This window comes from Symsagittifera roscoffensis, chromosome 4 (assembly GCF_963678635.1).
Source record: "Symsagittifera roscoffensis chromosome 4, txSymRosc1.1, whole genome shotgun sequence".
Taxonomy (NCBI): domain Eukaryota; kingdom Metazoa; phylum Xenacoelomorpha; order Acoela; family Convolutidae; genus Symsagittifera; species Symsagittifera roscoffensis.
The window spans coordinates 21,829,680-21,973,858 of record NC_087065.1 but is presented as its reverse complement, the minus strand read 5'-3'; the positions used below and the strand labels follow the sequence as shown (position 1 = coordinate 21,973,858).

Here is a 144,179-nt window from a genome sequence, read left to right as displayed (position 1 = left end):
AATCATTTCATAAAAAAATTCAAATAAGATTTAAAATTTTTGAATCTTGCAACACAAACTATGAGAACTTTCAAAAAAAAAATCAATCACTTTTTTGCCTCAGAAGAAACACAAATAAAAGTAACTAAGCCGATGAAACATGAGCCCATACCATTTCGGCAGAATAAAGCTTTAAAGCGAAAAAAAAACTAAAGAAAACCAAGAAAATATATAACGTCAGGGCTAGCTATTATTTTAGAAATTACAGTAAATCAAAATCTGTTGCATCTACGATGAACTTAGGTAAAAGTGGAACATGATTCCCCGATTCGGCAAATAAGCCGACAAAAAGGAAGCAGACAAACAAAAGTCCTACGGTTCAATTGCATTGCAAATTTCATCCATATTGAAAAAAGGTCGGCCTGGGACTCGTATCCCAGCCCTTCGGGCACACCAGCAACCGCGTTACCTCTAAGCTCATGAGGTTCATAAATAAAGCAACTTCACAATTTCTTACTGGGTTAATTACTATCTTACCTTGCAAGTGTAAAGAAATCAAAAGTCGAACCGAGAAAAATCAAAATTCAAAATTGAGCATAAACAAATGTTAACTTTTCCCGAAAAAAATCATAACGACTTACACTACCTTTATTGACTTTTAAAAACACACATTAGCTAAAAACATATTCAGTTCAATTTTCGGCGTTGTACGAAAAGTTAATTAAAAAAACTTTTTCATGATAGCAATTTAAGAAAGCTGGCCAAAAAAAATGAAAGAAAGCTGGCCACTTCTAAGAAAAAAGGCGGCAATTATTTTACATATAAGCCAACAAGAGAGACTCTCAAACAAATATGATCTTAGCCTGTTTAATAAAGAACAATATGGCTTAGTTTGATTTGAAGAATGGTTAGTTTTAAAGTTGTGAAGAGAAAACAGAGGAAAAAAGTTTCAATTGTTTGGCAAATCAAAGAAAAAATGCGCAAACATTATCACGCCATATGGATTAAAAATTTATTGTCAAAAAATTGACACAAGACTAGACGCCCTTATGAAATCACAAATTCATTAAGCTATGAGTGAAAATACAGAAATAAAAACTTATTTCTTTTGATACAGTTCAAATTTGATCACTTTTCCGCACAGTTATATTAGATATTCATAGTCCGAAATTATTTGATTCTCTGCTTATTTGATTCTCCGAAGCATATGACAATGAAGCTTCGCTTTGACGCAATCTGAGAAAAAAACATCAGAAAACCTCTTGGACCTTTAACTGTACTTCCGTGGACCAGAGCTGATGGCAAGTGAACATTTATCCTCATTTAACATTTGCAATTATGACGATGTATTGAAGAGCTGATCATTCCGTCTGAGCTTATAAAAGCAAATATAACACCGCTCTTTAATATCATCCCCTGGATCCACAAAATGATCGAAACGTATAAAATTTTCTGATACCGTTTTTTTATGCGCAAATAACTGAGCTTTGAAATATTATCAAGTAATGATGCCTTTTGAATATGGATATCGACAAAACTTCTCAATTCAAGGTACACTTATCTTAGTCACAAAAAGTATTCGGGAATAAATGCAATCTCAAAAAATTGAACGAGAAGCTTGATTAGATCTTTCAAGGCATTTGATTCAAATTTCCCTGAAAACTTGGGGGCTAGAGTTTTCATCAAAGCAAAGCAGCGAGAAAAATTTTTTTACACACAGAGGCAAAGCTGTGCTTCGTAAACACCTGCGAGAACACGATAAAAAAGCAGCTTTATAAAGTAAAACAAGAACAAATAGAAACAAAACTCAAATTAGTAAACTTTTTACATATGGGATTCAAAACTACGATCTCGAGGTTTAGAGCCTCACGACCTTCCCTCACGGCCACGAACGCTTAACAATAAGCAAACACTCGTCACAAATAAACAGCTACGTATGCTAATAAACTGCCAATGCCATGCAGCAAATTTGGCACCAAATACAAATAGACACAATTTTGCAAGTAATAATTTGGAAAATAACAAACTGAAGGCATCCACACTAACTTTGCAAGTAAATATTATGTATAAATTATGCATTTTGAATAATTTGGAGGTAGAAAATTTTTAAAATTGAGTTTTTATCATTATGTTTGTTGAAACAAATAGCTTTTTCGGTTCATTTGGCGAATTAAAAATGCATCAACTATGTTAACCGATTACTCATGAAATGTCAAAGCACATGCTATCAAAAGGCTGTAAATGTTCCAACAAAAAAGGCACCAAAAAGCACAAGAGTATTTGATCCATTGTTGTTCACTTTATATATGAACATTATCCTTGTTTGATTTCATCTCATTTACTGTTTCTTTTCAAAAATTAAGTCTATTGATGCAAGGTCTATTGCTTAAGGTTAAGTTCAAATGTCTGGAGAAAGATTTGTACACGACTGAAGAGTAACTCAATCAAACAAAAATTCATATAGTACAGTTCATAGAACACGATATACGGCATATGACACAAACATAGCCAACTGACAGAGTTTTGAAGAAAAAATAAATGGCCCTAAGGCTCTTTCAATTTGTAGAAATTTATGTTACACACTTTTTTTGTTAAAATTAACCCAATTTGAGAAAACTGGATCAAAAGGTAAAACTTTTAGTTCGCTGGGCAATCTAATAAATAATTTCCCATTTTCGAAATTAGAAGTCCATAACGTTTTTCGTGACCTTTACAATTTCGCTGTATGATAGTGGAGTTTGCCTTCCTTTAAACAACACAAATGCACTGACTTAAAAAGAAATCACAAGTCAAACCGCGAAAAATCAAAATTGAGCCTGAACAAATTTAAAAACTTTTTCCTGAAAAATAATCAGCAAGACATAAATAAGAGTACTCACTGCGTTCTTTACTCTTAAAAGCTAAAGACTACATGAAATCTCATTGCACTTGGATGCACGCTCTCGACTTTCGGTTCAAGTCAACTAAATCCAATTTTGATTTTTGAATCCTAGCCTGTTTTTTTCGAATTTGTGTATTTCCCTCAAACCGCCTTACGCGAAAAAAACCGACAGCAAAGCCAATAATTTGGCAAAATTAGGTTCTTTTGATATACAAAATACGATACCAATTTTTATACAATTACACTGACTTAAAAAGATATCACAAGTCAAACCGCGAAAAATCAAAATTGAGCGTGAACAAATTTAAAAACTTTTTCCTGAAAAATAATCAGCAAGACCTATATAAGAATACTCACTGCGTTCTTTACTCTTAAAAGTGAAAGACTACATGAAATCTCATTGCACTTGGATGCACGCTCTCGACTTTCGGTTGAAGTCAACTAAATCCAATTTTGATTTTTGAATCCTAGCCTTTTTTTTCGAATTTGTATTTCCCTCAAACCGCCTTACCCGAAAAAAAAACCGACAGCACAGCCAATATTTTGGCGAAATAAGGGTCTTTTGATATACATTATACGATACCAATTTTTATACAATTACACTGACTTAAAAAAAAATCACAAGTCAAACCGCGAAAAATCGACATTGAGGGTGAACAAATTTAAAAACTTTTTCATGAAAAATAATCAGCAAGACCTATATAAGAATACTCACTGCGTTTTTTACTCTTAAAAGTAAAAGACTACAAGAAATCTCATTGCACTTGGAGGCACGCTCTCGACTTTCGGTTGAAGTCAAGTAAATGCAATTTTGATTTTTGAATCCGAGCCTGTTTTTTCGAATTTGTGTATTTCCCTCAAACCGCCTAACGCGAAAAAAACCACCAGCAAAGCCAATAATTTGGCAAAATAAGGGTCTTTTGATATACGTTATACGATATTAATTTTTATACAATTAAACGTCAGAGGAGTAGACGTTTTACATGATTACGCTTTATAAATCAAAACTCAGATACGTTAAAAAACTGATGCAATAAACGGCGTGACTTACGTTTTTTAGTTAAGTATGTGTATTTATATTGAACTTTTCAGTGTTAAAACATTTGTATATTTTATGTTTCTTAGCATTAACATTTATTCTATTGATATCTTTAATCAGCTAATTCTAAGGTATTAAATTCAGTAGCATGCCGAGGGAAAGGCGACCCCCACCCCTTCTAATTCTGGTTGCCAAATTTTTCCAAAGGATTTCCCTTTAGTATAATTTAACGAGATCCATTTTTGGTTGCCCAACAAAAAATTGCTAAAGGCACCTATGGCCAGTTAACATCATTGTAGGTTATTTTCTCAACAATTGACAAAATAGTGTCCATTTAGCATGTTCGGAGTTCGCAAAATCAAATTGTTTGACCAAAAAATGAATTTCTGCGATTAAAAAAAAACTGACTTCGAAATTCGAAGAAAAAAAATAGATGCTCTCAAAGCTTTTTGAATTTCTAGAAAAATTTTTCACTGGCACTTTGTCGATAAAAATAACCCAATTTGAGAAAACTGGGCCAAAAATAATTTTTTATTTCGCTGGGAAATCTGAAAAATAATATTCCATTCTCGAAACTAAGAATTCAATCATGGTTTTCGTGTCCTTTTAACTTCCGAAGTTCGATAATATAAGCTGCCTTCCATGATGAAACTAAACGAAATTTATGAACTGAACTTAGAAAGAAATCAAAAGTCATACCGCGAAAAAAATTGAGCCTGAACAAATTTGACAACTTTTCCTTAAAAAAAAACGAACGAAAAACATCGCGACCTATATAGGAGTCTTAACTATGTTCATCAAGTCTTAAAAAAGCGGTAACACTAATTCAACACAGAGGCAAAGCTGCTTTTCGCAAACACTAGTCACACCACGGCAAAAAGCAGCACTAAAAAAGTAGAAATAAACCTAGAATTATTATAAATTCGGCTACGTAACGGATTCGATCTGCGACCTAGAGATTATGAGTATCACTCACTAACCACTCAGCCACGGACGCTTAATAAATAACAAACACTCGCCACACATAAAGCTGAGAACAGATACTATGAAATTCTTCTGAACAGATGCTTATGACAGATCGTGATTATAGCAAAAGTGTCACCAAATAAGTTAACATTTTAATGAACACTTGTATTTGCGAGTTAGATTAGAAAAAAGAAGGCTCATAATAACACACTTAAGCTCGCAAGTATTAGCAAGCGTTAACGTATAGCGTTAGAATTCTAGTAGAGCTAAGGTCGGGCGGTCAGCCTCTAATAAAAAAAATCGCCTAATGTAGTTTGGAAATAGAAAATATTCAGACCAATTTTTCTTGACACTGAGAAGAATTTATTATTTTTCAAGAATCCGAATCACTACTAATAGGGCATTAATATGATACCACTTGACGCTCTACGAGCTTTCTTGAGGTAGTCAAAACTGGCTGGAAAAAACTACTACTTGGGTAATCGGAACAATTAATACTTTTCATCAACTGCGTTTTATGTAGTGATTCTTTTATTGTTTTGCCTTCTATTCCACCCACATACGACTTGAGGATTACTTAAAACTTCATTTTTGAACTTACTTTCACAATTTCTTTGAAAAATTGAGTGGAGATTTTTTCGCCATCTATATGTAAACGTTCCAGACAATGACCATGCATCTCGACAAGAGCTTCCAACGAAAAATCTGTCACGTCACATACGTCGCGCAGAACAACTGACTTCAGATCACTTTCAATGCTCCTGACAAAATCGGCAAAACCGTCATTCCCCAGCAGATTATTATACGAGAAATCTATCAAAAAGATAATTGAATCATCATATATTGAACTTTTTAATGAGAATGCGATTAAATAAGAAGAAACCTACCAACACTGGTTAGGCGACAGGGCTTATTGAGGATGAATGAGAACAATTTTTCAGTGATATAAGGGGATCCTGTGATTCCTAAGTGAACCAATCCATTTGACATATGCTCGCAGATGAGTTCAACGAGAGCATCAGTCAATTCCTCGCTATAGACATCTAGATAAACCAAGCTTTCAGTGCAGAGCCAGAGAAGTCGGAGCAAATAACTCGATAAAGATGGTGAAATTTTCCAACTGATTTCTACAATAACATCTCGTGGAATGCTACCTGCAAATGATATTAAACTGTCGCAATAAAATTTTTCGTCTTCTAGACTATCAAAAGCATCGGGTGTGAAAATTCTCGTATTTCTCCAGAGACACCTTGTTGTTTTAATAAGCTCATTATATCTCATGCATGTCCTTCGCATTCTTGTAAGCTCTACGAGAGGAAGAAATTTAATTATTTTTACAAATAGAGATTCTGGGAGGTTCTGCAGCATGATCTAGCCTGAAAGTCGACAAACACAATCGGTTTTGCTCAAGTAGTAGTTGAGACTTTTGGAAAGATATTCTACCCAAGGGTTTGTGACTCCCATTCTTTATATACTACCGTTTAACGCACCTTCGGTGCTTCGAAATTTTTCGACAACTCATGAAAAACCGCATATATTGGAAACAACATCTGCAAACTTTTAGTGTACTCTGATCTGACTGCACCCAATTACAGGATTGGTAATTTCGAACTTTTACATTTTTTTAAAATTCCATTTTAAAAGCGTCATTTCAAAAACTTAATGGGCCTCTGGAGAAATTTTGAGGCCAGATTTGCAACCATTGAGAGTCCCTGAGAGCACCCTACTATAGAATTAGGAATCCGAAATTTTGTTAATTTATTTTAAGTTCCCGAAAAAAAATTTAAAAAAAAACGTCTTATCTCGGAAACTAAAAGGATTTGAGCATTCATATTAAGAGGCAAGATTTGAGACGCCTTGGTGTACGCTGAAAATAAGGTTGTATCTTCATCAAGTTAGTAGTTGAATTTTGAATTTCTTTGTAGATAAGATCTTTGTGAAAAAATCAAAAAACGTCACATCTCGGAAACTAAAAGCATTTGAGCAGTCGCGTTTAGCAGTCGCATATGGCAAGATTTGCAACTCTTTAGATTACCCTGACAACACCGAACTGTAGTGCTGGGAATTTCAAATTTTTAAAATAGTAATTAGTAGTAGTAGTAGTAGGGATGTAATGTTTCCACAAGGGGTCCAGGCCCCTGTCATCCTTCACGTCTCATATCGCGAGTCTAGTTCTACAATTGTTTCTCGCACAATCACATGCAAGCTTCCATGTGCATTTATTCCTTTCGTCATAGAGTGCAAATTTGTTCCAGAACACTTTGAGCAGGGCGCCTTTCAGTCCAGACCAATTTCGCAAATCTATCCTAAGTGCATTCTCAAGACGACATGTCTGGTAAAAGAACTTTCTGAAAATTAATTTAAACTTTCTGAAAATTTTGAAAAAATCACAAAAAAACGTCTTATCTCGGAAAATACAAAGAAGTGAGCAGTCATATTTGGGGCAAGATTCGCAATCCTTGAGAGTGCTCTGACAGGACCTAACTACAGGTTGGGAATTTCAGACTTTTGAAGAAAAATAATAATTTAAGTTTAGTGAAAATTTTTGAAAAAATTACAAAAAACGTCATATATCAGAAACTACAAAAAAGTGAGCAGTCAAATTTGGAGGCAAGATCTGTAACTCCTTAGAGTACTCTGACAGCACCCAACTACAAGGTTGAGATTTTCAAATTTTGAGAAATAAATAAAATTATCTGAAAATTTTGAAAAATAACAAAAAACATCTTATCTCGAAAACTACAATGGTTTGAGCAGTCATATTGGGAGGCAAGATTTGCGATCTTTGATAGTACTCAGACAGTATCCAACTTCAGGGTTGGAAATTTCAGATTTTTAAAAAAGAATAATAATTTAAGTTATCTGAAAATTTTTTGAAAAAATCACAAAAAACGTCACATCTCGAAAACTACAAAGAATTGAGCAGTCATATTTGGAGGCAAGATTCGCAATCTTTGAGATTACTCTGACAGGACCCAACTACAGGGTTGGGAATTTCAGATGTTGCGAAAAAAATTATTATCAGTTTTCGGAAAACTTTTTGAAAAAATCACAAAAAACGTCATATCTCGAAAACTACAAGAATTTGAGCAGTCATATTTGGAGGCAAGATTAGCGATCCTTGATAGTACTCTGACAGTACCCATTTATGGGGTTGGGAATTTCAGATTTTTGAAAAAGACTAATAATTTAAGTTTTCTGAAAAATTTTGAAAAAAATCACAAAAAACCTCACATCCGAAAACTACAAAGAATTGAGCAGTCATGTTTTGTGCCAGTCGGTCATATTTGCAAAAAACGTAATTTTGGGGTAAATTGAAATTTTTGCAAAAAGTCGAATTGAGCATGTCATGCTCATGTTTCTCGCGACAACTGAAAATATCAGAAAAAAATATCAGAAGAACCGAATTACAATCGCGGGAAAGTAGTCGAAAAAGCAGCGGTAAATTGCTAATCGCGAGAGTAGAGCTGTCTTGTTCGAAACAGAACGCAGAGCAATCGCGAATAAAGAAGAGATAGATTAGAAGCTGACCAGAGTGAACCTTCGGTGGAAAGCTGGACAAACGAAGTCTCCCAATGGTCCAGTACCAAAACTTGTTTATGGGGTTAAAACTGACTTATTCAAAACTTCTTGAGTTAAACTTGATTACCCATTTATGCTAAAGTTTTTGGTTAATTTAGTTACTCCAATTCTAAAGTGTGCCGGTATGCTAGTGCCCTATTTATATTTCTTGAGTGTGTTTAATATTATTATGTTGAGATAAGGAGAGTTTTAGGTTGATCCATCTGAATTGGATCAAAGTTCCACTGTCTAATATAAAGTAGCTATATGGATCATTCCGACCCTGTTTTTACTGGCGTTTGCGTTTTTTGGGTATTTTGAGAACTAAGTATGGTGAAGTTCTTATTTTCTAGAGTGGGGGGGGGAGGTGTTTTGGTAGTGGCCTTTAAGCTGTAACAAAGATTTTAGTCTCATGTCGCAAGTGAACCGAATTGGCTCCGACCGTTTCAGGTAGAAAAACACAAGAAATAGTGTCCCTGACTCTTGAGCCAATGGTTATAGGGCCTATTTTTCTTTAACCTCATATGTGACTAAAGTAGGCGACTGTTACATAGTGCTTTTATGGCGCTCCTGGGTGTTTTTACGACATCAAGACTACGGGATCAAACCCACTTGACACAGCTCCGGGTTACATGCCCATGCTAGAGTACCGGTGGTACCGTTCATCAGAAACGTATAAACTTTCCGGTTGTACCGTGATAGCTTTTTAAGAAAACTCGAGAAAATTTCCTGGTACGCTCTCCGAACGAGGACTAGCTAACCGAGTAAAGGGGGGTAACTAGGGGGACAAAAGACAAGCAAAAGACAAAAAGCAAAACAAAAATCCAAAAAATAGAGAAAGGAACAAAAAACCGTAAAAGATAAAAAGGACAGTGGCTTTGACTTCCAGATTGAGTGGATCAAACCTTTATATTAATTGAAATAGTTTATTCATACTGTTATCCAATAAGACCGATCGTTTCGATCAAATCAGTAACTTTATACAGGTGCCCGAGTGTGAGGCGTTTTTAAGGGGTTTCAGATAGCTTGCAACTTCACCGGACCACTAGGAGACTTGAATGGAACAGGTGAACAGCCAAGTGGGAAAGTGGTTCTCAGGAAGGGAACCCGAGAAGTGCTGAACACGCCAAAGGGACATCCAGCACGGACGAGAACAAACAGAATAGGGCACACAGGGGTGTTCTGTTTGGTCACTCGACGGACCACTGGAGACTTGAATGGAAGAGGTGACCAGCCAAGTGGGAAAGTGGTGCTGGAGAAAGGTGCTGGACACGCCAAGGAGACAACGAGCACGGAATCAGAACAAACAGAGAAAGACACACAGGGGTTTTCGGTTTGGTCAATCGGGTATCGTTAAAATCCACATTCTCGAAAACTACAAAGAATTGAGCATTCATACTTGGAGGCAAAATTCGCAATCTTTGAGATTACTCTGACAGGACCCAACTACAGGGTTGGGAAATTCAGATTTTGCTTTAAAAAAATTAATAAAAGTTTTCTGAAATTTTTTTTGAAAAAATCACACAAAACGTCAAATCTCGAAAACTACAAGGATTTGAACAGTCATATTTGGAGGCAAGATTTTTGACTCCTTTGAGTACTCTGACAGCGCCCAACTACAAGGTTGGGAACTTCAAGTTTTGTAAATTTAATTGTTAATTGAAATTTCTTAAAATTTTTGAAAACATCTCAAAAATCAACTTATCTCGCTAACTAAAATGATTCGGTTATTCAAAACTGGAGGCCAAATTCGCAACCCCTAATTTGATATTGGAATGCTTAGTTTAAATTTGGTAAAATAACAGCTAAAATCAAATTAAAAAATCGAAAAACAATTCCTAACCATTGAAATATTCGATATAGCTTAAACATGCAAAAATAATAGGTTGAAAAAGCTTAAACGTGGCAAGATAGTGAAGCCTGAACTAAAATTTCTTATAGATAAACATCAAATTTAGCATGCACCTCGATGCCTTTTTCTCAAATACATTCAAATTTTAACATATTTACTTTACTTGGTGACCAAGCTATTGAACAGTAATTTATTATTGGGCCCATATAGTCTGTATATGAGTGGAGTTTGTTGACTCAAGAACAAATTGAAGATATATTCCGTTTTAATTGGAAGAAGGATTTGTTTGCCTTTAACGCACGTCTTTAGTTTTCAAACCATGTTAGCTTTGAAATTATAATGAGGCCTTTTAGGTCAGTTGTGACAGCAGTTCAGTGTTATTCCATTGGACCGATAAGATTCCCCTAAAATTTGCATTTAGTTGTATTTGATGTCATAGAAATTTCAAGACACCAATTATAAAGTTCTCGATCTCCGTTGATTATATAAATTTATGCAGAGCAATCAGATAAAATAATCAACAAAACGAAGACTTGCATCTGGTAAAACAATTTGAAAAATACGAAAAAATAAGGGTTCTACTATAGAAGCTTTTTTCACTGTGACCAAGATTTTTGTCATTGGGACTAAAACATCTACTCACGGATAAATTCAGTGAGATACCTTTTTTGTTGATATCGACATCTTCCTTTCATATCTCAAACACCAGAGAGTCCCCGGGAAAACTCTTTGAGAGATTGAGGCCCATGCAAAAGCAAAAACGGGTCAAATAGACACCATCGGACAAAGGCACAGAAGTGGCGAGACAGTATCTCCAGTGCAACTGGCCAGTGGCAGCGCCATTTGAAGAGACAGTTGGTTTCTGTGTAGTGAAGAAAATAGCTTTTCCATCAAATATTGTATGGTTGCTCGAAAAACAGCAAAAACTGAGCTGACTCAATAGTAAAACAGACTGAAAAAGATCAATAAAAACTTTTGGTCAAACTACACAGAGTAGACACACCAGACCAGTCCTATGACCACCTGGTATTTCATATGACAAATTGAAGCTTGTTTCTTGGAGATTTTTGGGGGCTCCAACTGCAGGAGGCTGGCAGGAGGATAGTTGAAAACACTTATTTTGAGTCCGTTGAGTATGTAATTTCTCTTGATGGGAAAAATTCCCTCACTAATGTCTCACCCGAGGTAAAAATTGATACAGCTGTTTAAAAATTGTTTGAGCAGGAACAAATATCGGCAAGAGCAAAGGGACAATGAAAAAATTACTTAATTTGGCCGTCAGCCAGGTGCATTTTTATTGGGGTGAAATGAAATTTTTGCAAAAAGTCGAATTGAGCATGTCATGCTCATGTTTCTCGCGACAACTGAAAATATCAGAAAAAAATATCAGAAGAACCGAATTACAATCGCGGGAAAGTAGTCGAAAAAGCAGCGGTAAATTGCTAATCGCGAGAGTAGAGCTGTCTTGTTCGAAACAGAACGCAGAGCAATCGCGAATAAAGAAGAGATAGATTAGAAGCTGACCAGAGTGAACCTTCGGTGGAAAGCTGGACAAACGAAGTCTCCCAATGGTCCAGTACCAAAACTTGTTTATGGGGTTAAAACTGACTTATTCAAAACTTCTTGAGTTAAACTTGATTACCCATTTATGCTAAAGTTTTTGGTTAATTTAGTTACTCCAATTCTAAAGTGTGCCGGTATGTTAGTGCCCTATTTATATTTCTTGAGTGTGTTTAAAATTATTATGTTGAGATAAGGAGAGTTTTAGGTTGATCCATCTGAATTGGATCAAAGTTCCACTGTCTAATATAAAGTAGCTATATGGATCGTTCCGACCCTGTTTTTACTGGCGTTTGCGTTTTTTGGGTATTTTGAGAACTAAGTATGGTGAAGTTCTTATTTTCTAGAGTGGGGGGGGAGGTGTTTTGGTAGTGGCCTTTAAGCTGTAACAAAGATTTTAGTCTCATGTCGCAAGTGAACCGAATTGGCTCCGACCGTTTCAGGTAGAAAAACACAAGAAATAGTGTCCCTGACTCTTGAGCCAATGGTTATAGGGCCTATTTTTCTTTAACCTCATATGTGACTAAAGTAGGCGACTGTTACATAGTGCTTTTATGGCGCTCCTGGGTGTTTTTACGACATCAAGACTACGGGATCAAACCCACTTGACACAGCTCCGGGTTACATGCCCATGCTAGAGTACCGGTGGTACCGTTCATCAGAAACGTATAAACTTTCCGGTTGTACCGTGATAGCTTTTTAAGAAAACTCGAGAAAACTTCCTGGTACGCTCTCCGAACGAGGACTAGCTAACCGAGTAAAGGGGGGTAACTAGGGGGACAAAAGACAAGCAAAAGACAAAAAGCAAAACAAAAATCCAAAAAATAGAGAAAGGAACAAAAAACCGTAAAAGATAAAAAGGACAGTGGCTTTGACTTCCAGATTGAGTGGATCAAACCTTTATATTAATTGAAATAGTTTATTCATACTGTTATCCAATAAGACCGATCGTTTCGATCAAATCAGTAACTTTATACAGGTGCCCGAGTGTGAGGCGTTTTTAAGGGGTTTCAGATAGCTTGCAACTTCACCGGACCACTAGGAGACTTGAATGGAACAGGTGAACAGCCAAGTGGGAAAGTGGTTCTCAGGAAGGGAACCCGAGAAGTGCTGAACACGCCAAAGGGACATCCAGCACGGACGAGAACAAACAGAATAGGGCACACAGGGGTGTTCTGTTTGGTCACTCGACGGACCACTGGAGACTTGAATGGAAGAGGTGACCAGCCAAGTGGGAAAGTGGTGCTGGAGAAAGGTGCTGGACACGCCAAGGAGACAACGAGCACGGAATCAGAACAAACAGAGAAAGACACACAGGGGTTTTCGGTTTGGTCAATCGGGTATCGTTAAAATCCACATTCTCGAAAACTACAAAGAATTGAGCATTCATACTTGGAGGCAAAATTCGCAATCTTTGAGATTACTCTGACAGGACCCAACTACAGGGTTGGGAAATTCAGATTTTGCTTTAAAAAAATTAATAAAAGTTTTCTGAAATTTTTTTTGAAAAAATCACACAAAACGTCAAATCTCGAAAACTACAAGGATTTGAACAGTCATATTTGGAGGCAAGATTTTTGACTCCTTTGAGTACTCTGACAGCGCCCAACTACAAGGTTGGGAACTTCAAGTTTTGTAAATTTAATTGTTAATTGAAATTTCTTAAAATTTTTGAAAACATCTCAAAAATCAACTTATCTCGCTAACTAAAATGATTCGGTTATTCAAAACTGGAGGCCAAATTCGCAACCCCTAATTTGATATTGGAATGCTTAGCTTAAATTTGGTAAAATAACAGCTAAAATCAAATTAAAAAATCGAAAAACAATTCCTAACCATTGAAATATTCGATATAGCTTAAACATGCAAAAATAATAGGTTGAAAAAGCTTAAACGTGGCAAGATAGTGAAGCCTGAACTAAAATTTCTTATAGATAAACATCAAATTTAGCATGCACCTCGATGCCTTTTTCTCAAATACATTCAAATTTTAACATATTTACTTTACTTGGTGACCAAGCTATTGAACAGTAATTTATTATTGGGCCCATATAGTCTGTATATGAGTGGAGTTTGTTGACTCAAGAACAAATTGAAGATATATTCCGTTTTAATTGGAAGAAGGATTTGTTTGCCTTTAACGCACGTCTTTAGTTTTCAAACCATGTTAGCTTTGAAATTATAATGAGGCCTTTTAGGTCAGTTGTGACAGCAGTTCAGTGTTATTCCATTGGACCGATAAGATTCCCCTAAAATTTGCATTTAGTTGTATTTGATGTCATAGAAATTTCAAGACACCAATTATAAAGTTCTCGATCTCCGTTGATTATATAAATTTATGCAGAGCAATCAGATAAAATAATCAACAAAACGAAGACTTGCATCTGGTAAAACAATTTGAAAAATACGAAAAAATAAGGGTCCTACTATAGAAGCTTTTTTCACTGTGACCAAGATTTTTGTCATTGGGACTAAAACATCTACTCACGGATAAATTCAGTGAGATACCTTTTTTGTTGATATCGACATCTTCCTTTCATATCTCAAACACCAGAGAGTCCCCGGGAAAACTCTTTGAGAGATTGAGGCCCATGCAAAAGCAAAAACGGGTCAAATAGACACCATCGGACAAAGGCACAGAAGTGGCGAGACAGTATCTCCAGTGCAACTGGCCAGTGGCAGCGCCATTTGAAGAGACAGTTGGTTTCTGTGTAGTGAAGAAAATAGCTTTTCCATCAAATATTGTATGGTTGCTCGAAAAACAGCAAAAACTGAGCTGACTCAATAGTAAAACAGACTGAAAAAGATCAATAAAAACTTTTGGTCAAACTACACAGAGTAGACACACCAGACCAGTCCTATGACCACCTGGTATTTCATATGACAAATTGAAGCTTATTTCTTGGAGATTTTTGGGGGCTCCAACTGCAGGAGGCTGGCAGGAGGATAGTTGAAAACACTTATTTTGAGTCCGTTGAGTATGTAATTTCTCTTGATGGGAAAAATTCCCTCACTAATGTCTCACCCGAGGTAAAAATTGATACAGCTGTTTAAAAATAGTTTGAGCAGGAACAAATATCGGCAAGAGCAAAGGGACAATGAAAAAATTACTTAATTTGGCCGTCAGCCAGGTGCATTTTTATTGCAAAGAAATTTGGTTGTTTGTAACATTCGCCCGGAAGTACACATTGACGGAAAATAAAGCTAGTTCATGAAACGACTGGCTAACGTCTAAATAAGCTTTTATGCTTCATATGCTTTTAACGGTCTCTACAAAAGCCAGTTTTATGTGTGGTCCTTTAACATCGGGCCGACAAAGTCATTAATTTTTTGGGCTATCGGCCAGAACGCGCAGATTAACTTTGTTACATGCAAAATAGTGAGCTCATGAGATCACTCCTAAAACAGGGCTACTACCAATTTATTATAATTTTATTGTTTCTGTTCAGTAGATAAAAATCATCACATCAATCGGAGATGGATCAACCTTTTCTCTCAACTCCTAGCTTCTCATTATCTGAAAACAAAATTTGATATTAGTTAATTCATTTCAAGACGTATCTGGAAGCTAAAAGTTGTTAAAATGCAGTTCCAGTTTCCTTACCGAGACTCTTCAGGATACTGGACAAAGAGCGGTCTCGTCGTCCTTAGGAAAGGGTGGTTAAGTCCTCCCGAGATCCTTCCGAAATTTTGGGTATTGTTCAGTAACGATTCCACAGCTACAATCATTACAATTCGGACAGTCTCGATTGTGATTTCACTACAGTTCTCACGTCTTTCTTCACTCTCGAGAGTCAATGTTGCTGTTTTCTAGCGAAAATCGGTCTGGTCTGATTTTCGCGGTTTTCAGTGTTCGCGAAATTTCAAGGTTGTGACGTGTCTTTAATTTTGAACGATTTTTTAAAAAAAAAACCTTGTCATTCCAAATTAACCTCTCCCAATTCGTCAAATTGCATGATTAGCACTGTTAATCCATCGGAATTGCCAATTTTCTCACTCGATTCCTGTTATAAAATTTCGATTTTGCCATGCATTTTGGCGCCATTTTGTGCGAATGTCACATACTCGCCGGAGAGCCCGGTCAATGTTCTCATTGAGTATCGTGGTCCTCATTAAAATGGTACAGTGCCAACAAACAGAATTTACAAAATGCATGAAATCACTTCTATCCACATCACATCGACTCACTGCAGAATACAAATGGCATCAAACTACACTGTTTTAGCCTTCTTTCTTTTCACTAATCTGCACTTCGAGGATGTGATTCAAGATAAAATAAATCTATCCTGATTTTAGTGCCCTATCTCAATTTAAAACTTGTTCTCCTAGGTTTAAGAGGTGTTGGGACGCAGGACAGTCCTGCCAACCAACAATTTAAAATTATTCTACTATGTTTCCTGCCTTCGTAAATTTAGTTGTTATTGGTCCTGAATATTAACATCAAGAAACTTGATGACTAGAAGGAACAATGAAATAATCTCCTGCTTCAAGAGATTACCCACGTTCTTCATATCACCAAAAGGTGATCAGTCATCTTAGTTTATTAAACACAATCATGCAGGCTGGAATAAATAATATACTCTTCACTCGAGCTTTTTAAATAAATAGTAAGTGTCTCTAAAAACACTAACTAAAATCATAATGCAAATTTATAAATGCAACAAATTCTTAAACTCAAAAATCAACTGAAAGTTTTTTTTTCATTCAGTTTCAATTTATAGCTTAGTTGCTAGGTTTCTCATTTGATTTTTCTCACACAAAAACAATTCTGAGTTTTTACATCTTCTTCTGAGTTACTTTTTCTTCAATTTCTTTCTTTCGGTTTTCGTCGTTTAGAAGTTCTAAAACTTCTAAAATCTTATAATCTTTCTCCTTTTTGCATCTTGTTTTTCGGCTTGTTGTCATAGCTCCATCTCCTCCTCCTGCGACATTGAATCCGCACTCTCAGTTTCAGTGGCTTGCAACAGGTCGCTGGCCATTCTGACGCTGTTGAAAGCAGTCCTCCATCACCTCTGTTCTTCTACCATTTGTTTTTTAAAAAAAAAGTCGTCTAAAAGAGTGATGGAGAGACAAACTGGAGAGTTCTAGGTAGTTTCATCGACCAGGATAGCGGATAGCTCAGTACTGCTCATTAGACATACATGTATGTATGTATGTATATATGTACGTATGTATGTATGTGTGTATGTGTGTATGTATGTATGTATGTTATTGAAAGTTCACAAGTGCGGACTCAACTAGGTTGTTCCAATTATTGATATTACTGATGATAATCAAAAAAACTTAGAGAAAGAAAAATTTCCTCAATCAATTGAAAACACTGTTGATAATCAAGTTGAGCTTGATTGTTTCTGAGAAAAAACGTTAACAACCAGTTTACCTTGACATCAAATCCGTCGAGAGTGACGATGAGGTTCCGTCAAAAGTAGTTCCGAGCTCCGATCCAAATGATGCTGTTGGCAGACCGACAATTGGATGAGGTATACAATTCGTTTTAAGAGAACCAGGTTTGGAGGAAAAGAAATTGAGGCAGATATTACGGCTAGAGGAGTAAAGCAAATGGAATCCATAAAAACTAATGGAACGTAAGATATCAGTCTGCCTCAAAATTAGTCGGTCGCAACGATTGTATTGATACGCCAAAATTACATGACGTTTCAGCTAAAATTAGCCTTTTAGCTTCAGCATCTGATGAATTTTTTGAAACAAAAGTGCATAAAATGGAAAATTGGAAGAAAAATCGATGTACACAGAAATATATGATATTGGTCAACAATTCATGACATTCTGATAGGTTTTAACTCAGAAGCCAGACAGGAAGAAAGCTAGACTGGTTGTGAAGCGGAAACACAAACTTTGAAACATAAAAGATTCCATCACATGCTGAAAAGACCCACTTCGATTTTGGTATCTTTGTTGCTCACCAAGACAAGACTGAGTTTGCAGTTCAATCGAAAATCGAACTGTTTTCTTTGCTCACCCGTGATGTATTTTTGGTCACCCGTGAGGTTTTTCTAATGATTCTGCCAGAAATGCAAAGTGAGTTTGCCTGCGAGTTTATGGACGCTGCAGACGTGCGTTTAGGACCTTGTTGATGCCGCCCGTCCTTGGTATGACCCAGTGTGAAAGAAGAAATCCTTAAAATTGGATGTCAGATTTTTTGAATGAACCATGTTTGTGTTTTACAGGAAAAGCTGTTCTGTTGATATTTTAGGCACAAAAGCGCTCATGTTGATGATTTCATCTTGAAGGAAACAGAGAGCTTTTGTCTTGCTACTATGAAAATGCTCAATGAAATTTTTGATGTTCAATATTCCGAAAACGCGTTTTTCCATTAATTGGTTTTTGGTTTGTCTCAAGATGTAAATCAGTGACTTTTGATTTGTCTAGATATTTTGGAGATTGAAAAGAGGTCCAGGTGTCGAAACATGATGGTGTTCTTGTCAGGAATGCATAGCGTTGTATGCGTGGTGCTCTGGTTAAACTACAATGGCTAGCTTCGCAAGTTCAACCTGATAAAGAATTTGACATGTGTAAGCTGCTGATAAAGCATTTGATGTATGTGGCAGAGACTGCATTTTTGGCTGCATTGCTTTTTTGATATAATTTTTGCATCAATTAACTCAATGATTTCAGCGTAAATTTTTATGATTCAAAAAATACAAAATGACCGATTTTGGAGTAAAATTTTGGTTAAGTTCTCAAAATTTATTGCACGATACAAGTTTTGTTAAAGTATTAAGCCATTTTTGTTACTGTCACTTTTTGGCTAACCTTAACTCAACCTGATAAAAACATAAATGAAAGGTCAAATTTTGTTTGCTTTATCCAGAAAAATTGCATGAGCACTGTAGTTGAAGGGAAAGGGAAAAAATGTGATATGTTGAAAATTTATTGATTTTGAAAGTAGTTGTGGACTCGATAAGGAGGCTAAGCGGCCATTTACTTTGTGATTCAAAATCTGCAACACCTCCTACGAAAAAACTTGAGACCCAATTGAACAACTAGCAGTAGATCAATCAAGCAGCAGATGAAGAATGTATAAATAGTTCAGAAATTTAGCCAAGATTGTAAAAACGATTTGTTAAACCAGTATAGTAGAGACAAACTTGTCCGTATATTAGCTCTAAACATTGAGTTTGTCGATGGCATATTAAGGTCAGTTTAGGGTTTTGATTGAAAATATATTAAAAGATCTGTTTGACAAATTGAAATATTTTATTCTTCCGTTTATACCGCAACACGCATTGGGATGCATACATAGGGATGCCTTTATGATAAGAAAACAAGAACAATTTTTTCACCTCAAGTTATTTTGAAGAGATTTTATGTTGCCACTCACGCGTAATTATAGAACGCTTGTATATCGCCCGTTATTTATCGAAAACTGGCCAAATTTTTTTAAAAAATTTTAAAAAACCCATCTAAAAAAATTACAGGTGACTTGTTTTACTTTTGAGCCACAGTATTTTTTGAATGGTATAAAAAAGGAGACCACAAACGCTTTCTTTAAATGTTGACATTTGAGCAAGTAAAAACTAATGCAACCCTTAACTTTTAAAATAGATTGACGAAAACAAATCAGAGAAAAGGAACGAGTTTTGTTTTTATAATCCAAGAAGTGATAGAATTTGCTCCTATTAACGTAAAAATTATGACAAACAGCATATTTTAACCAATTTGGAAGGATTTGTATGAGGGATTAAATCTCCGCTTACGCGTTAATAGCGAGAAATATATCGCGCGTTAGTTGTCACAATTTGATTATATTGGCATTCTTTAAACCCTTATAACTTTTTAAAGTTTGATCACAGGTAAAATATATTTTCAAAACTGAGCTTATGACAACATTAATTTTTTGCTGATAGAAAAAAATTCCGACAAAAGTTCTTAGTTACAAAGTCGAAAATCGCTTGAAAAAATAACCCCACCCCGATCACAAATATTCCGTTACTTTCGTGAAAATTCTAGATTTCTGACTTGGAATACTTTACATCAAACTAATTTTTTGGTCAGAAACTCTTTGTGAAATTTTTAAACATAGCAGGCATTTTCTTAAGATTATTTAATTCTCATCTTTGTGACACAGTTGTTTCCCGTTATTTTTATTTGACTAAAGTTTCATTTAAGCTGGTTTCAAACAGAATCGAAAAGATAAAGTAGAAAGCAAGGACTCAATTTCAATCAAAATTGGTTGAAAAAGTGTTGTTGTACAAAAAATCTAGAATATTTGTCGATTTTCTTTGGTCTTATTTTGCTCACATACAAAATTTAGTCTTATAAATATTCTCTCAAATTATATGATTAATATGAAGTCTGATTAAAATGTAAACAGTTCAAGATAATGAAACAATTCCAAGGATTTTTAATTTGTGCTTTCCCAGGCTGCAACACAATCCTCATGTAAACAAAGAACCAGAAAAAAAATTGAAAAATTGATTTTTTCCAGCTATGAATGAATTTTGCTTGCAACTATCCATGTTTTTAACATTTTTCATTGTAATAGTTGGATTACTTTTACCAAAACAGTCTTATTTATAAAATTAGGATGATTACTTTGATCAAAACTACGGGTTAAAACAGAACTCCAAACTGGAAAAGTAATAAATTTGCTCAGTTTTGTATCGTTTAGTCAATTTAGCGGAAAAATCTGACAGCAAAATTTTGCAAATTTTTTTGTAAGCAAGGCAGTTGTGCAAAAAAACTAAAATTTTGTTTCGCTATTTTTGACTATTTTATCATAATTGATGAACAAACTTTTAGCTCACATTGTACAAAAATCAGTTAGGTAAATCTTTGATTTGAGTAAATTTAAAAACTTTTACTTTTTATCATTTTCTAATACCTTTGCATTGCCCTTGAAGCATCTTAAAATTAAATCAAATTTCCCAGTTGCTAATACTTTTGAATTGAACTTGAAGCATCTCAAAGTTAAGCCAAGTGTCTTAGAGTGCGGAAGTTGCCGCCATGTATCAACTTAGTTTCAACACGGTTCCAAGTAGTCTGAGCAAAATTTCCATTAGTATTCGATTAATAGAACCACTGATTAAAACAAAATTTTGTATAAATTTTAGTATGAGTCTCTGGAAAACTCATTGTTAGTCAGCAAAACTTATAAATATCTTATCTTTATAACATCAGTTCACTCAATATGTCAAAATATTTTGCGAAACAGGAAAAGAGCTTTTCAAAAAAAGTTATACTCAAAAACAGCAAAGTTAAATTTTAAAAAAATTGCGAAGCTGCCATGAGTACACAAACTGTGCAAAATTTTGTTGTCAGATTTTTCCTCTAAATTAATCAAACGAGACAAAACTGAGTAAGTTGGGCAAATTTATTGTTTGTTTTATTTGGAGTCCTTTTTTAGCCCGTAGTTTTGATGATAGTTATCATCCTAAATTTATAAATAAGACTGTTTTGGTTAAAGTAATCGAAATACTACAATATGAAATTTTAAAACATGGATGGTTGTTTGCAGAATTAATTCAATTTTTTCATCTGGTTGTTCGTCTACATGAGGATTGCGTTGAAACCTGGGAAATCATAAATTAAAGTTTTATGGAGTTTTTTTCACGTACATTTTATTCAGATTTCATATCAATCACATAATTTGAGATGGCAATTAAAAGACAAAATGTTGTATGTGAGCAACATGAGACTCGAAACAATCTGCTTAATCGATCAAATTTTTTCAATTCCTTCTACAACGTCACTTTTTCAACCATTTTTGATTGAAATTGAGTCCTGCTTTTTACTATATCTTTTTGATTCTATCGGAAACCAGCTTGAATGAAGCTTTACTTTTACAAAAAAAAACGTAAAACAACAATGTCAATTGAACAAAAAAATCCAATCGCAATTTGAGTTAGCACAGGAATTTTCGGTGTAATCACCTGTAGCCTTTGCTAGCAGTTATATATCAGAATAAATTATGTAATATTCTCAATATGCTAGTTTTGAAAAAAAGTTAAAGCATATTTGCGGAAAGAAAACAAGTTTTGTGACTTTTAATTTGATACACTTTGTTTTTGCTTATATTGTTTGGCTTACAGGGGGTTGGTGTGCTTCACTATCAATTTTTGCTGGTTAAAAACTTCTCATTTTTTCTTTTATTTTTTGAAAATAGAAAAATGATTTAAAAACGAATAGCTGGTGGCATGTTCTAGACTCATTATACTTGCCCGTTTAAATTCAAAAACTATTGGGCAAACATGACTCAGTAACTGACAATGGTCATTTTTTTCTACTTTAAAAACTATAATGGTAATGGAAGCTGTTTAGACTGCTATTCAACATTGAATGCAAAGTACCAAGTAACACGGAATGAACAAGTTTGATAAAAATGTTAATTATAAAAAAATGTTCAAATTAAAAAAAATTATCTAATTTATCTACGGGAGATAAAACTGAAAACAGATGGGTCAATCTGTTTAGGAGTCATTTTTCTTTTGGTTTTCATATATTTAAGCATGGTTTTATAATTAAAACTTTTTTAATACGAATTGAGGGAAAAATAAAAAAAAATTCAAAAGCAGTGGCTAATTTGTAACCGTTTAAAGAAAAACTGGTAGAAAACACATATTAATTTTTTCACTTATTTGCTAGATGAGCTACTATTGCACCTAGATAAAGCATCATTAACATGTTCTGGGAAACTGTTCGGGTTAATAATTTTGTAAGAGCAAAGTATAAGCAAATCTTTTACTAAACTGTTCAGAGCCTCTCAATTGCTGCTATGAGATCACTTTCTTGTGATTTTTCTCCCTTAATTTTGATTTAAAAAAGTCATTATGCTTCCTGCTTCATGTGTAATTCCAATTGAAAAATTTAGCATAACTTTCATATTTGCTCTATAAGTTTTTTTATTACCTGGCAGGAAAAACAGCTTGGTAACTCTTTGATTTGAGTAAATTTAAAAAATTTTGCCTTTTGTCAGTTTCTAATAGTGTTCAATTGCACTTGAAGCATCTCAAAATTAAATCAAATTTCTCAGTTGCTAATACTTTTGAATTGCACTTGAAGCATCTCAAAATTAAACCAAGTTTCCTTGACTTCGGATGTTGCAGCCATGTATCAACTTAGTTTCAACATGGCTCCAACTAGTCTGAGCAAAGTTTCCATTAGCATTTGATTAATTGGATGACTGATTCAAGTAAAAGTTTTGCATAAACCTGACCAATTCTCTAAAATAATTTTAATTTTTAGCATAGGTTACTGGAAAAAAATCATTGTTAATCAGCAAAATTGATAAAATCTTGTCTTTCTTAATCAAAAAACTAATTAAAAAGATTTCACTGCATTCAAAAACATATGGTGGGAAGCTTTAGCCTGCTCTTTTAAAATATTGAATTTTTCAAAGATGAGACAAGGACACTTATGAATTTTTCAAAATTAATATCAAATGAACGAAAAGAAATTGAGAAATAGTCTATATTTTTACAAATTGTCTCAAAAATTACGTAATGCAATACTGATAAATTCTAAGCTTTCGATTCGTTCTAGCGCGACCCAATCCAAAATTAAAGTCATTGAATACCAAAATATCCATACCACTGAAACCTAACGCCGTCCTTATAACCTAACGCTATTTCAAACTAAAAACGATTTTTTCAAAAAAAAATACTTCAAAACCGACGTCGGTAGTATCAAAAAACAAAGCGAGACAACTTTAAAAGTTAAAACAGTCTGCACTACTTAAAGTGCCAAATTTTTAAAACAAATGACCGTGTCAATCTTTCTGATTTCCATTAAGAGTCAAAAGAAAAGTTTTGGAAATTTTAAATGAGCTTTGAAGGCCTTAAAAATAAATAAAATTATTTTGGCTGAAAAATGGTTGAACGTCCAAGCCATTTTGAACCGGTACCAAAAATTAACTAAACGTTTATACGTTATGTGAAAGCTACAAGTTTTTTAAATATGATTCAATAATATCCCTAAACCTACAAAACGATTGCTTTGATCAGCTTTTTTTTCGAAATTGTGGGCTCAAAAACGCCATTTTTATTAGCTTTCAAGCTTGAAGTTTTTCCAGCACCTATTCCCAAGCTAGCATACCATCATTCGGGTGGTCGCCCTGAGATTGAAATGCTAGTTGATCGAGACATCGTAAAGTGTTGAAGCAGACTTGTAACGTTGGTCGAGCGGTGTGCAAGGAGACGTATCTTCGAATAAAATTTTAAAAATTTTCAATTTTGAAACACGAAAAATACACAGAATATTATGTAGTTTTTATCACAAGTTTGCCATAGCTTACAAAAATTACAAGTCTATTTTTTATTTATGTATTGTCATATTATTGCGCGCTTTTTTTAACTCAGTTTGCAATACTCTTTATTGCAAAACTCTTCAGCTTGCAAAAATACAACTTTGCATCTTACTGTTTCAGCAAGATTTTGTAAGAGCCTCTGAAATAAGATTGTTTGCCAAAATCGGTTGAAAAATTGCTACTCAGACGTCAAACTCATTTCAGCATAAATTCAATTTTTTTAACTTCGGTATGCCGATATCACACCGATAGCAAAAAATTTTAAGGGCTGAATTTCTTCCGATAATCAGAAGTTTGTTAGTGTTTTGATCATTATTTTTCACGATTTTTTTTGCAAATCTGTGCGCATTGTACTTCAGAGATCTGAAATGTCTCGGTGAGATTGATGAAATTTTGAATACTATTTTTTATTTTTGTGTTTAGTTACGATCACAACAAAACTTTAAAGCTAGTCTTAAAAGTTAAGAAAACACAAAATGCACGATTTATTTTAAGGTCTATTTCTGTTTTGTCATCGTATCTCTCTGTACATATCAACCGTATACCTTATTTTGGCACTTGGAAAACTCTTGGCGGAAACTAAACCAAAATCCTATATCACTAAAACTATATAACTAATCCTAAGACTAAACCATGATCTTATAACTAAACGAAAGTCCTCCTCATAACTGACTGGGTGTAGAGGCAACTATGCTCCGAGGTTATCTGGAGTTTTTTGACAATTCGAGTCATATGACTTTTTATCGATGTTTTACCGGACCTGATGTATTAGGTTAATCAGTGGCGTGCACACAGTTTTTTGAGGGGCGATAGCAGATTACTTCAGAAAATTTTTTCGGCTGTTTCTACTCGCCATCAGCTCGTTACTGCTTTTTATTTCCCGGTACAACCCGTGATTAAAATTGTTAGTAAGTAAGAAATGAGAGAGCGATTATTGATTTTCGTGAGTATTGGCTTCTGATGTCCGAACACCGTCCTTGTTGTTTCTTTTGTTCACTCACCGCGACAGGTAAGTTGTTACAAATTGGGCACAAGAATTGCGTTTGGACAATCAAAACAGCCTCACTCGAAGCGGTCAAGCAATTAAAGATATCAAAAAGTAAGTTAAAAAATTTCTCTTAAGCTTTTAAAGATAGTTTCATTGATTTGTTTCTGTTGCTGAAGTATAAAATATTTTTAATCTAACCTTTTTAAGCATAAATGAATTACAGCATTAAGACTGGGTACTGCCATCAAGTTCAGAGCATAGTTTTTATGCGGTTAGTTTTAAAAGCCTTTCATTTAATTCTCACTGTTATATAATTCACTTACCTGGTTTCCGTTTTATCAAAAAGAAAATCACAGAAGCGATGGAAATTTGCTGTTTTTTTTCTTACAAAATCCAAATATAAGTTGGACAAAAGGAGATAACGAGAAGTCGGTGAGACGATTTTGAACAAGCTGTTCTCTAGAGAGACGAGATTAAAAATGAAACATTTAAGTGTTTTTAATTAAACTCTCATTCTAACTGCTCCAAATCAAAGATTTTTGGAGGTCCGTAATAACAATCACTGAAGCATTTAGCACAAAACACACAAAGGATCATCTTGTTATGGTAATCACACATTTTTCAAATATTTTTCAAGTTTGCACAAATTTATTAATATTTGATTTGACTTTCCTCGGACCGAAATAATTTGGCACAAATTATCGACCAGTTCGATTTTTTAGCCGTTTAGATTACAAATCTCTGTTAAATAGAAGCGTTAAACAGTCACGCAACATCGACGTTATAAATGGCTTCTAATTCAAGTCAGAGCCAGTAAACATTAAACTTGAGGCTGTTGCCAAAAGGACATGACGAAAAAAAAGAAGAAAGGCGTATTTTTTATCGGGGGGATTATCAGCCAAGAATAGGGGAACAATAGCATTTACAAGTTGTAACAAACAGCTAGTGGAAAGCTAAACATAAACAAGTGGGAACAGCAATACTCTCCAAAATCGATCAAGGTGTCCCGAACTAGAAGTTGAAAAAGCCTATAAATTTTAAAAACTTCACTGTTTAAAAACTCGCCGTCTTAGAGAAAATGTAATTAGAAAGCGTATCAGAAAATAGTTAATTGAATCTTGGGTGAAGTTGCAAAAATGATCTATCAAGTTTAAATTGTTTAAATTGTCTAAAATTAGAAGAACATCGAATGGAACATCAAACTTCATAATCGAGCTCCAAAGAACACGTTTTTTTTTTTTAAAAAAAGTAGTGTAATATCTTACCGTTATGGATTTTACAACTTCCAGGATGATCCGCGTCTCAAAAAAAAAACGGATAAAACTTTCAATCTGGGTGGATTGTTTTATTAGTCAGTTTGGGTGCATAAAAGCGCCAGCGTAGTTGAGATATATTCACTCAATAAAAGCTGGACTGGTTGGCACAAGAGAGGTCTAAGTTGAGCAGAGTGACATTATATGGGCGTGTGGGATATGGTAATAACTGGAGTGGTTAGAGGGATAAAATGAGATGCTAATTTGATTGAAAGGGGTGAGAGGTTCAGAAGGAGTGGTTTTTAAACACAGGTAAAAGTTCAAATATGCAGATTAACTACTCAGTCGCTCCATCTAGTGTCGAAATTCTACACTTTAATTCAACTCAATCCGTGACAGGGTTATACGACGGGGTTCTGAAAAAAAAATGTTCTTTTAATATACCGTACAACAAAAAAATTACTTAATTCAATGCTCTTTTTTCGTATCAGATTTTTAAAATAATTTTTAAGCCCTAATATACTTGAAGTATTCAGAGATCAACGAAATATATGTAATTAGCCTTCTAATAAGCTACGTTTATATCAATCCGAGTGGATGCCAAAAATGGATTTTTTTTCTGAAATTTTGGCCAAGAAGGAATACTTTGATTTGTCGATGATTAAACAGACAAGAAAGCCCATCGCAAATTAGCATAAAATTAAATATACCCACCAAGTTAAAACGAGCTAGCCCGGATTATATAACACAATTGAAACTTTACGACTTTTTAAAAGCTTTTTCAGAGGGTGTAAAATAATATAAAACAGCCTCTCAGGCTTTCATGTGGCAGCAGCACAACACAAAAGAGTGACAAAATTAGCAAGCAGAAATATTTTTCTTTTCATCCATTTTAGTCATTTCTGACGCCGAAATTATTTGTTCACGTCTGTTAATACCATTTTCAAGTGCAGAGCTACAAACTCTTAAGAAACACACATATGCCAGCTACAACAGACACTAGACATTTTTTCACTTATTTTTCAGCTTTCTGTTATTAGTTCAATGATTCATAATGCAAAGAACTCCCAGCCAGAATTGCACAGGGGACAAGCGCAAGGTTAGAGGGGGTCCAAAAAGCCATCAGAACAGATGGTCTTCTGCATTTAGCCATCATGAATGACTAGAAAGTGTCTAAATTGTCTTCAACGGATACTCGTTGAATTAGAAAGGTATTGAGATGCCTTAAACTCTCCTAGGACTTACAATGGCATAATTTGAAGAAAAAAAAATAAGCAACAGAGCCACATTGCAAACAAATTATATCGGAAGCAGATTTTCAAAGAAATACCTAGAAACTTCAGAGAATTGCAAACTATACCAAACCTCAGAATCTCTCAAGGCTAACAAGCCATTGATATGTATTTATTGGTAGATAATGTCAAATTATATCAGGGGCGGATCTAGGATTCTCTAGAGGGAGGTGGCGGAAATTCGAAAAAATTGATAATTTTAGGTCGGTCAACCAAAATGATCCAGCTCTTTTAAAACATAATAAGGACCCTATTTTGATAAAATACTCTGCGTTACAGGCAAATTTTTGAAAAAAAAACGCCAAAAAGTGTGTTTCAAAAAACAGGCAAAAAAAAACAGGCCAAAAATGCTGCAGGCCCAAAAAGCCGAAAGTGGTTTTAAAAAATTCTTTGGATTCCGCCTCGAGGAGATGGGACATGGGAAACAGCACACGTGAGAATGATCTTTGCATTCAGGCGTTTTATTTTTCTATCCTAGTCATTATCGCGCAAATAAATGTCAGATATAGTCAAATAAACGCAAATAAACGTCAGATCGAAATAAAAACCCTCCAAAAAATTATTCGAGTTGGCTTCTTACTCAACTCCTGCGAGTTTTCCTAGAGTTACTTATAAAAACCGTAGGACATAACCGTGTAATTTATGTTTGGATCACCCAAGTCATGACACGACCGAAAAGCGATTAGTAAGTGTTTTTTTTTCACCAAAAGTGCATACTTCAAGAAAAACTCACGAGAGTCATCTGTGGTTTTATATTAAAGCCGTATTGGTGGTAGTTCGGATTCCAAAAAATCAACAAGACTGCTCGTACCAGGGCGAAGCCCTGAATGTTCCGACTGCCTATTAAGGTTTATGGAGCAGGAATGACATTTAAAAAAAATAAATCAAAATGAAGTTTTTTTTCTTCAAAAATTTGAATTTTTTTATGAAAGTCATCCCCCCACACGCCATATAAAGTACAAAAGGATAGATTTCGCTCCTTGTAACAAACCAATTATGGCAAATAGGCTTCTTTTAACCAATTTGGAACGATTTCTAAGATGGATTAACTCTCCGCTTACCCGTTAATAACGCGAAATATATCGCGCGTTAATTGTCCCAATTTGGCCAAAATGGAAATCTTTAAACCCCCATAACTTTACGAAAAATGATCAAAGGTGAAATATCTTTTCAAATTTGAGCTCAAGACAACAATACCTTTCGAATGATATAAAAAAATTCCGTCAAAAATGGCTAGTTAAAAAGTCGAAATTTGTCTGAAGAAAAAAAAACCCACCCCGAGCACAAATATTCGGTTACTTTCGTATCGAAAGTCGGAACAATAAGGTTGTCTCAGTGCTGTGAAAAGTTGAGTCATCCATGAGAGTCGTTTGTAATTTAGCTCTCAATTTAATTCTCTTACAATTTGCGCTGGTTTAGCTACTATATCACCACTTCAAACTAATTCCGGTACCCTGTACTGGAAAAAGAACAATAGAAAAATTTGTAGAAAAAAGAAAAATCCAACAAAATAGACAATTTTTCATTTTTTGTTGTTTTTGAACTTTTTTACTTCAATCATCGTGCTAGGCACATTCTCTGCTTCTTTAACAGCAACCGTTTGTTTTTGTTACACTCCAATTTGTAGTACGAATACCCGTTTCTGTTAAATTTAAAATAATTTAGAATACATGATCGAGTTAAACAGGTGAGTCTTTTGACCGACTCGACCGAAGCAAAATGTGTTCGACTGTGTTCTACCCGAGTGTGCTGCGTTTCGACCGACTCAATCAAAGCAAAAACTAATTTGATTGTTTTTGACTCAAGCGTATTGTTATATGACTGAATCGACGCGAACGGCCTTTGTTTTGACCGACTCGCCCTAAACTGAATATATTTCGACTGTCACGCCTGCAGGAAAATGTGTTTGAACCGAGCGTTCTATGTTTCGATCACCTTGACCCAAATTGGCTATTTTCGACCAAATAACTTTCTGGTTTTGTATAATTTATCCCATTCAAAAGTTGATCAATCTTGGTTTTTTCCACGCCAGCTAGTACAATAAAATGAAAAATTTTGTTCTTACATACTCTAAACATTTTTTTTTGGTTAATCAGGTTTTTCAAATTGGGTGTGACAAAAATATGAAACTTCTGTTTTAGTACATCAAAACCTAAACATGCGTTAGCTTTTTGGCCAAACATTGCCTCTAGGGCTTTTGACTAAGATCACGTGTAGCCTATTTCTTGAGTTCGACTATGTTTCAAGACTGGTTTCGATCATGTTTTGGCAACACACTTTATGTTCGACTATGTTTCGCTTTAATTTCCGCTTTGTGTTCAACGCTTTAATTTCCGCTTTGTGTTCGACCATGAATCGAAATCGTCCACGCTTAATTTTCCGCTTTGTGTTCGACCATGAACCGAAATTGCGTTATACTATGTTTCGACCATTTTTTTGACTATGTTTCGACTCTTTGTTTAACCCAAAGGGCTGTTTTCAACCACGGATTATGGGTTAGTCGAAACATAAGTCGATCACCTCAACCCGTGAAATGATATCAATACCCTTGAGCAGAAGTATATAAACAAGCCAAAGTATAAAACAGCTACCACAAAAACTAACCGAAATACGTATCTGTGATTAAAAATAGTTGTGTAGCAATTATGTAACGTTACGAATGTCAAGCAAGTTTCATTCATACGACGAAATTTTTCTAATGGTTGAGTACTCTGTGCGATTTCGGTTGATTTGTACTTCGTGCGCTTTTCATTCCTTTTCTTGATCCGTACATATTGACTGACAATTAGTCTCAGCTTAGGTTTGATAACTTCTCAGGAGCTGTGTCACACAACAAGCATTTCTTAAACTTCAAATCCGAATTTTTAAATCACCGCAACAGCTGTCAGATCAGATTTTATTGTTCCGACTTTCGATTCGAAAGTAACGGAATATTTGTGCTCGTGGTGGGGTTTTTTTTTCTTCAGACAAATTTCGACTTTTTAACTAGCCATTTTACGAGTCCGATCAAGAATAAGTTGAGGGCTCTGAGATCTAGCAGGTTCCAGAAACTGGTCACGTAGCTCAATCAGAAAAAACAATAAGTCAGATTTTTAGCTTCACAAATAAATTTAAATTTCCGGATTTTGACCTAACTAAAAAAATTTTCAGCCTAAGTTATCAAGCGAGCCGCTAAAAAGCATCACATTATTGTTCCGACTTTTGATACGAACGTAACGAAATATTTGTACTCGGGTTGGGTTTTTTTTTCTTCAGACAAATTTCGACTTTTTAACTAGCCATTTTTAACGGAATTTTTAAATCTCATTTGAAAGGAAGCTTATTTGCAATAATTGTTTTGTTACAAGGAATAAATCTATCCTTTTGTATTTGATATGGCGTGTGGGGTGATAATTTTCATTAAAAAAATTCAAATTTAAGAAAAAATTTTTTCATTTTATTTTATTTTATTTAATTTTTGTGTGTTATTACTGCTCCATAAACCTTAAAAGGCAGTCGGAACATTCAGGGCTTTGCCCTGATACGAGCAGTCTTGTTATGTTTTGGGGAGCATGTAGACTATCACAAATAGTGCTAGTGGAAACCGAGTAGTTGTGCCTAGATTTAATTCTTTTAAAACCACCTTTAAATACGAGAGTGTTTCAGAAAAAAACGGACGATGCTGCACGCTATACACATGATATACAAAGTAAAGTAAGATGAAACTTTCGTATAGTGGCAGTTAAGCAAAAGCAAATATCTTGAATCAGTATAATTTGCGAAGATTTCCGAGCCGTACTAATTTGCCGCTCACGCATTTATAGAAACATTTTGCCCCAAAAATGCAATTTTCAACTCATCGTAGGTTACTGAACTGAGAACGCAGATAAAACTTGTTGTATTGCATACACTACAATAATTTAAAGTTTAATTTAAATTTTCGAGTTTTTTAAACACCAGTCCAAATTATATAATTCTTTCAGTATTTGACATATTTTCCCCCTGCTTTGTTCTGAAGGTTAAAAACAAATTGTTAGCCATTTATGTGGACTGGTTATTTTGTGCTGCCCTGAAATGCGAACAAAAATGCGATAAGCATCCAGACTTCTTAAATTCTGTCAAAATACAGTGAAGAGTTGAACAAGTGCAAATCAGAAACTTGACAATTGTGGTAAAAAAACCAACCCAAAAACACTGTACAATTTCCTTATGGGTGAAATACAACCATCTCTACTTGCTTAGTCGAGAACAAAAGTCTGTTTTCCGTAAAGAAAAACCTTTTTTGGAATAATCTGTTTTTATTTACTGTTTACAGACTTTAGAGAGGTAAAAATTCACATGTTTTGTAACTTAAACATTATATACAAAAAGATAAATCCCCAATCAGTATTAAATAAGAAACTGTTGTTCAAGCTTTTATATTTCTAATTATATCCATTCATTTTATTTTATATATGCTTTTACAACTTATTCATTGAACTATAAGGCAGATCGAAAACATCTATAATATATGGTGAGACTTGCAGCGCTGAATCAAACGCACAACAAAAACAAGTCGCACTATCTGATCAATTCATTGTTTTTCTTGGGAAAATTGGTGCCAAATAAGCAGAGTTTCATTCCATAATTTTTTTTTCAATCTAACAAAAATCAAACAATGTTACAACAAATAAAAAAAATTATAAGAGCCTGTGAAAAGCTGTCAGCTAGTTTTCCAACCTGAATATCCCAGAGACACGTAAAGATCTACCTTTAGGGCCTGCAAGCAACTACCAGCTTTATTGACAGAAACTTGCGCGAGGATTTCGATAGGTCCTCAAATGGTCCTAGACAGTTACTACATGACACTATTGCAGGCGATTTTCATGAAACTCTTTTCAGACAACACTTAGAAAACATCAATTCTCACAAAACTTCATTTTCAAACTAGACATGCACACATACACGTTTGAATTTAAACGTTACAGCTTCAGTCGAAGGATTTCATCTTATAAAGCTAAACTTTAGAAGCATGAGTCAAAATTAGGATTTCGTAATTACATTTGAGGTAAACACAACAATTAAAACCCAAAGTTTTTGAATACAGTACACTTTATGCCAATTTCTGAGCAAAATTAGGTTTGAATTTCAGAAAATGCAAATTCTCAGTTTTTTGCTTAAAATTGAATTTTGAGGGTCAGGTTTTGACGTTTTAAGGGAAAGTAACGCTATTGAAAATTACACAACCATTTTCAAAGCTTCATTTCTAAAACATGGTGTATTGTTTCAGGATTTCAATTTTAGGTTTTTGGGGAACAATATTTTTTGGTTTTAAGTCATAGCGTTGGGGAAAAAAGTAAGAAATAAAACTCTATGCCCAAAAGTCATTTTCGAAACTCTAAAACCAAGATTTTAGTACATAGTTTCAGCGTTCAGGTTAAGGGCTTTGCCTCAAAAAATGCTTTTGGAGAATAGTTTAGCTTTCTAAGGCATTTTGGCACTTGAAGACATAACGACAAAAATATAGCCTGAAGTAATCAATATCAAATTCATAAAACCAAAATGTCAAACCTGGTTTGAGTCTGAAACTTTTAGTTACAGCTTAAAAAACTCAATTTTCTCGAATCAAATGAACAGTTTTATAGTACAAAGATCGATCATCAGCTAAAAAATATACCAATCCAGTAGTCAAAAACCGACCAATTTAATTAAGTTTTGAGTTTGCGGGAGTTTTGATATTTTAGTTTAGTTTTGGAAAGTTGGATTTTCAGGTGAAAAAATACTTTTAACACAAAATTTTGCAATTTTACGACCTGGAAAAAATACCAGCGTCAGTAGTTAGTTTTAAAGACCTAAAATTAAAACAAAAATTTACAGTTCAGGTTCAAGGGCTATAGTTTCATTTTCAAAATTTCTCATTTTTGGGTTAAATGGGAGTCGTTTAGATAACTTTACGATTAAAAAAGCTTAAAACTGAAAATCACGTTATGAGGAAAGATTTTTACAGCTGCAGAAAAAAATTTCGACAAAATTTCAGGTTTCAGGTTTTAATTTTCAGTCGTTAAAAAGTTAATTTTAAGCTGTAATTTCAAATTTTATGCTAAAAACCACAGAATGAAAGCTATTTATCAGAAAAAAAAATTTCTCATAAGGATTGAGCTTTCAGATTTAAAATTTAAGAAATTTAAGATTCAAAAAAATTGTCTTCTACAACACTTTTTCATTTTTTGAAAAAAAATCAGAGAAGTTTGAGAAAAAAAAGAACAACCAAGTCAGAAAAGAAACCTTGTTTAGCCTACTATCAACCTGTTTAGCCTTCTATCAATTTTCCATAAAATCTTTTCTTTCAAGCCTATTCTATCCAAGTTTTTACAATTCTTATGTTTGATTTAAAATTGGAAACAAAAGTAAACGAATCAGATGTAGCTTCACAAAAACTTTAAACTCAAACGGAGATGCTAGAAGATTAGACTAAATAGAAGATGCTAAAGGTTTTTAATATTGTTGGAACAGAAATATTTTTGTCCCTAGGCAGAAGGTCAGGTCCAGACGATGATCGGGACGCATGTGATGATAGACAAAGAGCGTTAATCCGTTCAATGCTGAGATCTCTAGCCACTCAATGGTATCAGAAATTAGCAGCAGGCTTAGCTTAAAAGGCCAGAAGAAATGAGTTTGCATATAGGTTACCTGTTAAAAATGAAAAATATAGACCATGAAGAGAAACAGGAACTATAAAAAAAGACTACCTGACGAGTTCATCAAAAGTTACATGCATAGATGAGTCACCGCAGTAGATAGTGGATGGCTTTAAACTACTTTAAGAAATGATCAAGGAACTCCAAAAAAAATTTATGAACGAGGTTTGAAACCCCCAGGCATAAAACAAAGCGGTCATCAAGTTTTGATCAAAAAACCAGTGGCAACTTGGCAGCAATTGAAAAATCATTTGGATAAAAACCTTTAGTTTACCAATTAACACCAGCAGCATCCAGTAGCATTTTTAGAAATTTAGAAAATGATGAAGCAAAAGATCAGATCAAAGAAAAAACATATTTAATAAAAAATCTCAAATTGAATTCAGCAAAAAATGCAAATGAGTCAAAAGTGGTTCAGCACAATACCGGGATCGTATGCGTCGTTAAAGGACAAGTCATGCTCTAGATGATTGTTTTGGGTATAGAAATCATATAGAATAAGCTCAAGGACAATCTCAGTGTAGAGATAATGCTTCTGATAAGGATAGAATGACAACACTATAGTTGAAGTTAGTACCAAGAAATTAGTAAAGACAACAGTTATAGTCGAAATTAGTACTATAGTCCAAATTAGTGATGACAACAGCTATGTTTGCGAAATTGGTACAGCTATAGTCCCAGCTATTACTACCAAGATTAAAACCAAATGACCTAATTGTTGTAATCAAGGATATTTTTCTAATGATGAGGTTGGAGAACAAAATTAAATCTAGAAGTCTCCACACGACTCGAAAACATAAATTTTTAAACATAAAATAAAACATCAAAACTCCGTCGGCGACAAAAGTAATTACAAAATTGTTTATTTTCTATCTTAGTAAATACCAGAGCAACTTGCTCTCTTCTTTTCTGTGAATATTATCGCAAGCCTTCTGAACTATATCCGGTGGAACTTTTAGATTAAATTCAAACTAGGGAGCAGTTATTGGAGAAACGCCTAAGCTCACAGGGTATTCTTATTTTAAGCAAGAAGGTAGTTTTTATACTAACTCTGATTATGTAGTAAATAAGCATATGTAATAAAAATCATTTAGTGCGGCCAAAAGCGGACGTAAGCTTTATGTTTCAGGATTGATTTTCTTTTCTCAGGATTCTGAATCAGTAAATTTTTCAAAATTTATATTGGAATTTGAAAAGTTGCCCGCAATAGTAGTACCTATAAAGAAAAATAGAAGTAAAAAATCTCAAATTTTTTTCTTATCCCCATAAACAACAGTTCGAACAGTCATTTTTGAAACATTCAAACAGTCATAATGAACTAATTTAGAATTTTTTAAATCTAAATCAATAGAAAAAAATTTCATTTCTATACTTTTTGTGTAAAATTTTTAAAGATTGAACCTATTAGCCATTTTTATTGGTTTCTAACATCCACTATTACGATTTTAATCAATTCTTCGATTGACCAACATGCTTCCAAATATTTATCTGAACATTGTTTTGTTTTTCTGTTGGTGTTCAATTTTCCTTCTAATTGCAAAAGCCTAACATGATTGAAAAAAGTCCACAAAACACATAGAGACTTCTTTTTCTAACATAAAACAAAAAATAAATCATTTTACGGAAAACTCTGTATGTAGCGCTTATTTTATAAGATACAGTCAACTAATAAAAGTTGATAAAGTATAAAAAGCCAAGAGCTTGAACGGAAATAATTTATATTTTTGAGTCAATATTCAAGTCAAACAGGTGGTTTTATAACTAGAAATTCCAAGACAAAAATTCCAAGACAGAAACACGTAAATTTTGGTTCAGTTAAAAGTTGGGTTACCAATTTTGGTTTGGTAACTAGTCAATATAAAAATGTAGCTTGCTTTTTAAGGCAAAAGCAGTCTTTGCTTTTGGGACCTTTTAGTGCAAAAACAAAATTACAAACAAACAAACTAGAAGAATAATATTTAAAGGAAAATCTCATCTCCTTACAATCACAAAATTGTGACATTGTTGTTGCTGTATAGAAGTCTCTTATTTCTTGGTAGCACTCATTTTGCGCCCACGAAAGACAAAAGTGGTTGCTATATGTAGCCTTCAAAGCTCAAATGATACATTCCCCTCAATAATGAGGCCAAAATCTAATTCCTGGAAAATTTTAAAGGATTTCGGGATAAAATCATTCAAGAAGCAATTTCAATTTGTTCAGTTTCTTGACCTTAACACTTTGACTTTGTTTCTGTTTAATACCAACTGGAAAGTTTTGAAGAACCTCCAGCTTAGCGCATTTACTAATGAAATAACTTCCGTTGAGCGCTTTCATCATCTCTTTAATTTGATTTACTTATTTCAGTCCATTCTAGTTTGTGCTTGATACTGTGGCATTTTTATTATTATTTCAATTTTCTTTTGAACTGAACTTTCGTATATTTGACTTCTTTTAAAAAATATTAGGAAAGCTTAAAACCTTAGCTTTCCTACAAGTTTTGATAGAATCAAAAGTCAAGCAAACCTAGCGAAAAATTTTTTCTCAATCAATCTGATTTCTATTGGGATCGGTTTGTATTTTGCGGAAGAATACCTATAACAGAAAAACAAACTAACGTTGTGTTCGAAAAAAAAAGCATATTTTTTTTTTCGATACTGTGAAAGACAGGAAAAATCACTCCTGTTAATGTTCAGCAACGTAGTGCAAACCAGATCCTGATTCATTTAGCTGAATTAAACACAAAGTCTACACGAAAGAAGAAGCACGATCAAGAAGAAGCAAGAAATGTTTCATTAGACATTTGACTGTCAAAATGAGTCAGAGCGAAACCTTAGCTTAATGTTGCACACCTGATGATAAACCCACAAAGCTCAAGACAGACAAGTTCAAGAAATAGCTCAAATGGCGTTCTATGATTCAAAAAACAGACAAAGCACGAAGGCATCAAATGAGAAAGAACGAAAAAACATTAAAAGGATAAGTTATGAAGCTAAACTCAATTTTGAGTATACTTTTTATATAGTTAAAATACCAAGACTTTTGCTGATTTAAGTACCTAAATTGATACCAATGTAACCGTTAGTTTCGAACAACTATCTATCTAAAAAGGGATTGAGTTGTAATATTGCATATAATACACTAACTTTGAGCTTAACTGAATTTTTCTTAATACCAGTCCAATTGAAATAATTGTTTCCTTATATTTTTCCCTGCTTTGCTCTAAGTAATAAAAACAAGTATGTCATCTTTTAGATGTACTGATTATATATTCTACCTTGAATTGTGGACAAAAAAGCGAAAATCATTCCGTCCTTTTAAATTTCAGAAAACTTTGATATTGAGCAAAGTACACATGCTATACAAAGCCACACGCCATGCACATGCCACACGCCATGTACATACCTAAGTCATACTGATTTCTGAGCCATACTAAGTCACCGCTTGCGCGTTAATAGAAACACCTTGCCCCAAAACTTGAACTTCAAAATCCCCTGAAACTCTTGAACTGAGAACGCAGATGAGACTTGTAGTTTTGCAGGTAAATACAAAAACCTACGGCTTTAGTTAAATTTTTGTGCCTTTTAAATACCAGTCTGATTTAAATATTCCTTACTTTATTCGACTCATGTTTTTTCCTGCTTTGTTCTGAATTTTAACAAAGCCATTTCGCCATTTAGCCAGACTGTCTATCAAAAGATAGTGAATAACGTCTATCAAAAGATAGTGAATAAGGGAACACGTGCACATCAAAGATTGGGAAGATAAAATTTTATCGCCTGAAACAGAGCATTTGATGATTAGACAATGAGAATCTTGCTTCAGAGCAGGGGCGGATCCCAGATGTTCTCGAGGGGGGAAAGGCGGATTTTCAAAAATGTTTCAAAAATTTTGTCGACCTTTTTTTAGATCGACCATATTGAATTTCTGAGCTCTCCTAAAGCACTAAAAAGACTCCGCTTTAGCTTTGCGTTGCAAGCAAATTTTTGAAAAAACAGCCAAAATAAACGTTTTTAGGCACTTTTTGAAAAGTTTTGACTAAAAAATTGTGTTTTTTCAGCGCGCACTCTCCCCTCAACATTTTTTTTATATTGGCGCCAAATGCGCCTTTAGAAAATTTTTAGGGTCCATTACCAAAAATGGATATCTCAAAATAATACAGACCTTTGGGTCGGTAGGGGGTCGAATCTCTGAGGGGAATGGGCGTCCTCCACCCTCGCCCTCCCTAAATCCGCCCCTGCTTCAGAGCAGACCAGTCTAATTCTTTATGAAATCATACGTACTCGCTTAGTCGAATTTGTATTTTCCATTTTTTCAGAAAAAGAATTCCTCTTCTTGAACAATCTGCTTTTTTACTTTAGCAAAAATAGAATTGAAAGAGTTAATAACTCACACAATTTTGAAATAATTTTTTGAATAAGGTAAAATAAATGATCCTAATTAGTGACATGTAGGAAACAGTTGTTTAACCTTTTTTAACTCTCATTTCAATCTAATCTGTATATCCATTCATTTTAATTTTTAAGCTTCGAAACTATTTTTTTTTTAATTATAAGGCAGATCGAAAAGTTCTCATAATGTGATATAATGTCAGACTTATAGCGCTAACTTAAATTTGTTTCTCTTAGTAAAATTAGTTAAAAAAATTTTTGATAATTTTTAAATTTAACAGCATTGATAGCTTTCAGTTAACAACAGACTTTTACAAACCGACTAAAAATCGAACATGATCTGAAAGAAACCAGACCATGCAAACATTCCGTCGCTTTCTTTGAAAACTGGAACAACTACAATAGCTTGTATAATATCCTACGCAAGAGTTTTAGTTAGAAGCTAGCGCGATAGCATGCATATAATGGATCAAGACTGCTCGTATCAGGGTGAAGCCCTGAATGTTCCGACTGCCTTTTAAGTTCTATGGAGCAGTATTACATGAAAAATTTGAATGTAAAAAACAAAAAATTTTTTTTTTAATTTAACGTTTTTTGAAAAAAAAACCCCACACGCCATATTAAGTACAAACTGATAAATTTTGCTCCTATTAGTATATCAACTATGGCATACAAGCTTCTTTGAGCAGCTCAAAGTTGAGCACTTTAGTTGAAAATAAATTGCAGAAAAAAAATTAAATTTGGAAACAACATAAATTAACTAACTTTGAAAAAAAAACAATCATTTACTCTTCTTTCGGAATTGGATTTTTGTGAGCGCTTAACTCTGACTCTTATAAGAAAAATATACATTGTATACAAGAACAAATTTGAAGGAAAATTCAATGCATAGTTCATCTAATACTAAATTTAGATATTTCTTTTCAAATCAAAACACTAATTCAAACGGTGACATTTCAACGTGCCGGAACAGTACCAAAAACGTACTGAGGTGGAAAAAATTACGAATTACGTAAAAAATTGCCGGGTTTTTCATCTTATTTAATGCTTCGTGAGGCCTATATAAGGCATATTTTTATATTTTCCACCAGTTGATTGTCCTGAACGTATAATTCAAGGTAGATGACAAATAAAATCCTTTATCTTTGGCAATTGACTATTCGGTAAGTTGTTCCGTCACATCTAAACTCTTACATATATTTCTCTCAATCGGCAAAAAAACATAGCCAATAGATGGTTGGAAAAAATCACGAACGCAAGGAAACAGAAAAAAAACTGACTTTGCTTTAACTTCTACTTACGAACTTCGAAGAAAAAGTATATGCCCCTAAAGCTTTTTGAATTGCAAGAAAAATTTATGACAAACATTTTTTTTTGATAAATGTAACTCAATTTGAGAAAACTGGATCACGTGGAAGTAGTTTTTGGAATTGAGCGGACGTACTGGCTCCCTTCTCACACTCCAGTGCAAGTTTAAAAGTATCATCCAAATCCGCTTTTGCCTTAATAAGTTGTTGTTGGACATCCACATCACGAATTCGGCCAATGAAGAGGTCTTTCAAAGTTTCCTTCTCCTGAGCATCGGGTCAATTACACAGAGCAATCTGAGCGCTTAATCGAGCGTAGAATGAAGAGAAAGTATCACTGTCCAACATGATTATGGAGTTGTACAGTTTAATACGCTCAACCGTGTAATCACGTTCCACTTTTAATTCAGTTATTCTACGAACCGCCGCTTGATCTCGGAGGACCCGAGCATTCGCCTCTCCAGCGTCTTCTGCAGGACCCACTGCCTCTCGTTTCGGAGGAGGATCATCGATAACCTCCGCGGGCTCCACTAAAAGATCCTGAGGATTGATGTTGTCTTTCAGTCCCACTGCGAGGAAGAATTGACCTATCCAAGATTCCCATAGGAACGGCAGATTAATGGAAGGTTTCGCCCAAAAGGGAGTAATACCGAACAGGTCAGTCCTGTCTTCATTCACAGGAACTGCTGGCTGCGCCATGACAATTGCCGAGAAATAGTGCGTCAAAACTTGGTTGTTTCGTAAAAGTGAATTGATAGATTAGTTGTTAGATACTTAGTTACAATAAATATATTTGTTAGTCAACCTTTGACCAAGAGAAAATAGAGTGGATAGGACGGAATAAATAAACATCTAACAAACGGTGTAGCAAAACAACAGAGTGACCACGCACAGCGTAGCACTCAGTATAGGCCAAATCAGTGACCTTGAAATGGAACTGGTAATGAGACCGTAATATAACTGCCAAAAAGCAAGTTATAAGCGAGGTACCGAAGATCGACTCATGACATTCCCCGCGTAAGGGAAAAATTTTGAAGGTTGAATCAAAACTTTTCAATAAGGAATAGACTGCACCGTGGGTTAGCATTAGATAGATATCACCCCTATCCCTCACAAATGCAAGGTGGTAAAGAATATAAAGCACATAAAGTTTTTTAAAGTTTTGTATAGTTTGATATGTGAGCATTAGTCATTTTCCATCTTGAGTTTTACTGACAATTGAAGAAGAAGACGCCTCCAATAAGGCCAGTTGAGGACGATTGCGAATGAGCGGTTTTCTGGGCGAATGCGAGGACGGTAAGGCGTTTCCAGCGGGTAAATCATGAACCTCCTCCGACATGTTGTCGTCTTCCACTAATTTGACTGAGTGCCGTAGAGGATCACCAAAGAATTGCGTAGCCTTCTTGCTACGTGATGAGGTCCTCACAACCTCCGAATCGTCCACTACTGGCTGAGCGGGGAGAGATAGAGAAGAATACTAAGAGTGCGTTTCTGGAAGTAAGTGTTGTGAGGGTGGAATTAATCCCTCTGTAGAAACATCAGTTGGCGACAGGAACTCAGTCCATGGATTTGCTAAGCCAGAACTAGTAGACTGTGTGGCAGGCGGCGAAGCAACGACAGGAACCATAGTAGACTTCTGGGGAGTAAGAGTCGTAGTAGCGAACGTCACAGGCGGCACATCCTCCTGTAATCTTAGACGCTTCTCCACTGGGGTAAATTCTCTCACCTCTTGGAGAGTATGGGATCCAGAAGAGCCCTCGCTAGAAGAATCAGTTGTGAGATCCACCACCATGGGATGTGATACACTAGGGTCGTCCGGGCGTTTTTCCAACAGCGTTGGTTGAGAGCGAGTAGCCGGCCTGTTGCCCAGTCCACTTAAGTAGACGTCAATTTTGAGGCTTGAAGGCAATCACCTAGTGTGTTTTGGTTTGCTGAAATGTCATAACGGAAGTTAGGCTTAAGGCAAACATGGTTCTTACGATAAACGTTTCCTTTGTCAGTAACATAAGTGTGGTCGGTAATCTGAGTAATCTTGATTTTAGCAGTCTTATAGAGAGGTTTGCCGGACTGACGATCAATAATTTTCCTAAAGACTCTAACTCGACTAGGATCAGATAAGAGAAGTTTTTCCAATTTACTTGTTTTGGTCGGGCGACGGGGTTGTGGAGTTGGTAAGCGGCGGGAATTAGCATGAGCCCCTGGAGGCGTAGGATCAGACCGACTCTCCGAAAAACAGAGTGTTTTACGGGAAAGACCCGTCTTCAAAGAATGGACCAGATCTGAATGACGACTCGACAACTCCTTGAGGACTCGCTTTCCTCCATCCGGTGGCAGGTTTCTCATTTATTGTGTCCACTTATTGGCTGCCCGAGCAAGTTCGGCTAAAGCCTTGTAAGGCTCACTCTCGGCCACATTACCCTCTATAACCTCTAGGAAGAACATTGGCTTGAATCGTGGAGCAATCGAAGGGCTGGCACATCCTCTAGGCACCACCTTTGCGCGGTCTCTACTGTAGTCCTGGCTAGCAATTTGGTCCGGCGTAAGAAGATTTCGCTCGAGTCTTTCTGCTGAAGTATCAGAATCAACAACGTTACTAAAAGCTTGAGACCATTCAGTGTTTGGCTTACGCCCAAAATATAACTCGAAAGGTGATTTCTTAAGTACAGAATGATTACTCTTGCGAATGTCTTCAATTATCTGCTGAACCGTCTCTTTAAAATTACCAAATTTAGGATCAAGTTTGGCCGTACCCAGTTTTCTTTTTATAGTCTGTATCATACGTTCAGCCAAAACAGCGCCTCTGTGGTCGCCAACGGGTGAAAGATTATGTTTAATGCCCCTATTAGAACAATATTGTTGGACTAAATCATTCTTAAACCCAGAGCCATGATCAGTCCTGATAGATTGAGGTAAGCCATGAATACGTATATAAGATTCGAGAAATTTGGTAACCTTCTTAGCCCCAGTGGTTTTGGTAATAATAACGGAAGGAAATTTAAAGGAACGGTCTAAAGCTACCAAAAGGAATATCATCTAATATAGGACCGGCAAAATCTAACTGTAACTCCTGATTTGGTCCCGACAAATTAGGTAATGTTTGTGCGGTATGAAAAGTCTTGACAGGCTTAAGTTTCTTACCATACAACGTGCATTCACGGCACTTCTCACAGGTTTCAACAATCTGCCGGTTTAAGAACGGCCACTAAATGTATTCGGAGGCTCACACTTAGGAGCGAGAACAGCTTGCCTCAAAGCTTCTGGGATTGCTAACTTGTTGTCAATGATCACACAGTTATTGACTACCGCTGCTTGGGCCAAAATTGAGCCATGTAAGCCCCAAGTTTGTTGAAGCTAGTGACGTCCTTGTTGATAAAAGCCCGTTTCATAGAGCCTAGAAAACGATCTTCCTCCGTGAGCTCGGCTAACAGATCCGCGTCAAACAGGCCTGACAGTCCCGCGATTTCCTTCTTGGACTTAGATAGGATCAGTTTGCCACAGTTAACTGCAAAGACACCAATCTTGGTAGCTGTGTGGATCTTTTCTGGTTCAGATAAGCGGCACCTCCTCATAGCCTCCAAAAGTTGACCAAGCCCCTCCTTCCTGGAAATTGTCCTTGCGGCAACAAAACGAGTTTTGGCTGCTCGCACACGGGTTCGGTTGTGTTGCCGGATTTGATCCAAACGAGAAATTTGACCTAACTGAAGAGATCTCATCAGGGGGCGCGGGCTCGGTCGTCTGAAGTTCGGTGAATTCAAAGGAAAGTTTTCCACAAATGTGAGGAGGTCACTTTGCTCCACCGTGGAGTTGAGTATAGTTTGTGACTCAAGACGGTGAACTAATGTCGAGTCTGGGTCGTGAGTAGTAGGTCGTTCGCGAGTATCTGGTGATAGAATATTGCCCGGTAAATCCATACTTTGATTGTGAGATCGTAAAAATTGAGAGGATGAAAGAAAAAAGAGTTGACTGTTTTGAAGCAATTCAGATCGGAGACAATGATCTATAGCAAAATAATTTTAATTAGCATACCCGTTTCTTATTGGTTGATACTCTCGGAGCCTAACGTCCTCTTTCGGTGAGAAACTTGAAACACGTATTTGCATAACGTGATCTGATTGGTTAACAGAACGTGATAGTTTTAAGTCGCCCCCTGCCGGAGAAATGTCAGATGAGGACCAGGAAAATCTTTGTGTAGAAAGACCAACGCCCTCTTGTGACGGAGGACAAAACCCATCACTCAAATTATGCAAGCCAGATGAATTTATGAATATTAAGGCCGAATTAAAAGCCTCAATGGACTTAACGACAAAAAGTTCGTCGTAAATCGAAGGAGCGGGAGCCGAAAATGTAGGGTAGCGGGATAAATAATCCACAATACCCTGAGTAACCCCAGGGACATGAATAACCTCGAAATCAAAAGGTAACAAGCGATCCGCCCGACGAGAAAGACGGGATTGGTATGAGTTATTATTGTAATTTTCACTCAATGCCGAAATAATGGCCTTATGATCCGTCATCACTTGAAACTAATTACCTAACAAGTACGTACGAAAGTGTTCACAAGCCCAAACGATCGCCAACAATTCTAATTAGTTCGTACTGTATTTCATTTCTGCGTTATTGATAAAACGTGAGGCAAACGCAGTTGGGGCCCAAACTCCCGGTTCAATTTCCTGTTCGAGACAAGCTCCTAGCCCGTTATGGCTAGCGTCACATTTAGTTTTTTGAAGAAACATAATGAAATAAACTAGGAACTTTAGCCACCAAATTGATTATACTTATGAAGGCTCTATCCTGTTCCTCTCCCCACAGAAACGATTGTTTGTTACAAGCCTCTAAAGATTGCCGAAAATGAACTGTATGAGTATGTACATCAGGTATAAATCGTTGTAAGTGATTTAACGTTCCCTTAAATGAACGGAGTTGTTTCAAAGTTCTGGGGGGCTTGAGTGATTGGATCGCATCAATCTCTGAAAACTTTGTAGAATAACCGTCCTCATTAATATCATATCCTAACCAAGTTAATTGATTAACCGAAAATTCACACTTACTAAGCTTCAGTGCCCAGCATTCTGCATCGAGTCTTTGCATCACCTTCTCTACTAGCTCGTTATGCTCTTGAATAGTTCTCTTCATGACGATTAAGATGTCATCCAAAAAACAAATTACACCCTCCAATCCTTGCAAAGTACAGTCCATTGCCTTCTGGCATATCTGTTAAGCCGTAAAACCCTGTCTTGAATCTATACATTCCCGTAGCGTCCCCACACAAGATTTTGAAATTACAATCGCTACTAGTAACAGACGATAGTGGCAACTGACTGAAAGCATACTTCAAATCTAATGAAGTAAACCAAACCTTTCCAGGTACGTCCTTAGTGATCATCTGAGCCGCTGAATCGATGAGCTCGTGAATGTTTGGCATCTGGTACTTGTTCTTCCAGTTCTGCGCAATCATTGGCTTAGCATTTAGAAAAAGTTTACTTGATCCATCTTTTTTGGCTGTCAACACGATGGGCGCTATGAAGAAATCTGTCGTACATTTATCCAGTTTTTCGATGTGACCTTGTTTCACTAACTGCTTGATCTCGCTAGCAACTCTGTCCTGTATATGAATCGGAACCTTACGTCCTTTAACTTGTCGCGGCACTAAAAGAAACTTGAAATTTGTATAAACTTTGTGGTTATTAGTTCTACCTAGTCGACTAAACACATGTGCATATTTACTGGCAAAGAAGGAACCCCAATATTCAGAAATCCGTTCTTGAATTTTATCTTCCATCAGATGGACAGACTCCACCCTCAGTTGAGTAGTCACCACACCTAAATGATCTTGCAAGTCTAAGCCCAGAAGGTTACGGGTTCTATTCTCGGAGACAAGGAAATTAGCCTCTTCCACTTTCCAGCCACTAAAAGAGATCGGAATGCCAATTGATCCAAGAAGGCGAATCGGTTTTTTTAGTAATCCACATACAAAATATCTATAGGGTATCGTGTGATGTCCCGGAATTGGATGGACGGATTACGCTGAAGTAAAAAATCACAAATGCGTTTGTTAAGGAACGAGACCGGACTTCACGTGTCGACAGTCGAGTAGAAGAAACTTTGCCCAGTACGCAACTGAATGCTGAAGCTCCTTGGTTTCCCTTTGTTTGATTTTAGAAGCTCGATACTATTTATCCTGACCGCACTTTCTATTTGCAGAACACCATACTCAGGTTTGCTATCAAAATCAGCATCTATAAAGTTGCAGTCGATGGAGGGGTCTGACGCCTCCTCATTTTCGTGAACCATATTCACCCGTCGTTTTGATGAATTACAACACTTGGTAAAGTGACCAGGTTTCTTGCAAAGACTACACGTAACCTGGACACGACTTTCTATGATCCGGACTAAAAGGATTACCATAGAAATAGCACGATTTGTTACCTTTGTTGCTCTGCGCGGTTTGTCGATTGGTTTGATTCTGAGGAGAATTACGTTTTCCTCGAGACGTCTGGATTGAGAAAGTAGGTTCTTGTTTAACCTTTATAGTACTAGAAAACGGATTATGTGGAAGTAGTTTTGGGAATTGAGCGGACGTACTGGGTCCCTTCTCACACTCCAGTGCAAGTTTAAAAGTATCATCCAAATCCGCTTTTGCCTTAATAAGTTGTTGTTGGACATCCACATCACGAATTCGGCCAATGAAGAAGTCTTTCAAAATTTTTTTCTCTTGAGCATTGGGCCAATTCCACAGAGCAATCTGAGCGCTTAATCGAGCGTAGAATGAAGAAAAGTATCATTGTCCAACATGAATATGGAGTTGTACAGTTTAATACGCTCAACCGTGTAATCACGTTTCACCTTGAACAGCGTATCGCAGGCATTATGAAAGACTCGAAATGGAGTAACACTAATATCCGTATGGGGATAAGAGTCTGCAAAGCGTATCTTTCCCTCGTTTCCTAAAGCAAAAAACAAGCGTGACTTCAAACGAGCTTCAGCTTCGTGACAGAACCTGTTCTGACTAATTCTAGGACCTTTTCTTCTGCGTTCGACATTTAATTCAGTTATTCTACGAACCGCCGCTTGATCTCGGAGGACCCGAGCATTCGCGTCTCCAGCGTCTTCTGCAGGACCCACTGCCTCTGGTTTCGGAGGAGGATCATCGATAACCTCCGCGGACTCCACTAAAAGCTCCTGAGGATTGATGTTGTCTTTCAGACCCACTGCGAGGAAGAATTGACCTATCCAAGGTTCCCTTAGGAACGGCAGATTGACGGAAGGTTTCGCCCAAAAGGGAGGAATACCCAACAGGTCAGTCCTGTCTTCATTCACAGGAACTGCTGGCTGCGCCATGACATTTGCCGAGAAATAGTGCGTCAAAACTTGGTTGTTTCGTAAAAGTGAATTGATAGATTAGTTGTTAGACACTTAGTTCCAATAAAAACATTTGTTAGTCAATCTTTGACCAAGAGGAAAAAAGTGGATAGAACGGAACAAATAAACATCTAACAAACGTTGTAGCAAAACAACAGAGTGACCACGCACAGCGTAGCACTCAGTATAGGCCAATTCAGTAACCTTGAAATGGATTTGGTAATGAGACCGTAAAATAACTGCGAAAAGACAAGTTATATGCGAGGTACCGAAAGTCGCCTCAAGACAAGGTCATGTTAAATTGTGAGTTTTTGAAATTCCATTTCTGAAACATGATTTACGGCTTACAACGTTATCTAGAACCTTGTCGATCTGAATAAGAAATTTCAGGTAATTTGTGTACTATATTGGTTGGCAAATGTAAGGCACTGCAATCTATGCACATGAATCTATTACAAGTAAGAAAAGAGACTAGGTTACAAAATGTTGTATATTAACCTGTCTCGAAATAATGCTTTGTTGCTTAAACTCACCAGTCAAAAAAACTGTCTATGTGAAAAATCACTTTTTAAAAACTAAATCAAAATTCAGTGGCGTTTCATGCAAAGTGTAAGTCAACCATCTGTCATCTTCTAATATAGAGATTTCATAGATTCAGACTTGGTTCAGAGTTGAAGAAAATGATCCCAATTGGAACAAAATAGGGTGCAATGAAAAAAGTTTTAAAGAAAGTAAACTAAGCTCAATCTATCGTTTGTATTTAAAGCAAAGCTTGATATTCCAGCCATGCAGGTTTAAATAGGGCCAAGATTTTTTAAAATTATTAATCGATAGAATAAAATCGATGTTGTATCTTCTATATATAATTGCGTCTTTTTACATAGATTACAACATACTTTAAATTGAATCGGATTCAAATAACTAGCATTGTTTTCAGATGGCGCTACTTCGCGCTAGCAGCAATAGCTTGTTATTTTTATGAAAGTACGACACAATTTAGACAGAGGCGAAGCTGCACTTCAAAAAACACTTGCCAAAAAGCTCACTATCATCTTTAAAAGGGTCAAAAAAGAGATAAAGGAAAAAAAATAAAATTAAGAAAAACAAGAGACCACTACGGGATTCAGCCCTCAGTACTCGAACGTCCAAGTAGTAAAAAGGATTGCCGTACAGACCTGAGCCACTGAATAAAAAACTGAAATCGGAGAAAAAAAACAGCCAACAAAAAAAAAAAAATTTCGAAAACAACGATCATTCAGAATGCAGACATGCTCAAAATAACACTGTTGTTTGACAAAAGAACGCGACCACCAATTTCAATCATACTTTGACCAAAGTTTTTTCCGGAAAAGTTTGTAATACTTAGCTGAAAAACTCTTGCTTATCACGAGGGTAAACCATCAGACAATTAGAAAAGGAATACAAGGAAACCACAAAATGACAACATCAATCTTTGAATGTTTTGGAAAAACATCAATCTTGGAAATAAAAAAAAATAATTACAACACTTTAAATTGCAAAAACAATCACGATTGATAGTTTTTGATAAAATGCAATCAATATGAAATAACTGGATCTAATAGTAAAATTTTTAACCCGTTGCGAAATCTGAATCCCTTTCGAAAAAAGAAGTCATTTACGTTTTTTCGCGTCAATTTTGCTTTCGTAACTGGAGAGCGCAATCAGCCTTCCTTTTAGCGATTGAGGATGAATCGAACCTCAAACAACTTAACTTGGCGCGAACGATATTTAAGGCTTTTCCCTCAAAAAACACAACAAAAAAATCATCACGCCCTAAGCAATGCTGATTTAAATTATCCGGACAACACGCAATATACTTGAAATTTAAAACGCAATTTTTCAAATTGGGTTGACTTTAGGCTCAAAATGATGACGACAAAATTTGCTTAAAACCTAAAATAATATTTGTTGTGCAAAATTCGGGCACAAATTTTTACCACAAAAAAGGATCATTTTTGACTTTTTCGGTCAATCAAAAATTACGCTGTAAAAACTGGGTCAATTAATAACAAAAAATGTATTCAAAAGAGCTTCTTGTTTAACCCAACAAAGTTAAAGAGGGTACAATTCTCAAACTATTTTTGTTTGATCGCCAAAAAATGTCTTTTTTTCCCATCTAAAATTTTTTTTGAAAAATTATTTTTTTTAACGCTTTGTTGAAATATTTCTGAGTTTATACCGTTCTTAATTATTTTGGGCTATGTTAGAGGCTCACAAAAAAAACATGTTGATATAGTTTTTGTCAGTATTTGCTCCAGTAGTTTCAGTGTAACTTTTGGTAGATCAAAAAAGTCAAAAAAGATCCCTTTTTGGAGTAAAGCTGAGCCCGAATTTTGCGAAACAAGTTACAACATAGAAAATCTAGGCAATTTTTCAGCAAGTTTTGTCACCATCGTTTTTCACTGAAGTAAAATCAACCCAATATCAAAAAAAGCATTTTAAATTCTAAGTTTTATGAGTTTTGTCCGGATAATTTAAATCAGCACTTTATCACGACTAGTGCTAATTTGATTTATCCGGACGAAACAAACCAAATTTGAAAATGAACACGGATTTATTTTTCAACTGAGATATGATTATACAAAAAGAGAAGAGAACAAAAAAATGTCACCATAATTGTCATTGAGCGTTTTGTTTTGCAAAATTCGAAACCAAAACTTTACACTAAAAAAGGTCAAATTGACTTTTTAGTGAATTCAAAATTACGCTAGAACTACCAAATTAAATGATTAAAAAATTAATTCAGAAAAAGCCTTTTACGCAACCCAACAAAGTTCTCGAAAGGTAAAATCCCCATAAAAGAGTGCAAAACAATCGAAATTTGTTTTTAATCAATGATTTTGATTTTTGTATAGAAAAAAAGCGTTAAAAATAAGAAAACCTTGAAAAAAATTAACTAAAATTACACAACCTGGATATGAGAAAACTCACATCGATCAATAATACATCAAAAATACATAGTAGACAGACACCCATTAGCGGATTTAGGGGGGCGGACGCCGACCTCCTCAGGGATTTGACCCCCTGCCGACCCTTTGTACTATTTGAGATAACCATTTTCGGCTGACTGACCTTAATTTTTTTTCTAAAGGCGCCTTTGGCGACAGTTTACACTTATTTTGAGGGGAAGCGCGTGCCGAAAACACGCAATTTTTTGGACGAAATTTTTCAAAAAGTGCATAAAACGCCTTTTTTGACTTTTTTTTTTTTACAAATTTTAAGTATTTTTTAAACAAATTTTGGCTATTTTGTCAAATTAGGGTCTTTATAGTGATCCGGGAGAGCTCAGAAAATCAATTTGATGGACCTAAAAAAAAGTCGACAAAAATTTCAATTTTTTTTTTTGAAAATCCGCCCCCCCCCCCTCGAGAAATTCCTAGATCTGCGGCTGTAGACACCTACAGAGGTCTAGTAAAAACCTGACATGCTCAAGATTTCAATTCAATTAGAAGCTTCTGAGTATTCAGATCTTTAATTTATATCAGTTCAGCTTCTAACAGTTTCCTGTACTCGGTTATTCCTCCTTCTAGAATCTGGACACCTTTGTCTTTACAGAGCCACACTTCTTTGCATGTCTTCTTGATTAGGTACTCGTCGTGAGACACTACAATCACACCACCCGAGTAATTATTGATCGCATCTGCAAGAGCCTCAATTGTCTCCATGTCCAAATGATTTGTCGGTTCGTCCAGGATAAGAAAGTGCGGCGCTTGCATGTTGAGCAGAACGAAAGCGACTCTACTTTTTTGACCTCCTGATAACGTGTTCAGCTGTCTCAGAGCAAGGTTCCCACTGACGCCAAACTTTCCCAGGCACGATCTATAGAACTCTTCCTTTTTGCCCGGATACCTCTTAGCAATCAATTCCATCGGACATACGTTTAGTTCCAGTTGGTCTACGTGATGTTGTGTGAAGTATGCAATTTTTAAATTCTTATGGGCATGTCTGAAACCCTTCGAAGGATTCAAATCGCCGGTTAGTAATTTCAAAAGCGTTGTTTTACCCGCTCCATTTCTGCCTACAAATGCTATTCTGGATTCTAAGTTGGCATTTACATCGACGTTAACGAAGTTTGGATTGTCTTTATTGTACCAAAACGAAACTTCACTTAGGTACAAAATGGGCGCTGGAAGCTTCTCACACCCATCGAATCTGATCACGACTTCTGCTTCTTCGTCAACTGCTTTCAGCTCTGGTAACTTCTCGAGTAACTTCAGTTTACTTTGCACTTGTGACGCCCTATTAGCATTATACCTGAACCGGTCTATAAATGTCTGGATATGTTCTCTGTACTGCTGCTGCGCCTCGTACTGTCGCTGTTGATTCTTCATTCTTTCACTCTTCGTTGACTCAAACTGATCAAAGTTTCCCTTGTACAGCTCTAGTTCTCTATTATAAGCATAAACTATGTCTGACGCAACTTGAGACAAAAATCTTCGGTCATGGGAAACGAAGAATAGAGTCGATGCCCATTTTTGAAGGTACTCCTCCAGCCAAATAATGGCGGCCAGATCCAACATGTTTGTCGGTTCGTCAAGTAACAGCAAGTCTGGTTTCATAAACAGAGCACGCGCCAGAGCAACTCTCATTCTCCAACCTCCTGAAAACTCTTTGGTCGTTCTTTTCTGGTCTTGAGGAGTGAAACCCAAACCCGCGAGGATCTCGGCGGCACGCGAAGGAGCCGAATCGGCGTCCATTAGTTCCAATTGGTTGAAAACTTCAGCTAGGGCAGTTGAGTTGCCATCTTCAGTGTATTTTTTCTCTTTCTTTCTCAAATCGGTCAAAACTTTATCACTTTCTAACACACTGTCGATAATAAGTGTATCATCACCGTGCACTTCTTGTTCAACAATGAGCACACTTATATGAGATGGTATCATTAGAGATTTATTTGCGATTGCTTTTAATAACGTGGATTTTCCTATACCATTCCTTCCTACAAACCCATATCTTCTGCCGTAATTTAGATGCAAAGAAGTGTTTATGAAGAGTATATTTTCTCCGAAAGATAGATCGAAATCTTCAATGTGAATATCTTTTGTCAGGTTTCTACCATCGTTTTCTGATTTGAGATCCTTCTTTGAAATTGACTGACTAGCAACTGCTTCAGGCGGAGGTTTAGAAGTATCATTTGTGACTTCTTTTTTGCGATCTTTCTTCGAATTAGCCAAAGCTTCATTAGCTTCAAAATCAATCATTGTGTTCTCGTGGGGCTTCGCAGCCCAGAAACTCGCACTATTGGCGCTTTCAAATGTATTATCAGTTGTAGATTCACCTATGCTAACTGGTGCATCTAGTAATTTTACATTATTACTGCGTGTATTTTCGGGGTCTTTTTTCATCTGTTTGAAGAGCGATTCGCAGAATTTCTTGACCTTGACCTCGTTTGAATCACATTCCATGAGGAGATCGCCAATGGCTTCGAATACATCTTCACCCGTGGAGAAATCTTCTTGGCTCGAAGAGAGCACGTTTACGATGTAACTGAGTATTTCATCGTCTATGTCACCTGCAAAGCCGTTTTTTACGACTGCTGTGAAGTCAACACAAACCATAACTGCTTCTGAAAATCAGATAAAGTTCACCTGGATTTTTTTACTATTAAAATTTTCAGATCTGATATAGCGGCCTTTTCAGAAACCGCTATAAAAATTTTTATCTATATTTAGTGAAGATGACAATTTATGTAATAATTAATAAAAATCCACTTTCGAAATTAGAAGTCATTTTTCGCGCCGATTCCAAATTCGACATTGGAGTGCGCAAGTTGCCTTTCTTATAGAAACTTAAAATGAAATAAACTTCAAATCAAAAAGAAATCAAACCGCAAAAGATCAAATTTGGTGTGAACGAACTTAAACATTTTTCCTGGAAAAAGAAACAAAAAAAATCAACTTGACCTATATAAATGTCTTCACTGCGCTCAATGACACAATGAGAGGACTCAATATATGAAACTTTGAAACAACGCAAAGGAAAAAAAATCGACCTAACAAAACAAATTGGAAGGAATCTTTCCCCGTTTTCGCTTTTCTCATTGGAAAAAAAAAGATCAGTGAATTCATTATGCAAAACAGAAGAAAGGTAAGTTTTAATCAATATTAATTTTAGATTGACCAGGACCATATAAATCATCAATAATTTCAGAAAAGATAGAAAAGAGCGAGACATTTAGTTTCGGTGTGTCAATTTTGGGACTATTTGCAATGCTAAAGGTTAAAGTACCAGGGTTTTTTTCTGTTATACGGCCCAAATTTTTCAATTTGTTAGTTGAGCTACTGTTTTTATTGAGAATCCAGACAAACTGTAGCTGGAAATAATTTCAACCAATCCGATTCGACCATTATGATCCAGATTTCAAGATAAGAAAAATATTATTTTTGTACCGTATAACAGAAAAGACCCAAGTACCACAGTTTAGAAAGGAGACTATCTATCAGTTCTGATAACTGAGACGAAATAATTGTGTTGAAATGATAAATCTTTAAGTCGGGTTTTCATCTTCATTCGCTGGTGCCTTTTTTCATGATAGGAAATCACCAGTGGGCACCATGCAGTTCCGCTGTGCGTTTGATGAAGTCATAGTGACTGGCATACAGATTGAGACTGGATGAAATCTCCTGCCAGAAGGCACTGGTCGCGTCATCGCCACCCTGCAATTCAAATAAACTTAGCAAGACTTCTTGGCATTTGAACATTTAACTGGAACGTGCAAGGCTTAAATTTCACTTGAATGATCTAACGAGTTTCAAATTCTACAAACCGTTCCTAATGCATCCCATAACTTAGTGTATTAATGATGCTCCCCATTTATTTTCGCTTAGACCCTGTCCTAAAATGACGTAGGCTTAAATACATTCGGTCTTTTTACATAACCTTGGGAAAACAGGGGTTGCGTTGAAAAAGTCTCTTTTCAAATTACCTACACATCACAACCTTTTCATTTTCATAACAATTTTACATGCAAATGTTAGTTACGTTGTTCACAAGGCAGAATTGACAACGTTATATTTAACAACATTTTTTCGGAAATTCGAGATTGGAACAATTTGGCTTGTTTTCCACACCCCCCACCTTCCAAATTTTCTACTTTGATTGTTGTTTTCTGTGTAATTACAGCTAAACGCGTAAAGTTACGATGTAAGCTATGAAGAAAAAATCTTTTCCTAATTGTTTGTTTCTTCACCCTGCCAAGTTTCATTGCACTATGACATAGTATAAAAAGTAGTTTGAAATTGAAACTCAAAGGTGAAGAAAAGAGCCCTTAAACCGTTGAAAAGAGAGCAAGGCTCTTTTCCACACCCCCTACCTTAAAAGATGTATAAATCATAATAACTCAAACCAATTATATACACAACATTGAGTTCAGTAAATTATGATTATTATAGGTTTGAGAGGGCATCCTACAGAACTCAAATGAAAACTGCCGAGGTATGCCTCAAAAAGCAAAACAGTTATGAAGCAAATCTCATTGCTACGACAAAAACAAGTTTTTTAGGTAATTTGTTAAGTTTTCTATAAAAAGAAACTGGCCCATGCCTCTGGAAAACAACTCTACAAAAAAAGCCTAATATTACAAGCTATTTTCTACAAAGTTTATCAGAAGAGGTCCCTACAACCCAGATTATAATAGTTAAAATATGATGAAAATTGTCCAAAAAACTCTTTGAAAGATAATTGATAAATCCGGATAGTTTCCAAAACGAAAATTGATTGTCTCATGATAGTTCTTATCCGCAACTTTAAAGATTGATCATTAGTCAAAGTGTTTTTTTCTCATGATTAATTCTTGTGAGCAAGACCTTCTCTTAGCCAGTTTATCCAAATTCTCCTTGATCAGAAAAGGTTGTATTGCATTTCCTATTTAGCCACCACGTACTAATTTGCTTGAAAGCTTCTAAAATTCATACCGATGCAAGTTCTGTATTGAATATAGTTCGTGTTGAACAATGATAGTTTTTATTGACTGAAACTTTTTCTACAAAAAAATACCCGAATGCATATTTTCTAATTCATTCAAATAGTCTAGCTTATTGTTCCTTGTACTTTACATAGTAACATCATGCATTTAGCCATAATAACATGAAAAAAAAACTATAAAAAAGACGATTTGAAAGTGAAGGCAACGGAAAAAGCTACGAGCAATAACTAACTTCGGCTCTTTTTCCTTTTAACCCATCTCGCATGAGTATCACTTTTATGGTGTACAAGATGTGTGAATGACTAGCAGACGTGTCTAATCTAGACACTTAACTTAAATAAAGAGCAAAAGAAACAAAAAGAAGGCATTTTGGCGGGTAATTGAACGAGGAACGTATAACAGTTTAAATGTTTCACAACTTGCTTTCGCTCAAACCGAACGAAAATGAGAGTAATCGCTGTAATAAATAGAAATACAATATTCGGCTAATATTTATCTTTGAATTGCGGCCTTGTTTCTGCTTTATTGCTTGGGTCTACTCAAAAATTAGCCCTTTCAAGTAAAAGGATAATTGTTAAGCAGATTGCGTAGATTTTCGACCAATCAGAATGAAGCAAATATTGGATTATAAATAGGATAGTGCTAAATCACTGATTTTGTTTATAGGGGGGCGTTCAACAGCGCCGAAGTACAACAGTGCCGGAAAAGGCGGGAAAATTTCAGAATAACTTTGACGCATTTTCTAAAGAGCGGGAAATTACTGACCCTAATTATCAAAGAAAATCACGCGCCAAAATGTCTGCAACTGCAAATTAAACAATTATCTTGGGGCCAAAACGTCTAAACTGCAAATTTTCTTGCTCAAAATCTTTAAGTGTCACTTAAGATGGCAGCTATTCTCATGCGCGAAGGACCGAATGCGCGAAAAAACTTGTGTGCGAAAAACCGAAAACAAAATTAACCGAAAGTCAATTTTTAAAAAGAAGCAGTTGCCATTCAATTAAAAAAAAGTAAACGAAGAAACAGTTTGCTTCCTTCATTACGAAACCCTTGAAATGTAAAACTTGTCCCAATTTTGCGGCTGTCAATGACAATATTAAAGTTTTGCATATTTCTGCCGTTTTTATATTCGGCCAATCTCAATACTCCAGTCCCTGGAAATGTTTACTTTGTTTCCAAGTTTTAGATTACTGAAATCTGATTGGCTGATTTATATTTTCGCGCATTCGGACCTTCGCGCATGAGGGATTCCACCCTTAAGATTATAAAGGTTCGCCGTTTAGTTTTTGATTGCCGCACTTAATATATTGAATTTTGTTCATATTTTCGGCACTGTTGAACAAAGTTTTCATTTTCGGCACCGTTGTACTGCCCCGTTCATAGGGGTGGCAATTCTTTACTGAGTATCAACCGTACAATCCCCCCTTCTCCTGAATGACCTACCGTAAAATTTCCCCCAATCATGTATTAATACTAAAAATTCATTTCATACAACCGCACAAAATGTAACTATTTTGAACTATATATAAAATTAGCGAAATCGACTTTTCAATTTGTTTCGGCATTCATCCTTAGTAGATATAACATTCTCTTCAAAGTTTCATTGTAAAAAATTCCTACTTTCTCCCCCCAAAATCGTTTTGGTAGAGAAATAGCACGGTTGATCCTTTGGTAGATACCATAAGGTTGACGATTGTTAATAACATCTGTTTTCTTTGTTGTTTTCTTCTTATAAATTCCTATTAATTTCACTCTCTGCATCAGACCCGTCATTCATCCAATATGGTTCTACAGGGTTAAGCATGGAGACCAAATATGTTTGCCACGACCTAAATAGCCCGCTTGCCAATTTTCATAACGGTCAGACACTTTAAACGATCATTTTACTTTAACAAATTCACAGGTGGGGGAAAAGGAAAAAGAGATCTCTGGGCCAAAGCAATTGAGATAGATGCGCTGGAATGTTGGTGATACATATACCATCCGAAGTATAAGCCAGCTACCATATAAGCCACACGAAAATACGGTACTTTTATGATACAGTGGTCCCTTGAGAATAACAAACCTAGAATTCTCAAATCGTTTTTTTTTTCGTTACAAACTCATCTTATTTTTCGTTACTGCGTAAAACTTCCCCCAGCGTCCGGCAAATAAAAGGACAACTGTTCAGACATCCACGTGGACTTAAAGACGACGCTACACGCGAAAAGTGCAGTTGTATATCTGAGAAGTATAATTCGCTTAAATTCGAACAGTTCATTAAACATGATGTTTTAACTCACATTTGTCGTCTTAATGTCTAGCAGTATTACTTACCTAGCAGCCTTCTCCTTCACCATTTTACGAACAAAAATTCGGTTACACGACAAAAAGTCCTACTTTAGGATCTCAAACTGGAAGATCCCAGCCAAAACGATACTAGTCCAAAAAGATATATCGTTCAAAAGTCACCCACGACATAAGACACCATAAAAAAAATAAAAAAGAATCAAAGAATTGAAAAGCGGTTATTCAAAGTAAGTCAAATAAAGCGTCGGTTAAAATCGAAGTTAACACAAAACTTCGAACGAACAACTTTCGATCTTAAATGACTTTGCTAATCACTTCGCCTTCAAATTGAAACTTCAATTTCAAAACAGGTTAGGCTCTAAATTAATTAAAAAGGACACCAATTAATAAAAACTAACCTCGCCAAATTTAGCCAGATTTTTCAGACAAATCAAGGGAATTAAAATCCTGCTCATAGTCGTTCTGTTTGGTAAAAAAAATCAGTTGTCATTTTTAAGTAATTTTTTTGGCTGAAAGCAAAACTCGAAGGGCCGACAGGCCCCTAGTTTCAACTTAGAGTCCAGTAAAAAAAACAATTGCTCAGTGATTAAAATACTAGAGACAGAAACTTCGAGGTCGTAGTATTGATTTCGGCGTTCTACAGGAGGGTTTATGAAAAAATTGACCAAGCAAATGTAATTTAAAGTCAAAATAGGCAGACACTAAAACAAATTTTAATAAGTTAAAGGAGCAAATCTTTGTATGAACTACTTATCTATTAATCTTATTTCGTCAGATCACGGTACTTTTTCCGGGATAAAATGAAATTACCGCTGGATGTCTTCAAGATGTTTAATTTTTGAATATAGGAAGTTGAATTTTCAATAAACGTGTATATTGAAAAATGGCTGCCTAGAAGCAAAGAGGTAACACCTATATGCCACCTTTTAATTGCATTTGTGGAACTGGCGAGACTACACTCAGCAATTTGATAAAGGTGCCATAAAAAATAGGGGACAGTAAATTTCGGCCAATTATATCCCTTTTAATGTACGTTTTTTTTACAAATAAGCCGTGAGCTCGTCAGTCAATTTTTTTGAGATCGTTTCGAGATATATTCAGTATGGTTGCCAAACTCCAAATTTCCTCAATTACTACGTCGAACGCGACTTCCACTTTTGACTCCGGTGCAAATCACAATCAGGGCTAAGACTGGCTCGATGTTTGATTCAAAAGTCTTCTTAAAGCTCAGTTCGGATATTTTCTGCATATAGCTCTGACAGAGGCGAAAGTTAAATCCACTAATAACAGTTTGGTAAAAGACGCAAAAGCATTCAACGTCGCAATATCAAGGTCGGCCAAAAATCTTCAACGGTAAGGTCACCGATAAGCGATTTATTTGCGGTTAGGAATAAGCTATAAGTTGATAAGCATTTATTGCTGAGCAGGGTGGATAAAACCCACAAATCTGGATGCGTAGAGTGTAGAGCTGGTAAATCTGGCTGGTACAAATTTTGGAAATAACCTTTACATTTTGTTTTCCGCTATTTAAAAGACATAATTGCTTAAACCGATCCGGTATTTCAAAATGACGGTCAACTGTAGCAATGGTGGGCAGGGAAGTTGTTTATTTTCTTCTGTTTAGAGTTCACGTTATCGCCGACTGTTATGGCAATGACAGTTATGTTGCTTTGTCGTCCTGCACCAATCGAAACTAGCTGCGATTATCTAACTGTTTACCGGATTTTGTTGATACCTGACTGTAACCTTCAATTGCTGAACTAGCTGTCAAATTTCTGAGCGTCCTGCGTAGAGTTCGTGACAATGCTCATTGCCGTTTGAAATTATATCGCGCCCAAAAAAAATCAAGGTTTTCGGGCACTCATTTGATCTCTATTTGCTAGAGCACCAGTATGTTCGCGCTTAATTTGAAACTCATGGCTGTCAAACTAAAAATATGTTTGACCTTTTTGTGAGTTTCCCCAAGTATAATCATTCATTTTTGACTAATCACTGAATTAAAAATTGAGATAACGAATGCAGAATGTGTACAAATTTAATGAGTATACTTTGACCGGAATGTATATTCTTTTAAACCAATAACATAGTAACACTAATTTAGACACAAGCTGGCAGTATGTTATTTCTAAAGCATGAGTCCAATTTATTTATCTTAGATCCGCGTTGTTCCTAAATAGCGCGAACCTAATTGAGGTAGCATTACTCTAGTTTAAATTTGGATTACACTTTGGTCATAATTTGTTTAACTCAAGATCTTGTGTTCATAAATCATGGGATCTTTTCAACTGACAGATCTTATGGTTTAGGCGATTTTAGTATATGAGATATTTTGGTACGCTATCTTTTGTCATGGTAGTTTTTGGTATGGAACCTTTTTTTCCTGACACCAAAAATTCATAAAGGCCAAAATTCAGCTTTGATGACAAATAGAACTAAATTTACCCAATTATGGTTGTTTAATCATTAAGGAGTTTGAAGCGAGCATATTTCTCGATCTAAACAAAATAGTAAATACAATTTCTAATCCGAAAAGTTTCTCAACATACTTTCCGATTTTTGAGATGAATAATGAATACATAAATTAGTTTTCAAAATTATTACACTTTTTTGACGGACTAGTATCATGCTAGTACCGAAAATACATAATTGTTTTATAATAGTTATGGGATCTATTTAAAAATTGCTCCCGGTACTACTATGATAGAGTGGTCCCTTGAGAATAAGACACCTAGAGCTCTCAAATCGTTTAACTTTATAGTTTTGCCATTCAGAAAGATGTCGCAGTAAAGTTTTATACAAATTTTATGTTTTGTTACTGCGTAATAAACCTCCCTCAGCCTTTTAAGTTGGAAACCATTTTTAAGGCGGAAAAACATGCCAAATTTGAGTTTGGATGACAAATAAGTTAACCCAATTATGAATGGTAAACCGTAAAATAAGTTTAAGCGAGCATATTTCTTGTTACACGCAACATACAGTTTTTAATCTGAAAAGTTTCTGACTCAACATATTTCGCAAGATTTTTGAAATGAATAATTTATGTGTGCCATTACCCCGGATTGGCACAGTCGAACCCTCCGACGAGAACGAAAAGAGACGTTAAAGACGTTAACGGTGAAATTGTGACAAAAAGGAGGGTAGGAATATTCTAGAATTCTAAATTTTTGATTGGAACTGGAATATTTCTCAGAAATCCAAAAACGGCCATTTTGTCCGGAAAAAAAAACAAGAAAAACACACACCGAATAAAAGAAACAAAAATCAGTAGAAGAAAACACGAGAAACACGAAGCCTCTTATCGTGGTAACAAGACACGATAAGACGCTTATATGAGAGAAATCATACGGAAGGAAGGTCCAGTGGGACATCCGGAGCGGATCCGTACCCTCGCATGCCACGAGATTGAAGAGTTAACGACGTTATCTCTGAGGAAAGACGAAAATGGAGGCCCTGTGCCCAGAGACTGTTGTATACTGAGAGAGACTATTAAACGTACACTTTTAACTGCTGTAATGCCCTGAATAGTTTAAGTAACTCCGATTTTGTATTGTATTTCAGAGCATGAGTAGTTAGAAACAGGAAAGGGTCAATCCATCTCCAATGGATTTAGTATAAAACTGTCACTAAAAACATAGTAAATAATGGATTACGAGCCGTGTTTTTAATAGTAATCACGTAATTTGGGGATCCAAGACCCAGCTATGTGGTTATTTTTGCATGAAACGAAAGCTGATCAAAAGTCGTTTGACTGATATCCTAAACATGGTAACTTTTACTTAGCCCTAAACAGACCAGAAAACTAACTGGCAAGGTCTAGACGGTTAAAAATGAGTAGAATTAAGGTAACTGACGCCTGCCAGTCGTCAATAGGTACTTTTTCTACGCTCCGTCACTACGTAATGTCTGGGCGAAGGTTACAATGCACCAATTAGTTGTCAAAATTACAACATACGAAATGCACGTGGGACCCGTCTATCATGGTTGCTTTTTCGTGTGACCACTCTATCACAGTAGTACCCCCGCATGCATTTCGCATGTTATAATTTTGACAGCTAATTGGTGCATAAATTATTCATTTCAAAAATCTCGCGAAATATGTTGAGCCAGAAACTTTTCAGATGAAAAACTGTAACTAATAGATTGTGTTTATCAAGGAATACGCTCGCTTCAATTTATAAACATAATTGTGTTAACTTATTTGTCATCAAAATTCAATTTTGGCATTTTTTTATTTTTCCACCTTAAAATGGTGAGGAAGGTTTTTATGAAGTAAAAAAAACAAAAAGAATTGTATGAAAATATACTGCGAAATCTTTCTGCATGGCGAAATCCTAATTATTCAACGGTTTGAGAGCTCTAGGTGTCTTAGTGTCTTATTTTAAAGGGACCTGGTTATTTTCAAGGGACCACTCGATCACATAGTAGTACCCCTTGCTCCCCTTTCAAGAAAGGATTGCAATTGCTAAGTAGAATCAAATTGTCGATTTTTCGACCAATTATTTAAAGGGGGGCAATTCTTTAGTAGATACCAAAGGGAGGGCGATTGCTAAGCAGATCATAGTTATGCTACAGTTACAGGCTCTTTTCCAGTCACCCCCCCCCCCCCTTTCAAATTCACATTTGAAAAGCTTATTTAACCTTGTCAGAATGCAATGAAATTTGGCGTGGTGGACAAATCGACAACTTGGAACAGATTTGTTCTTCATACTTTACAGCGTAACATCACGCATTCAGCCGTAATAACACGTAAAACAAACATTAAACTCGGTATTTTGAAAGGGGGGGAACTGCAAAAGAGCCCAGTTACGAAAGTCAGCTCTTTTTCCCCACCTCACACGAGCATCAATTTTATGGTGTAACGAATGGTTTTTCATGGTTAATTATGAAGACCAAATGTTTTTCATGGCCTAATTAGTCCGTTTGTCAGCTTCATAACAATCAGAATTCTATTCATGTCGCAAATTTTCGGCTGGGTATAATATACTCAGCTGGTTTATATTTTCATTCGACCTGCTGTTAAGTATGTTCATTCGACCTGCTGTTTAGGAGCTAATGAAATTTCCAGTGATTACAGGTCCTATGGTGTAATGGTTAGCACCTTGGACTTTGAATCCAAAGATCCGAGTTCAAGTCTCGGTAGGACCTCGCTTTTTTATATTTCAGCGTACCAGCAGTTTGGGTAGATTAGAAGATTGGCTTGGAATAATTAATCGCAATTTCTACAGATCGCTAACTGTTATTTGTATTAGTCAGTCAAAATACGAGCTAATCAATACTCAAAAAGTCGACTCGATATCCAAGATGGTACAACTACTACGACAGACAGTCACACCAGTCTACACAATTGGTAATTTCCCATGTATTACATTACATATGCATATAATATATAATTGCAATAAAAAAATATGCATTTCAAAAAACCTGCTAAATAACCCGGTATATGGCAATTTTCTCAGCTAGTCGAAATTATTGTTCAGTTTATGTGGGGAACTTGATTCCTTCTAATTATATTATGAATTTCTTTTCCATCCCCAACCCACGGTGCTACGTAAATCAGACGAACAGGTGATTAAGGCGACAAATAAGCGTAATTACATGTAAAATGAGCAGTTCGAATATACGCTGTATCAATTTCTCAGAAATTCAAAGTGGAGAATTGCGTGGGCTCTTTTGAACAATAATTTTATTTTCGTCACTCTTGAACGCCCCTCTAAGGTCAGCACAACAGTCCCGAAAATAAATTTTTTGTTCAACAGTGCCGAAAATCATCAACTTTCGGCACTGTTGAACACTTTTTCATTTTCGGCACTATTGTACTTCGGCATTGTTATACCCAGTGGATTACTAATAAGTTGGAACGGAGGCTATTCTCATGCGCGAAGGACCGAATGGGCGAAAAATCTCGTGAGCGAAAGACCGAAAACAAAATTAGCCGAAAGTCATTTTTTTAAAAAGAAGCTATTGCCATTAAACTAAAATTAATAAAATGAAGCAATATATTGCTTCTTTCATAACGAAACCCTTGAAATTTAAAATTTGTTCCAATTCGGCGGCGGTCAATGACAATTTGAAAATTTTGCATATTTGTGCCGTTTTTATATTCGGCCAATATCAATATTCAGTCCCTGGAAAAGTTTACTTTCTTTCCAAAATGTAGATAACTGAATTCTGATTGGCTGATTTTTATTTTCGCGCATTCGGTCCTTCACGCATGAGGGAATACACCAGTTGGAACAAGCCATTTGCTTATAAACAGTATAGTAATTACAATTCATTTCAAAAACTTTGGAGCCGCATTTCCACGGAGCCGCATTTCCGGATGGTGAATTTCCATAGGTTCCAATATTCATAGCTCCCAAAAAAAATCAGTCGCATAAGTTCCAAAATTTATCTTATTGAATTCTGATTGATTGAAATTTGAGCCAACGAATTTCTGGATTGATTTAATACTGTTCAAGCAGCATAAACTCAAGCTGCAGAATAGTGACCGCCGCAGCCGCGCCAACGTGTTGCGAGCTTGCCACCAAAGGGTAGGACTCTATCTCTATACAAAACTTAGAGCCGGTTATCGCCGGGAAGCGGCGACGCGCGCCCACCGGCGACCTTAAACTGAGACTAATTTAGTCTTTTGACCAATTGAAAAGATTTGGGACTTATGCGACTGCTTTTTTATTTTCGAATTTATGGGACTGATTTTTCATTTTGGGACCTATGAATGAAGGGGTAGAAGGGGGGCTAATTGTAAAGTAGATCCAAAATTTCGAATTTATTTTTCGGCTATCCGGGGACGAATTTATCTCCCCCCCCCTTTGTGACCTACTGTAGAATTTCCTCCCAAAGCATGTATTATTTTTGAAAATTAATTCCGCATAAAACATTCATTTCAAGCATGTGCACTGAATATACTGCTGAAGATTTTTTTATACAGAATAGCTAACTCATCCTTTGGTACAACGTACAAGTATGATAGTTGGGTCCCAAAAACTAAGATGGGTTCCTGAAGAAAAATTTTTAGACCTTAAAAACTTCGAAAACATGTTTCGCATTTGTTCACTTGTGATTTTGAATTGCGGGACCCATCTTCCATACTTGCTTTCTCCTGGAACCCAACTATCATACTTGTACCTCCCTTTGTACTATTTTGAGATATCCATTTTTGGCTGACTGACCCTTAAATTTTTCTTAAGGCACCGTTGGCGTCAATATATACTAATTTTAAGAGGGAGCGCGCGCCAAAAAAAAACGCGATTTTTTGGTCAAAATTTTCCAAAAATTGCCCAAAAACATCTTTTTTTGGCCTGTTTTTTCAAAAAATTGTTTTTTCAAAAATACCGCGTAGGAAATGTGGTCAAAATGGTGTTTTTAAAGTGATAATTAGCAGAGCTCAGAAAATCAATTTAATCGACCTAAAAAAAGTTCGACAAATTTTGAAAATCCGTCCGCTACATTTTTTGAAAATCCGTTCCCCCTCCCCATCGAAAAAATCCTAGATCTGCCCCTGCTTGTACCTATCCTTTTAAGAGCGTGAAATATTAATCATAATTTGGTATCGATTGATTTTTTGCCCTCGGAGTAAATTGATGGCGGGGGGATTGTACGGTTGATCCGAAATGCAACATTTATGCACCATTTAGTTTTCAAATTATTACACAATTAGTGCAATTGACTACACGAGACTTGGTTGCAAAAAGTGGACAAGCGATTCAGTAGACACGTCATAAAGCAGACAATTAGTATATTAACCAATCGGAATCGAGAACAGGAAGCAAACTTAAGAAACATAATTTTACATATTTTACAATGATTAATTTCCTAAGTTTGCTTTCTGTTCTCGATTCTGATTGGTTAATATAGTAATTGTCTACTTTATGACGAGTTCGAATCGAAAAAAGGTTGTTCACTTTTTTACAGCACTCCACTGGACCTGTCTTGTCTATCATGGTTCGAACAATAAAATTCCCGCTCCTGGACTGAGTCAGTCCCAACATTACACAAACACCCACCCGGGTAAAAATCCCAAAGTTAACCATCGCTTAATCTGGGGCATCCCAGTGAACGCTATTTTTCATCACTGATTCATGTATATTCATACAGATCCGAAATGTTGGATCTACTTAATCTCCCCCTTATGGTATCCACTTAACAATCTCCTCTTATGATATCGACTTAACTATCTTATTAACAAAATTGGAATGATATCCCGAGCGCTGAATCCACTGGGAAAATTGCGCAGAATACGAATTAAACGACAATTAAAAACGCAATTTGGCTCATATTTATGAAATTTTGGTGCAGAAAACGGCAAAAAAAAAGAAAAACGAGGCAGCTTGAAACTTAATTACGTACGTTTACTGCTTCGCTGTGACAAGTCATATAGTACTTATCTTGCTTGTCTTAGTAATATTGATCCATTTTTGCTGTAGAAAAATTGGTTTTAATTTTTCACCATTTATGGCAATGATTGCGTAACTTTTGAAAATATTTTAAGTTTCCATTTCGAACTACAATAGAAAGGGTCAAGTTTCTAATGCTTTGGAATAAAACAAACCTACGAAGCTACAATTGGCGAAAACAATCGACAAAACACCAAGAAGTAGCTTTAAAACGGCGAAAAGAAAAGCAAGAAAACAAAAATAAACACAGATGCGAAGCGGAGCTTCGCACCACTAGCGTACAACACAAACAAAAAAGATTCGAAAAAAAATAATGTATAAAAAACTAGGTGAACATAAACTTTCGTATCTCTCGATGAAAAACAACTAGGGGCCCAGTTAAAGCTGAATGAGCGTGTTTGAAATTGAATGAATTTGCTATACTGATATGGCACGAAAAATGTGGTTCCAAAAAATTTGCCCAAAACCTTAGTTGATTGACAGTTTGAAAAAAGTACTGACTTCGTTGAAAAAATCTCAACTTTCATTTTTCAAAGAAAAAAATAGATGCCCTTTGAGCTATTTGAATTTCTAGAACAATTTATGATTAGCGCTTTTTTGATAACATTAACCCAACTTGAAAATACTGGATCAATAGGTTAAGTTTTTATTCCGCGCGAAATGTAAAACTTAAATACCACTTTCGAAACTAGAAATCGTTCATGTTTTTTCGCGCCATTTCCGTATTTACGTAACTTTCAGCAAATGAATTTCAACTGAACTCATAAAGTGCATACATACCTCAGTGCATTCATAAATGCATCTACATGTATGAATGCACATCTGTAGTTATTAGGTTATTTTAAGTTTTTTCCTGCAAAAAAAAACAGAAAAAATCAGCAAGACCTATATAAGAATCTTCACTACGTTAATTACTTTTATTAAATGCGAAGAGTAAAAAAATTTGAGAGAACAATTTTCCCAAGGAGATATCATTTCTCTTACAACAACAATAGGAGTCGCGGTTTCAAAACTTTGACTTGCTTTAAGGCTATTACTTTTTTCTTGAACAAACTGGGCATAGCCAAATATAAGGGTAGGCATTCAACAACCCGTTGTTTCGATTAAACATATGATATCAGATTTGACAGAATAGTTAGCGAGAAAAATCCAAAAAACGGTCAACAAATCAAAAATTTGACATTTCGGAGAATCATAGCTTTCTGTGTGAAAAAATAGGGAGTAGTCGTTTATGCAGAAGGGATTCACGCAACCTTTAATTTCGATTGAACCCAAAATGTCAGTTTTGGAAGGGTAGTTTTCGAGAGAAGTCAAAAACTTTAAAAAAACGGTAAAAATTTGGGCGTAGCTGCTTATGCAGGGAGCTTTATAAAAACGTTTTATTCTTGGAAACCAAAAAGTCAGATTTGAGAGGGCTACTTTTAAAGAAAACAAAAAAATCAAAAATTTGGGTCAAATACTCCCCAACAAACTGCAACGAAAAAATAAGAAATTTCAACAAACCGAGAGGTATACATAAAACCAAATTTGAAACGAGTGCGGAGTGGAATGTTAAAATTGTCTTTCCCTTGAAACGACCCAAAATTAGTTCATTAGGCCGATAAAAAAACGGGCCAAAAAAATTTGGGCCGAGGAACTTTTTTAGCGAAACAAAAAAAGGAAATACGAAGTCAAGGAAAGTAAAAGTACAAATTGTAGGAGTAAACCAAACACTGAAAGCAACATTACAGAAAAACGCGCGCAGCAAGAAAGAACACTTTTAATGAAGGTTCGTACTACACTATGCTTGGCAAGCTGGCGAGTGTAAAGACACAATGCATCATCTACCGTGCTTCCCGTTCTTGTACTGACCTGCAGCTGGCTGTCTTTGAGTTTTCCGTCCTGGTCGTGGAAGTTGACAGCCACTGTCTCCATCCACGCATTGTCTGTATTACGCGGATCATCCACATACCCTCTGTAGATCTAAGCCGAAAAAAAAACAAACTCTTAATTTTTGCGGCCAGAGACCACAAAACTTATAATAAATGAAAACATTGTTTAAGCTTTAATAATCATCAAAAGTTTTTTCTTCTATTGCATTACTGTTGATTACAAACTTTGATCGAACCAAAGAGAAAGACGTCTCTGATACCCATTATTCCTTTGGAAGGCTATCAGGTCTGTAGTAGCCGTTTAAATGCTTTTTATCAGCACAGAATCTATTTAGCCTAACATGGTGGCTTACTCTGAACACGTTGGTCACAAAACCTTATAAAATATATTCAGGCAAGGCAGTAGAGGTAGAATAGGATACTCGTTACAACAAGTCTAGGAGAGGAACTGTCTTTGGTTGAACATCGAAAACTTTAAATGGTAGGAGTGTAGGAATTTTAGAACGAATACTCAAACCTCTGTGAAGTGGAACCGGATTATCTACAAAACTGTGGCATCAGATCTCTGAATCTTAACATTGAGACTTAGGCCAAGGTTGATTTCAATAACTTTTGATATGAAAAAGATAAACAAATGAACGAAAATTGTAAAAACTCAACTCAAAAACTTAACGAAAAATATATAACATTTTCAGATATCATAGTAACAAACTTGAGATCCATGGTAATAAAAAAGTTTAAAAGCGCACTTAGGAACTTTGCTATGAAATAGCTCACTCCAGCTGCAACTCAAACCACTAAAAATAATAAAACCTTGAGCAAAACTAGTTTGTTAGACAGATAAAATGGATTGTTATTACGAAGAGAATGTTTGGCTGACCTCTCTGCCGTGTTTGAAGAAGAGGTCCTTGATCTTCTTCAGCCTCTGCTCCCTGTTCAGTTGGGAGAGGGAGGAAGAATGAGCCTGCTCTATCTTGAAGCTCACAGCTTCCTCCATGAACTCACGCAGCAGAGTCGCAGACACCTCCTCCCCAGGGTCCACCATACCCTAACACACAGAAAACACCACATTCCATTTAAAAATTATTGCATAACTTACACAACTGCAAACATTCAACGACAATCTAACATCCCTGGTGGCGAGTCCACGATCATAACTCATCGCGTAGTACAAAATTCTGATTTTTTCGTTTGACCGATTCAATTGCAACCGATCTACTGTATTGAGCGATTAGCTTTCAGAGAAGTACGGGTTTCAAGCGTATGGTCAACATGTCGGCTGTTACGAGTTATCGCTTCAGAACACGTTACCCTTCTACCGGGCTTCGAAAGTATGCTATACTCAACCATGAACAAGTCTCCAAATTCTATTTTAAGAAGGTAAAACCCAAAAAGACAATCAAGTCTATACGGAGTTGGTTACATCAAAAAACTTATATTAATTACTCAAATTAGTTTTATTCTAATCTCATCAATCACAGCCTTATTTTCATAAACATTCTGATTTTCTATCCGAATTTTGAAAACAGTCAGTAAAACCTTTGATCTCTTTATTACCCCTGGTATGGCGACTTCTCCAGTATCCTTTCTCGTGATGGCCACAAACTCCAACAAAGGCTTGCCCTTCTTCATTACTTGATTGCCATTCGGATCCAACTTCCACCTTAAGAAGAACCGAATTTGAAATTAATGTTAGCTAGCGCACAGATCTCAATGTGACCTTTAATATTGTACCACGCCTGTCATTGAATACGTCTGATTACCGGCCGACCAACCTCAGTTGTTTTCTTCGTGACTAGTTTTCTTAATGAAAATTTCAGTCGAAAACGTTTACCGGAACGTTTTGTTTTATCACATTCCATTGCAGGTATTGTTTACATTAGTTGGCAGCACTTAAAACTTTGATGGTTAAGGCTTAACTGTTTAATATTTGATAACTCTTCTTTCAAAACATTAAACCCTAACACCCCTTCCGGCCAGTCCATTCGATTAGTCTCTGTTAGCAGTGACCCGCTATAATTAAAGCAGTTTTCACCTGGTAACGATAGGGTCAGCTGCATGGTTGGGTCCCCATCTTCCCAGTAATCCCCTGCCTCTGAGGCCGGTGCGTCCTACTGGGTTGCGCGGCAACAAGTCATCCTTGCCAAGTGAGTAGAAGCCAGTGAAACTGCGTCTATCAACGTTCTTCAGTGTGTCCCACTTGTTCCATGGCACTAGTTTCTTCTGACTAGCACTGGAAAACATGAGATACAATCAGTCAATTGATTGCCAGCTCAGCTAGTTATGACTTTTTTTTGCAAATGTTAACACAGAAGCGAAGCGGAGCTTCGCACCACTTGCGATTCAGCTCAAATATAAAAAACATGACGAAAAAAATGAAAAAAGTTGAAAAAAACTAGGTCACCAAAAATTTTCGTATGTCTCGACAGAAGTTCATTTTAGACAATAATGCCAAACATTTGACACAGACTCACTCACTAACCACTCAACCACAGACGCTTAATAAATCCCATAAACTAGCGACCAAAAAAGTAGAGAACAGATGCTATGAAATTTCGAATGTAACATCGTGATTATAGCAGAAAAGCCTTCAAATAAGTGAATACGTTTTATAAACACTTTTAATTGCGAGCTAGGTTAGAAAAAAGAAGGTTCCTACTAATACAGTAAAGCTTGCTTGTGTAAATATCAAATTAGCAACGGAGCGAAACTTACGATGCGGAAACGAAGCCGGCAATCTTCGATCAGACACAAATTGAACGGAAAACGTAAATCTTTAAACTTTAAAGTCTCCTCGCAAAATAAAATGGATAACATTTGCAACTACAATGAAAGTTGCTTATAACACAAAAAAATCAGTGATGTGAAAACTAAGCTGACAACTTTTGAGCAGACATAAATTGAACCCAAAAAAAAACTTTTTAAATGAAATTAGAAAAAGCCCCCCCCCCTGAAACTAGTATGAAACAGACTTGCATTTGCAAGTGCAATGACAGTTGGTTACAGCACAAGCAAAAGACGCAATATGGCAATTTAGCCTACAAAACTTAGGCAGACAAATGAACGTCCGGCAATTCAATTTTTACCCAACAAAAATTCAAACTGAAAAAAAAACATTTTCCAGCCGAGATTCGAACCCCCAGATTTCAGGGTACTAAGGCGACGGCGTTTCCCTAGGCCAAGTGGGAAGGAACCTGGAAGATGTTAAGAGAAGCAGTGGATAAAAAAGAGAAAAAATTTGTAAGAAAATGGTTTACGGGAAAAAATCCGATTACAAGACACTGGTTTCCGATTACAAGACACTAGCACTCGCGAGTGTATAAAAGAAGATCGGAAACAAGATTTTAAAATACAAAACACATTGTCAAAGTTGAATCAATACAAAAAATTGACGCAAATAGAGAAAAAATCATTAGGTAAAAAAGAGGACAGAATCAAACCCGACACTTAACAAGCTGAAAAACAGCTGGAATATTTAAAAAACAACATACGAAAGATTTGCATCTACCGGATACAATAAAAGCCCTTTACATGCAAAACAAAAACGTTGCATATTTTTAAATGTATCATCTGAAACTTCTTTCTAAATATGTTACATTCGGCTAACTAAGTTATTTACTGAAAAAACCTAATAGTACCAGGTTGCAATACCCTTGCATATCGCAAGGGTAATCAAATGGGTAAGAAACAAGCTTCACAAAACTTTTTACACAGAGACCAAGCTGGGCTTCGCATACAATAGCGAGTAGAAATAATGATCGAAATTGTAAAAATTGGGCTGTGTATCGGATTCGATCCTGCGACCTAGATATTAAGAGTCTCATGCACTTACCAATCGTCTACGAACTCCTAATATTCCAGAAATACTAACTAGAAATAAAGCAGAGAACAGATGTTACGAAATTTCCAATGCTATAGATTTAAATTATAGCAAAAATACCACCAAATGAGCACTTTTATTCGCAAGTTAATCTGGAAAAAAGAAGGTTTAAACTAACACACTACGCTCGCGAGCTGGCTAATGTAAAGAAAGATCCAATATCCAAAAACAAAAAACCGACGTACAATTCTGGACTTGAGAAGTCTAGGTCAGCCCAGGCTGGTCCCTCAAGCACCAACGGGTGTGTATAGTTCGGCGGTTCATATTCGAACCAAACCTTCTCCCACGGAATCAGAGAACTCGGCACCTCCATGCGTCTCACTTCGTAGTAATCTGGTTTGAGGGCCTTCACATGTTTGGGCCCGACTGGTTTTTTCGGAGCCAGTTTGCTCTGATCTGTAGGTGGAACAGCGGCTGCTGTTACTGCTGCTGGCTGGACTGTCTTGACAGTGTCGGGACGTGCAGGATTTTGTGATTCTGATGCAAAAATAATAAAGTTATATGAAGAGTTAACTAAGTTAAAGTTTTTGAACTTCTACCAGTCAGTGATTAGCTTTTGAGAAGCTCAGCAACAAATCCTTCCCACATTAACTGTCTCAATAACTTTTAGCCGTTAAATTTCCTGGTAAATTGTCGAGCATTATTTGTTCCGACCACTGAAAGTCGACAAGAACTTTGCTTTCGGGTGTGTTTCAATCTTTTTAATCTACTTTTTACCACGCAAAAACAGATGCCATGAATATCTATCAGAGTTAGTCGAGTATTATATAAAATTATTGCCCTTTCTGTCGTGATTCAAATATTACAAAAATTTATAAAGTTTTCGCAGTCTAATTTCCAGCGAGTAAAGCGAGAGAGTAGGTGATATAATAAGGGAACTTTTTTCAGCCGTGAAAAATTTAGTTTTACTCCAGGAAAACATGTTATCGAAGCTTTGTTTAGCGCCTCATTGGCGACAAAAAGTTTTATTTCTAAAAACAACACAAATTTGAAGATGAGATTTTTTTTACTTTTCATTAATGCGGTTGCAACTTTCTGTGCTACTATCATAGCAACCGGCTACTCTTGTTCGAGTTTGTTGCTTTTGCATTTCACCTGATGAGGAGAAGAGTTCAGTGGATGGGGGAGGAGGTCTCTGTGGTCCACTTCTGCCCTTGCTCACACTATCTGCCACGAACTGCATCATCGAGTTCATGTACTCCAACTGCTTGCCAACTGTGTCCATCTTAAATAATTTTTCATATCATTACACCTTCATTGCTTTGAATTGATTCAAAAACGGCTCAACTATCCCAAAATCAGACTGATATTACAAGGTCGACCTTAAAATCAAGTTTTAAATCGTGCATCTTGTCATTTTTTTTAAATATCTGGTCCTTTTTATTCTTGGATCTCGGGTAAAGTTTCGAAAATTACACACAGGACAAGTTAACACAGGGGCGAAGCTGAGCTTCGCACCACTTGTGATTAAAAAAACAAGAAAGCCGCTAAATCGATCTATCGAAACTAATAAATCTAACTTTGAAACAAAAACGTGCCAAGACAAAACAATGTACAATTAGCATCGAAAGAAATTTTATCAAGCGGTAACAAAGCCACAAAAATACCTTAACCCAAACCCTTTGAGCCGAAAGAAAATTTAAACAAAATGTATTAAGTCCCCCTCACCCTCAAACACACTCACACGCAAACTTTATTCGCGCGTCAAATGAAACAATATGAGGCCACTAAGCCGATAAATATTGGCCGCAACCTACTAAGCCTCAGAAAGGAAAACAAAAGAAGCAAAAAACAAGCCGAAAAAAAAATAATAAGACTAAAAAATATTAAGTAACCTCAAAACCTTCAAAACACACAGCTCGTCCAACGACGTACTATGAGGCCAATCAGCAGATAAAGTATACTTTACAGAAAAACATCACAAATAGCATCACAGAAACTTTTACTGCCCCACTTGTCCGAACAATAATACCTGCCCATCCCAGTAAACGATACGCCTAAAAGGCCAAAAAACACTTAGACTACTAACCTTTAAGCCCGAGAAACAAAGCCCCCAAACGATCCAAACACAAACCCGCAAAACCATACAGCGCATACTACTTCTACTATTCCCCAGCCTACTATTCCCCAGCCTACTAAACCATGATTTGAGGAAAAAAGAAGAAATATCCTGCCTCCGGACGTTTACTCACCAGACGTCGTCCAACAAATTCTGGAAAGCGGTTCGCTCCTTAAATGAAACCAAATCCATTGCAGGATCGCACTCAACCTCTTTTAACGGCAAAAAGAAGCTAAACAAACAGCATGCGCTTTTAACACCCAATACACGAAACTCAGAACCCATACATCTAACAAACAACAGACAAACAAAAAAAACTGATTCTAAAGCTTAGCGATCCACTGACTTTTCTCTCCTGTGAAACAGAAGAGTCAATCAAAGCAGCTAAATCTTCAAAAGCGTTGGGCCCAGACGGGCTTTGCACGGTACACCTGAAACATTTGGGACCAGCTTTTATCAATTTTGTAACATTTACTTTTAATTTGACCTTTAAATTTAACAAATTACTTCAATTATGAAAGAACTCAGTAAGAGTCCCCCTACCAAAACCAACCAAAAACTATCGGATTCTTGTCGCTAAGTCTCGAGAATTCATCCTACTCTTATAAAGAATCTCCCTAAAACTGACCATCAGCACGGCTCTCGTCCACTCCACTTTTACAGCACAATCAAGTTTTGAAATTTAATTAGCAACGTTTTTAATCAAAAACGCCCACCTAAAAAAACTGTGCTAGCCACCTTAGATCCAAAGCAATTGACATGGTCTGCCATCGCACATAACTTATTCATAGCACCACTGTACCAAATAATTTAACTAAATGGCTTGCAAATTATCACAGCGGCAGGCAAACTAAATCGCAGTTTAGGGGAGCCTTGTCTTCATCCCGGATCGTACATACAGGCGTCCCCCAAGGTTCTATCCTCTCGCACACTCTTTTTAAATTTTTACGTGCATGATGCATCCAACTCCCCTCCAGAAGTCAAACGTCAGTCTTGTGCCGATGATTTTCACCCTTTCCTCCAACACGCGACATAAAAAATGGCCCTGACACTTCAAGTAATTATCCTAATCCACTGCACGAGTTTTTTTACAAGTAGATTGCTTGACTTTTCATCTACAAAGGTCTATGTAGGTCGCATAATAAAAAGTTTGACAGACCCCACGTTTACAAAGTGTGAAACACTTCTGCCGGTCATAAAGCATCCCAAAATTCTTGGTGTCTTTTTGACCCTTGATTAAATTTTGCGGAACATTGCAAACGCATAGTTATCAAAGTCATGCGCAGTCTAGTTCAAACTGGGGTCAGTCGAAAGACACTTCAAATATTACTAACAAAATTTTAATCAGACTAATCCTGGACCTCGCCTGTCCAGCTTGGTCTGACGCCGCGAGTGATACAACCATAAGTTAAATACGAATAGTACAAAACGCAGCTCTGCGGATAGTGACGGGGTGTCCAATTGGCTGTGAAGGGAGTCCTATTGACCACGTGCATACAGAGTGCAAACTACTTAACGTCAAAAATCACCATAAACTCTTTGCCCCACAATTCGTCCTCAGGACCTACCTGCCAAAAAGCTCCCTCAACTTTTACGATACTCACCCTGTAACGCCACGCCAGCAACATCTAAAACTCTTATAAAGCAGACCTTGAACAATTTTTTACTAGAACCACCTAAAAGCGTTCATCAACAGCAATTTTAAAAGATTTATAAAGAATATACACACAAAACGAGCGCTGAAAGCCATAGATAAAGCCCCCTGCCCAAAGATCTCCCCTTAAAACCCCCCCAGAAATAAAAACTGTACAGACCAGTCCACGCTCGACTAGGCGCACCCTCGTCCAAATAAGACCAGGATACAGCCCCTACTTTAATACTTATACGAATAGGATAGACCCAAATGTCCCTTCTGCCCTGCTCCCCACACTGCATTACACTTATTTAACTGCCCCCAAAACAACAAACCTGACCACAATAGACTTACGGCTTCGTCGACGGCTAATAACGGGCTAATAACAACAACAACAACAACAACAACAAACTAGAAGTCCATCACGTTTTTCGTGACCTGTACACTTTTGCTGTTTGATAGTGGAGTTTGTCTTCCTTTTAATAAAGGAAATGAACTGAACTTAAAAAGAAAGCAGAATTCTTACTGCAAAAAAGAAATTTGAGCCTAAACAAATTCAAGAATTTTCCAGAAAAAAACCGGAAAAAACCATCGCGACCTATATGAGAGTCTGAACTACGTTGATTGACTCTTATAAAGGAAGTAGTGTGGCTGTGGGAGACTTGAGATAGATTAATCTTCCAACGCACCTTCGACTCCAATGTGGACACCCTTTCAGATAGACTGGTGCTGTCGTCCTCGTTCATGGGGTCCACCAGACTGGCCAAGATCTTCTCAGTATTACTCTCTGCATGTCTCACATGGTACTCCAGCTTCTCCCGCTCTCCTCTGTCCAACTCTCTAGAACAAGACAGAACAATTATATCCGTTGAATATTAGACACACAAAAAACGATCATTAAAAATCTGAAAAATGGTTTGTTAATGCTAAAATAACCAACCTAACAACCTTAAAATAGCAAACATGTGCTCGAAATCATCTGAATTACGAATCTTCGCAAAAAAAGAACTAAGTAGGAACGAAAGGAACTTTCAAGTCAATAGAAACAAACTATCGCTATTGCTACAAATAACTGTGTGATATAATTTTTTTTAAAATTGGAGATGCCGCATGAGCCATAAAAAGGATGCAACTCACTTTAATCGATGTTATTCAAACAATGTACTTTATTCTGGTTTCACCTTATGTACTCTTCGGCGTTAAGATCCTCCCACTTGATGAGTTGCTGGATGATGGGGGATTCCTGGATGCGCATTTTGAAGTTGTAGTTCGGCATCTTCACCTTCGCGGTACACTTGCTCAGGATGATTTTACTGAAGAAGTAGACATGTTGGATCAGGATCAGCGGAGGAGGAAGGGCAGGTCGCTGGAAGTATTCCTGAAGAAAGGAGATTTGAATGAGCGACTTTAAAAACTTAGTTCAAATAAATTCACTCTTTGCATGCAAAAAAACTCAGAGCACTGGATAATCAAAAAATTTGGCCAACATGGGGTGTTTACATTGGCTTGAAATATTTTAAAAATCCGCCCTCCTCGAGAAAATCTTGGATCCGCCGCTGATAGTAATTACAATTTTTAATCTGAAAAGTTTCTGACTCAACATATTTCGCGAGATTTGTGAAATTAATCATTTATACACATTTATTTTTTCAATATTATTACATGACAAATGCAGGAGGGAGCTGCCTGTCATAGTTGCTTTTCGAGGGACCACTCTGTCATAGTAGTAGCTAAGACTTTTTCCGAAAAAAATCATCAAGACCTATATAAGAGTCTGAACTACCTTCATCGACTCCTAAAAATTGACGGAAGCATACCTTGATCAGCTCGTAGAGATGAAACTTCCAAAAAAGATCCGTCTTTTCCTGAACTTGCTCGAACGTATAACTAAACAAAAATAATCTTTATCACACGGAAAATGAAATTAAATTTTAATAGTTGAATTACATAAACAATTTTAATAGTTGAATTAGATAATTAAAGTTACAGCAGTTTTAACTTGGAAAAAAACTGCCGGTACAAGTGTGATGAAGGGGTCCCGATAAAAACCAAGGATGAGAAAGGGGTCCCAAATTACATTAATTTCAGGCAATTACCGCAATTAGCTACAAAGGCGAAGCTGCGCAAGCAAAAGCGAGGAAAATGCATCAAAAAGATCTAAACAGGCAAAACAAAGTGCAATAAGGAAAAAACTTAAAAAGCACCTTGAGAAAAAAATTTAAGCAAGATTAAGAGTATCCCATTTTCAAATCTGCTCCAAGATCACTTGTAATTTTACTAACATAAGCCACCAATAATGCAGCTACAGTTTCTATCAAATTTCCAATGCTACGCAGCAAAAATTCGACCAAAAAATTCAAACTATCCCAATGTTCCCGATTTGAATATCCGACCTGTAAATAGGAGTCTCTTTTCTTTGTATTTGCGCCACGGTCAGTCGCTTGGAGGTATACTAGTGGCCCAGCTAATGCTGGATCACCTGTTTTAATGTTTTCAGTCCTATTTTGTACTTATACGGAAATGCGTAATTTTCAAAAAATGAACTTTACGCAAAATACTAGCAATTTCTCTGGATAGGTAGGGATTAGCCGCCTAATTAAAGGAGGAAAAACTACACGCTCTTTCAATTGATCTTTTAGCTCAGATTTGGCTGGATTGTTTTCGAAAAAAGTGAAAAATTTTCAAAAAATCAAAAAAAAACTTTTTGTAAATCCATAAACTTGTCTCGATTAAAACATGGGAATAGCCTTTTATGCAGGGAGGAAGTCCACTTCCTGAACTTTAGATAGAACCCTTGATATCAGATTTTAACTAGTAGTTTTCGAGAATAAGGATAAAATTTCTAAAAAAAACGGTACGAATTTCAACAATGGATTTTTCCGAAAGGAAAACCTAAGCACCATGTTAATTTGAATGAATTATCAACCTCAGAATCAGCAGTTAGAAAAAAAAGAAATTTGCAAAAAAATGACAAAAATTGAAAAATTGGACATTGTCCAGGCCATATTTTTTTTCAAAACGCAGGGCAAAGCAAAGCTACTTGCGCAGGAAAGATTCACCCAACTGATTGTTTTTCTTTTGATTAAACCCTTAATCTCCGTTTGGGCACGGTAGTTTTTGAGAAAAGTCAAAAAGTTTCTAAATTCAACAAAATGTCAAAATAACAAAATAGGATTGTTTGAGGCCATAGCTTTTTCAAACGAATTTAGGGAGCAGTCGCTTAAAAAAAGGAATATCCCCATAGTTTTTTCTTTTGATTGAAACCCTCATCTCAGATTTGAGTTTTTAATATATGAGAAATAGAAAAAAATTAAAAATAGGTCAAATATCTATTGAAAATTTCTAAGGCCGTAGAATGTGGGTAAAATGAAAATTGGGACAATTTTTTTGAAAATTGGGACAATAGTTTTTTGAGAAAAATTGAAATTTCTGCGAAAAGTACAAACAATTTCCAAAGCGTCGCAAAAAACAACAAAACCCATACACTTTCATTATAACTCTTTTTTCTGTTTTTTTTTCAAACAGGACCTAACACTAGCCAAAAGTAAAGCAGCAACGTATGCTTTTAATTTGCTTAGGGACCCGGTTAGTTTCTTGGGTCCCCTCTATCACACTTGTACCGAAATGCCAATTTATGTGGTACTAACGTGAACATTGCAATTAGGAGATTGAGCAGCACGATGTTAGTGAAGAAAAGATAGAGAACTAAGAGGAAGGACGTCACTCTGTCCACATGCTCCGGTGACTCGCAGTACAGGGTACTGGCGGGTCTGGAGGACAAGGTCCCATTGTATGTCTGACACCTCTCCTCGTCGCCTATCTTGTCAGTGTCTGTTAAAGAAAAAAGAAAACAAATCGCATTAGTTAGGCCAAGGAGAAGGCTAATTCGCAATTATTTTGTATTAAATACATACAAAGTAAAGCATCATCAGTTATTGTTAGAAACAGTCCAAGTCTTTCATTACTTTGAAATCAGTCTATTTATTGTTTCATTTGGTTGCGTTTTCTTTGTTTCAGAGAGTTCTGAAAAGTGTTAGAGCCGTATAACCGAGTTCTGCTATGGTGTCAGATAGAGGGCGTAGAGTGTGAGAACGATTAGTTAGAAAGAGTTGAGTGGAGATAGATTCGAACCTGAACATGGCGATGAGCATGTTCAACAGGAGAATATTTGTGAACAACATGTAGAGCATCTGTAGCACTAGCGCTACTTCTCTGTTCTCAGGGCAACTATCGCCCCTCATGCCCTGATACGTGGCGTTAGAGCATGTTTCTCCGACTGACAAAGAAACGATAAACTAATCAAACGGTTTTTGGTGATCATATATTATTAGCCGGTGGGAAAAGATTCAATGAATGCAAGTTAACAGAAAAAATGATGAAATTCGAAGAAAAAAGATAGCCTTAAAGAAAATAGATGGCCTTAAAGCTTTTTGAATTTCTTGAACAAAATATGACTAACACTTTTTCGATAAAATTAACTCAATTTTATTCCGCGGAGAAATCTGAAAACTAAATTCCGCTTTCGAAACTAGAAGTCTATCACGTTTTCGGTGACCTTTCAATTTTAGCTGTTCGATAGTGGAGTTTGCCTTCCTTTTAACAAAGGAAATGAACTGACTCAAAAAAAAAGTCAAAATTCAAACCACCAAAAAGATCATTTGAACGTGAACAAATTTTAAAAGACTTTTCCTGAAAAAACCATCGCGACCTGTATAAGAATCTGAACTAAATACATCGAATCGTAAAAACATTGCCAACAGACAGTTGGAAAAGTGCCAATTAATGCACGGAAACAAAATGTATATATATACTGACTAGTTTTTGAAAAAATATCAACTTTCGAATTTCAAGATCAAGATCGATTGACACTATAAATAAAGTAATTTTTTCAAAACATGGAAAAATTTTCTTTTATTTCTAAAGAAAACCTTAAAATTTAAATCCACATTCGTTTTTCGTGACCTTGACACTTTTGCTGTTCGACTAAGGCGTTTGCCTTCCTTTCACAAAACCGTAGAGTCAAACTGTGAAAAAAATGGAGAACAAATTTACTGAATTTTTCTTAAAAACACCATCACGTCTTAAACAAATGTTATCACTACGTTAATTGACACATACACATTCATTTGGACCTATTTAAACTAAAACTGAGAACAAAACAAAATTTTTAAAATTATAATTTGTTCAACATTTTTGTTATTTAGCTAGATGTTTAACAAAAAAAATCAAAAGTCAATAAAAAGTTTCATTTCATGCAAAGCAGGCCTCGATAGATGTCAAAAAAAGAAAACAAGTACAGCTCTAACTTGCACTTACTTCCTATCTCTTCTAGGAAGAGCTCTCCGAACATCTGCCAGTAAGGGTAGTAGAAAATACCCTGGATGATCTTTTTCCAGCTGGTCTCATTCGGAAACATGATGGCCTGCAGAGCCACTCCATAACTGACCAGGAACACAAATAGGATGAAAAGGAAAAAGGCCAGGTCTTGAATCTAAACATAAAAAGATAGGATCTCATAGGACTACCCACATTTAGAAGATTCTAAAACCATATTTAACACAGACGAACGCAAAGAGCGGACGCATTTTAACAAATATAAGAAAAGTTCATTAAAAACATCCGACCTTGCCCAGGTTCCAACCCTCTTATTTTGCTGCGGGTCTCCTTCCCTACCTATACGCTACAGATCCAAGATATCTTGAAGCAAAAGTGATATTTGTAAGATAAACTGTGTTAATATCCTTAGCATTGGCTGTACTTAATAGACGTCGAAAATAAACACATTTTGTCGCAACAATATTTGCGACTTAGGTTGGAAAAAAAATAGTTCATACTATAACACAAGCTTTGCTTGTGTTAAAATAACTGTTCAACTTAATATCTATCCGCTCAAATTCAAGTAACAGGCAGCAAAAAATTGAATCATATAGCACAATTGATCAAAACGCCTGACTGTTAAAAAACTCAATTTAAGCTTATGAAACACATTTAAACATACACACCATTTTAGCAATCATGATGACTTTAGGTCCGAGTTGTTTCGACACCGAACACGTGTGAGTCAGTCGGATATAGTAAATTACCAAACTGAACACGTAAGAAGTGTGAGCCCACTCGATCAGCAGCCTCCTCGTATCCGCGTCCTCTTCACCTTCTCCCTCCAAGAAGCGGAATGCCACCACTCTTAGAATGAGTCCGACCAAGAACAAGCTGAGGCCTCCGAGATCTAGCAGGTTCCAGAAACTGGTCACATAGCTCAAAAGTTTTTTCGACATGCGCTCAGATTCTTCAATCAGAAGCTAAAAAAAAAACAATTTTCAAAGTCAGATTTTTTGCTTCACAAATAAATTTAAATCTCCGGATTTTGACCTAAGAGATTTCTTATCAAGCAAGCCGCTAAAAAAGCATCACAGTATCTCATGTTTATGTTCATAGCTTGATCCGTTCCAACGAAATTGAAAAACTTCAAAGCAGCCTTTCTAAAATCAGAACTGATCTTTCACATATCCATTTACATAGCTTCAATGATTTCATCGAAATTTTAATTTCACAGTAAAATAATTTTGAATGAGGTAAGATCATTGAAACTAAAAAAGGAACTTTGTACTACCGTACTTCGTACTATTGTATATTTCCATAAATTCCTTTACGTTTTTTTTGCTAACAGCCTATTTTGTCAAGCATCTTGTCAATATTCGATCGTATAATAACTTGAATACTTTGGTCAAAAATTTTGCAAGCAAGCCATTTATGCAATGAAACTCAAAAATACTTTAAATTGTGCTGATAGCTTCAATTGCATCACCGCAAAATTCAAAGGTCGAAAAGATGAAGATTTTTAAAAAAAATGACGCTAGAAGATTGTTATATTGCAAAAGCTAGGCACAAAAAAATGTCAAAAAGGACTAATACCGGTAAGGTACATGCCAAAATTATTATTCAGACTTGAGATCTTTCATTAAACAATCATTTCTTTTCTTAAATTTAGATACTTAAAATTCCATGACATGTCTTCAGTAGTTAGGGACAATCAGCATCCTGTAAGTTAAATTCAGGTTAATTTTTGGTGCAAAACAGGGTGATCTCGATTAATCAATTAGTGCACTCGAAAATCAACTTCGAGGTACGGTTGATTCCCTCATTAACAATATAGATATTAGCGACGCTTGTTTATAGATATTTAGCGAAATTTAAATTAACTTGTGTGCCGTGAAATTAGGAAATTCTCGAAATTAGACGACATGTTCAAGTTGCCATATCGCAAATCGGTTTGAAAAAAATACATTTTAGAAACCGAATCGTTTAGCCAAAGGTTAGATTTTTCTAAGCTCGCTAATCAAGCTACGAAACTTTGAAATACTTCAATTTATTTCATAGAGCGAATCTGATGCCAAAAAAATCCGTTCGTTTAAAGTTAATTTTTCTTAAACAAGCTATGAAACTTTGGAATATTTCAAATTAAATTATAGACCAAATCAGTTCGCGAAAAGTTCACGTTTTTTCTATAGAATATATTCAAGACATGCAAGGTTAAAATAAGTCTCAAGTTACTTCAGGAAGCAATCGGATGGCAAAAAAAGAAAGATTTTCTTTAGAAGCCATTCAAGCGATGATATTGTTAAATGTTTCAAGTATTTTCAAGGAGAAAATTGGTTCGCAAAAATTCAAGTTTCTGTCAAGCAGCTATTCACGCTGAGGAACTTTAGTATTTCAAATTAATTCATGAAGCGAGTCGGTTGGCGATAAAATTAAATTTCCTATTGAGGCTATTTATAGACTAAATCGGTTCACGAAAAGTTCAAAATTATTCAAACAACCTATTCTAGGTATGCAACTTTGAAATGAGTAAAAAATTTTCATAAAGCAATCAAATGGCAAAAAAAATAATAGATTTTCGATTGAAGCCATTCAAGTGATGAAAGTTTGAAATATTTTAAGTTGTTTCATAGAGCAAATCGGTTGGCGAAAAGTTGAAAATATTTCGAGCTTGCTACTCAATCGACGAACTTTTGAGATGTTCCAATTATTTTCGTGGAGCGAATTGGTACGCAGAAATTTTTCTCAGTCAGCTATTCTAGCTAAAAAAAATTAATATTGCAAGTTATTTCATAAAGGAAATCGGTCCGCAAAAAAATGCAAATTTGTCTGAAGCAAGATCTTCAAGCTAATAAATTTTGAAAAAACTCGAAATATTTCAGACCGAATAGGTACGCAAAAAGTTTGATTTTTATAAGCAAGCTAGGAAACTTTGATATATTTGAAGTTTTGTATGGAGCGAATCGGATGCGGAAAACTTCAAGCTTTTATAAAACAATCTACTCAAGTTTGAAAAGTTTCAAGTTGTTTTACACCAAGTCGGTTCGCGAAACTTTCAAGCTTTTCTAAGAAAGCTACGAATTTTTGCAAAATTTTATTTTTCATTCATGAAGAGAATCGGCTGGCAAAATTTTTCTATTGCAGCCATTCAAGCCATAAAGCGTTGAAACATTGCAAGATGGTTCTTACACCTTATCGTTTTGCGAAAAGTTTGGTTTTTCTATGCAAGCTATTCAAGCAGAAAAAACTTAAGAAATATTTCAAGTATTTTTCACAGAGCGAATCAGTTCGCGAAACGTTTCAGTCATTCTTGGCCATCTATTAACTGATAAAAACTTGAAATAAGTGAAATTATTTCATAAAGCAAATTAGTTCACAAAAAATTCAAGTTTTTCATTCAAGCTATTCAAGCGATTAAACATTGACACATTTTAGGTTATTTGATGAAGCGAATTGAATGGCAAACTTAATTTTTTCGATTGAAGTCATTCAACTGAGGAAACTTTGAGATACTTCAAGTTGTTTCATAGACCGAATGCTTTTGCAAAAACTTTAAATGTTCCTATACAAGCTGTTCAAGCGATGAAGTTTTCAAAAAGTTCAAGTTCTTTCATAGAGCGAATCGTTTTGCGAAAAAGAGGTTTTTTTTGCAAGCTACTCAATCAATACCTTTTTGAAATATCTCAAATTGTTTCATAGCGCTAATCGATTTTTCCAAAAATGAGTTTTCCTAAGCATGGTAGTCGCTGTTTTCAGTTGATCCTGAAAATTTTCGACTATCAAGCCTTGAAGTTGAGTCAAGTTCATCTTGTTTAAATAGTTTGGGAATTTTTTCAAAAAGAATTTAGAAAGTTCCAGCCTAAGAATGCTTAAAAAAATCTGAAGCGTCAATTCGATATTGACTGAATTGACAGAAAATTTTTTAAACGCTGAGCTCAATGATCACTCTTAACCATTGCGCCTTATGGCAGCTAAAACATGGCATAAACTTTTCTGTAATTCAGTTAATATATGGGATTAGTAAAACGTTTGCCATGTTTCGCATTCGAACCTGCAACCACGAAATTAGACATCTCACGTTCTCGCATCTGCGCCACGGTCCAGTGAAAACTAGAGAACATTAGCCACCAATGACGCAGCTCTAGATGCTCATAAATTGCCAATTCTATGCAGTAAAAAAAGCCAACAAATATGAAGAAAACTAGCGCAAAGTGCCTCGTTAAACCTCCGTACCTCTGAACCACAGAAGCTTGACTAACGGCAAACACTAGCCACAAATAAAGCAGAGATATGAAATTTCCAATGATACAGATCGTGATTATAGCAAATGTGCCATTAAATAAGAATTTTTAAATGCCAGTTAGATAGAAAAAAAGTAGAGCCATACTAACACACTACGCTTGCAAGTTTAAATATATAAGCCAAACTGAATTGGATGAGAAAATGACTGACTTGTCTGAACTCTTCAAGAGCGAAGCTGAAAACCCAAATGCAGATTAGTGACTCGTATCCGTTGATTTCTCCGAGGGGGTATTGATTGAGGACAAACACGGAGAACAGAGCCAGGAATATCAAGTAGGACCCCTGAAACAATATATTCAAGCAATTATCAAAAGTTATTTTTCAAGCTCCAAAAAAAAGAAAATTTAATAAAAAAAGACTTGTGGTTCTTTTCTACGCATTGAAGATTTGATACCCCAAAAGCATAACTAAAATCTGAGACTCAAAAGGCATAATCAAAACCAGGTAACAGCTAATCAGTTAACTTAGGATTATATGTACAAGACCTCTTTCAAGTCCAATACAATCAATCGAAGTCCAACACTTATGCAGACAGAGGTGATGAACTTACGAAATTGAGCGAGAACTTTGTGATTGGTGCATTGTAGAACTTGATAATCCTCTCCAACTTAGTCAACCTTGTTCCGGTCTTTCCTATTATCAAATTGGAGTCATCTCCGAACATCATAGTACTAGTAGCAATCTGCTTTGTACTCTGTTTCTTGGCCACGGATGGAACTGTGCTCCGGCGGCTGAGTGTCTTTCCATCTGCCCCGCCCACTCCTCTTTGTCTCTCCTCGGGACTGGTGTCGTTTGTGAAGTAGATTGAAGTCAGAATGAGAGGAGGAAAGAAGAGAGCAAAGATGAACTGAAATAAAAATAAAATTCATACTTTTGAGCATTTTAGACAGAGAAAATTTCTAGCACCATTTGTTCAAAGAAGATTCTCAAAACTTGTTATTTCGATTAAACACTCAACTTCGGACTTGGCAAAAGGCGTAGCCGGGCGGATTTTCAAGGCAGTTATTGATAAAATAAAAATAATTCAAAAAAATGATCAAAAATTCCCCTCATATGGAATTTTCGGAGGCCGTAGAACTTCGAGTGAAGAAAAAACAGACTAGCGGAATATTCAAGCACATAGGGAATTAGCCGATCTTTCCATTGGTAATACTTTTTGACACAGAGCTGCGCTTCGCAAACATTAGCCACAACAAGACAAAAAGCAGCTCTATAAAGTGACATAAGAAAGTAGAAATAAGGCTCGAATAAAAATTCCGCTAGGTGTCGGATTCAATTCTGCACCCGAGAGATTAGAAGTCTCACGTTCTAACCACTCAGCCACGGACACTTAACAATTCACAAATGCTAGCCACAAATACAGCAGAAAGGAGATGCTGTGAAACTTCCAATGTTACAGATTGTGATAATAGCAAAAATGTCACCAAATGAGCACTTTAATTTGCGGGTTAGGTTAGAAAAAAGAATGTTCGTACTAATACACTACACTTGCACGCTGGCTAGTGTAAAAAATGGTAAAGTAGTTCTCGAGAAACATTAAACTTTTTGCGAAAAGAGAAAAAAACTTCCAAAACGTCTCCATAAACCAAATCCTATACATTTTCATAATAACTGTTTTTATCAAACAGGAACCAGCCACCTATAGACCTGATATAAAGATAAACCACTAACACGCCAAAAACACGCCAGACATAATTCGAATGCAGCAAAAGATACTTCTAATGGGGGAGGGTTCTCATGCTTGAAGGACCGAATGCTTGAAAAATTTCATCCAATCAAAATTGCTAAGCGTTTCTATTGGTTAAATGCCTTTCTCACAAAATCGAAGTCAATATTAACAGAAAATGTATTAAATCAATGGAAAATAATCAAAAATATTACAAATTGCGGGTTACAACTGCAATACTATTCAGATAATCATCAAGATTAATGAGGTCAAAATCATAAGAATTTTTCAGTCTTGAAAACTCGTCTGCTTATTATCTAATCGGTCAATATTAACACTTATGGCCTGGATTTATTTTCTTAATTTAAGATTTTCGCGATTTACTTTGAGATTTTGAATACTCAATTCTGATTGGCTGAAAGTAAGCTAAAATTAATTTCAAGCATTCGGCCCTTCAAGCATGAGGGACGCCACCCTTCTAATGCAGCAAAAGAAAATCATATATATTTCTATTGGTGGTAAAGTGACGCCAAACAAATGATCACATTGGAAAGTTGGAAAAAAGTTCGTAATATGACATTACGCTGTGCATGTCTGATCAAAAAAGCACTTGACATATTTTGGAAAAATTATTATGCTAAAACTAAATTTTCAGACGCAAATTAGGTCTCAAGGTTGTCTGAAACATCGAAATTGCATGCAACTCTTTCAAATTAGAAAAATTGCTCTTTTATAATTACTTCTGACTGCCAGACCTTTTGATAAAACTAACTGTTTTCATAGAATTGTATGGTTGCATCCTGCCCATCCAGATAGAATTCAGCAGACCCTGACAACCGGTTTGAGCAATGAACCGCTTGCTGTCTGCCACCACTGCCAAATCGATACAAGTCAGCTTCCCAAAAGAGGGCTGCTCCCTGATTAGAATCTTCTGGGTCTGGTCGTCGTTGTCTTCCTGGCACTGATTCAGGATTCCGATGGCCAGTGCTTCGTATTCGCTGAAAAATCATACTAAGATTTCAAACGAATTTAGAGCAGCATGCAGCCTAAGCAACAAGGCATTAGTGCACTTTTGAACATTCCATTCTATTCCCAAAAACGCGTTATTCAACTCAGTTAAGCGGTTAGAGTCACAAATTGACCAATAGTTATGCAAAACATGGTACCAAAAGAGCATTTTTGCTGAATATTTTATTTCAAAAAATTGCCTATCCGCTGTTATATTACCTAAATCATTTCACTGCAAGACAACCAATCACAATGTAGTATTCGCTAATGAATTGGTCTTTTTTGATAACGAAAGAGTAGTTGTTTTGTTTGGTGCGATGAGGAGTACACTTACTCCGCACATGCTGTGAGTCTATCTTGTTGGTCGACGTCATTCATCAGAAGAGGGTGGGATGCCATGCGTCTAAGGATGATACTGGCAAAGAGACCGGCTGCGATCTGTTCCGTTCCTTCTTCCCAAAAGAAGCGCATCATGTCATATTTCATGAGGAGCACCGAGTACAGGAACAGTTCACGAGTCGCATTAAGAAACTCTGAAACCAGAAATTAATCTCATGCATTAACTGCATTTGAAACCAAACACCAATTGAAACGCGATTTTGATCTCACTACTAAGCTTAGAAGGATTTATCCCTTTTTTGATATTCAAGTGAAGAAGAGAACACTCAATTCGAAAGCCAAAACGCAAAAAAATACCTCAGAGCAAAAAGAACAGCCATAAAGTGACACAATTCGAAACAAAACAAGGGTAGCCGGCTATCAAAACTTTTTTAAAAAAAAAAACTATAAAACAAAATATATATTTTTTTCATATTCAGTCGTAATTCGTTCGTGGTGTGATGAGAGGATCTGAACAAAAGTCTAGCACTTAGGCATACTCGATAGTAAAAGAAACTTAGGTAATTTCGACAATACGTTTCCTAGAAAAAATTTTTACTGAGAAACAATTTAACTTTTTTGGCTTAACGTGAATTATCAGCTAATTTTTATATAAGCCTATTATAAGCATGCTCGCTCGCTTTACTTGCTCGAAATAGAACTAAGAATAAAAAATTCAAACTGAATTTTTTTGACAGAAAATTTTTTGCAAAATATTTGATGTAGTTCGAACCACGACACAAGGCTTCAAAATGATTCTGACCCATTCCAATAATAGTTTGTGGTACTTCGTTAGATCGATTGTTTGATCTCCTGCCACGGCAATGATAGTGTGCGAGGACGAGCTCTCACGTGACCTCTAGCTTCAGGTCTACCTCAAACTGACGAACTTCGGCTACGATAGTGGTACCACGTAAAAATCTAGACGCAAGCAATGACTCAAATCTCAAAAAAGCTTCGCTCAACAAAATAATTCATTCTGGAATGTGAGGAATTGATAAAAACGGAGTAACTTTAGACAGACTGGATAGCCTTTCATAGCTCCTATGCGAATAGCAGAAATCACATTCAATTTTACACAGAGGCAAAGCTTCGTTTCGCAAACACTAGGGAGAACGCGACAAAAGCAGCTTTATAAAGTGCAATAATAAAAAGTAGAAATAAGCCTCGAATTAGCAAAAAATCGGCTATGTCTGAGATTCGAACCTGCGAACTTGAAATTAAGAGTCACACCCACAAACCACTCAGCCACGGAAACTTATTTGTTGATTAAAGATAAAACATTGAACACTAACCACAAATAAAGCAGAGAGCAGATGCTATGCAACTTCCAATGCTACAGTGAAAGCTCCAACTAAGTGAAAGCAATAATAAACAATTTTATTTGCGAGTTAGGTTAGGAAAAAAAGAAGGCTCGAAATAAGACACTAAGCTGACGCTAGTGTAATACCTTGTTTTTAATTGAAAATTGTGAATAACAAATGCACCCGAAGACAAAAACCTTCCATACTTTCAAAAGGTAGCAACAATGAAATCCGTGCGCACCATATTCTGTGCTCGTTGCTTGAGGCTGAGGCAGCATTACCCAGCCGAAAAAAAAATAAACTAAAAACTAGCATGTAAACCTTAACCAAAGGCACAATATCGGTTCACGAAGAGCTGAACAGCTGGATTGCTGGTCTTTTCTATTGTCGATGAAAGAATGATCTAAAAAATGAACAATGAAACCGCAAAAAAAAACTAAGAAAAAAGTGCAAAACCGGAAAAAAAATCACTTCAATCTTAAATAATTAAACAAGGTTAGCCATTGCTGCGCCACTATCATAGTGTTCCAAACGCAGTCCTTTTAAAAAAAACAAGGGTAGCCGATTGCTGTGCAAGTAGCAGAGAATGTTCTGACCATATTCATACAAAACTACAAAAAACGTCTTCAAATTACTACTTCATAGTTTTTCAGATTATAGTTTCATGTGCCTGGTGTGATGAGAGAACTATACACACGCATTATAGGTTAAAAAAAGAAGGCATTATCAAGAACAGTCATCTCCAAAAGAAAAAAAAAGAAACAAAAAACAAAAGAAAAAACGCCAAATAAATCTCACATGTTTCCTTTTGTTAGCAAAATAATTTTTCATTTTTTAAGAAAGCTTTCATTGCCAAAAAAGCGCCAAATGAAGCTTGCAAAACTAGTTTTGATTTAGTGAAATCAAGTTTTTAGCCTAAAATACCTTCATGTCACGAACATTATTCGATCGCTTCAACCGCTCGACATTGGTCTAAAGTTCAAATATTTCAAACCAGTTTTCTCGGCAATACAACTTCAGAAAATTTTTTCAGGTTGATCGAATTACGACTGAAAGGGCTTCAACGTGAAACATTACATAGACAAGGAAACTCAAGGAAACATGAAAAAAATTGCTTGTTTTTTGAAAAAAAAACTTCAAGTAAAACATTTACGGTCTTGAAGCTCTTTGAATTTCGAGAACAATTTCGAGAACATTTTTTCTGGTAAATTCAAGTCAATTTGAGAAAAAGGCAAAGTTTTTATTGCGCTGAGAAATCTGAAAATTATAAACTACTTTCGAAACTAGAAGATGATCACGTTTTCGTGACCTTTAAGCTTTTGCAGTTCGATAGTTGAGTTTGCATTCATTTTAACAAAGGAAATGAACTGAACTTAAAATGAAATCAAAAATCAAACCACAAAAAATTAATTTGAGTGTGACCAAATTTTAAAAGACTTTTTCTGAAAAAAAAACAAAAAAATCAGCAAGACTTCTATAAGACTATTATCTACGTTCATAACTCTTAAAAAGTGCACATATACCTAAGGACATTGATAAGTATGATTGCACTTAAGTTATTAGAGCATTTTAAGGTTGTTCTTAAAAAATCATCAAGACCTAAGTAAGAGTCCGAACGACGTTCATCGACTCTTACAAAGAACTAAAACACAAACGACTACAAACTTTTCTCCATTTTCAATGATCGGAACAACAAAAAACGAGTATCTTCTTCAAAAAAGAAGTTTGTCGTTTCTCGCAGACAAGAAGGAGATGCGGGAGGTATATACTAATATTAATTTTTTTTGAAGACATTGCCCATAGCTCCCTAAAGAGCAATTGAGTTGCTTTGCTTCTATTCAACTAAGGAGTCATTTTCATCAACTCTTCGCTATAAAAGATGACAAGAATTTTCAACACTTTCGCAATGACCTATCAATCAGTCCCATCTGAGTTTCATTCATGATTCCTGATTTTGGGTTAAAAAAAAACATCCGACTTCGAAGTCCCTCCCTTTTACCCGAGAAAGAAAATCCATTTTTGACTGTTAGCTTATTGGGTAACTTACTTTCGTTTGGCTTTGCATTCGCGCCTTTCAGATCGGAATATTTCTCATCGAAGTACAATGCACTGTAATTTGCTCCAACGAAATCTCGAAGCAACTCTCCGATCATTTTCATCTGGAAATTTCCCGGAGTCGAGCCCTGAAAATAGGAACGTTCAAACTCTATCAAACATCAAGCAGAGCTCAATAAATATTCCCAAATAGGTTTGATCTAGACGGATTTTGAATTTTAGAAAGTCAGAAAATAAGTTGGCCTCTTTTAGTTCAAGAAATTCAAGTTGGTGAAACCAATCGAGTTCTTGGTCCAAAAATAACCGATGTCTTTGTAGGTAAAATAAAACTCAGATATTCAGTTAAATCTTTAAACAATTTTCTAGGATTTATATTGCGTGAATTGAAGAGTTTTAATCTGAGTTCCGCCTATCATGACCAATGAGCTCTAAAAACAGAATTATGCTTCACATTTCTGTCATGAAAATAAGCTTTGACAGATACAGATCTCTAGGTAAATATCGTCATCCAATATTTAGGCTCAGTTTTCTCTTTAATTAAAAAAAAAACAAGTACTGATTTAGTAACTAGGAAACTGGTTTAACTTCAATTTTCATTAGAAATAATGAAGATAATGTTTGAACGCACAGCGACAAAGTGCCTTACGTGTTTTGTCTATAAATAAATTGATCAATAGACATGATTAAAAAATGTTCCATATAAATGCTCAGAATATTCCAAACAACGGTCTTCTCCAGTAAATTGTCACAGATGCAGAGAGGAGCCTGGAATTATTTGTGATATACACAATGGTTGATAAGCAATATAATTACTTTATTTATCGAGACAGATACCCGTTGAGTGAAGGACGTTGACTAAAAAAAATTTGAACTTCAGATTATGGATTAAAGAGCAATAAAGAGGAGCAAAATTAGAAGTTTATGAAATTTTCGTTTCCTTAACAGTCATTTTCAATCTATGGTTAGAAACATAGCCAAAAAAAGTTTAAAAAAAAGAGTCAACGAATGCAAAGAGACAGAACAAAAAAACTGACTGATATATTTTTCGAAAAATTCAACTCTCGAATTTCAGAAAAAAAACATATATATACATTTGAACTTCCAGATTTTTGTAAATTTATAATTGTCGCTTCCTAGCGAGTGTTAGGTAATGTTTTTACTCCGCTGGAAAATCTACAAATTCAATTCAACATTCGAAACCGAAAATCGATCACGTTTTTTTGCGCCATTTTTACGTCTGTATTTGGATAGCGCAATTTGACAGACTTTTAGCAGATCATTTTGAATTGAACTCAAAAAGTCCGTATAGACCAAAATGCATTCATGAATGCATTAAAAAAATTTGAATGCAGTTCAGTATTAACTAGAGCATTTTACGACTACTTCTGGAAAAACGAAAAAAAAAAATCTCATTCTATAGAAGAGTATGAACTACGATCAGCGCCCTCAACGTGGACTGAACCTATCCTAAAACATTGCTTGAAAATTTCCAGATCACGCCCTACACAATTGTGCCACTGAATAAATTGGACTGTATTAAACTAAAGGCAGTCGCACTGCTTTTGCATGTAATACATTGGAAAATACAAAACGCTCTCCTCGTCTCAATTGATGAATTAAAAATGCATCAACTGTGTTAAATGATCAAAAATTCAATGTCATTGCATTCATTGTATAGGCTATTATCTAGCCAATTCAGCTTCCTGCTTTAAAGAGGCCACCAAAAATAGCACTTATAATTGCGACTTAGGTTGGGAAAAAAATGTAGCCTTGCAATATCATACTTGGTTTTCCTTTTAGCGAGGCCAGTAATCAAAACACGAAAAATATAGTAATAAAAAATTCTTTGACTCATTTAAGAGCAATTTGAGAACCATCAGATAAAAAAAATCGACTGGGAAATTTTTTACGTGCACAGCAAGCTATCCTCCCCTCTCCTTTCTGCTAGTAATAATTACAGAGACGAAGCTTCGCAAACTCTAGCAAAAACGCGACAAAAAACAGCTTTAAAAAGCACAATAAGAGAAAAGTATAAATATGCCTCGGATTAGCAAAAAAAATCTGCAACGTCTGAGATTCGCACCCACGAACTTGAGATTAACAGTCACACACACACACACACACACACACACACACACACACACACACACACACACACACACACACACACACACACACACACACACACACACACTATCCACTAAGCCAAGGAAGCTTATCAGTTATAGAACATAGAGAATTAAACACTAGCCACAAATAAAGCAGTGAACAGATGCTATGCAATGTCCAATCACTGAAATTTCCAAATTATTAAACACTTTAATTTACAAATTAGGTTAGAAAAAATGAATGTTCTTAATAACACACTAAGCCGGCGCTAATGTAAAAATCTGAAGTATTGATAATTTAGCGGAATCACTTGTTAAAATTGTCCTCATAATCAGCTGAATAAGAAAAATTGATTTTTAATGTATAAAGACAGGCACTTATCGTTTGTAGGATATTGCCTACAATATTATAAAAATTGGTCAAAAAATCATTGATAAAAAGGCCGGAAAATTAGAAGTCTGTGACTTCTACCTTTCCCCTGAAGTTTTCTCTATTCGATGGTTTGGAATAACCACGCGAATTACAACTAAAGAAATTAGTTTTTCTTATAGTTTTAAAGCCACCTGAAAATTAATGTCATTGATACTCAAATAAGCTGTACTTTTTACAAACACGTAATTCTTTTAAACAATGCAATTTATTTGATCGATCAGCTGTACAGACGAAAAAACGGTATCCATTTCAGTATCAATTAACGAGCTCTTTATAAACAAAAAAATTAAGTTAAACGAAAAAGAATAATCTCCCTCCGTCTATCCACTCATCGAACTCCAGAATAAGAAAACTTTTTATTTTAGGGAACTTATATTGGGTTGCAAACAAAAATCCAAGAAACATAATCAACAAACAAATGGGAAAAGGTCAATGAACGAAGATAATTGAGCGATGAACTGAAATAGAAATCAGACAGAAAAAAGTTATTAACATTTTTTGAAACTTCCCAAATTCGACGAAAAACCATCAAAATGAGGCTTTGTAACTTTCCAATACATTTTATGATTGAACTTATCTATCTCATAGGGCAAGCCTAATTATCAACTCAACTAGAGAACAATGTATCAGAAGGCAATAAGCTGTACTTTTTACAAGCACGTAATTCTTTTAAACAATGCAATTTATTTGATCGATTAGCTGTACAGACGAAAAAACGGTATCCATTTCAGTATCAATTAACGAGCTCTTTATGAACAAAAAAATTAAGTTAAACGAAAAAGAATAATCTCCCTCCGTCTATCTACTCATCGAACTCCAGAATAAGAAAACGTTTTATTTTAGGGAACTTATAATATTGGGTTGCAAACAAAAATTCAAGAAACATAATCAACAAACAAATGGGAAAAGGTCAATGAACGAAGATAATTGAGCGATGAACTGAAATAGAAATCAGACAGAAAAAAGTTATTAACATTTTTTGAAACTTCCCAAATTCGACGAAAAACCATCAAAATGAGGCTTTGTAACTTTCCAATACATTTTATGATTGAACTTATCTATCTCATAGGGCAAGCCCAATTATCAACTCAACTAGAGAACAATGTATCAGAAGGCAATAAGCTGTACTTTTTACAAGCACGTAATTCTTTTAAACAATGCAATTTATTTGATCGATTAGCTGTACAGACGAAAAAACGGTATCCATTTCAGTATCAATTAACGAGCTCTTTATGAACAAAAAAATTAAGTTAAACGAAAAAGAATAATCTCCCTCCGTCTATCTACTCATCGAACTCCAGAATAAGAAAACGTTTTATTTTAGGGAACTTATAATATTGGGTTGCAAACAAAAATCCAAGAAACATAATCAACAAACAAATGGGAAAAGGTCAATGAACGAAGATAATTGAGCGATGAACTGAAATAGAAATCAGACAGAAAAAAGTTATTAACATTTTTTGAAACTTCCCAAATTCGACGAAAAACCATCATAATGAGGCTTTCTAACTTTCCAATACATTTTGTGATTGAACTTATCTATCGCCCAATTATCAACTCAACTAGAGAACAACGTATCAGAAGGCAATAACCTGTACTTTTTACAAGCACGTAATTCTTTTAAACAATGCAATTTATTTGATCGATCAGCTGTACAGGCGAAAAAACGGTATCCATTTCAGTATCAATTAACGAGCTCTTTATGAACAAAAAAATTAAGTTAAACGAAAAAGAATAATCTCCCTCCGTCTATCTACTCATCGAACTCCAGAATAAGAAAACGTTTTATTTTAGGGAACTTATAATATTGGGTTGCAAACAAAAATCCAAGAAACATAATCAACAAACAAATGGGAAAAGGTCAATGAACGAAGATAATTAAGCGATGAACTGAAAAAGAAATCAGACAGAAAAAAGTTATTGACATTTTTTGAAACTTCCCAAATTCGACGAAAAACCATCACAATGAGGCTTTCTAACTTTCCAGAACATTTTATGATTGAACTTATCTATCTCATAGGGCAAGCCCAATTATCAACTCAACTAGAGAACAATGTATCAGAAGGCAATTTTGAAAGAGCTTACTTTAATTTTTGAGCGAATTACATTGAACTTGACTTGAAAAAATCAAATTTCAATCCGCATTTAATCTAATTTTGTGAGATCAAATTTTAAGACTTTTCCCTGAAAAAAATATTAGGACCAATAAAAGTCTCTTCACAACGTTCATTGACACTGACAAAAAAACACAGAAACTGAAAACATAGTTTTAATATTAGAGCCTGAGAGTTATTTTTAAAACGGACTGAGAAGACAAATGGTTTACAAGCAAAGCGTGTACTATAATAAATCCAGTACAATTATATATATCTAGTGTCCATGTGTACACTAGATATTTATTACTAGTTACCTTACTGCTCGTTTTGTTACCTTACTGCTGCCAATCGGTTACGGCAAACTAAATATGATACTGTAAAGTGACTAAGATCTATCGTGCCCAGAATATAATCTGAAAAAAAAACTCGAATAAGACAAAGGGCAACATATTCAAAGTCAGTGACTTTTAGCTTTTTTGCAATCAATGTCCACTAGCTGATTAGAAAAGAGCCTTTATTGGCCAATTTGATTGAATTTCAAATTTAACACAAAGGTGAAGCTGCACTTCGCAAACACTAGCTAGACACGACAAAAAAGCAGCCCTATAAAGCGAAAAAGAAAGTAGAAATAAGCCTCGAATCAGAAAAACTTTTACCATATGTCAGAATTGAACCTGCTACCTCGAGATTTGAAGTCTCAAGCTCTACCCTCTGAGCCACGGACACTTAAATATCGGCAAACACTTGCCACAAATAAAGCAGTGAACAGATGCTATGAAATTTCCAATGCTGCAGATCGTGACTATAGCAAAAGTGCCACCAAATGACCACTTTTAGTTGCGAGTTGGGCTGGAACAAAAAAGTAGAGTCATACTGATACACAACGCTCACTGACAAAAAAGGTTTCGTTCACTGCTTTATTTGAATCAGAAAATTAGACAGGCAGTTAGAAAAGAGCCAAGGAACTCTTCAGTCATGGATTAAAAAAATTATAAAAAGGGATTTTTAAAAAAAAAAACTACAACTTTCGCATTTGAACTTGAAAGCATATGGCCTTTAAACTTTTTGAAATCTAGGAACAAATCATGAGTAACGTTTTTACAGAGGCGGAGCGACAGAAAACAGAAAACAACAAAAACAGCGCTAAAATTGACTACGAAAAAGTAAAAAAAAATAAGTCTTGAATAATAAAACTTGCTGTCTAACTGCTAATAAATGCTACGCAGCAAAAATGCCACCAAATATATATACAAAAGGCAGCCACACTAACTTTCCAGGAAATAAATCGGGAAGTAATTAATTGTGTATGAATTATGCATTGGAAAATTTTGCGAAATATATTGAAATAGAAAACTTCTGAAAAGTAGTTTTCATTATTTTACCGTTGCATGAAACAGATAGCTTTTTTACGGTTCACTTGACGAATTAAAACGCATCAACTGTGATAACTTTTTACTAATCGAATATCAAAGCGCGTGCTAAAAAATTTTACAAGCATTTTTAGTATTAAGACACACGTATTAGTGCTACTGTTGGTGGCAAGTTAGCAGCAGGCTGCTTTTAAAGTTTTTTAGCACTAATACGTGTGTCTTAATACTAAAAATGCTTGTAGTTTTAAATACGCTCTGCTTGTGTAATAAAAATAACTCAAATTGAAAAAAAATGAATCAATAGGTTAAGTTGTCATTCAGCTGGGAAATCTGAAAACTGAACCCACTTTAAAACACAGATGCGAAGTTGCACTTCGCATACAGAACCAAAAATATGACCAATAACGTTACTGGGAAAAACTAACTGCGTAAAACTTTGAGTCTACAAAATTTCTTAAGTGATGCACGCCGATTATGACGCCTTAGCAGTACCAGTCAATTTGAAAAAAAAAATACCAACTAACATGCCTCAATTTATAGAGCGGACGCATTTTAATTAGTATACCAAAAAGCTCATTAAAAAAATCCGACCCTAACCATGTTCGAACCCTCTTTTTTTAGTGCGAGTCGCCTTCCCTACCTCTACGCTACAGATCCACGATACCTTGAAGCTAAAGTGCTATTTGTAATATAAAAGTCTGTGTTAATATCCTTAGCATTTGCTACATGAACACCTTAGCTTTGGCATTGAACACATTTTGTCGCAACAATATTTGCGTCGCAACAATATTTGCTACTTAGTTTGAAAAAAAAGAGAGTTCATACTACGACAAGCTTTGCTTGTTTAATTAGGAGTCAATCACGTATGACCTGAAATTTAAACTTTTGCAGTTTAAAAGTGGAGTTTGTCTTCCCTTTAACTAAAGAAATGAACTCAACTGAAAACAAATCAAGGTCAAACCGGGGATCGCATCAAATTTGAGCTGAGCGTGAATTTCAAGGTCTTTTCCTTAAAAAAAAAGTCATCAAGACCTTTGTAAGTAAGTTCACTTCGCTCTTCAACACTTGAAAATTGCCCGGCAAAAAGTATCCTCACTGCTAGTTTGTTTAGTTTTCGAAACGCTTGAATGCGGATACGTTCGCCAAATACCTGTGCAAAAAAGCACTGCTTCGCACTAGAACCTTTATTGAAAAAAAAATAAGTCGGCAACTAGGCTGAAATATTCTGTTGGTACTGGTAGAAATACTATAGAACTACTTCGTATCAAACTTTTTCAGAAACTATATTAAGAAGCAGCTAAATCAACAATTTAACTGCAAACCAGAAAGCTCAAAAATGTCAACATAAATTATTTTTTTTCCACACAATGAGGTACAAAATGAATGACTATGGTTAAAAGCAAATGAAAATTCATATCAAAAATCATGTAAAAAAATCGCGGAACCTAAGCCGACAAAAATAAGCGGACATGAAAGTCTTAAATAGTCAAAAAAAACTTGAGTTTCAACAAAAAAACAGGTCCCAACTGGAATCTAACTTCCGGGATTTTTCGTCTCAAGCATGGATGTTACCAATGCACCAAATTCACAAATTACAGACAATGGAAAATAAAAAAGATTTAATGAATGCAAGTAAACAAAAAAAATACTGACATAATTTTGTTGAAAAAACTTCAAATTTAACATTTCCAAAAAAAATCGATGGCTTTAAAGCTCTTTGAACTTCAAGAACAATTTATGATTACCACATTTTGATAAATTTAACCCAATTTGAGAAAACTGGATTAGTAGATAAAGTTTTCATTCCGCAGGTAAATCTGAAAAAATTAAACTCTACTTTTGAAACTAGAAGTCTATCACAATTTTCCTGACCTTTACACTTTTGCTTTTTGAAAGAGTGTTTGCTTTGCTTTTACCAAAGGAAAAAAAGAACTTGAAAAAAAATCATAAGTCAAACCGCGAAAAAGTAAATTCGAGCCTGAGATTAAATTCCTGAAAAAAATCATCGTGACCTATATAAGAGTCTGAACTACGTTCATCGAACCTTAAACAACTTCCAAAAAATTTTAATTAACAACTTGAAAAAACTGAATAGCAAAAAATATCGGCAGCACTTCTAGGAACTCGGATAACCTTTCAAAAACCGAAATACACTGAATATATTTTTCATTTAAATAAAAAATGCCTAAGTTTTAGGCCAATTTAGTGCTGCGAAACTAAACCGGTAAAAACGAGCGCACAAACAAAAGTCTGACAAAAATTTTTGACGCGCGGACAATTTTAACACAGGGGCGAAGTTGCACTTCGCATACACAAGCAAAAATATGACGGATAACGCTACTGGGAAAAACTGTTGAGTAAAGTTTGAGTCTACATAATTTCTTAAGTGACGCACGCCAACTATGAGTCTACATAATTGCTAAGTGACGAAAGCCAATTATGACGCATTAGCAGTACTAGTCATTTTCAAAAAACCAACTAACATGCCTCAATTTATAGAGCGGACGCATTTTAACTAGTATACGAAAAAGTTTAATAAAAACATCCGACCCTGCCCATGTTCGAACCCTCTTTTTTTAGTGCGAGTCGCCTTCCCTACCTCTACGCTACAGATCCACGATACCTTGAAGCTAAAGTGCTATTTGTAATATAAAAGTCTGTGTTAATATCCTTAGCATTGGCTACATGAACACCTTAGCTTTGGCATTGAACACATTTTGTCGCAACAATATTTGCGTCGCAACAATATTTGCTACTTAGTTTGAAAAAAAAGAGAGTTCATACTACGACAAGCTTTGCTTGTTTAATTAGGAGTCAATCACGTATGACCTGAAATTTAAATTTTTGCAGTTTAAAAGTGGAGTTTGTCTTCCCTTTAACTAAAGAAATGAACTCAACTGAAAACAAATCAAGGTCAAACCGGGGATCGCATCAAATTTGAGCTGAGCGTGAATTTCAAGGTCTTTTCCTTAAAAAAAAAGTCATCAAGACCTTTGTAAGTAAGTTCACTTCGCTCTTCAACACTTGAAAATTGCCCGGCAAAAAGTATCCTCACTGCTAGTTTGTTTAGTTTTCGAAACGCTTGAATGCGGATACGTTCGCCAAATACCTGTGCAAAAAAGCACTGCTTCGCACTAGAACCTTTATTGAAAAAAAAATAAGTCGGCAACTAGGCTGAAATATTCTGTTGGTACTGGTAGAAATACTATAGAACTACTTCGTATCAAACTTTTTCAGAAACTATATTAAGAAGCAGCTAAATCAACAATTTAACTGCAAACCAGAAAGCTCAAAAATGTCAACATAAATTATTTTTTTTCCACACAATGAGGTACAAAATGAATGACTATGGTTAAAAGCAAATGAAAATTCATATCAAAAATCATGTAAAAAAATCGCGGAACCTAAGCCGACAAAAATAAGCGGACATGAAAGTCTTAAATAGTCAAAAAAACTTGAGTTTCAACAAAAAAACAGGTCCCAACTGGAATCTAACTTCCGGGATTTTTCGTCTCAAGCATGGATGTTACCAATGCACCAAACTCACAAATTACAGACAATGGAAAATAAAAAAGATTTAATGAATGCAAGTAAACAAAAAAAATACTGACATAATTTTGTTGAAAAAACTTCAAATTTAACATTTCCAAAAAGATCGATGGCTTTAAAGCCCTTTGAACTTCAAGAACAATTTATGATTACCACATTTTGATAAAGTTAACCCAATTTGAGAAAACTGGATTAGTAGATAAAGTTTTCATTCCGCAGGTAAATCTGAAAAAATTAAACTCTACTTTTGAAACTAGAAGTCTATCACAATTTTCCTGACCTTTACACTTTTGCTTTTTGAAAGAGTGTTTGCTTTGCTTTTACCAAAGGAAAAAAAAGAACTTGAAAAAAAATCATAAGTCAAACCGCGAAAAAGTAAATTCGAGCCTGAGATTAAATTCCTGAAAAAAATCATCGTGACCTATATAAGAGTCTGAACTACGTTCATCGAACCTTAAACAACTTCCAAAAAATTTTAATTAACAACTTGAAAAAACTGAATAGCAAAAAATATCGGCAGCACTTCTAGGAACTCGGTTAACCTTTCAAAAACCGAAATACACTGAATATATTTTTCATTTAAGTAAAAAATGCCTAAGTTTTAGGCCAATTTAGTGCTGCGAAAACTAAACCGGTAAAAACGAGCGCACAAACAAAAGTCTGACAAAAATTTTTGACGCGCGGACAATTTTAACACAGGGGCGAAGTTGCACTTCGCATACACAAGCAAAAATATGACGGATAACGCTACTGGGAAAAACTGTTGAGTAAAGTTTGAGTCTACATAATTTCTTAAGTGACGCACGCCAACTATGAGTCTACATAATTGCTAAGTGACGAAAGCCAATTATGACGCATTAGCAGTACTAGTCATTTTCAAAAAACCAACTAACATGCCTCAATTTATAGAGCGGACGCATTTTAACTAGTATACGAAAAAGTTTAATAAAAACATCCGACCCTGCCCAGGTTCGAACCCTCTTTTTTTTAGTGCGAGTCGCCTTCCCTACCTCTACGCTACAGATCCACGATACCTTGAAGCTAAAGTGCTATTTGTAATATAAAAGTCTGTGTTAATATCCTTAGCATTGGCTACATGAACACCTTAGCTTTGGCATTGAACACATTTTGTCGCAACAATATTTGCGACTTAAATTGGAAAAAGAGAGAAATCATACTATAACACAAGCTTTGCTTGTGTAAACAACTTAGAAATGATAAAATCAGGGGCGGATCTAGGATTTTCTCTACGGATAAGGGGCGGATTTTCAAAAAAAATTTCGAAGCAATCAAAAGGCTCTGTTTTAGTCCATTTTTCTGCGCCGCAGGTAAAATTTTGAAAAAACAGGCCAGAAGGATGTTTTTAGGCACTTTTTGGAAAATTTTGACCAAAAAATTGCTTTTTCGGCGCGCGTTCCCCCCTTAAAATTAATATTTATTGGCGCCCAAGGCGCCTTCAGAAAAGTTTAGGGTCCGTCAGTCAAAAATGGGTATCTCAAATTAGTTCATTAGGTGAATAATTAGACTTAATTAAGGCCGACACCCAATGAACTGAAATAAAAAATCCAAATTTTCTCCGAAAAAAAAACAATTACAAAATTTGCATGGAATATTCAAAAAATAAATGACGATCGCTAAATAAGCAGTACATGTAAGATGTAGGTGGTACATTAAAAAATACCTTAGATATGGTAATTTACTAAATTAAGCCTTCACTGAACAAAGTTATTAACGGGAAAAAGGGCTAGTACCCTTTTGCAATACACTTGCGATAAGTGTATTTTTCCCCGTTAAAAACTTTGATCACAGAATGGTCAATTTAGTAAGTTACCATATCTAAGTTATTTTTAATATGCCACCTACATCTTACATGTACTACTTATTTAGCGATCGTCATTGATTTTTAAATAGTCCATGCAAAATTTCTAATTGTTTTTTTTTCGGATTTTTATTTCAGTTTGTTGGGTGTCGGCCTTAATTAAGTCTAATTATTCATTGGGTGTCTGCCTTAATTAAGTCTAATTATTCACCTAATATTTTTTTCCCATTAGTTTATGCATATATAATATAATGTTTAAGCACATATAATGTTCATCATCTTAAAATCAATTTCTTAAACACTGTTTTAGTAATGTTCTCAGAGCATTGGAAACGCTATATATAGCCAACTGAGAGTTGAACAAGAGTCATGAACGCAACGAAACTGAAAAAAACCGACTCGCTTTTTTCAAAAATCTTCAACTTTTGAATTTCGACGAAAAAAATAGATGGCCTTAAAGCTGTTTGAATTTGTAGAACAATTTATGACGGACTCTTTTATGTTAAAATTAACCCAAACACCCACACTACGTTCATTACTCACAACCTTCATTAATCTTAAAAACATTGACATCATGTTTTGCGAATGAGTAGCGCATCAAACGTCGATCAGAGGCCCTTTACGATCAGGAACAATTTGATCTCAGCAGAAGCAATGTGACACAATTTGCTATCGCCCGCAAAACCACTGCTCGTTTAGTATATCCTTTGCTTCAGCAAAAAAAATGGTGAGTTTGAAATAAATTTTATTGTATTATTAACTGTTTCAAAGTTTTAGAATTTATATGCAGTACCAGCTGGCAACTGGACACTTTCTAGACTAAGCATTTGCATTCGTTGTGCACCTGGGCTAACAATTTAATTAAAAACTACTCACAATTCTTTGATTGAGATATTTCTTCAGGAACCCGGACTTTGCAAACTGAAATATAATAGGATGTTAGACAATCAATAGCTTTCTCGGTCGTATATTTTTATCGGTCGGAAGGAATTTTTAGAGGTGCCTTTTATTTATCTTTCCGTGCTAAAGCGGACAAACGGTTATAGATTGCGTTAAACAGTTAAAACTGAAATGGTAAGGCAATGGTACTCGCCACGGAACTGATAGATGATGCACATGGCCACGTGATGACTTTTAGTCAAAGCTAGATGATTTGACAGAAGTGTTAAAATGATTTGCATCAACAACTTACGGGACTCATCGCCTATGAAACACCACATTTTGCCAGTTTGCAATTAATAGAGCAGAAGAAAATAGAATGAGCTGAAACTCACTTTAGACTTCGAACTATACCAGCAAAAATATATTTGTAAACAAAAAAGTTTAAAGCAAGTTTTAAAGCCTGAATTATTTTTGACTCGGGTGATAGTATTGCGAAAAATGAGTTTAAGAAATTCTATGATCATAAAGAAGCTGAAAGATTTCTATCTAGGATGTCAAACTAAAGATTTGCAGTCTGCGTTTGTGCAGATCTTAAGACACTAGATTTGAGTACAAAAATTATCAGAGAAAAGACGAGGATCTTGATCACCGTCCGTCGCCCTACTTACAGACTTGACGTATAGCTCATGCAGCACTTTAGGAGTGAGCCACTCCTTGAGGATGACGCCCTGTTCTATGAAAAGCTGGATGAATTGTACTTTTGCAGACAACACAGCCTGGTACATCAGCTGCTGCAGCTGGTCTATCTGTAAACCAACAGGTGCAAATCAGAAACATTAAATCAAAAGATTCAAAAAAAACCTATGAGTTTAGTCATATCTTTCCGGGAAGAATTGCCTCATTACCAGCTTCAGAGCGAAGCGTGCTATTTATTACTTACATAGCCAGCCAAATTAAAGTCAGGAACTTAGTATTCGGGTGTGTTTAGTTTTTTTTCCCACGCAAAATCGGGTACCACAAAAATTCAACGGAAGGGGTCGAGTGGTATGTTATATTAAAGACCTTGCAATTGCGATTCAAACAGTATTAAAAGAATTCCACAAATACTCCGCAGTGTAGAGAAAAGCCGGTTTAAAATTTTTGATTGGATGGTCTAGTTTCGAACGAATAAAGCGAGCAAGCAGGCTTATAATAAGGAATCAAAACTTAAAAACTTACGTTCATCCCATGAATATTAGATTTTGAAAATTCCACAAGAGCCTTCTTGACAACAAAAAATATTTTGAAAGATATGCAAAAAATTGAACTGAACTAAAAAAACTCATAAACGCACTCAGAAACAGAAAAAAAATATTGAAATCTTTTCTGAAAAAACTTCAACTTTCGATTTTAAAAGTCAGACATAGATGACCTTAAAGCTCTTTAATTTCAAAAACAATTATGATTGATCTTTTTTGATAAAAGTAACGCAATTTGGGAAAACTGGATAAAAAGGTATTTTTTTATTCCACTGCGAAATCTGAAAATTAAATTCTTTTTCCGAAACTAGAAGTCGATCACGTTTTTCGTGAAATTTACACTTATACTGTTCGATAGTGGAGTTTGCCTTCCTTTGGACAAAGGAAAAAAATCAAAAGTCAAACCGCGGAAAATAAATTTTTAGCGTGAACAAAATTTAAGAATTTCATAAAAAAAGGAAAAATCACCAAGAACTTTATATTATAAGAGTATTCACTATGTCCATGACTCCAAAAACCATTTTTTATCGATCAGCTTTTTGATAAAAACCATTGTCAAATATACGTATTCAACTCTAATTATCGAATGTAACTCGTTTATAGACTTCGGTTTAGTTCCACTCAGCCGAAAGAAAAGACAAGAATTTCAACAGCAACGAGCTATCCTTTTTGTTCCGACCATTTGCAAAGTGGGGAAGAACTTTGTATTCGGGTGTGTTTTAGGTTTTTCATTTTGTTTTCCACGCAAAACAAGTATCACAAATAAAAATCGAATTGGGTCGAGTGATATACCATATTAAAACCATTTGAGTCGTGATTGGAATGACATTAGAAAACTGAAAAAAATGAGTGACGAGAAAAACCGGTGCGAAATTTTTGATCTAATTTCGAGCAATTATTAGCTTATTTTGAGCTTACAATAGCTCATTTTTGCTTAATTTAAGCCGTAAAAACTTAGCTTTACTCGAGTAAAGTTAATTTGTGGACCTTGTTAGCTCCATTTTTGGAATCAAACACTCCCAAAAAAAAATTAAAAAAATTGCTCCCAAAAACATTGATATCATATTTGCTAATTTTACTATAACTGCTAAAAAAACTACACTAATTTGAAAAAAAAATTGATTTTTTTGATACTATGGTAGGAACATTCTGTGCTACTTGCACAGCAACCTGCTATCCTTAATTTTAAATTGGTATTACTTACACTAATGAGAGACTGACTCTGGTCAAGGGAGAATATCTCTGACTTGGCGATATCCAGTCTGTTCCAGGCTAACGCCAACTTCAGTTGCTCGAACTTGTTCGAGCTCACTAAACACGAAAGTTAGATGGTTACCATTACCATGCAAAAAATTTGTAGCCACAGCTCAGCACAAATATCCGTAAAAGGCTAATATAGAAACGCAGACAATCGAACAATTCGGTCCATGGTCGTTAGGACTTGCGCAATTATTTTGATTTACAAAACCCTCCTGCGACAGAGTTCCAAGTAATTACTTTTACTATCTGTTTTAGACCACCTTATTTCCAAAAATAAACCTTAAAACCAAAATTGAACACAGACGCGAAGCTTCGTTTCGCAAACACTAGCGAGAACACGAAAAAAAAAGCAGCTCAATAAAGTGCAATAAGAAAAATTAAAAATAAGCCTCGAATTAGTATAAAAAAATCGTCTACGTCTGAGATTTGAAGCTGAGACCGAGAGATTAAGAGTCTCACACACCAACCACTCAGCCACAGACGCTTGATAGGTACCAAACACTAGCCAAAAATAAAGCAGAAAACAGATGCTATGCAATTTCCAATGCTATAGTGAAATTTCTAAATAAAAGAGCGCTTTTTTTGCGAGTAGGGTTAGAAAAAAAGAAGGTTCGTTATACTATACTACGCTAAACGCTAGTGTAAACACAAGCAACATACCCCAGAAAACAGAACAACCATCGATTTTTTTTCCGTTTAATTTCGAGCTTCATTGATTTAACTTCATAATTATAAAGCTCTTTGATTGTCCAGAAACTTTTATGATTGACTCTTTTTTGACAAAACTAACCCAATTTGAGAAAAATTTACCACTGAGTAGTGATCTGAGGATAGCGATATCAATGTCTCTCGTTGAAGTCCTCCTGCCGTCTAGTTTGAACACAGTGAGGAGACTCCTGCAACCGACACAGAAAAGGATATTGTCGTAGAACATCCTGCCCTGCTCTTCTTTCACACCCAGGATCTCACATGTCTTTTTATACACCTGTTCTGCCTCTTGCGGATCAATCCCGTACTCTTCCTCTCTAAAAACAGATACAATATTAGTAAAAAAGTAAGATAGATCAAGTCTTCAATACAGAGGCGAAGTGTCTTAAACGAAAAATGAAAAGCATGAATGAATTTTGTTGAAGAAATCGTAGACTCAAAATTCAGAAACAAAAAAATATTGCAATTGTTATAGAAGTCAACTACTTTCAAAACAAAAAAGAAGGATTTGGGCTTAACTCCATCCATTTCTTTTTGATTACCTTGAATTTCGTTCAAAAAATAGAGATACGTTAATTTCTATATGTACTCCAAAATTGTACAGTAAATCTTGAAACCAAACAATCTGCATATCCAACAAGAAAAATCGGGGATAAACGCCCTATCCGCTATAGTATAAGATCAAAATGAAAAAAAAAAATCAAAAACATGAATGCAAAAATTACAAACAATTGCCACAAAAAAAAAACTTGCAGAAAATCTGAAAAAACTCTACAGCCTATGAAAATATTGCAATTTTATCAAAAATTATCAGTTATGAAATTTATACGCATCTGTAAGAGAGCTGAATCGCAACAACAAATAACAAAAAAAATTTCATAAATTTCAGCCGGAAAGAACCACACTCCTGAAACATAGGCAGAACTTGCCGCCACATTCCTCTGTAGACAAAAAGTCAACTTTATAAAAACAATCTGAAAATTAATCATTTTTTTAAATTGTTTTTTTTTGTGAAATATTGAAACAATACGTTAACCCATCAATACGTTAACCCATTTATTAAATAGTTTCAGATAAATTTGAATTTCTCGAGGTAGCAATGGTTGCCTCGCTCTAAATGTCAACCAGGAGATATCATATTTTCAAAACATCTTCGTCAAAGAACCTTCTGATAGCAGATTCGCAGGCGCGACACTTGGAATTCCCAAACACAAACATTTTGTCATTACCTGGAGCCCGTATCGCTGCGGTCAGAGGCTTGCTACCTCCGAAGGACAAATACAATACCATAGTTTTGCTCATTGGGGGAAACGACGCTTTTGACGGAAGAGAGCCCTCCACGGTCCCTGAAGAAGATATTGCAAACGAACTCGCAGAATTAGCCGAGGAGCTAAGCAGACTAGCAAAGCAGATTTTTGTCATCGGAATCCCTCACCGCAGTGAATATCGATTCCGATCGGCGAGAGTGAATCGCGAAATACAGAAAAAGAAGGGAAATTGGAAGTATAGAGGCGTGTGTGAGAAGATTTACAGTACTTACCATCTAGGCAGTGACGAAATTCACTTAAGCCCAGAAGGTCTCAAGGGCATCAAAAGCATCATAAAGAACAAGATACTGTACAAGAAATACTCTGACGCTTTCAACGACGAAGGTCATCTCACCCAGTACGAGTGCACCTTCCGACACTGCTACTGCCCTTACTGAGTGTAAGCTGCAGGTTTGTGAATTGTACTTCCCTCTGTCCTTTCTAGAAATATCAAACCGCAGGCGTCCCCTTTTCGGGATCCACAGGTTTGTATATTTCTCTGACCCCATCGAATGTTCTAGAAATTTCAAACCGCAGGCGCCCCCTTTTCGGGATCCACAGGTTTGCATATTTCTCTGCACGCATCGTACCGCAGGCGTCTTTTCTCGGGAATCACAGATCCCTCTGTAAAGTCCCCCTCTGTTAACTCTTCAACGATGAGTCGCACATGCCGAACTTGCACAAGGTCCAGACCGAAAGCCGAAAAAAAGTTACAACTGTGTAGCGTGTGGTTGTCACATGCATCTAGAACCAACATGCACAGGACTATCAAACGTAGCCATCAACGGAATAAAGGAGCTTGGTCGCAACTCAATGTTACTCTGTAACGTCTGCATTGAAAACAACGAACGCGACAACTTCATTCGGAACAGGACTGTCAACAATCTGGAAGAAAAAATCAACAAAAACATGTCTAGCAATGCTGAGACACTCGAAACGCAAATTGCTCAAATTGTCGAAAAGAAAATAAACGAAGCATTGAGGAAAACACACGACAAAGTAGACGAGAGTTACGCAAACGTCGTGAAGAAAGTTCAAAGCTACAAAAACGTGAATAGTCCTCAAAACTCCAAAAACAACAACAACACAACCACTCACAGCATCGAACACAATGTAAGAGTGCAAGGGATCCATGAAGATCCTAATAAACTACCCGACGTGAATCTTGTCCAAACTCACGAAAAACTAGAGGAAATTTTGGGAACCATAGGAGTTAAACCGAAAATAGTCCAGTTTAAAAGACTTGGAACATTCAACAAAGAAAGGAAAAAGCCTAGAACACTTCTAGTTACGCTTGAAAATCCAGCAGCAGTCAATCTAGTGATTGCAAAAAGTACTGAAAAAAGAGACGAAATGAAAGAAATGAATATATTTCTGTCACGTGCTCTATCTGAAGAAGATTCTATCAAAGATAACCTCTGCCTGAAACGACGTAGGGAAATGCTTGAAGAAGGCGTACCACTAAAAAAACCGAAAATAAGAAACCTTGAGCTTTTCCATGATGGAGCAAAAGTTCAATCAAACCAAACTTCCCAGCCAGAACAAGAAAATACAACATCCAACGTTTGACTAGATCATCTCCACATTTTACAATTTAATGCACGCAGCTTAGTTAACTATGAAAGAAGATTCAAAATGGCAAATGCAACAAAAATTGGTTTGTACAGTGTTATTTGTATTTGTGAGACATGGTTAAACTAAAATATCTCAAACTCTGAACTACTACTTGCTGAATACAACATTTACCGAGCAGATAGAGCACAGCAGTCGTCTAACACTCACGGAGGTGCCCTGATTGCCATTAAGAACTCACTAAACTCCCAAAAAAAAACTCGACGTCGAATGTTGTGTCCTATGTAACATAACCCTAGCAAACGAAACCATCTATATATGCTCCTTTTACAACCCCCCTAGAGCCAGTCAATACAGATATGACTACCAATGTTTCAACAAAATTCTCGAAGCCATCCCTAAAAACAGTAAAGCAGTCATATGTGGAGACATTAACTTTCCATCTACAAACTGGGACATTTTCAGCAGTCAAGAAAACGATGAACAAGAAATCCTAGAAATGTTAGAAGATAGGCTTCTTCAACAGAGCATTAACTTTCCGACCTGCGGCACAAACACGTTGAACTCTGAACACGATGAAAATTTTGATAAGATCTATGACTGCTCTGACCATATTGCAATCAGAACAGCAATAGAACTTAAACATTTCGATCCTCCCCCAGCAATGACAAACTTCTACAGTTTTGGGTCAGGAGATTATGACCGGATTGTTGGTGCCATGAAAGATCGGCCCTTCAACCCCCAATTCTACACCAATGTTGACAATATGTTCAACGAACTTCAAGACTACTTAACCGACTTGATAGACACTCACGTCCCAAAAAGAACCAAATATCGTCAATCGCTACCACCTTGGATTACACCGAGTACATCACATCAGATGAAAACACGCAAAAGAGGTTACTCGAAAAACGACCAACTAGCTACCGAAAAAATAAGGTCCTCAAACTAGAAAGCCAAATCACTGAATTATGTGAACATGATCGAATCTCATAACAAGAAAAAATTTTTGGTTCAAGAAATTGTGGTCAAATTTACAAGCACCTTAAGCATATCAATAGAGCTTCGAACATCCCGAAAACAATCAAGTTCAAAGACAAAATGACATCAATTCCAGAAGAAAAGGTAGAAATGTTTAACACATTTTTTCACTCAGTGTTCTCAGCCAAAAAGAACTACAACTTCCTTGACATAAAGTGCGAATCACCAACCCTAACAAACTTCAGCGTTTCAAACAAAACAATAAGTAAAATTCTGGCAAATATAGACACTACAAAAACTTGTGGACGAAATGGTCTACCTCCAGGGTTTTACCAATGATGCGGCAAACAAATTAGTAATATACTCAATAAGCTTTTCAAGAATATTAAACGCATACGCAAAATCCCAACGAGTTGGAAGACAGCGGCTGTAACACCCATTCACAAAAAGAACGACCCAAAAGACGTTGAAAACTATCGCCCAATCTCCCTTCTAAACATTGACAGCAAAATCTTTGAAAAATGCATGTACTCTCCACTCTACGAGCACTTTAAAGAACATCTTTCCATAAACCAACACGGTTTTGTGAAGAAACGCTCCGTTATGAGCAACATGCTCCGATTCCTAAATCGAATCTAAAAGCCCTGGATGAAAATCCCCATGATGAGATCATTGCTTTTTATGCTGATTTCTCCAAGGCCTTCGATAAAGTCCCCCACAAATTATTACTCCGAAAATTTAGTGATATTGGTGTAGGTGGATGCCTACTCGAAATCATCTACGATTATCTCAGAAACCGAATGCAATTTGTTCGGGTTGATTTCTACACATCCACCGTCCTCGAAATAACCAGCGGGGTACCCCAAGGTTCACTCCTGGGCTCACTCCTGTTCTGTGTTTTTATAAATGATCTCCCTGAAGTCCTACGCTTCAGTGACCCCTCAATATTTGCTGACGATCTAAAAACTCTATCTGTTGGACGCAAACAAGGTGAAATACAACTTGACTTAAACAAAATCGGAGATTGGGTTAGACAAAACAACATGGAACTGGCATTCGAAAAATGCGCTCAAATAAACTTCAGAGGTGTTGATATAAATCTATTTTTGAACGGAAATCGTGTACCTCAGCCAAAATCTATAAAAGATCTGGGTATTCACATGTTAGGAGATCTTAGTTGGAGCACTCATCTAACCGAACGATTAAAGAAAGCAAACAAATTACTATAAAGTCTAAGACGAAATGTAGCATATAACGTCAACACCTTTGTAAAACTAGGTCTCTACAAATCAATATTACTACCAGTCCTAACCTACGGCTGTCACTGTGCGAACTTTCTGAGAAAAGACCTACAAAAACTTGAATTTTTTCAAAAGAAAGTAGTAAAGTGGATATGTGGAAAACACTGCCAAAAATACACTGATCAACTTAGAATGCTCAACATTTTAGCTCAGATCAATGAATTACTTTTGCTTTCAAAACTCTGCACTGACTACGAACACCACAGCATCCCACAGCTAACAATACCCTAGACCGACGATTAGAGCCCTTCAAATTACCCAAAACTCGAACAGAAAAACGCAGGGGAGAATTCGTTATTCGTACAACCAGAGTTCTATTCTATTTACAACTCTGGTTGTAAATATCTTTTCTATTTACAACCAGAGTTGCAAATAGAAAAGATCATTTAGTCAATTTCAGGATAGAACAGGGACTCAAACAGCGCATCACAACTCTTATGTGGAAATTCTACAGTGAAAAATACAGTACCCTCAACCTCTGCACTTGGCAGATATGCTGCGACTGCACAACGTGCAAAAATAACTGGACAATATTATAAACTCTGTGGAAGAAATTCCCACCAGTTTTCTACTGGAAAGCCACAACAACAACAACAACAACAAACGATTTCAAATAAAATTGCTTACACCTAAAGCACACGTAACTAATTAAAACTATACCTAGTTTCACGCTTATTTACATTTCAAAAAATCAGAATTAAGGCAATCGAAAAACACTGAAAATTTATTTGCAAAAAACATTTCTAGCAAAAAAAACTCAAAAAAAAGTTTTATTTCTAACAAAAAATTTTGGCGGCTATAAAAACCAGAAAACTATAAACTATTAATATTCTCATGAAAATGAAAAAAAGAGTATCACAAATCTACCAAATCAATTACAGATTTAATTACCCGGCAAGTAAGCTAATAAAAATTGGGTCGAAATCAATAAAGCCGACAAAAAAATCAATTTACATCTAAAAATCGTTTTCAGCTGTAAAACAGTTATCACGTCAGTCGTTGAAGCCAGCTTTTGAATTATAGCTTTAGACGTTCGTCTTGGGTGGAAATAGAGATGTATTAGGAGATAACCAAATTTTAGTCATCCTGTTGACAAAGTTGTTTACGGGGAAAAAGTCTAGTGCCCGGTTGCAATACCCTTGCTTTTCGCAAGGGTAATTACATTTCAAATATTGAGAAAACAAACATCGACCGGTCTGCTGAAGTTAGTATAATTTTATTTCATCGATTTCATCGGAGTTCTTCTTTGCGTAAATATTTAAAACCTCAGAAACTCGACCTGATCCCCTCGCGCGTAGACATATTCAATGAAAAAAAAAAACAATAGACAAAACTTCTGGATCATAATTACGTTTCATCTACATAGAAACTCGGCCCCACCTCACAATAGCACCATTTTTATGTTGCAATGAGGGGCTTTACAAGGCCAAGTATTGAGATCAAATATGTTTGTCATGGGCTAATGAGTCCAGAGGCCAAATTTTTAGGGCGAAAAAAGAGCCAAAGACTCACTGAGCTTCATTTGAGTTTGTATCTGCAGATGATTGGACTGTTCTCTTCTTCATTTTATGGTAGACGTACGCAATTGCATCCGCACACCTGCCACTGCCCTCCACAATGACTACAGGTGTTTCGTGTTTCAGTGCTTCCACAGCTGTGTTTAGGGTTCCAGGGCCTCCTTCCACCATAACACAGACGATTGGAACTTTGAGCTCATCTTCCACAGATGCCGTTGCTCCATCTAGATCAGAATTGCCAGCTGCTGCCGCTTTGCCATGAATCTAAACGCAAACAGATGCATTTTTCTTGAAACGAAATTGAACATAGCAAAAAAAAATTGATAGATGGATGTCACCTATAATATATACAATAAATTATACAGCATTGATGAAAACACTCAAGCTCCGCGATTCTCGTCTTTTCCAAGTTTATATGCAATATAATCGTAAATATCTAATCTAATAAAGTGGATGATACACAGCCACAAAATCGCTTGCTAATGAAACCGAGCACAAATTTGAGCGAGTCAAGATTGAAAATCAAACTCGATAAGTATCAGGGTCTTGTTGGAACATTTCTTTGCTTGAGAAACGGAATGAATATCTTATTGGCTAATACAAATATAATTAAATGAATATATTGAACTGCACCTTTGTAAGTTCGATGCATATCTTTTTCAGCTGTAGTTCACTTTTTAAATTCTCAATAGCAGAACCAGGGCGTTTTGAACGGGTCGAATATGCTTTTAAAAAGCAATATCACCAGCGCTTGCTTGTGTAAAAAAAACATCAAATTCATCTCTTTTCATTTCAGGAAATTTTTATGGATACATTTTTTCATGACTTTTTAATTCCACTGATAATTCCCAATCCATGGGAACCATATCAGGTGAGATTTAATCCTATTATAACACAATCTATTGTAACATGATCCCCTTGCAAAAAAAAAAACTATCCCTTTTAAGCGGCTAACTTCATTCTTGCATATCTCAGCCTCCATCTCTCCTCTGATGGCCATTTCCTTCCCAAACTGGCCCTCACTCCCGTCATCCACCAGCACAAAGTGGGTGTGGTGGGGGTCTAGGTGGCACTCGATCAGATTCTGACCCCTCGTCGCACGGTACAGTTGTTTCTCCTTCTCCGATACTTTGCCACTGTACTCTGCCGGAAAATTCCCATTGCCCTGAATTAACGAACACGCCATGGGCTTTAAAAACTTAAGCAAAGTACAGCAATTAAAACTATAAGTGAGTGAGCACCATTTTTCAGACATTCACTTGTAACACCTCATCGATAAACCTTATGCGCAAATATCAGTCAAATTGAAGGTCATCGTTCCCGAAATACTTACATCTTTGCTAACAAGAGTGTGTCTGTTGGTGATTACACCCCAAGTGGCCACTCCTATAGTCACAAGGGAGTTGTCCTTCTCCCCATGGGCCAGAATGTAATCGTGTACTGCCTCTCCACACAGCTTCATGATACCCGCATTGGACCCGCCAGTCACTATCCAAGCACCTGAATACGAGCTGCTTGATAAGTACTATTCCAGAACATCTACAAACTCCTCTTTCCGTAAGAGTATCACAGCTCAAAAGTTTAAACAAAGTATCAATTTTTCAACTTTTGAGTTTCTGAAATTGTGAACCAATATCAGCGAACATGAGGAGAGCAACAAAACGGGTTTTTGCTAAATAAAACAATTATATGACGTATCTGTAGCAGTATCCGGCACGGGTTATTTTTTGCCCAATCAAAAAGCACACAAAAAATACAAATATACAAATTTCGGTGCCATTCGGTTAGTACTAAATTGTCTCTCATGTGCGAAAGTAAACGATGTCCATTTATTTCAGAAACGTCCAGGTTAGAACACTGACCAGTGGAGACGGCCACCTTCATGAGTCCCTTTTTGAGCCCATCTTTGAGCTTCTTGTCCATCTTGAGATCCCCTGCTCCACCAGTGATTGATATTATCATCTTAGGCTGGGGCAGCTTCCAGTGCTTGTATGCAAACTCCACTAGGCGATGCACATTCGTGTCCGTAGATACTCGGATGTACTAGAACAAAAATTGCTTGCCTGAAGTCTATTTCTTGCGCACTATTTCTGGAAAAAAATAACTCCGGTAACTTTGTTTCAACGAAATTGATTACGCACTTGTTGTTCCGTTTCGACCATTGAAAATGGAGAGGAATTGTGGATTCGGGTGTTTTAGTTTTTTTGTTTTCAGCTACCACAAATATTCATCGGACAGGGTTGAGGGATATATCATATTAAAGCCCTTTCAGTCGTGATTCAAACGGTGTTAAAAAATTTGAAAAAATTTTCGCAGTGTCGAGAAAAACTGGTTTGAAATTTTTAATTTTCGGTCTGATTTCGAGCTAATTGGTATGATAGAAATAGCAATAGCTTATTTGAGCTTAATTTAAGCCGTGAAAACTTGGTTTTACTCAGGTAAAGGTCGTTTTTTGGAGTTTTTTTAGCGCAATTTTTGGAATCTAAAACTTGAAAATTCAAAAAATTTCCGCAAAAAAAAATTTGAAATGTTTTTTATTTTTTTAGTCATTTTTTTTCAAAAACTGTGGCTATTCTTGTTTATTCTGTATTCGTCAAATTTTCTTCAACGCGTACAATCCTTCGGCTGGGGGGATGGGCTAGCGAGGTTCGGCTGAAGATGAACCCCAAGTGAATAATTCTTTCATTAGCGATCACACCTCTAATTTTTACAATACAGTCAATCGCCTGTGCACCAATTTCACGTTCTACCACAGATTAAAAAAATTAAAATCAACAGTTTCTCACTACACAAAAGATGACTTGGCCGAAAAACGTTGATTATTTCTAATGGTTAGCATTTAGCTGAACGTACATGAGCAGTTCGGTTTGTGGCGGTGCCTGAGAAGTGTATTTCTCCGAATGAGTTAGTCGGCTCTTCCTTTGTGTGCTCTTTAGCCGACCATTTAACGCCCTGTTCCGCATTCGTCAAATTATCTCGCGTCTTCGCATGCTTGTCTACGTGACGCCCACAAGCACAAATACTAAAAAAACGCATAGCGCTAATAATTTGGGTCTGCTAAAAATATTCATAGTACATTTTCAAAACTGAAGACTTTATAATGAAAATTGGCTTATTTCATTAAGGAAATTTGAAACGCTGATTGGTCTAAAGTAATTGTCATTAAAAATACAACTTCAACATCTTACCCAGATTCCGGTGGGGCTTTTTCATCTGGAATGAACACGAAGCATTCCCTTCTTTTGAATTGGAAATCATTTTTGATGTCGGAGATTTGATTCTAAAACAACAAGATAGTTAAAAACAAACAGTGGGCCCGAGAAGACGCCAGTTGCTCTAACCATGCACACTCAGTAAATCATAAAAACATTCTCTACAAACGCCAAATATTGGAGAAACGGTTAGTTAACACATGCTTCAATCATGCGGGGCAAATCAATCTACTGAGAAAACCGGGGTCTGAAACCAAATAAAACATTAGGGTAATGATGACAGAGATCGCTATGCTCTAAGAAGCGACCTTAGCAATCTGGGCATTTAAATGCAGCAAATTAAACTACAGCAATTACTTATTTGAACTAGGTAAATTGTTTGATCAAGAACTAAATGTGAACTGACTATTGTGGCTTAAGAGGTCGGTCTTGTTGGTAAATGAACATATGATAAAATGTGCACCACTTTTTTGGATGCTGAGAAACGAGGCTTTATCGAAGGCTAATGTTCACAAAACATTAGCGAAGGCTTATGCGAAGGCTTATGCTTATGTTTATCGAAGGCTTATGCAAAACGGCCCACTAGACCAAAAATATCGGATAAAGACCTGTATAAAAATGATAAAGCAAGGTAATAGGAATCAGAACAACAAAAACCCACTATGAAAGACTCGAGACATTCGAATCCGATTACAGTACCATTCGATCGAAGGAATGCAGCACCACTAGGAATAAAACGTTAAATCCCTTTCTCACGCTAGTAATGAGCATCATATCTACACTGCCACAACACAATCTGGTGACCTTGACCTCTAAGTGGTCTCACCTCTGCCACTTGTCTGGCAATCAACTGGGTCAACTCAGTCGCACTGTTAGCCAGGAAACACATGTGCTTCATTAGTGGCCACGATGACCCCCACGAGAACGAAGAATAGGCTGAAGAATTCGAACTCCCTCCCCAACCGGGTGAGCTGGCATTTGCACCCTTGGATCGAAACCATTTGGGTGTTTTCTGCTGCCGCTGTTTTGAATTGAGTTTATGGCATTCGATTTCGTACCTGGTCGCAAGCTGACGCCATCGCGAACTCACTTCTTCGACTGCGTTAAATTGGCAACCATTTAGTTATTCAAAAAACTTATTCCATTGTGAATTTTGAAATCCCCAAAAACAGTGTTAAAAAGCTTTAACCAATTATTTATTTTTTGGGAGTAGATGACACACACAAAAAATTGAAACAAAAAATTCACAGCATCGCAAAAACTAGAAACTTGAATCAAATCTATTGAACCTTCAGAATGAAACAACTCTGCTATCTCTCTCCACGCCTCTTCTCTCTTCTGCGTGTTGTCATACTGAGCATCGTCAACCGACCACAAAACAGGACGAAGTTCAATCGCTTTTATGAAGTCAACAACAGGCGAATTCTGTTTTCCTTTCGAGGCTGCAAGAGAAGAAAAATTGGACGTTGGGCTTGAATTAATATTCGGCAAAGGTGGCTTTGTGTTGAATGTTCTATTGGAAAAGGTAACTCGCTGTGGTTTGGCAACAGATTTTCTCGACACTCGAGGAGAAGATTTATCAGATACAATTTCAGACACCATGTCGATTTGAACCACATTAGCGAGATAAACGAAGAAGAAATTATTCCATAGGAAACGAAGCAAGCGTAGTACAGTGCGTAGTAAACTGTTTTAAAAGATGGAAAATATAACTATTGTATTCATAGACAGGTGTTTGTACAGAGCAATAACAATGGAATATGCAACACCAATTCCATGCAAACTACGGTTGCAACGTTTTTGAGCGACTGACGATTGGATAGTATCTGCTGACCGCGAAAGCAAGCAAATTTTCCAAAAACCAAACGCACGATTGTAAATATCTAATCAACAACCGACGCTTTGAGTATAATATAATTCACACTCATCAACGGCAACGGATTTTTTTAGTTGAAATCATTTATTGGCACAACTTGCGGGAAAAAATGAAAAGCTACGAATAACTGATCGAAAATACGAAATAGCTTGAATACAACTTTAAAAAATAAATAGATGTAACACTATGTCAATGGTTTGATCTAACTACGCATGCCCTACAATTTACATTCAATACAATTGACTGGCACTGGGAAAACTTCGGACATTTCGAGTGCATAAAGGGTTGTTAAACCTGTGATTGTTAAGAACCATTAAAAAAGAAAAGAACGCATAAAATGACAGCGACTTTTTGAGAAAAAAAAATACCAAAGCAAAGGCGGCTTAAGTGGGAATTCGACCACCCCTTTCCACGAAACTTTCCCAAAAGTTCCCACAAACCACAAAAAAAGTCAGAGGAACAACCAAGCCAAGCTATACAAAACATCGCCATCAATTGTTTCTCTTAACAAATATTACATACCAAACTGTTTCCCAGAAGACAAACTTACAATGTTCTGAGCACAGACTACATGTTTTTTATTCCTCTTTTTCATTTCGGCAACAGTTAGGACCGTATTGGCCAAAATATCAGAGAAGCGATCTTCGACCGAGAGTTGGTCGTGGCTAGTGGGCGAATTCAGAAGCAGAGTTCCAGGCTCCGAGAGCTTGCGCTCTGGAGGGTTCAGAGCCGAAGTGGTACATACACTTTCAGTTCCGCTCTATTATGGCCGCAGTTAACATGGTACTAAGTTATTCAATTGTTCCCGAATCAACATGCGTTTTGAGGCCAATGAAATGTCTAGACACGATGCTTCCGTTAATCGTGTAACAGAAATTCCGAAAACCAAATGGCAGAAAACTTTAAACTAATCAAATTCTTTAGGTGGTCAAGCTTTTCCTTTTAATTGTTGAAAATTAACTGGCTAAAAACTTTCTGACATTCAGTTATACTGTCACGAGGAAGCTTTCCATTCTTTTCATTTACTGTTTAAACATTGATTCAAAAGACATCTGTGGCTATTGAACACATGTTAGCCATTCTCGACACACACAAATAGATTGTTAGGGGCCATGAACTGAACCACAAACATGTATATTACTTCAAGTTGCAAGTAGCAATAAGTTCAAAATCAAATCTAACGATGACAAAATTAGTTCCGTGTCAAGTGTCATTCGTTGGAATTATTTCTGACCAGTTTATGGATGTTGGCTGCTGTCTGCGTGTCCGCAGTTTGTGCAGGCGCTGAGATAGATCTCAGAAACATTATAGGCAAACTTGGATTTTTTTTGAGCGGATTAGTTACTTCAGCTACCCCTCCCTCTTGTTCATCTTCACGAGCTGCTTCATCGAATGATTGCTCATCCGCGAGTGGAAAGTCGAAAGACTCGTTGCGAGGTGGCTAACATATTGAAGACTGATATCAGCGTTTAAGCTGCATGTCATTTTTTAAATTACAATTACAGTTAGAATGGCTTAAAAAGTAAAATACTAAGAGATGATATCAATTGATTTCTTTTCGTTCGCATAAAAAGGATTCTTTAAAAGCGAGCTAAATTTACCCGTTTAGGATATTGCTGAAAACACGTATGGCTAAATATTTTTCTTTAAAATCAAGAAATCGAAATCATTAAGCCTGTTCCAACTTACGCTTCCATCTGTTCTTTTTCTAAACTTCAAATTCAAGAAAATATGATTATGTTAAATTAATTCCAAAGATTCCGACTGCAAGTACAAGAGGAATCATTTTAATCTAGAATGAAACGCTGAAATTGACTAGAACTGTGTAATCTAACCTCTATAGCATTCTCGTTGTAACCTTGAGGCGAAGGTGCACCCAGTCCATCCACAGCGTCAACATCGATCGAGTTGTCCGACTGGTCCGAGGCGCCTCTGCCCAAGTTGTTCAACAGGAGCGCATCGTTACCATTCTTCTCTACACCCATCTTTTCTGTTGTTTTTTTTATTCACTCCAACATCACTTCATTTAAATTACAATCATATATTTCTCATATATTTCTCGAACATTTGCTGTTTTGCCGGGTGAGTATCTTAAACGTTCACCATAAAATATCTGAAATACCAAACCGATACACTTTTGTTTTCAAAACCAAAGAAGCCGTTCGGGCTTCAAATGCGGATACACAGGAGCGAAGCAGAACTTCGCAAACACAAGCAAGAAAACAGGAAAAAGTAACACTAAAAAGATAGAAAAAGAGAAACCAGGTCAGAAAGGGTAGAATTAAGCCTTGACAAATAAAACTGCGGCTTAGTGCTGGAAAAAATCTCCCTAAATGGAGACTAAGAATAACACAACACGTCCTCGCATCTGTGTCACAGGAGCTTCCCGCAGTGACCAAAATGGATTAAAATCGATTATCTACGGAAAACTATACAGATTCTAGATAAATTGTAATTCATTTTTATACAGTAAAAATTCGATAATAATCATTAGATAATCGATTAGAACTCATTTTGATTTGCTAAGATTTTATAGAGTATATCTTCAAAATATGTAATCACCATCAAAGGACAATAAATTTGGTTTTTCTTTGTCAAGTTTTACACAGATGACATACAGATTTTATACAGGTTATATACAGATTACATACAGATTTTTTTTCGGATAACTCCGTTTGACCCCTGAATGCAAGAAGTTATGAAGACTTCGACCACATTGATTTAAAAAGAGAAACAAAGGAACAGATCATTTTTAAATCTACTCTTACTGTTTGCAAAAACAGGCCTGGCCATATTGTTCGAAATTGAATTGTAAGTTGATATTTAATCAACATTACTGCTGTCTTGCAAATCAAACAATTATATCCTGAAACGTTGGAGACAACAAAACATTGGAGACAACATAATTTTAATATTCCTGAAACGTTGGAGACAACAAAAACTGCAGAGACAAGTTTTTAGACTGAAACTAAGTAAACATGCAAAAAGTTTTCGATTTTGTCTTTTTAGCTTTTTTTTAGAATAAAGAGTTTATTTGTAATTTCGTTAAAATTCTAGTGAACTTTGTGAGTTCCTAATCCCTCTGGTATATAAATTCCAGGAAATCCTACTTATTGTGGGTAACAACGACCTATATTCTACACTGTGCTCTCAAACCCTATCCAACTTCTGGCAATTCGCCGATGGTCTCCATGACCAAGTGCGGCTTAGGATCTGTGCCCTCTAGCCTCGCCTCAATCATGAAATGCAGCTGTCCAAAAAAAACAGGGAAGATCGAGAATATGGTATCTCTACTCAACGTAGAGCTGCAAAAAACTGTTATGGCAACCATTGCCTCAGACAGGCAATTCGAAAACTTTTTGCCAAACGAACATTACCAACTGAATCAAAATGGTTATAGACATATGGCGAGGCTTATAGCATCTACGTGTCAAAAATTTGCAAATTAAACCTGCACATACAATCTTTTTGAGATCCCCGGGTTGACGTCTATAAAAAAAAACGCTTATTATACAATTTCATATATGGCGACTATGGAAAAAAGGTGTATCATACAATTTTCATACAAAGTTTTAAAACTGTATTAAACGTTTTTAGAGAAATAATTCTGTTCTATTTCCGTCTTTTGAAACTTTTTGCTCAATAAAAACATGTTTTTATTTTTGTTGAAAAAAATGCTTATCATAATGTTTTCAAAAAAAGTAAAAATAAAATATTCAAAATTTTTTTAACGATGTTTCTGGATGAATTTACATGAGTTTAAAAATTTTTTATTGAAAGAATGCATTTTGACTCTCAAAAATATTATTTTAATTTTGGTCAAAAAATGCTTATCATATAATTTTCATATATAAAAAATGTATGATATGCATTTTTTCATAAGCAAAAACACAAATTTGAGGTAAAAAATTTTAAATCCCTTTTTTGGTTGCAAACTTGCTTTTGTGCTAAAATAAAAACTTTTGCGAAAAAAAAATTTTGCATGCAAAATTTGACTTTCTGTGTTTATAACTTGGTTCAGAATGAGTTTTTCACCCAAAAAATTTAAAAAATCACAAAAAAGTGTTTTTTTTTGTAAACACGATTATTACTATTTTTTTCATTAGCTAAGATAAAAAAAATTTTCTCAACTACCAAAACTTTGAAACCAAAAATTATCTAGCCATATACCAAAAGTTACAGTTTTGGCATATAATTCCATGTGAAAATGTAAAAATAAGCAGCAGTCACCCTTTGGAGCGAATTTTTAGCCTCAGCTGTGTATAATTGCCCCTCCCCTAGCACTGAGTTAGGCTGTTTTTTCCATTGCTTGCTTAGCCCAAATGGCCTTTAGTTAAATTTGGATTTTAGTTGACGGTTTCTATTTTGATGTGCTCTTGAGGCATCAATTTAGCTGAGAGATAAGCATAATGTGCATCTGTTCGCGCACGGTTTCTTTTGCGTTGTGTTCAGGGCTTATTTTAATGGGTTTTAGCTTTTTAATGCTGTTTAGGCGACTGGCGCAGTTGAAAATGTCCTCGCTGTGCGTAGCTGGTTCTGTGTATTCTATCTGATGCAGCAATCGTCCTCCTAGAGCATCTCTTCAATCTCAGTTGTGTATGTTTTTCCCTACCCTAAAGCTAGTTTAGGTTCTTTTTCGCGTTGTTGGCTTAGCCAGAGTGAGAAGTTTTGTTTTGTTTCGTTTTAAGGTTAAGATTGCTTTTTGCTGCAGTCTTGAAGCTTCTTTTAATGCTGTTTAGGCAACTGGTGCAGTTGAAAAAATCCTTGCTCTGCGTAGCTGGTTCTGTGTGTGCTGTCCGATACATCAGTTGCCCTCCTGCAGCATTTCTTCAGCCTCAGCTGTGTATGTTTACCCTCCCCTAGTGCTGGCTTTGCGTTGCTTGCTCATGCCAAGTGGCTTTTTGGTTAGTTTGATTTGAAGGTTTTTTTTTCTGTTTTGCTGCGCTCTTGACGCCTCCATTAAGCTAAGGGAGTAGACAAAAAATTCATTTGCTTGCGCACAGTTTGTCAAGAAAGGTGTTTGTTGGTTTATTTTGATAATTTTCAATTTTTAAAGACATTTAAGCCCGTAGCGCAGTTGAAAACGTTCATGCTGTAGGTAGCTTGATCTGTATGTGATGTATGATGCAGCAGTCGTTATCCTGGAGCATCTCATCAGCCTCAGGAGTGTAAGCTCTCTCCTCCCCTAGTATTGGCTTAGATTCGTTTTTGCGTTGTTTGCTTAGCCCGAGTAGTTTTTTGTTTAATGTGGGTTTAAGGTTAAGAAGGCTTTTTGCTGCTCTCTTGAGGCTTCATTTTAAGCGATTTTGTGATTGTGGCAACTAAGCCAACAATCTTCGAGCCAACAGTTGAAGCCAACACTTGGAAAAAAAAAATTTTTTTTTTGATTTTTTAAAAAATCTTTCAAGTCTCCTTTGAAACTAGAATGAACAAAACTTGCACTTGCAAATGCAAGGAAAGTTTTTAATAGCACAAGATAAGTCAGTGATTGGATTGTGGCAACTACGCCAACAATCTTTGAGCTAAAACCACTTGAACCAAAAAATGATTTTTTGATTTTTTAAAAAATTTTCAAGTCCACCTTGAAACTAGAAAGAACAACACTTGCACTTGCATTTACAATGAAAATTATCTACAGCATGAGCAAAATCGGTTGTGGCAATTTGTTCATTGTTGTTTAAGGTGGGACTTTAAACTTCTTTTTGTAAAATAGTTTTCCGGTTCAAGTGATTTAAGCTCAAAGATTGTTGGCTTAGTTGCCACATCACTGATTTTTAGTGTGCGGTAATCAAAAATCATTGTAGTTTCAAGTGCAAGTGTTGTCCATTATTGTTCAAGGTGGTACTTTAAACTTCCTATTTATAAAATCATATTTTTTCCGACTCAATTTGTGTATGCTCAAAAATTTTCGGCTTTGTTTCTTTTCGTAAATGTTGCTCCGTTGTTGCTGTTTAAAAATTCAATTGTCTGTTATTTTCAAAGATAATATTTAAAGCCGAAAGAACTTTTGAAAAAAAAAGGTCACATAAACTTTCATATTTCTCGATAGGTGTTCATTCCAGTCCCCATTGAAATTAGAATAAGCAGCACATGCGCTTGCGACCACAATGAAAGTTGCTTACAGAAAAAAAAATTTATGTGGCAACTAAGCCCACAATCTTTGAGCAGACAACAACTGAACCGAAAAAAAAAATTCGGGAAATTTTTTTAAAAAAAACCTTTTAAGTTCCGCTCTGAAATTAGAATGGACAACACTTGCACTTGCAACTACGATAAAAATTGTCTACAGCACATACAAAATCCGTTGTGACAATGTAGCCGATAAAACTTGATCGAACAAATGAAAACCCAACAATTCATTTTTCTCGGAAATTTTTTTCAATTTCCTTGTTACTGAAAAAAAAACAAGGCTACGACTCGAACCAAGACCTTAGGGTACAAAGGCAACTGATTTACTTCCAGGCCAAGGAGGAGGTAACCTGGAGGATGTTGAGAACAGTGGTGAAAAAAGTTAGCTGCATAGCCAGCAAGTGATTCAACCGACTTTGTCAAACTAAATGTTAACTAGAAAAAAGTCTATATTCCAGTTTGATAACGCTTGTTAATAGCAAGCGTAAACAAAAGCAATCCTAGTTAAGAAATTTATCTTTAAAGTTAGAGTTTCAGTTTGAGAATGCTTTTTTTGCTGCGCTCTTTGGGTTTCAATTTAGCTGAGAGGGAAGGCATAATGTGCATTTGTTCGCGCACAATATATCTTGTGCTGTGTTCACTGATTTTTTTTGATGCATTATTATTTCTTATACTGTTTAGCCCACTGGCGCAGTTAAAATTATCCTCGCTGTGATGAGCTGGTTCTATGTGCTGTCTGATTCAGCAGTCATCCTTGTTGAACGTATCTTCAGCCTCACGTGAGTATGTTTTCCCCTCCCCTGGAACGGGTTAGGTTATTTTTTGCGTTGCTTGCTTAGCCAGAAAAGTTTTTGTTTCATTTGGTTTTAAGGTTAAGATTGATTTTTTGCTGTAGTCTTGAGGCTTCATTTTAGCAAAGAGGGGTAGGCATAACGTGCATGCGCTCGCACACAATTTGTTTTGTGTTGTGTTCAGTTGTTTAATTTCAAGTCTTAAAATGTTCAATGCTGAATAGACCACTGACGCAGGTGATATTACCCGTGATGTGCGTAGCTTGTTTTGTGTGCAGTCTGTTGCATCAGTCGTCCTCCTGGAGCATCTCATCAGCCTCAGGACTGTTAGTTCTCTCCTCTTCTAGTATTGGCGTACGTTCTTTTTTGAATCACTTGCTTTGCCCGAGTGGCTTTTTGTTTAATGTTGGTTTAAGCTTAAAACTGCTTTTTTGCTGCGCTCTTGAGGCTTCATTTTAGATGAGGTATACAAACATGAACAATTGCTCGAGCACAGTTTCTCTGGTGTTTTAATCAGTGGTTTATTTATTTTAAACAACAAATCCTCAGGTTTGCCAAGATACACTCCATGATCTAACGATATAATTATGTTTGTATAAACACTCGTGTTATCATTGGTTCATTATTTCTTCAGTGACACAATGGAGTTTAATCGCGGCAACATTTGGCACACTCGGATCCAAAAAAGGAAGGAACCCATTGACTGAATCGGCCGATCGAATGCAACTGAATAGGTACTTACGATTTTCTGTTCCTTGCACCTCTGTCTATCTCTGATGTTAGTGTACTGTTCTATTACTGTCTCCCCAAAGAAGAGCAGTTTGGCCTGCTGGAGAAACAGGAACCCCACTGGGAGGAGAGATGAAAGCCAGCCCGAAGTGGAGAGATGGCCGAGTGGTACAAGTCACGATACAACAGCCCCCGACGACGGGAGATACGAAGCGCCTGCAATTAAGAACCTCAATGGTCGGAAATAACATTTATGATGAACTAGTTTATTCTGGTATTATTGCATCATTCAATGAGTTTTGAGAGCAAAGGAACTTTGAGAGAAAACCGTTGCGTGAGTAGGCAGCTAACACTACCGTTGCAAAATGATCAGAGAATCGAAAGATTGAGTCAATTCTCATTATACTAAATATTCAATTGTTTTAATCAACTCCAATATTTATTTTAAGAAAAAAACACTGTACACTTTAATTGACGCCATTAGTCATTTCGATAATGGAAACTTCTAGGCTCCTCTGAATGATCAGGTTAACATCAATACATCGTGACTATACTTTATTCTGTTTCTATTCCGAGCAATTTACCTATGCTCATGAACCACTGGAAAAAAACTGGAACGGGAAAAATGCCACCTTTTCAGGTAACGATGTACCGAAAAGAGCAAAGTTTATGAAAACTTTTTTGCTAAAAACTGAAAAATTTCGACCAAAAACCGTGCAAACAGCAGCACGAAGGGTAGTGTCAGATGAGGGTAAAGCAATTAGCATGTGTGCCTATTAGCATGCGATAATTGTTTGAATTGGGTGTTCATCCAGATCAAAAACAAACTAGCCTAAATTTTCAGATAGTTTCAAAAACCACTAGATTTGTTAAGGAAATGAACATTTCAATTGCACGCTAATGAAATTTGCAAATTTGATTATACAAAATTGAAATAGCGATTCTTCAACCTACATGGCTTTACATGGGCATGCTAATCGACACACATGCTAATAGGCTGGTCCCCGTGTCGGATTGTTCCTTAGACTACCTGTATATTTACGACGATGTCACTTTAATATGTCACTTGCCTGCAAAATAGTGCCAGTTATGTATGCCGGCAATCAATGCCCACAATACTTTTACAGTTAGTCTCGAGTTGATTCTTCGAAATTGAGATCGACCTCTTCATAATTTTCGACCAAAGCAAAAGCGTGTTGTTGAAATTTTTGTTTTCTTAACATTTCTGAAGGACATCCTACAAAATTTATCCAAACTATCTGTGTAAAAACAAAATCCATACGTTTTTTTGCCGCAGGAAATTTTATTTCGATGTAACTAATGACATTAGTTTTGCACGGGTTCCATTAATACTGGATCAACGACGCAGAAAAAGGTTTTAATTATGAGCAATTTAAAAACATTTTAAAATCCGTTTAACGAAATCGTTTGAAAAAATTCGAGCATCTTCATTGTCTCAGCCTCATTGCAAACTTTACTGTCACGCGAAACACAAATTGCTTTCGCACGATAAATAAGCAACTCAGAGACTGCTATCAAAGTTTTATTCAACTAAAAAATCTAATTTCAATATATAAGAATAATTGTCGCGATAAACAAAAAGGAATTAGTCAAAACATACATATATGACCGCATGAAGACGAAACAAAGAAGTTGGCAGACGGCGTTAGAAATTTATAAATAAGCACATCGGGTGAATTTCAACAATCGCGGGCAAAACCTGAAATTGATTCTCTTATAAATTTTATTAGAACGGGCAGAGAAAGAAAAACAAACAAAAACAGTTACTCACTAACAACTTGAACACCTTCCTCCCGCGATTGTGGAAATTCAGGACACCTGTTTCTCAAATTGGTACAAGGGCGAAAATTTTACATGACAACAACTTGCGCCATCTGTGAATTCTGTTCAGATACCCTGGATATGGAATGTTGTGACATAATACTATTTTTTGGAGGGCAACTCCGTTTAGCCAGAGGAGAGTCTGGAGGGAACCAGGAGAGTCCGTCCCCGATGGGATTTCGACTGTTTGGGAGCAGAAATACCCTGAGGAATGACCAGTCCTTCTCATATTCTGCCTGAGTGACCCCGTACATTAGGAAAATGTTGTTCCTCCAGCCGTAGTCATAAATATTGCGAAATTGCTGAAATATCAATCATAAAAAAAAAACATTTTTTTTTCGCACCCTCAGCCGTAATCCACAAAAAAAGTGAGGGACAAAAGAAAGAATTTGCTTTTTTAAACAACAAATCCTCAGGTTTAGCAAGACACAATCTACTATCTAAAAAGATACAATTATGTTTATATAAGCACTCGCGTAATCATTGGTTCATTAATTCTTCAGTGACACAATGGAGTTAAATCGCGGCAGCACTTGGCACCCTCGGATCCAAAAAAGGAAGGAACCCATTGACTGAATCGACCGATCGAATGCAACTGAATAGGTACTTACGATTTTCTGTTCCTTGCACCTCTGTCTATCTCTGATGTTAGTGTACTGTTCTATTACTGTCTCCCCAAAGAAGAGCAGTTTGGCCTGCTGGAGAAACAGGAACCCCACTGGGAGGAGAGAGATGAAGGCCAGCCCGAAGTGGAGAGAGATGGCCGAGTGGTACCAGTCATGTGACAGCAGCTCCCGACGACGGAAGATACGAAGGGCCTGCAATTAAGAACCTCAATGGTCGGAAATAACATTTATGATGAACTAGTTTATTCTGGTGTTATTGCATCATTCAATGAGGTTTGAGAGCAAAAGGAACTTTGAGCGAAAACAGTTGCGTCCTCCTTCATAATTTCGACCTTGACTCTGTCAATTTTTTTGTTCTAGATTGTTTTCCTGGTTATAGTATGGTTGATATGGTTGTTCAGAATAAGGATAAAAAAGAATAGTGACGCCGGTAATTAAAGTAACTATGGATAATCACTTGGTCTCAAATTAGTCAACTAAGCCTACAAGCGACCGTATTTCGAAAAAAATGGCATCAACCAAGTTAATAAACTGACAAAAATGGAACAAGGCAGGAGATCGTAGCGTTCGCAAGCTGTAACTTTGAGAAGAGTAGGACTATCGTTTTTTTTTCTATCACAATAAGGTATCCGTGCGCCAGTTCGCATCTTCTCTGTCGCAAAATGATCAGAGATTCGAAATATTGAGTCAATTCTCATTATACTAATTATTCAATCATTTTAGTTATCTCCAATATTTATTTTAAGAAATAAACACTGTCCACTTTAATTGACGCCATAAGTCATTTCGATAATGGACATTTCTAGGCTCCTCTGAATAATCAGGTAAACATCAATACATCATGCCTATACTTCATTCTGTTTTTTTTCCTATGCTCATATTAACCTATGCTCATTAACCACAATCTGGAGAAAAAAAGGAACGGGAAAAATACCACCTTTTCAGGTAACGATGTACCGAAAAGACCAAAGTTTCTGAAAACGTTTTTGCTAAAAACTGAAATATTTCAACAAAAACCGTACAAACAAGAACAGCGTGTCGGATGAGGGTGTAGCAATTAGCATGTGTGCTTATTAGCATGCGATAATTGTTTAAATTGGGTGTGCATCCAGATGAAAAACAAATTAGCCTGAATTTTCAGATAGTTTCAAAAACCACTAGATTTGTTAAGGAAATGAACATTTCAATTGCACGCTAATAAAATATGCAAATTTGATTATACAAAAACTGAAATAGCGATTCTTCGAACTACATGCCTTTACATGAGCATGCTAATCGACACAGATGCTAATAGGCTGGTCCCCCGTGTCGGATTGTTCCTTAGACTACCTGTATATTTACAACGATGTCACTTTAATGTCTTCTGATGCACGTAAGGCTTGTGCAGGGTCCCGTTTATGTTGGTATGTCAAAAACATAATTATCAGTACTGAAATTGTTTTCTAACCCAACCAACTGGTCGCTATCTTGGTGGTATGATTGCCTGTCCTATTTACCTCAAATATCAGTGTTACATCACTGCATGCAAACAACTAGATCACACAACAACTTCCTACCAAAACCATCAAACTAACAAAATAATAAAAGAAACGGACTATGCTTAGACAGGCTGGATAGCTTTCCCTAGAATCACTGCAAATCGCAGAAACCACAATTAAATCTATGATAAATTATCTAGTTTATGAAATCCTAGCTATACGCCCTCATCATTCGCTCCAAGTTCGAAGTCATGACATTTGTCCCAAATTTCACAGGTATCAAAACTGATCTCTCTATATCGATCACACAATATCACAACACCCCTGCATCATTTCATGAACACCCAAAAGATAGAATGTACAAACAGAAAAAGTAAAGAAGGGAGCTATTATCGTTTTCAATAGACAATGTTGTGCTTACTACAGTTCTGCCAATATTTTCGTGTTCTTTGTCAAAATGGGCCGACAGTCTCTTTTGAGTTGGAAGAGCGTCCATGTACATGATGACGAAAACTGGCGGCTAGAAAGACTATCTTGATTTTTTACTTAAACAACACCGCAAGGAAACCATCTTATCAAAAATACAAACCAATGAGATGGTCACATTTTTAAAGCCTTGGTTTAGTGAACTTTTTTTAGTGATCTCTGACTATCCCCCTTTTGCGAAGGGGGGCGGGGGGGGGGGGGGGGGGGTGGTGACGAGTTTCGTTAAAAGGTAAAACATTCACAAAATCTTAATCAGTGAAATATTTCCTTAAGGGTGAGAAATAGTAAAAGAGATCCCAAAAATAACAAGGATAGCAGGTTACAGTGCAATTAGCACAGAATGTTCTGACCATAGATTTAAAAAATACAAGTTTTTTTCAAATTAGTTTCATTTTTTCTGCTTGGTGCGATAAAAGCATCTGAACGAAAAACCAGAGCTTAGCAAAATTCTACAGTCAATTTTGTTTTCGCAGTTTCTTGAATTTTGAAGTTTTTGATTCCAAAAAAGCGCTAAAAACTCAAAAAAAATTTTCTACTCGAGTAAAACCATGTTAAATTAGGCTATTGTAAGCTATAAAGCTATTGAAAAATGTTATTGTTACTCTGCTCGCTCGCTTTACTCGCTCTAAAGCTGTTTTTCTTGATACTGGGCCAAGTTTTAAACAATTTTTAATGTTCGTATCTCGACTGAAAGGGCTTTAATAGGATACATCAATCGACCTATTCCGATGATTATTTGTGGTACCTGATTTTGTGTGGAAAACAAAAAAAACTAAAACACACGCGAATACAAAGTTCCTCCCTCTTTTCCAAATGGTTGATACAACTATCAAAAAATGAGAACAAGGATAGCCGGTTACTGTGCAAGTACCATTATTCCGACCAGAATCTTTAAGTAAACTAATTTAGAAAAAAAAATTAGTTTAGAAAAGAAAACTAGTTTAAAAAAATTGAGGTAGTTTTTACTGCTTGGTGTGATGAAAGGATCTGATGTAAAAATATAATTTAGGCATATTAGACAGTCATAGTAATCTAGGCAAATTGGACAAAAAAATTTTATAAGACAAAAAATCAAAGACTTCAAACCGGTTTTTCTCGACACAAGAAAAAATTTTGGAATTTTTAAAGTGGTTCGACGATTGAAAGGCTTTTAATATGATATATCACTCAACCCAGTCCGATCATTATTTGTGGTATCGATCATGATTTGTGATCATAATTTTCAATGGTCGGAATAACAAGCTTTTAATGGCGAGCCTAAAGCTTCCCCATGGTCATGATTTTGTAGTGGCTGTTCTATCATATGTGGCTGGGAGCACTTAAGACCATGTAACAAGTCGGAGAGGTTGTATCTATGATTTTATCGACCTTTTGTTTTTTTGAGCTCTCAAAAGCAAATCTAAAGACTCTTTCTTGAAAAAAAGTTGGGATCTTGTTAACTACGCCCCCCCCCCCCCCTATTGCAATGGGGGGGGGGATAGTTAACAAGATCCAAAGTTTGCCCACAAATATATATATGGTGGATAATCATAGAAACCACGTTAAGCAACGTTGCGGCTGTGAAAAAATCTGGTTTGAATTACAATTATGAATTCACTGGAGAAAAGCGTATTCAAGCGCTGTAATTAGCGTTCAAAGTTTACCGTCAAAGGCCACAAATTCCAGTATTGATCAGGTTAACTTGAAGCAAACTCCTCACTAAGAGCATCAAGAAAAACATCGATCGATATTTTTCGACATATATTTTGGTCCAAAATATATGTAGAAAAATATCGATCGATGTTTTGCTTAATGTTAAAAGAAATGATAAAACAGATGAAAGCGAAGGCTCCAAAATTTTTGGAGCCTTCGCTTTCATCTGTTTTATCAATTCTTTTAAATCCGAACTTTTTCGGGAGTTAAATACGAACTTTTAATTGCAGCAGCAGTATTTATTTTGAGTTTTTCTTACAGGCCATCTTTTGCTATATGTGGTAACAACACAGCAACTTACAGCGCTGCAGTAGCTGATTCAAGGGTGGACAAGGATTCGATTTTGACACCCTGTCCACTTAGACAGTCCCCCTTTCGATACTGTTTTACGGGATCGTTTTATGCTGACCGACCCTAATATTTTTTTGTAAAGGAGCCTTTGAGGGGTAGGCGAGGGCTACACAATTTTTGGTTAAACTTTCAATTTTTTTCGCCTGCGGCGGAGAAAATGTCGACAAAATGTGGTCTTTATATTGTTTTGAGAGAGCTCAAAAAAAACAATTGGACCGACCTGAAATAAAAAGACTTTTGATTTTTGAAATTCCCCCTTCTCCCTGGAGAAACTCCAAGATCCGCGCGTTTTCGGGCAATTCATTGGCGGATTTAAATCCGCTCTGCATTGTTAAAATCAATGCTTTTTGCACTCTTTAAACAATCATCTTTGTACACCAAAATACGCATGTCTGCCATTATGAATAAACGAAAAACCCTTTGGGCACCGAGTAGATCAACTAGCTGTTAAGTAGCAAATCTGCAATGATAACCGTTCAGAACACAATCTTGTTTAATGTGAAGATCATGAATGAAGTAAGTTAGTCACCTTTGTGAATCGGAACTGGATGTTAAAGTAGAAGTGTGCAGTGGCTACGAGGTAGAGTGCACCTATGATGAGATAGACGAGGAAGGAGAAGAAGAATTTGTGGTTGAAGTGGCCCACACAGTTGTTAATCCAGGGACAGTGGTGGTCCATCCTCAACACACACTTCTTACACACAGAACAGTGGTGGGCACGAGGGGGTTTCGGACCTACAGTCATCATCACTTTAAACAGTCATGCAAAATAGTACGCAGATTCAATCACTGTATATCCATCATCCTTTTTCGGTAAGTAGATGCAGATCTTTAGAACCAAATGTAAAAAAACTACCCCCCCCCCCACCTCCCTCCCTAAAAAAAGTAAAGCTCTTTCGCCCCGGTATTAAAGTTGGATTCAGTGAGCTTTGCGCTTGATGTAAGATGCTCGATTCCAATAGGTTAAAAATAAAAATTTCAAACTGGAACCAAGTTAACCTCATAAGCCGTTTAAAATTGATCCGATCTTTAAGCGCGGGGTTAGCCAGGATTTCAGTGTGCATTTAGTATTAAGGCCGGAGTCTAGCGTTTTACGTACAGTGCTGGACTCTAAGGCGGGGGGGGGGGGGGCTCTGGATTCCAATTGATCGTTTTTTCATGCTACTATTTTTGAAAATGTGGTTATAGAACAATGACGTAACGCAGAGGATGTTATTCAGAGGATTCCAAATATTGCATATCTTTTCAAAATAAAATAAATCTACCAAAGCCTCCCAGTATAAATATTACACAAATCTAACACGAATTTGGCATACCTATGCATCGTTTGCACACTCCAATGATCTGCTTGGCTGCCCTTGAGTCATTCGGCGGTGAGCCTGGATTCGTGGTCAAACACTTGAAGTAGTTGAAGGAGACATTGGCCAGAATCCAGTGTCCGACTATGATGTGGAACAGGATCTGGAAGGGATCCAGGGTGCGGAGGACGAGAGGGAGGTAGATGACATAGTGCAGACATATCTCGAAGGAGAGGATGCTCACTCCAACCAGCACAAAGGCCTGCAGTACACATTTAACATACATAAGTCATGTTATAATATTGTTTTTTAATGTCGACATAAACGAACATTGGACTTCCTTTGTTTAGAGCCGACATATCTTCGAATCTTTAATCTAAGAAAAGCTGAGAACAAGTTCGAACTGCAGAAACGAGGCTAAATCAAATAAGCTTGACCGAAAAATTAAGAGTAATCAATTGTTACAAAATTGGAATCTCTTGAACTATATCCCCTTTGGCAAAAGGGGGGATATTCGTTACTAAGTATCAAATTCTGATATGCTTAACCGTTGATTTATTTATTTCAAAGGGATATGCTTCAAGGGGGATATGCTTAACCTTTGATTTATTTATCTAACTTCACCTTTGTGCTAGTTAGAGAGATCCTAGATATTTACCTACTAACAATGTTTGGCCTTTCGTGATCTATGCTGCAGCAATAAATCAAACAGTAATTTTGAACACAGGCGAAATGATGCATCGAAAAAAGACGTGAAATAACGACTAGATGAATTGAAAAATTTTTAAAAAACCAAGGCGAAAATTATTTTTATGTGGAGACAGAGTAGTCTGGATCGCGTTGTGTTACCGTCGATAACACCGAGCACATCCGACTTAACACTCCAGCTAGGCGCACCTTCCAACCTAACCCTCAGCCAAGACATCAGACCTAAACTGAAAGTCCTCATGTGTCATTCATGGCAGTGGCAGGGTCGTCTCTATTTACACCCCACCGCTTACAGGTAAATCCTTCTCGGATTGCATGCTAAGTATCCCAGACCTTCCTTTTAAAAAACCAATTTTTAAAAAACCAAGGCGAAAATTATTTTTATGTGGAGACAGAGTAGTCTGGATCGCGTTGTGTTACCGTCGATAACACCGAGCACATCCGACTTAACACTCCAGCTAGGCGCACCTTCCAACCTAACCCTCAGCCAAGACATCAGACCTAAACTGAAAGTCCTCATGTGTCATTCATGGCAGTTGCAGGGTCGTCTCTATTTACACCCCACCGCTTACAGGTAAATCCTTCTCGGATTGCATGCTAAGTATCCCAGACCTTCCTCGGAGCAGTTCAGGCTCTAGCCTTTAAGTTGCTCCGAAATGCTCACTTATCTCCACAAACTACAGAATGCATAAAGATACATAAAGACAAAAGAAAAAATATGTCAGAAAACGGCCAATACTTAATGGCATTGTTCTTTTAAGCGTTCAACGCTGTGTATTGACAGGCATTTATACGTTAAGTGCAATAGAATGCAACTACTAACGTAGTTCACATTGATCAAAAGCACATAAGCGCTATTCGAATTGCATATTTTATTTGAAATAGCGGTCGAAATCACACAAAATTACAGGCATTATTTCGAGTTTCAATTAAGCTCGCTTTAAATCAACACTTCTTTGTGTTGTCGGAATTTAATTCGGCGTGACGCGCGAACAGTTGTGAATTTTTAACCGCTCGGTCAATTTCTGTCTCGTCATAGTTTCCTCTTCGATTTTATGATAGTTATATTTGGTGGGACTTTAAGACTGCGCTGCACACAAATTCTCCAATTCTATTTCAGAAAATTCCAACAGTTTAACTTACATGTTGTAACTGCATTTGTCCGCTTAATGTCTTGTCCTTTTTACTTAGCACCCATTTTTAATAAACCCGACAAAACTAAGAAAATTCAACGATATATATCTTTTCTAGGATACGGTAAATATTAATTTGGTAGAGTCAAGGTTAAATGACTCAACAAAACGAAGTACAAGCATCAATTCCGCCCATGTTGTGCGTCATTTTTACATCTTGGATCAATTGTGCTGGGAGGCGGAGCAATAAGCAGAATGGTCCAAGTGCAGAATGGGTCCAAGAGCAGAAAAACAGAAAAATATTGACTTAAATTGGTTTATATGGGCTAATTGATAAAAAAAATTATTATAATCGTTAAAAAATACCAAGAAAACGAATAAATTATGCATGAATTGACTAATTTCATTAAGTTTTTTATTAGACTTTTTTTAAAAATTCTTGATTAAATTGCTCAAATTATGCATAAAATGTTCGTTGCTTTGCTATTATTGACATTTCTGATAATTATTTTACCGATTACCTTATAGAAGTTGATATTTTTCTGTTTTTCTGCTCGACCCATTCTGCTTATTGACTGGCCACCATTGTTATGGTTACATCTATGACACGTAGAAAAGCCATATGATGATATACAGATTCAGGACCATAACACCTCCTTTCAGGTACACCTCCTTTACACCTGTACCCACAATACTCCCCATATTTTATTACCCATTCCATTAACTCCCCACACTCACATATCCGAGTGCGCCTATGATGCGTCCGAAGAAGTTGAAGAAGGGGTCTAGGAAGCAGTCGGCTGGGTTGTAGTAGGTGTAGTAACTCGTGTAGAACAGACTCTTCAGCTCAAACACCACCGACTGAACAAAGAAGAACAACATCTCTCCCGCCTCTTTTCTTTGCTCTCCCACAACCTCCGATCGATCGGAACAATCCGACAATCAAACCTGGGGATCGAACATGGCGGCAAAAATGATGCACATGTCAACTGAAAAAAACTATCAATCTTGCTTCTGATGGTGCTGCCAAGAGTCAGAAACGGTCAATATACAATTTTTCCTATCAGCGCTTAAAGCGCAGGAGATAAGACAGCTGAACACTAATGAATACGGGTCGAATCTCGGACGAGACAATGTTGGTGAACAAATATTGACCAGCCGAGAATCATAAATGGAGAGCAGGCAATCAGCAAAAAAATGGCCTAGATCCTGTGTGCCGTCCCAATTTTCGTGCAAAAAAAAACAGTCGATTGGCTGCCGACTAGGACTTCTGCCATTGACTCGACAAAGCATGAATCATATCAACTTTCAAAACAGCGTCTAAACGAATCCGCACAAAACTTAAAACACAGAGACAAAGCTGAGCTTCGCACCACCTGCGATACAAAATAAAATGCCATAATCAAAAGATAATGTGTCTCAAATGAAAAGTGAAAAACTTGAATGAATTGTTGAAAATCGCAGGCTAAAAAATTCGAAAAATATTATTGCAATTATTATAAAAACCAATTACCTAAAAGATAAGAAGGATTTCGGTTACACAAATTGCATTCATTTCTTTGAAGCAATAGATCAAAACGCTCAGAAAAGAAAATTTTGTTAAAAAAATATCGAGTTCCAAAAGTTTCTAAACGTACACGAAAACTTTCCTTAAATCTTGCAACCAAAACCTGCATATGCTACAGGACAGATTTGACCCTCTCACCAACTAAAGGGTCCCGCGTCTGGTATGTTTTGGCCGACCAATCCTAAAACTTTTCAAAACGCGAATGGGAGCGCAATTTTGAACGGGAGCGCGTGCCGAAAAAATGCAAGTTTTTGGTCAAAATTTTCCAAAGTGCCCAAACGCCCGTTTTTTCAAAAATTTCTCTGCGGTCAAAATAGAATATTTATAGTAATCTGGGAATGCTCGGAAAATCAATTTGGTCGACCTAAAAAAAGGTCGACAAAATGTTCAAGAACTTTTGAAAATCTTACATCTGCGCCTTCTACAGGATCAATTGGCTATAAATGCCAACAGGAACGTTTGCTACAAACTAAGATCAAAATAAAAGCAAAATCGAAAACAAAAAAAAGATATCATACAATTCAAGAGTAATAAAATTACAAACAGCAGAAATAAATCAACACACTGAAAGCGACTACAGTATAAATTGCGTACAGCAAAAAATTCTACGACGTGGCAACTAAGCCGACAAAACATAAGCAGAGAAACAATAGGACAAAAATTTGTTTGCAACGGAATATTTCACATTTTGAAAAATGAGTTCATTATGATCTTAGCCTAAATTTACCATTTCTAATATTGATTATTCTGAGAACAAGTTTATTTGCCAGGAAAAAAGACTAGTACCCAATTGCATACCCTTGATTATCGAAGGGTATTAATATCCGCTTAAAAAATTACTTTCAGAAAAGCATACGCTATATACACCATATAGCTGCAAAGAAACGAAATATGTAAACCATTTCAAAAATTGAGCGATGAGTGTAAATCAACTATTAGAGAACTATTGAAGCTGGGAGATCTGATAAATAATTTCCATTTTCGAAATCAGAAGTCAATCACCTTTTTCGTGAACTTTACACTTTTGCAGTTCGATAGTAGAATTGCTTTCCTTTTAACAATGAAAATGCACTGCAGTTGAGAAATCACAAATCAAACCGCGAAAAATCAAAATCAAAATTGAGCGTGAACAAATTTATAGACTTTTTCCTGAAAAAAAAACAATCAAAAATCACCAAGACCTATATTAGAGTACTCACTACGTTCATTAATCTTAATTACAATTTAATTATTGTTACGTTACGAAAGAAATTTACGACTGAAAAGGTTTTTATGACAATATTCTGCACAACGTTCTTTTTTGCTGAATATTGTTTTTAAAAACTTTTCATTGCCAAGGAAGCGCTATATGACGCGTGAAAAACTAAATTTTCTTGAAAAAAAATAAATATTTCTTTGCTTGAAATTTTCACTCGAAATTAGACACAAAATTAGACCAAACATCTAAAATTTCAAAACATAGCCAATTGAAGATTAGAAAAAAGTAATTCCACTTTCGAAACTAGAAATCGTTAACATTTTTTCGCGCCATTTCCACGTTTGTATTTGAATTGAGTGTTATTTACGTCACTTTCAGCTGATGAATTTCAATTGAACTCAAAAAAGGCATTAATACTAAGTGCATCGATATTTTTTGACTTTTTACTGAAAAAAAAACTACTTTCATTACTCTTAACAGGTTTTTTTTTTCAATACTGAATTTTGGAGCCTTTTTGGAATTTTTAAAAATCGTTTGAACCACCAATTAAAAGGATTTGACGATGATATACTCCTCGATCCATTGCGATGATTATTTGCGGCACCTGATTTTTGTGGAAAACATGAAAGCAAAAATTAATGTTTTTCCTCATTTTCAAAGTTAGAACAACCAGCGATATACAACTCGGATCAAGTGATAACTGTAGACAATCGACATCTTTCTATGATATTCTTAATGGACTAAATCGTCCCAGTCACAACTGAAAAAGCTTTACTAAATAAACTTGTCCCCATGTGAAAATTTTGTTTGTGGTACCACAGCCGACTCTGCTTCATTAACAAGAACGGTAAGGCCCATATAATGATGCGAAAGTTTCTTGGCTTCAAATTTATATTCTTAAGTCATATTCAGTAAATACTTCAATAAAGTCTTGTTAAATCTCGCACTTTGGTTGGCTTCTTCAAATCCCAAACTTCGCCTTCTTTTGTGCACAGGCGAACTGCTTGGAAGTTCAATGTATTTCCCATTCCTTCACACAAAGCTTCAGCATAAATTTGTCCACTCGCCTTTTCTCCCACGGCGTGAAATCTCATTTCTAACATTTTCTTTGAACCTGTTGCGTCCAATGGGTGCATTTTATAGTACGGATTCCTCTTTCTTTTTCCATAGACACCAAAACAAAACAACTCTTCCCCAAGAACATTTTTAGCAATCGGACTTTGATAAACAATTCGCTTTGCTGCTTTGAAATGAAGAGCTGATTTGTCGCCAAACGAAAAATCCGATATGAAATAGTACATTGAAAACAGAGCAGATACGCCAATTATAGCGTAAATGAGCATAAAACCATGCTTTTCGGTAATGAATTCGTTTCTTGCTACATTATGGCGCTGCAACCTGTTTTTCTCGTGTTCTCTCCAAAACTCAGCTTTGCTCATTTTTGAAGGGTCATAATTTTTCGGCGCAAAACGAGATTTCATCATTTCATTGTAACAGCCTCTACATAGAATTAATCGATAACTCAATTTGTTGCGAGAAATAAGTGAAGTTAAACGAATCACAACTATCCGATCCATTGCGTACCTAAAATCTTCGATTGACCTAAAATCTTCCTGACTCGAGGACCGATTGCGCTCGTAAAATTATTTAGCCCCTTTTGTACAGTACGAGACGCTAAATTAACTATTTGTACTGTGCATAACGAAAGGATGGATTTTAAAAACTTTTTCTTCATTTTTTATCAATTGTTTTAAACAAAAACTTTTTCATCGAATTTCTAGGGCGGTCAAACATTTAGGGACTTGTTCTTATATGCAAGCAATCTGGTTTGTATTTTATGACAGATCGACACCAAATCAGGGAATCCAAATGAAAATTTTTTAGCGAGGCCTTACTAGCAATTGAAAACTTCTCTACTAAATGCTTTATCGGATTATGAAATATGACTACTTAGATGTTAATTGCTGCTCAAAACTAATTGTTTTAAAATATATTTTTTAACAAAACAAGACAAGACAAAAACAGCATTCTCAAAACAAATTAAACAGAAGGTGGTGGGGGAGGAGGTAGCATCGGGGTTCCAATTGGTGTCGGCATCGGACCAGGTGTCAGAGAGGGGCCCAAATGAGGCGGAGGAGGAGGGGGCATAGGTAGTCCACCAGGTCCACTGTACATTGGAAGCCTATCGCCCCCTCCCAACTGTGGTGCATGCACAGGTCCTGATTGCTGTTGTTTCGGAAACGATCTATCTTGTAACTTGAAAGAGAACTGCAAGAAGAATGTTTTTGTTTCGGGGTTGAATACCGTGAAAAACTTGTCGTCGCTCCCTTTTTCGACTTCTCGAGACGGTACTGAAACAGTTAAAACAGGCGAATTAAACAAAGGCGAAGCTGCGCATCATTTGCGATAGTCAGAAATAAACTTCTTTCGAAGCAATTTCTTGTTTTCGAAAATGGTTAAAAAACCTATTAATCTAAATCCCTTCAACGTGGAAGCTAACTCAAATTAATTTTGGTTCAACAACAAACCATCAACAACCTAGCAGCATTTAAGTCTTAAAATTCAAGTACGCTAAATACCTTTGAATGATATAGTTTCGTATGGCTCCGCAGCAAAGAGTAAATATTGCCATCTTCGGTCTGGGGGTTCAATGCGTTGCTCGTATGCCGACATAAATCTGTGACGCGGTACAATTCCATCAGCTTAAAAGTTAAGCAATTCTAAATAACTAAATTTTATAATGTAATAACAGACCAAAATGATACATACCAATTTCAGGGTAATCAATTTGGAAAAGAAGACTTTGTTGTTTGTTTGCTGAGTTTAATTGTTTTGTTACACGATATCCTGGTCTTCCGATTTTCACGAACTTCTTGATGTCCACTCTTGGTTTCTCTGGCGCCGGCTGGATTGCAGCTTCTTTTGCTTCAGTCGCAGCTCGACGAGCAAGATTCGCTTGATGCTTTTTACCTTGTGTATGGGCTAGATAGCTTCCTAAATTACAAACAGTGGTAGAGTACTCAACAAACGATTTCTTAAGTCAAAATGAATGATATATTTTAATTTGTTCTAGTCAATTTAAGTCAACATCAATTTAACGGTGAAAAGATAATCACCCTTCCCATGAAGATACCACAACAAGATCTGGCACTGAAAAAACCAAAACAGCTGGGTAATATTTTAGCACGACTTGGCTTCAGTTATTAAGAACAAAAGTAAAAACAACTTTAAAGCTCCTGCAACCGGACAGTCTTGTATGATGCAGTCGAAACCATGCAAGCAAACAAAAACATAGTCAAAGCAATATACGCAGATTAATTCAGTCGGAAGATTTCAAAATTAGAAAACAATTTTCGTTTTTATTTTTTTTAAATATGAGATCGCAGTTTCATTGAGGCTTAATTAATATGATTGACCTCAAAACATAGGAAAAAAATAAAAAGATAAACAAGGATAGCCGGTTGCTGTGCAAGTAGCACAGAATGTTCCGACGACATTGATGAAAAACCAACCAAAAAAATAGGATAAGACAATTATATTAACACGTAGAAAGTTATAAACTAGGCTTAACCGACAACAGTTGTCTTCATTAAATAAAAAGGAAACAAAAAAAAACGTTTTCCAAAAAAATTCGGACATTATTTTTCCACAATAAATAGCGCGTAACGCACCTCCGGTGCTTCTAATTTCAGAAAATTCAAAAAAAAGGCATATATTGGAAATAAGATATGCATCCTTTGAGTGTACTCTGGCAGCACCCAATTACGGTGTTGGCAATTTCAAATTTTGTAATGTTTTGTATATTCAAGTTTCTCTTTATTCAAACTTTGAAAAACCATAAAACTTACTGAAAATTTTTGATATCATAGTTCTTTGATAAATTATAAAATTATATTTAAAATGTCACATATCGGAAACAAAAGCAATTGAGCAGTCGCAATACTTGAACGCTAGATTTGCAGCTCTTGAGAGTAATCTCATAGTACTCAACTTTAGCGTTGGAAATTTCAAATTACAAAAAAAAAATTAAAATTTAGCTTAAAATTTTTTGAAAAACCATAAAAAACGTGGTTTCTCGAAAACTACAAAGATATGAGAAGTGAAACTTGGAGATAGAACTTGTGACCCCTGAGACTACTATAACAGCCCCCAATTACACGGTTAGAAATATCAAATTTTGAAAAATAATTTTAAATTTAAGTTATCTGAAAACTTTTTGAAAAAATCACAAAAACCGTCATATCTCGAAAACTACAAGGAATTGAGCAGTCACAATTAGAGGTGAAATTCGCAACCCCCGGTAGTCCCTTCAAAAACTTTAATTTTGTGAAATTTTTCATATCGAAGTTCTTTGAGCATTTGAAAAAAAGGACTGAACAAACGTCACGTCTCGGAAACTAAGAGCATTTGAACAGTCGCATTTAGACGCAAAACTGCTACATGAAAGTACTGAGAGTACCCTCACAGTACCCAACTACAAGGTTGAGAATTTCATATCATTTGAATTTTTTAAAATCCAAGTCTTCTGAAAAATTAAAAAGAAATCATAACACAAATTCATAATTGCCAGCCCTGACAGCATCCCACTATTAGGTTGCTAACTTCAAACTCGGTGGAATAAACACTGATTTAAAATTGCAAAATTGAAAAAAAACATTCACCATTGCAATATACGATATAACTTAAAGGTGCAAAAATTTATTACAACTCATTAAAAACGGCACATATTGGAAATAATATTTGCATCCTTTGAGTGTACTCAAACATAACCCAAGGATATGAAAAATTTCAAACTGAAGTTTTCTAATTTTATTTTTGAAAAACCAAGGGAAGTGCCATATCCCGAAAACTACAAGAAATTGAGCACTCAGAATTGGAGGCAAGATTCGCAACCCCTGAGAGTACTCTGACATCCCCGAACTTCAGGGTCAGAAATTCCACAAATTTTGAAAAAAGTTTAGGTTTTCTGAATTTTTTAAAATCATTAAAACGTCATATCTCAAAAACTGCAAGGATTTAAGCAGTCATACTTAAAGGAAAAACTCGCAACCCCTGAGAGTACCCTGATAAAACATCGCCAGAGATGCGAACATCAGTTCTTTGAACAATTAAGAAAAACACTACAAACGTCACATCTCGGAAACAAAAAGCATTAGAGCAGTCGCATTTGGACGCAAAACTGCAACAAAAACTCCTGAGAGTACCCTCACAGTACCCAACTACAAGGTTGAGAATTTCAAATCATTTGAATTTTTTAAAACCCAAGTCTTCTGAAAAATAAAAAAGAAATCATAACACACCTCATATCTCGAAAACTACGAGGATTGGAGCGGTCATATTTGGAGGCAAGATACGCAACCCCTGAAAGTACTCTGACAGTTCCCATTACAGACATGGGAATTTCCAATTTTGAAAAAAAAATTAAATTTACGTTTTCTGAATTTTTTTTATGAAAAAATCACAAAAAACGTCATATGTCTAAACTACAAGGATTGGGCAG

General features: G+C 36.0%; 4 protein-coding genes and 1 non-coding gene across 10 annotated transcripts in view; 1 reads left to right on the top strand and 4 right to left on the bottom strand.

The window, feature by feature from the left end:
- Positions 1-50,769: 50,769 nt before the first annotated feature.
- Positions 50,770-52,906, bottom strand: LOC134844697 (ATP-binding cassette sub-family F member 3-like). Its single transcript, XM_063861508.1, has one exon. It carries the CDS (start codon positions 52,900-52,902, stop codon positions 50,824-50,826), a length of 2,079 nt encoding a protein of 692 aa, XP_063717578.1. The 5' UTR covers positions 52,903-52,906; the 3' UTR covers positions 50,770-50,823.
- Positions 52,907-53,424: 518 nt separating this feature from the next.
- Positions 53,425-120,760, bottom strand: LOC134843926 (transient receptor potential cation channel subfamily M member-like 2). Of its 6 annotated transcripts, none has more exons than XM_063860277.1 (30): positions 120,487-120,760; positions 120,253-120,267; positions 116,752-116,843; positions 116,417-116,585; positions 115,426-115,606; positions 114,897-115,063; positions 114,519-114,728; positions 113,559-113,827; positions 106,988-107,202; positions 106,122-106,228; positions 104,348-104,485; positions 103,674-103,718; positions 91,415-91,550; positions 88,020-88,218; positions 87,450-87,675; positions 85,562-85,858; positions 85,162-85,293; positions 81,396-81,692; positions 80,710-80,884; positions 79,041-79,224; positions 77,211-77,280; positions 76,575-76,771; positions 76,083-76,233; positions 72,797-72,926; positions 71,887-72,178; positions 69,857-70,054; positions 69,379-69,484; positions 68,702-68,869; positions 67,802-67,912; positions 53,425-54,000 (listed from the first exon to the last, which is right to left on the bottom strand). In XM_063860277.1, exons 1-30 carry the CDS (start codon positions 120,634-120,636, stop codon positions 53,884-53,886), a joined length of 4,944 nt encoding a protein of 1,647 aa, XP_063716347.1. In that variant the 5' UTR covers positions 120,637-120,760; the 3' UTR covers positions 53,425-53,883. The 6 variants fall into 6 exon arrangements, with proteins under 6 accessions (XP_063716347.1, XP_063716345.1, XP_063716344.1 ...); XM_063860275.1 differs by lacking the exon at positions 120,253-120,267 and adding an exon at positions 119,886-120,092; XM_063860274.1 differs by lacking the exon at positions 120,253-120,267 and adding an exon at positions 119,202-119,411.
- Trnaq-uug (transfer RNA glutamine (anticodon UUG)) lies at positions 62,631-62,702 on the top strand. The gene has a single exon. It is a non-coding gene; the product is annotated as a tRNA-Gln (tRNA).
- A 7,287-nt stretch (positions 120,761-128,047) lies between the features above and the next one.
- LOC134843927 (palmitoyltransferase ZDHHC16-like) lies at positions 128,048-136,899 on the bottom strand. Its single transcript, XM_063860279.1, has 5 exons — positions 136,653-136,899; positions 134,092-134,335; positions 133,305-133,510; positions 128,754-128,960; positions 128,048-128,444 (listed from the first exon to the last, which is right to left on the bottom strand). The coding sequence occupies exons 1-5, from the start codon at positions 136,794-136,796 to the stop codon at positions 128,172-128,174; spliced, it is 1,074 nt and encodes a 357-aa protein (XP_063716349.1). The 5' UTR covers positions 136,797-136,899; the 3' UTR covers positions 128,048-128,171.
- A 3,794-nt stretch (positions 136,900-140,693) lies between these two features.
- The window catches only part of LOC134843928 (splicing factor 3A subunit 2-like), an 11,678-nt gene continuing 8,192 nt past the window's right edge, over positions 140,694-144,179 (bottom strand). The window contains exons 3-5 of the mRNA XM_063860280.1: positions 141,449-141,673; positions 141,259-141,381; positions 140,694-141,030 (exon numbers count right to left, since the gene is read on the bottom strand). Coding sequence (XP_063716350.1) covers positions 140,720-141,030; positions 141,259-141,381; positions 141,449-141,673 — 659 coding nt within the window. The 3' untranslated portion in view covers positions 140,694-140,719. The remainder of the gene's footprint in view (positions 141,031-141,258; positions 141,382-141,448; positions 141,674-144,179) is intronic.

Coding starts and splice junctions, on each gene's coding strand:
- LOC134844697 (XM_063861508.1), bottom strand. CDS start 52,902: ATGGTTTGTGTTGACTTCACAGCAGTCGTAAAAAACGGCTTTGCAGGT.
- LOC134843926 (XM_063860272.1), bottom strand. CDS start 118,377: ATGGTGTCTGAAATTGTATCTGATAAATCTTCTCCTCGAGTGTCGAGA. Junction 107,203..113,558: donor ACAAACTCAAATGAAGCTCA/GTGAGTCTTTGG, acceptor ATCTGTTTTTAG/AGAGGAAGAGTACGGGATTG. Junction 54,001..67,801: donor TCAAAGACAGCCAGCTGCAG/GTCAGTACAAGA, acceptor TTTGAATTGCAG/GGTGGCGATGACGCGACCAG.
- LOC134843927 (XM_063860279.1), bottom strand. CDS start 136,796: ATGTTGTTCTTCTTTGTTCAGTCGGTGGTGTTTGAGCTGAAGAGTCTG. Junction 133,511..134,091: donor AGTGTGCAAACGATGCATAG/GTATGCCAAATT, acceptor TGATGACTGTAG/GTCCGAAACCCCCTCGTGCC. Junction 128,445..128,753: donor GGTGCAAGGAACAGAAAATC/GTAAGTACCTAT, acceptor TTGATATTTCAG/CAATTTCGCAATATTTATGA.